At 42.5% G+C, this 137861-nt stretch overlaps 8 protein-coding genes, 1 long non-coding RNA gene and 1 pseudogene across 11 annotated transcripts; 3 read left to right on the top strand and 7 right to left on the bottom strand.

Moving 5' to 3' along the window:
* Nucleotides 1-455: 455 nt before the first annotated feature.
* LOC110523627 (vasotocin-neurophysin VT 1) lies at nt 456-2169 on the bottom strand. Its single transcript, XM_021602496.3, has 3 exons — nt 1844-2169; nt 1181-1385; nt 456-901 (listed from the first exon to the last, which is right to left on the bottom strand). Exons 1-3 carry the CDS (start codon nt 1961-1963, stop codon nt 759-761), a joined length of 468 nt encoding a protein of 155 aa, XP_021458171.1. The 5' UTR covers nt 1964-2169; the 3' UTR covers nt 456-758.
* Nucleotides 2170-20067: 17898 nt separating this feature from the next.
* On the bottom strand, nt 20068-32465 carry LOC110523622 (leucine zipper putative tumor suppressor 3). Its single transcript, XM_021602490.3, has 7 exons — nt 32278-32465; nt 28399-29236; nt 27228-27833; nt 24830-24958; nt 24289-24480; nt 23801-24031; nt 20068-23386 (listed from the first exon to the last, which is right to left on the bottom strand). Exons 2-7 carry the CDS (start codon nt 29146-29148, stop codon nt 22541-22543), a joined length of 2754 nt encoding a protein of 917 aa, XP_021458165.3. The 5' UTR covers nt 29149-29236; nt 32278-32465; the 3' UTR covers nt 20068-22540.
* A 2920-nt stretch (nt 32466-35385) lies between these two features.
* Nucleotides 35386-42077, bottom strand: LOC110523626 (uncharacterized). The gene is made up of 4 exons (XM_021602495.3): nt 41869-42077; nt 39452-39631; nt 39026-39187; nt 35386-37451 (listed from the first exon to the last, which is right to left on the bottom strand). The coding sequence occupies exons 2-4, from the start codon at nt 39627-39629 to the stop codon at nt 36997-36999; spliced, it is 795 nt and encodes a 264-aa protein (XP_021458170.2). The 5' UTR covers nt 39630-39631; nt 41869-42077; the 3' UTR covers nt 35386-36996.
* Nucleotides 42078-42578: 501 nt separating this feature from the next.
* Nucleotides 42579-53190, bottom strand: ddrgk1 (DDRGK domain containing 1). Its single transcript, XM_021602494.3, has 9 exons — nt 52965-53190; nt 52325-52480; nt 52104-52240; nt 51189-51290; nt 50950-51072; nt 49620-49658; nt 43391-43447; nt 43155-43203; nt 42579-43038 (listed from the first exon to the last, which is right to left on the bottom strand). Exons 1-9 carry the CDS (start codon nt 53050-53052, stop codon nt 42878-42880), a joined length of 912 nt encoding a protein of 303 aa, XP_021458169.1. The 5' UTR covers nt 53053-53190; the 3' UTR covers nt 42579-42877.
* An 8962-nt stretch (nt 53191-62152) lies between these two features.
* On the top strand, nt 62153-83351 carry LOC110523624 (histone-lysine N-methyltransferase Smyd1). Its single transcript, XM_021602493.3, has 10 exons — nt 62153-62593; nt 75625-75801; nt 76038-76245; nt 76484-76614; nt 76698-76736; nt 79595-79790; nt 80704-80796; nt 80942-81105; nt 82542-82710; nt 82969-83351. Exons 1-10 carry the CDS (start codon nt 62460-62462, stop codon nt 83128-83130), a joined length of 1473 nt encoding a protein of 490 aa, XP_021458168.2. The 5' UTR covers nt 62153-62459; the 3' UTR covers nt 83131-83351.
* On the bottom strand, nt 82967-83966 carry LOC118964584 (uncharacterized). The gene is made up of 2 exons (XR_005051721.2): nt 83649-83966; nt 82967-83529 (listed from the first exon to the last, which is right to left on the bottom strand). It is a non-coding gene; the product is annotated as an uncharacterized LOC118964584 (long non-coding RNA).
* Nucleotides 83967-85443: 1477 nt separating this feature from the next.
* On the top strand, nt 85444-91377 carry thnsl2 (threonine synthase-like 2). Its single transcript, XM_021602492.3, has 9 exons — nt 85444-85561; nt 86037-86268; nt 86553-86747; nt 86897-87049; nt 87261-87500; nt 87724-87872; nt 87958-88083; nt 90464-90618; nt 90770-91377. Exons 2-9 carry the CDS (start codon nt 86046-86048, stop codon nt 91008-91010), a joined length of 1482 nt encoding a protein of 493 aa, XP_021458167.2. The 5' UTR covers nt 85444-85561; nt 86037-86045; the 3' UTR covers nt 91011-91377.
* A 736-nt stretch (nt 91378-92113) lies between these two features.
* Nucleotides 92114-93410, bottom strand: LOC149983250 (isotocin-neurophysin IT 1-like; annotated as a pseudogene).
* On the top strand, nt 92124-112958 carry LOC110523620 (ATP-dependent RNA helicase homolog DQX1). Of its 3 annotated transcripts, none has more exons than XM_036977294.2 (12): nt 92124-92204; nt 102273-102672; nt 102819-103012; nt 104205-104625; nt 108669-108968; nt 109154-109253; nt 109398-109556; nt 109771-109962; nt 110145-110270; nt 110442-110632; nt 110920-111110; nt 111472-112958. In XM_036977294.2, the coding sequence occupies exons 2-12, from the start codon at nt 102346-102348 to the stop codon at nt 111686-111688; spliced, it is 2418 nt and encodes an 805-aa protein (XP_036833189.1). In that variant the 5' UTR covers nt 92124-92204; nt 102273-102345; the 3' UTR covers nt 111689-112958. The 3 variants fall into 3 exon arrangements, with proteins under 3 accessions (XP_036833189.1, XP_021458162.2, XP_090090660.1); XM_021602487.3 differs by lacking the exon at nt 92124-92204 and adding an exon at nt 96190-96513; XM_090234534.1 differs by lacking the exons at nt 92124-92204; nt 102273-102672; nt 102819-103012; nt 104205-104625 and adding an exon at nt 105783-106483.
* A 1462-nt stretch (nt 112959-114420) lies between these two features.
* Nucleotides 114421-130982, bottom strand: LOC110523621 (endothelial differentiation-related factor 1 homolog). The gene is made up of 5 exons (XM_021602488.3): nt 130365-130982; nt 116264-116315; nt 115962-116122; nt 115175-115268; nt 114421-115022 (listed from the first exon to the last, which is right to left on the bottom strand). The coding sequence occupies exons 1-5, from the start codon at nt 130440-130442 to the stop codon at nt 114961-114963; spliced, it is 447 nt and encodes a 148-aa protein (XP_021458163.1). The 5' UTR covers nt 130443-130982; the 3' UTR covers nt 114421-114960.
* Nucleotides 130983-137861: the final 6879 nt, after the last annotated feature.

The raw sequence follows: 137861 nt of genomic DNA, 5'->3' as shown, positions 1-137861 counted from the left end.
AGGCAAGTCAGTTAAGAACAAATTCTATTTTCAATGACTGCCTAGGAGCAGTGGGTTAACTGCCTGTTCAGGGGCAGAAAAACAGATACCTTGTCAGCTCGGGGTTTGAACTAACCACTAGGCTACCCTGCCGCCCAAAGTAAGGTATAGATATAAAGACTTTATCAATAACCTGTCAGCTTTTATACATCCCCATTATAGTATTACCTGAAAAGGATAGTTCACCCTAAAATCAGATTATATGGTGCCAAATTTCCTACCTAATGTGTATTCCAGACTGTTGAATTTAAAAAGTTGTCCATAGGAGTGCAAATCTATTCATGAATTCACTGGAATTTAGACTGAATTATTGGCACCAACCCTGACGAGAACCCTTTGATTTTGTGGTGAACAATCCCAATAAAGGTGCTGTTTGCTTATTACTGTACCTCTCAGTAAGTCATAGGAAAAACACATTTCAATAGTGCAAGTAAATATTTATTTGCTACATATTTACATTCCTTCCACCCCTAGTGGATTGTACAATGCATATTTGAGTTGAAGCCTTAGAAATTAACTTACTGAAGGCTACTGTAAGCACAGTAAATATTAATGTACTAGAGCTGATTGCTTTTCTTATGTAGCAAACCCACTCTTCCTTTCCTGTGTCCTGTTGTATGTGTATGATGTGTGTAAGTTTTTTGCAGTAGTAGTGCATGTGAAACTGATCTAGGCGCTATTCTGGGTGTGTGTTTTGGTGAGGGCTGGCCAGTGGTTTGTTACTGAGGTCTCTCCCTTCTGGTGGCATGCAGCATCCACTGCAGCAGATCTCCTGCCAAACCTTCCATCAAGGAACTGTTCTGCTCGCTGGGTGGCTGACGTTTACTGTCGTCTAGGCAGTCTGGGTCCAGTAGACAACTCTCTGTAGAAATAAGAGAACAATCATATAGTAGACCAAACATCACTATGTTGTTTTTTTTGCATTACTATGAACTGAAGTGTCACCTCGCTAACCAGTGAAGGATGCAAAAGTTAAATATAGGCAAAAAGATATTCTGGGTTCAAGTATTTACACAATAAGTCACCTCTTACTAGTAAAAACACTATCACATCGGTTTCAAGCTCACCTCTCCATTTACTGTCTTTATCAAGTCCAGCAGACAGACAGGCTAGGGCTAACAAAGAAAGAGGATGGTCTTACCAGCATCACAGCACACCCCAGGTGCAGCACAGTGTCCCTCCTCAGACCCACACACTCTTCCTCCGGCCTCACAGGGAGAGGGTAGGTAGTTCTCCTCCACACAACTAGCTGCCTCTGGGGAGCCCACATAGCAGCCCATCCCTTCCCCACAGCAGATACTGGGGCCAAAGCAGAGGCCCCGGTTTCCAGGGCCACATGACATGCACTGGAAATAAAAGGATCCTTTGTAAATATCTGTGTAGAAGGTTAAAGCCAGGTAAGTTACAACACTGCTGATTGGCCTACTGTGTTTCAGTGGCTTAAATGAATTTTACTTTTATTTAAGATTCAATACTGCAGGCATCAAGGAGTCACATAAAGGACGATGTCTCCGTAGGCTACATTTTATCTCTGGCAGAGCTCATTTGTAGGCTATTCACATTAAACTGATTTGATGCTTATCTGTAAGAACTGTTTCATTAACCACGGAACAGAATGAATAGGCTACTTAATTTCAAACCAATTGATTCTTAGCACCAATAGGCCTAAAGTGTATTAAAACACCAAAGCACTCACTTCCTTCCCGAACAACCTAATTAAAACCAATCAACTGTTAAAATTATTGCGAACAAAACTGAGTGACTTTCCTTAGAAAAAAATATTTTCCATCGAAAAATAACTTACCGGTCTTTGCAGATCAGGAAAAGAGCGCTTCCCGCCTCGCGGACAGTTCTGGATGTAGCATGCAGAGGAGAGCGCGAGGAGCCCCAGGACGCACAGAAGTGGAATAGTAGAATCTGGCATCTCGTTCCGTCTGAAGTGCTTCGTCCAATTTGTACTGTAGGCTACGGCTACAACTGAACTCCTTCAAATGGCTCGTTTTTTTTGAACGACTAAGAACTTTCCGTTATTTATTGGGATCGTCCAAGTTGGTACAACGCTGATAAAGCTTAAGCTTCGCGCCTACGTCATCACATAATTTGCCTCTCCCTACCGTGACCATCGCCAATGTCCGATCTGATCTCTGATGATTCAACTGTCAAAATTAAGCCAATCCCTCTCCCATTTGATTAAAGACTAATTAGAATTGACCAATAACACTGGTAAATTAGATGAATGAGACTGACACTGTCTGTTTATATACAGTGGCAAGAAAAAAGTATGTGAACCATTTGGAAATATCTGGATTTCTGCATAAATTGATCAAAAAATTTGATCTGATCTTCATCTAGGTCACAACAATAGACACATCTGCTTAAACTAATAACACAAACAATTATATGTTTTCATGTCTTTTTATTTCACCTTTATTTAACCAGGTAGGCAAGTTGAGAACAAGTTCTCATTTACAATTGCGACCTGGCCAAGATAAAGCAAAGCAGTTCGACACATACAACGACACAGTTACACATGGAGTAAAACAAACACAGTCAATAATACAGTATAAACAAGTCTATATACGATGTGAGCAAATGAGGTGAGATAAGGGAGGTAAAGGCAAAAAGGCCATGGTGGCAAAGTAAATACAATATAGCAAGTAAAACACTGGAATGGTAGATTTGCAATGGGAGAATGTGCAAAGTAGAAATAAAAATAATGGGGTGCAAAGGAGCAAAATAAATAAATTAATTAAATAAATACAGTAGGGAAAGAGGTAGTTGTTTGGGCTAAATTATAGGTGGGCTATGTACAGGTGCAGTAATCTGTGAGCTGCTCTGACAGTTGGTGCTTAAAGCTAGTGAGGGAGATAAGTGTTTCCAGTTTCAGAGATTTTTGTAGTTCGTTCCAGTCATTGAGAGCAGAAAACTGGAAGGAGAGGCGGCCAAAGAAAGAATTGGTTTTGGGGGTGACTAGAGAGATATACCTGCTGGAGCGTGTGCTACAGGTGGGAGATGCAATGGTGACCAGCGAGCTGAGATAAGGGGGGACTTTACCTAGCAGGGTCTTGTAGATGACATGGAGCCAGTGGGTTTGGCGACGAGTATGAAGCGAGGGCCAGCCAACGAGAGCGTACAGGTCGCAATGGTGGGTAGTATATGGGGCTTTGGTGACAAAACGGATTGCACTGTGATAGACTGCATCCAATTTGTTGAGTAGGGTATTGGAGGCTATTTTGTAAATGACATCGCCAAAGTCGAGGATTGGTAGGATGGTCAGTTTTACAAGGGTATGTTTGGCAGCATGAGTGAAGGATGCTTTGTTGCGAAATAGGAAGCCAATTCTAGATTTAACTTTGGATTGGAGATGTTTGATATGGGTCTGGAAGGAGAGTTTACAGTCTAACCAGACACATAAGTATTTGTAGTTGTCCACGTATTCTAAGTCAGAGCCATCCAGAGTAGTGATGTTGGACAGGCGGGTAGGTGCAGGTAGCGATCGGTTGAAGAGCATGCATTTAGTTTTACTTGTATTTAAGAGCAATTGGAGGCCACGGAAGGAGAGTTGTATGGCATTGACGCTTGCCTGGAGGGTTGTTAACACAGTGTCCAAAAAAGGGCCAGAAGTATACAGAATGGTGTCGTCTGCGTAGAGGTGGATCAGAGACTCACCAGCAGCAAGAGCGACCTCATTGATGTATACAGAGAAGAGAGTCGGTCCAAGAATTGAACCCTGTGGCACCCCCATAGAGACTGCCAGAGGTCCGGACAGCAGACCCTCAGATTTGACACACTGAACTCTATCAGAGAAGTAGTTGGTGAACCAGGCGAGGCAATCATTTGAGAAACCAAGGCTGTCAAGTCTGCCGATGAGGATGTGGTGAATGACAGAGTCGAAAGCCTTGGCCAGATCAATGAATACGGCTGCACAGTAATGTTTCTTATCAATGGCGGTTAAGATATCATTTAGGACCTTGAGCGTGGCTAAGGTGCACCCATGACCAGCTCTGAAACCAGATTGCATAGCAGAGAAGGTATGGTGAGATTCGAAATGGTCGGTAATCTGTTTGTTGACTTGGCTTTCGAAGACCTTAGAAAGGCATGGTAGGATAGATATAGGTCTGCAGCAGTTTGGGTCAAGAGTGTCCCCCCCTTTGAAGAGGGGGATGACCGCAGCTGCTTTCCAATCTTTGGGAATCTCAGACGACACGAAAGAGAGGTTGAACAGGCTAGTAATAGGGGTGGCAACAATTTTGGCAGATCATTTTAGAAAGAAAGGGTCCAGATTGTCTAGCCCGGCTGATTTGTAGGGGTCCAGATTTTGCAGCTCATTCAGAACATCAGCTGAGCAGATTTGGGAGAAGGAGAAATGGGGAAGGCTTGGGCGAGTTGTTGTGGGGGGTGCAGTGCTGTCTTTATTGAACACACCGTGTAAACATTCACAGTGCAGGGTGGGGAAAGTATGTGAACCCTTGGATTTAATAACTGGTTGACCCTCCTTAGGAAGCAATAACCTCAACCAAACTTTTTCTGTAGTTGCGGATCAGACCTGCACAACGATCAGGAGGAATTTTGGATCATTATTCTTTACAAAACTGTTTCAGTTCAGCAATATTCTTGGGATGTCTGGTGTGAACTACTCTCTTGAGGTCATGCCACAGCATCTCAAATCGGGTTGAGGTCAGGACTCTGACTGGGCCACTCCAGAAGGCGTATTTTCTTCTGTTGAAGCCGTATTTTCTTCTGTTGTCGATTTACTTCGGTGTTTTGGGTCTTTGTCCTGTTGCATCACCCAACCTCTGTTGAGCTTCAATTGGCGGATAGATAGCCTCACATTCTCCTGATTTTTTTTTGTTGATAAACTTGGGAATTCATTTTTCCGTCGATGATAGCAAGCTGTCCAGGAAGCTGCTCCTTCCACCATACTTTACAGTTGGGATGAGGTTGATGTTGGTGTGCTGTGCCTTTTTTCTCCACACAGAGTATTGTGTGTTCCTTCCAAACAACTCAACTGTAGTTTAATCTGTCCACAGAATACTTTGCCAGTAGCACTATGGGACATCCATGTTTCACTTTTGCAAACTTCAGACGTGCAGCAATGTTTTTTTTGGAAAGCAGTGGCTTTTTCCATGGTGTCCTCCCATGAACACCATTCTTGTTAAGTGTTTTACGTCTTTGCAGTACGGCCACTCCTAGGGAGAGTAGCAACAGTGCTGAACTTTCTCAATTTATAGACAATTTGTCTTACTGTGGATTGATGAACATCAAGGCTTTTAGAGATACTTTTGTAACCTTTTCCAGCGTTATGCAAGCCAACAAATCTTAATCTTAGGTCTTCTGAGACCTCTTTGTTCGAGGCATGGTTCACATCAGGCAATGCTTGTTGTGAATAGCAAACTCAAATTTTGTGAGTGTTTTTTTATAGGGCAAGGCAGCTCTAACCAACATCTCCAATCTCATCTCATTGATTGGACTCCAGATTAGCTGACTCCTGACTCCAATTAGCTTTTGGAGAAGTCATTAGCCTAGGGGTTCACATACTTTTTCCAACCTATACTGTGAATGCTTAAATTCTGTATTCAATATAGACAAGAAAAATACAATACAGTTTAAGAATGCTATGTTTGTCTATTGTTGTGACTTAGATGAAGATCAGATCAAATTTGATGACCAATTTATGCAGAAATCCAGGTAATTCCAAAGGGTTCACATACTTTTTCTTGCCACCGTACTTCAAGGAGTTGTCTGGAGAACGCTCTTGACAAGCCTATCCACTGTCAGGTTTTTGCCTAGGCCTATATGAAATGATGTGACACCATAAACATTCCAAGCATATGCATTACAAAGAAATATAACCATTTCATTACATATAATGCCAATGACTTCAATAATTGTCTCTAAAACACATCCTAAACCTGTATTTCCATAACATCGGCCAAAATATAATTTGTAAGTGAGCTCAACTCATTTTAGGTCATGCAAGTGGTCTCCCCTTAATTAACCGTTTGCATCCCAATCAGACAAGAGACTGAGAAGAGGGATGGCAATGTTAAAAGAGAAAGAAGGAACAGAAAGTGAGTAATAGAGAAATGTTTGACTAAATGTGAAACAAAATGTGTGACATTGATCCAGAGTGATGTGCTTGTGACAGGTTATTAGACAGACAGGCAGACACAGAGAGAGAGCAAGCATTGTAAGACCCAGAGTGATGAGCTGCATCATAAATCTTCCATTTTGTTTATGGCACATCAAGCAGGACCTCTGAACATGAGCTAAAGAAGCTGTCAGTCCTTTACAGCGATGCCACGGCTAATTGCTCTGAATATTTATGACTGTTACACTAAACCAGCTGTTCGTATGCAAGGCAGAAAACAAAATGGAGCAACAGTGAGAAGTCATGGGGAGCCTTCAAATGAATGGAGCAAAAAGAACAATATCTACCCTCCACCCCCATGGCTGTATGGAAATGATGTGATGTCACAACCACAGCCAGTGCAACTAGTTGGGAGAGGAAACATGATTCCCAATGATATTGTTTCATTAGCATACAATGGTGCAGCTTGGCACACACACATTTCTTAGACTGACCAATTATTCCATACATAGTCTACTGTAGAGCAATGGCAGTTGTGGGGGAACTGTGAAAGAGACCAACATTCTGAATGGAACAATCGTTCACAGAGCTATGGCAGTGGGAACTGGGAAAGAGACAAAAATTCTGAATGGAACAATCGTTCAGGGTTCCATCCAATAGGCCTTACGCACATTCCATGATCAAACGTTCTAAACACACTTTCTATCGGTTTGGCAATTTCCGGTCAGTCTAGTTGTTATCAACGATATAACGTTACTACCACTATGTCGCAGTTGTTTTACTAGGTGTCTTCAGGACTTGCCTCAAATTAATATTGTACATCAAATTGTTACATCAGCCTCCGAGACTCCAGCTAGCAAGAATGACAAGATGTCTATGTAGCTTCCTATATACACAACTATGTCTATATCAACTAGACTGACCGGAAATTGCCAAACCAATAGGAAGTGTGTTTAGAACGTTCGATCATGGAATGTGCATAAGGCCTATTGGCAACAGATTTCCATGCAAATATTCTAAAATATGCATAAAGAAAATATGCAAATTTTCTCACCAGTGGTGTTTCCACCAAACAGACTTGCTGTGTGATGCCATTGTGCACACAAAATGTCATTTTTTGCTTAAAAGATTATGTACCGAATACAAATCTAAAGCTCAATGTGTTTCGCATAGTTCATTTTACCTCTCACAAAAAGATCCCACCATGTCGAACAAACAAATTATCTGTAGGCATTTATAAAATTGTACCAAAACTTCTTGTTTCCATCGCAGCTGTAGTGACTTTTTTTTATACTGTATGACTTTACTCGCATAAAAACTGTGCATAGAAACATGGTTTATGATAAATACCTTGAAATAAACCTTGAAACCAATATCAGTTGGACATGACATGGACAGATGGAGCAGGGAGAAAATAAGCTACAGCTTGTGTGTGGTTTTGAACACGACCATATTTATGCAGTGACATTTGACACGTTTTTATTTAGGAATAAATCAAGCCATTGGAAATTCAAATGGGCCTTTCTAAATGAGTGTTAATTCTCAGTGTCCTAACAGGTGGCTTGTTGCATATCATACTGGCGTTAGAATAGTAAATTCTCAATAAGGGTCTCGTCAGAATTAGTCAGGGGAAAAGTGACAAACAAATCCAATGCAGAGATGCGCCTGTGGACATCATGTGCATGTCTATAGCTCCGTTTATACCTGTGGTTAACATGCGTCCTACATCCTGATATGGTCTGTTTACACTTATAAGATCACAATGCATATTTTAAACATCTACCCCTGTCTAAAAATGTGGGCACAATCATAATGTGGATGAGATCAAATCAAAATCTAATGTTATGGCATCGTACTCATATGTGGTAGATGCAGCAGAATGCTTATATTTCTTGCTACAATAGTGCAGTAATACCGAACAATACACACAAATCCCCCAAAATAAAAATCCAGAAATTTCAGAAAGAGCAATGTCTGAGTCCGGAATATAAATATAATTAGAACATATAATTACAACCTTTGGGTTACTAGACTTTTGAGTTATAATACCCTCCTTTTGGTTTTGCCTTAAGTAACAAACCTAAACTCAGCAAAAAAAGAAAAGTCCGTTTTTCAGGACCCTGTCTTTCAAAGATAATTAGTAAAAATACAAATAACTTCACAGATCTTCATTGTAGAGGGTTTAAACACTGTTTCCCATGCTTGTTCAATGAACCATAAACAATTAATGAACATGCACATGTGGAACGGTCGTTAAGACAATAACAGCTTACAGATGGTAGGCAATTAACGTCACACCAAAGAGGCCTTTCTACTGACTCTGAAAAACACCAAAAGAAAGATGCCCAGGGTCCCTGCTCATCTGCGTGAACGTGCCTTAGGCATGCTGCAAGGAGGCATGAGGACTGCAGATGTGGCCAGGGCAATAAATTGCAATGTCCGTACTGTGAGACGCCTAAGACAGTGCTACAGGGAGACAAGATGGACCGTTGATCGTCCTTGCAGTGACAGACCACGTGTAACACCTGCACATGATCGGTACATCAGAACATCACACCTGCGGGACAGGTACAGGATGGCAACAACTGCCCGAATTACACCAGGAACGCACAATCCCTCCATCAGTATTCAGACTGCCTGCAATAGGCTGAGAGGGGCTGGACTGAGGGCCTGTAGGCCTGTTGTAAGGCAGGTCCTCACCAGACATCACCGGCAACAACGTCGCCTATGGGCACAAACCCACTGTTGCTGGACCAGACAATACTGGCAAAAAGTGCTCTTGAGTCGCGGTTTTGTCTCACCAGGGGTGATGGTCGGATTCGCGTTTATTGTCGAAGGAATTAATGTTACACCGAGGCCTGTAGTCGCGAGAGGGATCGATTTGGAGGTGGAGGGTCTGTCATAGTCTGGGGCGGTGTGTCATAGCATCATCGGACTGAGCTTGTTTTCATTGCAGGCAATCTCAACACTGTGCGTTACAGGGAAGACATCCTCCCCCCTCATGTGGTACCCTTCCTGCAGGCTCATGCTGACATGACCCTCCAGAATGACAATGCCACCAGACCCTCCAGAATGACAATGCCACCAGACATACTGCTCATTCTGTACATGATTTCCTGCAAGACATGAATGTCAGTGTTCTGTCATGGCCAGCGAAGAGCCATTCCATTGAGCACGTCTGGGACCAGTTGAATCGGAGGGTGAGGGCTAGGGCCATTCCCCCCAGAAATGCCTGGGAACTTGCAAGTGCCTTGGTGGGGTAACATCTCACAGCAAGAACTATTATCTAACCATATCAAACGTAACATACCTGTATCATACTAATTTGAGTGTCCTGGATTTACCTTTACTATTTTACGTCTAGTCTATGCAACCAGTCTCGATCAGGACAAAGGACGCATATTAGAACTGGGTATAAACAGGCGTGCTTTTGTTAATGTGCCTGTGTGTGTGTATGAGAAAGAGAGTGGGAAACACTTATTGCACAGCACTTATGCGCATCTGACAGAAACCTTGGTGACATTACAAGCTTGATGCTAATTCATGCTCCAGCCTATCATGCTGACACCGTTACATTTTCCCCTTGTTTTAACTGAAATATAATTTTTTAATACCCTCATCCTTTCAAAAGTTCTTCAAGAAAGAATTTATGTATGAGTAAAATGTATTGATATACCTTAGAAAATAAATTACATAAAGTTGTATTTTCTTCAAAACATTAAATCAACCAATTTTACCTGCCCTTTATTATGGTTTTCACAATCTGTTGTCTATCATGAGGCCCTGTGATTGAAATTATTCACTCTATATGAAAATTAGATTTAGTTACACAATATTTGTTTATGAACTTTGCAAACAAACACTTCTATAACTCCCTCCACGTCCTTTAGTGACTGACTGTCATAATGGCACACTTAATTTTTATTTGACAGTCCACTTAGCAGGACCAGTGACATCTGGTGCACATCCTCTACTTCGAGAAGTATTTAGTATTTTATTAGGATCCCCATTAGCGGTTGCCAAGGCAGCACCTACTCTTCCTGTGGCCCAAACAGAAATAAAACATGACATCATACAAAACATTTCTCCATTATTACATTACAATTTAACAATACATGAATAAGAATGTGTGGGTGGGTGTAGAGTGTGTGTGTTAGAGTGAGTGTATGTGTGTTTGTTCACAGTCCGCATTGTGCCTTTATCTGTTTATTAAATCAGATTTCATTGCTAGCTTGAGTTACCTGACGTGGGAGAGAGTTCCATGAATGGCTCTATATAGTACTGTGCATTTCTTAGCCACTGTTCTGGACAGAGACGTCTGCAGTATGTCTTGTGGGGTATGCACACTGACATAGCACCCCCCCACAAGGCCATGCCACTGGGTATGTATGGGTGTCTGAGGTAGAGGTCGACCGATTAATTAGGGCAGATTTCAAGTTCTCATAACAAATCGGAAATCTTTTTTTTTTTTCTCCACACCTTTATTTAACTAGGCAAGTCAGTTAAGAACACATTCTTATTTTCAATGACGGCCTAGGAACGGTGGGATAACTGCCTTGTCAGGGGCAGAACGACAGATTTTCACCTTGTCAGCTCGGGGGATTCAATCTTGCAACCTTAACTAATCCAACGCAATAACGACCTGCCTCTTTCTCGTTGCACTCCACAAGGAGACTGCCTGTTACGCGATTGCAGTAAGCCAAGGTAAGTTGCTAGCTAGCATTAAACTTCTTATAAATTCAATCAATCATAATCACTAGTTAACTACACATGGTTGATGATATTACAAGCTATTATCTGGCGTGTCCTGTGTTGTATATAATCTGACTGACCATACAAGTATCTGACTGAGCGGTGGTAGGCAGAAGCAGGCGTGTAAACATTCATTCAAACAGCACTTTCGTGCGTTTTGCCAGCAGCTCTTCATTGTGCTTCAAGCATTGTGCTGTTTATGACTTCAAGCCTATCAACTACCGAGATGAGGCTCATGTAACCGAAGTGAAATGGCTAGCTAGTTAGCGCGCACTAATTGTCATTGTGTTGCTGGTTCGAGCCCAGGGAGGAACGAGGAGAGGGACGGAAGCTATACTGTTACACTGGCAATACTAATGTGCCTATAAGAACATCCAATAGTCAAAGGTTAATGAAATACAAGTGGTATAGAGGGAAATAGTCCTATAATTCCTACAACCTAAAACTTGGGAATATTGAAGACTCATGTTAAAAGGAATCACCAACTTTCATATGTTCTCATGTTCTGAGCAAGGAACTGAAACGTTAGCTTTCTTACATGGCACATATTTAACATGGTGATCTAGAAGAAAAAGAAACGCACACCTATTAAGACGAGGTGCTGGCTAGCGGTGTAGAAAAACTTGAAAATAAAAGAGAGCCGCACACTCTAGGAGCTCAGATGCAAAAATGTAATTACCAACGTTTCGACAGCCAAGCTGTCTTCATCAGGGTAAAATCACAAACACTGCGGGATGACTCGTTTATATAGTGTCAAAAGACACAGGTGTCTGTAATCATGGCCAAGAGTGGCCTAATATCATTGGTTAACAATCAAATATTAAAATGTCATACAAAGAACAGCATACACCACCCCAAGATATTCCTGAACAACGTCTATTTGCGCCCCTACTGGATGGAAATTACAAATGTAATGGCTGTGCTCAATGCAATGGCACTTATAAATGTAGATCCTTCAAACACCCACAAACAGGGAAATCGATCCCAATAAAAGGTGTTATTACGTGCTCCACTAAGGCAGTTATTTATCTTATAACTTGTCCGTGTGGTAAAAATTATGTAGGTAAAACAAAGCGCGAACTAAAAGAACGTATCTCAGAGCATCGTAGCACCATTAGGTGTAAAAACTTTACTTATCCATTTGCGGCCCACTTCTTGGAGGCAGGCCACTCGATTTCGTCTCTGCGTTATATTGGCAGCTGCTCAGTGACACGAGCCTAACCGACAAGCTAAATAACTTCTATGCTCGCTTCGAGGCAAGTAACATGCAAAAGAGAGCATCAGCTGTACCGGACGACTGTGTGATCACGCTCTCCACAGCTGATGTGAGTAAGACCTTTAAAAACTTGTAATGTCTGTAGTTTTCAGTTTGGCTATTTGTTTCAAGTGTAATAGTCTATATATAAATATCTTTGCCAAAATTCGTCATCTCTCCCATGTCTTATTCGACTAGTAGTTGATCTGAAATGCTTATTGCTTGCCTACATTTTACTCCCTCCTCTATATTTAATATAACACAAATACGGTTGAAGTCGGAAGTTTACATACACCTTAGCCAAATACATATACACTCAGTTTTTCACAATTCCTGACATTTAATCCTAGTAAAGATTCCCTGTCTTAGGTCAGTTAGTATGAACACTTTATTTTAAGAATGTGAAATGTCAAAAAAATAGTAGAGAGAATTATATTTTTTAGCTTTTATTTTATTTCATCACATTCCCAGTGGGTCAGAAGTTTACATACACTCAATTAGTATTTGGTAACATTGCCTTTAAATTGTTTAACTTAGATCTAACTTTTCAGGTAGCCTTCCACAAGCTTCCCACAATAAGTTTTGTGAATTTTAGCCCATTCCTCCTGACAGAGCTGGTGTAACGGAGTCAGGTTTGTAGGCCTCCTTCCTCGCACATGCTTTTTCAGTTCTGCCCACAAATTTTCTATAGGATTGAGGTCAGGGCTTTGTGATGGCCACTCCAATACCTTGACTTTGTTGTCCTTAAGCCATTTTGCCACAACTTTGGAAGTATGCTTGGGGTTATTGTCCATTTGGAAGACCCATTTGCGACCAAGCTTTAACTTCCTGACTTATATCTTGAGATGTTAATTCAATATATTCACGTAATTTTCCCCCCTCATGATGCCATCTATTATGTGAAGTGCACCAGTCCCTCCTGTAGCAAAGCACTACCCACAACATAATGCTGCCACTCCCGTGCTTCACGGTTGGGATGGTGTTCTTCGGCTTGCAAACCTCCCCCTTTCTCCTCCAAACATAAATGTTCATTATGGCCAAACAGTTCTATTTTTGTTTCACCAGACCAGGGGACATTTCTCCAAAAAGTATGATCTTTGTCCCCATGTGCAGTTGCAAACCGTAGTCTGGCTTTTTATGGCGGTTTTGGAACAGTGGCTTCTTCCCTGCTGAGCGGCCTTTCAGGTTATGTCGATATAGGACTCATTTTACTGTGGATACAGATACTTTTGTACCTGTTTCCTCCAGCATCTTCACAAGGTCCTTTGCTGTTGTTCTGGGATTGATTTGCACTTCTCGCACCAAAGTACGTTCATCTCTAGGAGACAAAACCCGTCTCCTTCCTGAGCGGTATGACGGCTGCGTGGTCCCATTGTGTTTATATTTGTGTACTATTGTTAGTATAGATGAACGTAGTACCTTCATGCGTTTGGAAATTGCTCACAAGGATACACCAGACTTGTGGCGGTCTACAATTGTTTTTCTGATATGTTTTGATTTTCCCATGATGTCAAGCAAAGAGGCACTGAGTTTGAAGGTAGGCCTTGAAATACATCCAAAGGTACACCTCCAATTGACTCAAATGATGTCAATTAGCCTATCAGAAGCTTCTAAAGCCATGACATAATTTTCTGGAATTTTCCAAGCTGTGTAAAGGCACAGTCAACTTAGTGTATGTAAACTTCTGACCCACTGGAATTGTGATACAGTGAAATAATCGGTCTGTAAATAATTGTTGGAAAAGTTACTTGTGTCATGCACAAAGTTGATGTCCAAACCAACTTGCCAAAACTATAGTTTGTTCACAAGAAATTTGTGGAGTGGTTGAAAAATGAGTTTCAATGACTCCAACCTAAGTGTATGTAATTCTGACTTCAACTTTACATTAATTATTAATTTTGGTTGCCTATCCGTGAAGTTTGTTTTATAGAAAGTATTTGACTCTGATGTGTGCCACAGAAAGTATTTGACTCTAGCCACAAAATTAGAAGGCGGGGGGAGGATTTCAGCAAGGCCATTTTCTTGCCTGACGAAATTCCCCCCCCCCCCCCCCCCTTCTATCTTGCAAGGCCTGGCACACTTCAGAATAATTTTTGGTGACCTATCATGCCCTCTGATGTGTGCCACATTAAGTATTAGACTCTAGTCACAAAAGGAAGTCGTTATTTCAGCAATAATAGTTTTCAGAGCCCTCTACTGTTCTCTCTACCCATCCCTCAATCCCCCATCTCATCTTGCTTTTCCCTCTTATGGCTTTTCCTACTTTTTGTTTTACACTTTTTCTGTTTTAGTTTTTAAGAATGTAGGTACAGTAGTAATAATAAAATAATAATAAATAAAAAATGTGTACTCTGGGCAAACAAGAAAGTTAAAATATATAAGTCAACTTCAGTGCATATCCATAATCACAGTAAACTTATAATAATATTTAACAAATAAGAAAAAAATAAATACATGTATAATAATATGTAATATGTAATAATATGTAATATGTAATAATATGTATAATATAATATAATAAACAAAACTATGACAATGTGCCTCAATGAAGAATCCCTTCCCACTCAATTTTTTTTATATATTTTTTTTATTTTACCTTTATTTAACCAGGTAGGCTAGTTGACAACAAGTTCTCATTTGCAACTGCGACCTGGTCAAGATAAAGCATAGCAATGTGAACAGACAACAAAGTTACACATGGAGTAAGTAAACAATAAACAAGTCAATAACACAGTAGAAAAATAAAAAAAGGGGGAGTCTATATACATTGTGTGCAAAAGGCATGAGGAGGTAGGCGAATAATTACAATTTTGCAGGTTAATAACACTGGAATGATAAATGATCAGATGGTCATGTACAGGTAGAGATATTGGTGTGCAAAAGAGCAGAAAAGTAAATAAATAAAAACAGTATGGGGATGAGGTAGGTAAAAATGGGTGGGCTATTTACCGATAGACTATGTACAGCTGCAGCGATCGGTTAACTGCTCAGATAGCAGATGTTTGAAGTTGGTGAGGGAGATAAAAGTCTCCAACTTCAGCGATTTTTGCAATTCGTTCCAGTCACAGGCAGCAGAGAACTGGAACGAAAGGCGGCCGAATGAGGTGTTGGCTTTAGGGATGATCAGTGAGATACACATGCTGGAGCACGTGCTACGGATGGATAGGACACCCCCAGCACCTCCACCCTCCCCATCAACCTCCCCCCACCCATCAACCACAAAACACAATAATGATAATAATAATAGAAATTAAAATAAATAATATATATATTAAGATATATATATATATATATATATATATATATATACACATATGTACAGTAGATATACATAAACATATTCACAGGACACTCAACTTATCTCTTATCTCTGTCACCTACATCAGATATGCAGGTGACATTTCCACCTGGATGACAGCACATAATCAGCAAGACAGAGATGCTCTTCATCCGAGGGAATGCCTGCCCATTCTCAGATGTTAGATAATCGGAGATGATCACGTCATTTACATTCCAGCCATTGTCAGCTCCAGATTTGACTACTTCAATTCACACCCTGCTGGAATCCCTGCATTCTCAGATTCCCCTGTTATTAATCTCTATATTGTAATCAAAAAGTGTTTCAAAATGCTGTACTTTTATTAACATACAGTGCCTTGCGAAAGTATTCGGCCCCCTTGAACTTTGCGACCTTTTGCCACATTTCAGGCTTCAAACAAAGATATAAAACTGTATTTTTTTGTGAAGAATCGACAACAATTGGGACACAATCATGAAGTGGAATGACATTTATTGGATATTTCAAACTTTTTTAACAAATCAAAAACTGAAAAATTGGGCGTGCAAAATTATTCAGCCCCCTTAAGTTAATACTTTGTAGCGCCACCTTTTGCTGCGACAGCTGTAAGTCGCTTGGGGTATGTCTCTATCAGTTTTGCACATCGAGAGACTGAAATTTTTTCCCATTCCTCCTTGCAAAACAGCTCGAGCTCAGTGAGGTTGGATGGAGAGCATTTGTGAACAGCAGTTTTCAGTTCTTTCCACAGATTCTCGATTGGATTCAGGTCTGGACTTTGACTTGGCCATTCTAACACCTGGATATGTTTATTTTTGAACCATTCCATTGTAGATTTTGCTTTATGTTTTGGATCATTGTCTTGTTGGAAGACAAATCTCCGTCCCAGTCTCAGGTCTTTTGCAGACTCCATCAGGTTTTCTTCCAGAATAGTCCTGTATTTGGCTCCATCCATCTTCCCATCAATTTTAACCATCTTCCCTGTCCCTGCTGAAGAAAAGCATGCCCAAACCATGATGCTGCCACCACCATGTTTGACAGTGGGGATGGTGTGTTCAGTGTGATGAGCTGTGTTGCTTTTACGCCAAACATAACGTTTTGCATTGTTGCCAAAAAGTTCAATTTTGGTTTCATCTGACCAGAGCACCTTCTTTCACATGTTTGGTGTGTCTCCCAGGTGGCTTATGGCAAACTTTAAACAACAATTTTTAAGGATATCTTTAAGAAATGGCTTTCTTCTTGCCACTCTTCCATAAAGGCCAGATTTGTGCAATATACAACTGATTGTTGTCCTATGGACAGAGTCTCCCACCTCAGCTGTAGATCTCTGCAGTTCATCCAGAGTGATCATGGGCCTCTTGGCTGCATCTCTGATCAGTCTTCTCCTTGTATGAGCTGAAAGTTTAGAGGGACGGCCAGGTCTTGGTAGATTTGCAGTGGTCTGATACTCCATCCATTTCAATATTATCGCTTGCACAGTGCTCCTTGGGATGTTTAAAGCTTGGGAAATCTTTTTGTATCCAAATCCGGCTTTAAACTTCTTCACAACAGTATCTCGGACCTGCCTGGTGTGTTCCTTGTTCTTCAAGATGCTCTCTGCGCCTTTAACGGACCTCTGAGACTATCACAGTGCAGGTGCATTTATACGGAGACTTGATTACACACAGGTGGATTGTATTTATCATCATTAGTCATTTAGGTCAACATTGGATTATTCAGAGATCCTCACTGAACTTCTGGAGAGAGTTTGCTGCACTGAAAGTAAAGGGGCTGAATAATTTTGCACGCCCAATTTTTCAGTTTCTGATTTGTTAAAAAAGTTTGAAATATCCAATAAATGTCGTTCCACTTCATGATTGTGTCCCAATTGTTGTTGATTCTTCACAAAAAAATACAGTTTTATATCTTTATGTTTGAAGCCTGAAATGTGGCAAAAGGTCGCAAAGTTCAAGGGGGCCGAATACTTTCGCAAGGCACTGTATATGTTCAGATCATTCCTGAGAGAGAAGGGGTGTAATATCTCCAGATGGGCGTGTGGTACCCTTCCTCACCCATGCCAACAAGATATTACTTCTTGTGGGGTCTTTGCCTTGAAAGTAAGTATGAGAGTATAAGTAATGAACAATTAACCTACTGAAAGTATATTGACTAAAAGGCAAAACAGAACTGTCAAATTATATTACAGCTGTGTCATTGTATACTTGCGAATTAGAACCTTAAGTGTAACAATTTTGTTGGGGAAAACTGAAATTGCCATCAAATTGTTTTCCCTAGTTTGCTGAATGTGTTCTGAAGGAGGTGTTGATTGTCTTTTCAAATATGGACAAAGATGTTAACATCATGAGAGAAGAAATAGCAGTCACTCTCCTCTAAAACACTGGTATGTTCAATTTCTAATTTAATATAATTGTAGATAAAAAATAAAAATAAACATTTATATGGATCTTTCAAGGTAATCTTTGATCCAACTTCTGACTAGATGGCCACTAAAACACATGTAGTTAAATAATTATGTTACAAGAATCCTATACTATTCCCTTGTTCCCTGTTTGCTCAGAAAAATACATGTAAAGATGTATAGACTACTTGACATTATGTTTTGCTAGATGACCTGAGCCAACTGTACCACTTCTGTGGGGAGGTGGACAATAATGAGGCAGACACTAACTGGGTAATTGCTTGTTCACTTCTAAAGGCACATTTTTAGGAGTACAAATTGGTGTAAGCAGTAACATTTCTAAAGAGTGTATCATCAGTTTTGTCTGATAATGAAGTGATTGTAATTCCAGAAAATGTATTTCATGTTTTAAACATATTAAACATTTTCAGCATAAATTTCAGATTGGTTGTGACCGCTGCCCACGATGGTTCCATCAGTCCTGTATAAAAACCATCCCATCATTGGAGGATTATGTCTGCGCTGCCTGTCAGGACGAGGTTAGCCTTGAGTTCCAGGCAACGGTATCACCTGGAAAACTTTCCATAAAAAGTGGACTAAATGTTCAGTCGAGCTGTTGCAGCTTTCCAATATTTGTTTATGTTATTTATTGTCTTTTTATATTTGATTTGTAATTTCATACCTTATTATGCAAAGATCTACATTTGTATTTCTTATTTAATGTTTGTTAATTAACAAACGTAACTTTCTTTGATGTTGTTCTGTAATTGTGTGATAATATTTGTGTATTATCATCAATTTCTTAAACATTACAAAATGTTTCTGAAATAAATGTTTATGTTTCTTAATACTCTAATTTTGCTTTCTGTGGCACACACTAGCAGTCAACATGGCCTACCAAAATGATTCTGAAGTATGCCAGGCCTTGCAGTCCCAAGATAGAAGGGGGGAATGAAATTGGCCATAATTTACCAACTGTATCCAAATAATCCTAATTATTGAACATGATTGGCCAATTGTATTTCTAATAAGAAATTAGCTACTGCAACATGTTTACATCTGAAAGTCATATTAGTCGTAGTGGATGTGTGTACACTAGGCCAAAAAGGAGTTCTTCAAGATTATTTAATCACGACTTTATTAATTAAATTCATATTAGCTAAGATTTGCTTTCTTCAAGCCATTTTTCAGTAACACAACGCAGAAGCTCGTTGGCGCTTGCAGCAGTGGGTGCAATAATTGATTAACATAGATTTCTACATTTATTTTGCAACGCTCGCATGTAGTCAGCCTGTAACGTGATCAGAAATCTCAACAAGCAAGCAAGTCGTAACAATGAAGAGTTGAGTGCGTGCGCGTTCACGCGAAGGGTGAGGGGAGAATTCTAGCAGGGGGAGCTTTTCGGCTCAACACAGTGTTGACATGCTAACTAGTGATAAAGCTATCTGTTCTTGTTAGCTAGCAACATATCTATTTGATGTAACTAGCTAGCAAGCTAGCTACTTTAGTAAAATTGCGGAGTTCTACCACTTTTCGAGAACAAAATAGTTACATAACAAATAAATACAAAATACTTTACTTGATAGCAGTTTGTCGGACGGAGATCGCTCTCGCGTTGTCACCAGCTGTCTAATACCTTAGATACGGATAACGTGATTGGCAGACGTGACCAGCAGATACAGTACCATGGATAGTATACACGTTTTGGTTTGGTTGGTTTACAGTTTAGGACACTGCGGCGTGTGCCTGTCCAGCTAGTGAACACAAAAGTTAGTATTTTAATAACATGTGCAAGAATTGACGCTGCCAAGAAACGGAAATGTGTTCAGAATAAATAAATATGTACATGTAAAAAATAAAAAAAAGAAGCTCCTCACCTCGACAGAGATCGATCTGGAAAACTCATACAGCTTGCCCATCATAGAGGTCTCTCCTACTCTAAATGAAATGCTGCAGATGTGCAAGGCAGGGTTTTCCTAGTTATGCAGTTGGTCAAATTGCATTCAATCAATTGATGATCAATATATGACAATACAATTCTAATATTTACATGATCATATCATAATACTGAAATTGGCCATAATTTACCAACTGTATCCAAATAATCCTAATTATTGAACATGATTGGCCAATTGTATTTCTAATAAGAAATTAGCTACTGCAACATGTTTACATCTGAAAGTCATATTAGTCGTAGTGGATGTGTGTACACTAGGCCAAAAAGGAGTTCTTCAAGATTATTTAATCACGACTTTATTAATTAAATTCATATTAGCTAAGATTTGCTTTCTTCAAGCCATTTTTCAGTAACACAAAATAAGAAATAATAAAAAAAAAAACTTGGCAGCATTTAGTCTTTTAAGACATTGCAAGAGATGAAACAACAATAAAAAGAAACAGACAATGGTTTTTGAACGTTCGCTTTAGTTGTACTGTAACATGTAGTAGATCAAAATTAAAAATATTTAATATATGTATATATTTATATATTTATATTGATATAGTAAAAAAAATTAAAGCAGAAATGTCTGTCTCATTAATTCACAATAATCCTCTTAAAGTATTCACACGCAATAGCTTGATATATTTGAATATATATGTACACATAATAAATAAATTATATTTACATCCAAGTACACTGACTTTGTCTCTACCAAGAACACAGCAGGACACAACAGAAGTACATAGCAGCAAATGTTGCCCCAAGACAGAGGGTATGTGGGCCTCCATCCCTCTATACTTACACCATCCTCATATAAACCAGTCCTCTAACATTCATTCTCTCTTTAAGTCCTCACTCCTTTCACCCCTCACTTCACAAAGGCATTCTCTAAATTTCCCAGACCCATTATAAAATATATGTCAACATATACTGTACACACTATAATGTTTAGAATAGTTTTGTATAATGTAAAATGTCCCATACAGCCAAATATAATCTTGATATCTATAAAGGTAGTATATATTGACATATACATAGTTTTTTCAAATAATGGTGGGTCCTGTTCAAACAAGTACACCACACAAAACTCCATTGTCTCAAAGAATCATTCCTAAAATACATTACTCTTCCTATAAAGTCTGAATCTCACCATGAGTATCTAACACCAAGTCTGCTGGCTCAGCTACAACCTGCTGCTAGTGATCTTAAATAGACACTTTGCTCAGTCAGATAAGCAGCTTCATTGACCAACCTTGCCATGCAAAACAAACTCGCCCATTACCTAATCCCTAACATGTCCTTTTCTGTCACTTTAAGAAATATCAATAGAGACCAAAAGCATCTAGAACGTCAACAAATTACAAACTGCTTTTGGCTGTCGCCTACATATTTTCGAAACGAAGAAAAATGCCACAAAAAAAAAAGAGGTCATCCTGGGATTGATCAAGCCATTTTGTGTCAGTTGTCGCCACATGGTGGCCATCCTCAGTCACTGCAGCTACTGACAGCACAGAGAAACCTACATGTACAGCATTACTGGAGAGGTAGGAAACAAAGGCTTTTTAAACCCAGCAATGTGCTGTTAATCATTCACAGCTGCAGTTCCATCAAATATTTGGAGATCTCCGATTGGTTTATACAACTGATCCTGTCATGCAATCCTGCCCCTTAGGGTTCTGAAGCCTCATTTCCATATCTCAACCAAGCACGCCTCTCACCAGTCCCCCCCTTACCATGATACAATGCAATACACTCCTGAAAAACACATCTCACATCCCTTAAAAACGGCTTCTGTATCCTAACCTTTTGGTTGTTTCCTTAGTGATTTGGTGTGGTGGTGTGTTCTTGTAGCACACATAAAGCCACAGGGGGAGGCTGTGTGGATGGATCTCCCCATTTACCTGAATCATAGCTGTCTTTACCTCGTTCCTATTGTTAACAGATTATTCTAATCTGTGTACATGACCAATAAACTTTGATTGGATTTTGATATAACCATGTGAATTAAGCAGAAGAACTGGCCCTGGACCAGTTGCACATGGCATACCATAACCACACATGCCCAACAGTCATGCCTTAAATCTGACACTTACAACAGTAGTGTTCAATGTTGTCCTTCAAGCCCCTTTTTGTATATAGGTTGGTAAAACTGTGTTTTATTCAAACTCTATCATACATCAGTTATTATGATGTCCTAGGCAAAATCTGCAGGAGAATTCCCTTGTCTATACTTTTACATTATTTGTTAACTGTAGTAGTAGTATTGGGCTTGATTTAAATAGATTCTACAGGTTTTGTATTTCAAATCATTTCACCCACACACTGTCTTGCTCTTTATGATATATGAATATCATGCTAACAACAATGTAACAATAGCTTTTCCAGTAGTGTGTTACTCTTGACTCCAATCTTCACCCCAACCTAAATGTTCATATGATTGCCTCATATTGTGGACAGCAGATCAATCGATCTAAAAACCTGCATACAAGGGGGCTTGAAGAGCGGCTTTAAATACCACAGTCTAAACTGTTATTTTTCTCCCCCTTTCCCATTGGTCCTCCATGCCTCTGTCCACCATTCATAGTGCAGTGCGTCCTAGGACCGCCCCGGGGTAGCAGTGAGTAGTATAACCATTTAGGACTGTACCAAATTAATGCTATTGATACAGGTGCTATGTGGTATGGTTTAATTATTGTAAACGTTTGTATAAGCTGAATTTAACTGATCGGCAGTGTTCTGGAGGGCCATATATCTACAGCAAATAGAATCTAGATCTCTGTGGACTCTATCCTCTCCAGACGGGTGGGCACCGGCCAGGGGGGGGCCAGCTGGTGGAGGGAGGGAGGGGAATTCTTGTCCTCGGTGAGGGGAGGTGGGGAGAGAGAGAGGGAGGGTAGGGGGGTGACGGGGGCAGGCAGGGGGATGGGGGCCAGGGACTGTAGGGGTGGTGAGGTGGGCGAGGGGGTGGTGTTGGTGGAGGTGAGCTTGGAGCCCAGCTGGCCGACGCGGAGCTCCAGGGCCTGGTTCTTCTGCAGGGTCTCCACATAGCTGAGCTGCAGCTGGGCCTGGTACTTGAGTACACGCTCCTTCTCGTCCATCCACACGTGGCGCTCCTTCTTGAATGTGTGGGCCTGCCGCTCGCGCTGCTGCCGCTCGAGACGCAGCTCGCCTTGGAGGCGCTCCAGCTGCCGGCGCAGATCCCCCGCTTCCTCCCACTGCTGGTGGGCCTCCTGGCGCTGCTGGTGGATTTCCTGCCGCAATTGAGCCTCTTGAAGCTGGTGGGCCTCCTGGCGCTGGTGGGCCTCCTGGCGCTGGTGGGCCTCCTGGCGCTGGTGGGCCTCCTGGCGCTGAACTTTAGCTTCATCGCTCTGCAAACTCAGTATGGCATCTGGGGGAGGTACAGGGGGTGGAGGCAGGGCTGGGTAGGAGAAGGCAGAGCCCTCAGGTGGGCTGTGTGGGGAGGAAAGCCCCCCTCTGGTCCTGGATGCTTCCCTGCTTCCTCCGCCACCCCTAGCCTCGATGGCCCTATCCCTCGCACTGAGCTCACCTAGAGCCCGCTTCAGCCCCACCACCTCAGCCTCAAACATGCCCAGCTTGTCCCTCAGCAGAGAGACCTGGAGAGACACAGGGAGGGGAGCAGGAGGGTCAATAAGTAGTTAAAGAAAGAGGAAGTGAGGGTAAATTCACTTGAAGTCCTCACAAGGATAGTATAACAAGGAAAATTCTGAGAATTGGGGACATTTTGCCGGTCCCCACAATGGAAAAGGTTATGTTAGGCTTAGGTTTATGGTTACAGTTAGGAGTTCGATTTTGAGGTTAAGGGAAAATGGGAATCAAGTGTGTGTGTGTGTGTGAGTGAGTGAGTGAGTGAGTGAGTGAGTGAGTGAGTGAGTGAATTATTTGTGTCTTTCAAAGTGTATGTGAATGCCTGTATCGGAATGCATGTGACTGACCCAAGAGCGCAAAGCGTGTGGTGCACAGAGCAGAACAACTCTACAAATTGTAGCTAGTGTTTCAGGTCTGTCTACCTCGGTCAGCGTCCTCTGCAGCTCCCCTTCGCAACGCTCCAGCTCCAGGCTCTTGGTGCTGTAAGAGTCCTTGAGGCCCAGCATGGCCTCCTCCCGGTCCCTCAGCTGGGCATTGACCTCCTTCAGCTGGCCCCGCAGGGCCACCATCTCCCCCGCCCGCTGGGTCACCTCCGCCTGGCTCTCCCTCAGCTGCTGCTTCAGCAGGGAGATCTCCCCTGCCTTCTGACACACCTTGAGGGGAGGAAGGAGAGGGGGGATGAAAGTTATGAAGATGGTGGAAATAGAGATCAACAAGCATGTCTCTGTCTAATGGTTATGCATTTACAGTATAGGACAGATATTGCATATATGATCATTGGTTTTAGTAGATGTTATGCTGGGACATCTAGTAGATGTTATGCTGGGCCCTCACTCATCTCCCTAGTATTCCACACCCAGCCACACACACCACCCCCTTAACCCCAGGTAGTCCCACCCCCCTATCTCACCTCCCACTTGGTCTCCTCCAGGCGGGGCAGGATATCGGCCTGCTCCTTCCTGTAGTCCAGGCACTTCCTCTCCAGCTCCTCCTTCTGGGCCAGCAATGCAGCCATCTCCTCCTGTAGGCGCCGCTTATCCTGCGACAGACGGCTGATCTGGGCCTGCAAGGCACTCTGGGAGCGCTGAGCGCGACGCGTCACCTGGGTAGAAATACTTTTAGTAGAATGGACATTCCCCATTCAAATCAACATTCGGCAGTGGGTATACCGGTGGCAACCATATTGAGTGTACCATTTGGAATAAAATTAGAGAGCAGTGATTAAATAATCTCTTTGCACAGAACTTTACTCTGCATCTCTAAACTGCTCTTTTAAGCTCATTATTTGCCTTTTCTCACTGTTTTTCCATGCAGCCATGGCTAATGCTATTGTGCTATATGATATTGGGTATAGCCTACCACCAATCTGTGAACTGAGGAGCCATTCTATACGTTTAATATACAGTATATTCTGCAATTCTAATATCTATCTATTGTAGTTGTGTGGTCACCTGCTGCAGGCGTGAGGCATAATTCTGCCGCAGCTCGTCCATCTGGCGCTCCCACACGCGCTGCTTCTCCTCAAACACCTGGACGATGGCCGCCTCACTCTGGTCCAGGTTACGGCGCATGTGGAGTACCTTGCGGAGGGGAGGAGGAAGGGAACTCGGGTGTAATTAACGTGTATTGTGAGCTGCTCATATTTCCATACACTGCAGGAGGTGTTGATGGTTATTTCACAAAATGGCTGACATCTATTATCAAGGTAAGTGCATGAGGACCAGTTACTGCCCCACTAGTCTTTCATATTTCTTTGTACTTCTCATATGCAATGTCAATGAATGTTGAATATCACTTGATAGCATTTTAGGTGATCCACTATGTCTCCTTGTATTGCATTGTATGAGGGTAACACACTTCACCCACAAACTGCCACCAATGTGTACCACTCCAATATCACATATCGCTACTTCCAAAACCCTCAGTACTTGAAAACCTTGCACTTCTATTTCAGACCCAAGGCCTAACGTATCTTACCCACTTGACCATCAGCTAATAAGAATACAGTTGTCTACTCAGCGAGTTTCAAGGCACACCCAATGGTTTTAACGGTTTATTCTTAAGCCATAGACAGTATTATGTACACCGTAAAATCACTGGTACAGTTACCCATGCCCTCTACAGGTCATGCAAACTCCTCAAATAACAGATTTTTGTGATTACACTCCTCTCCATATGTACTTGGACAGTGACTCTAAAATTGTGCATTTGGCTCTATACTACTCCAGCATTTTAGATTTGAGATCAAATGTTTTATACGAGGCAGCAGTACAGAATGTCACCTTTTTATTCAAGGGCATTTACATACATTTTACAGTTTAGAAATGAAAGCACTTGTATCTAGTCCCCCCCATTTGAGGAAGTCATTTGGAAAAGTATTTGGACAAATTAACTTGAAGTGTATTAAGGTAGTCAAAAGTTTAGTATTTGGTCCCATATTCGTAGCACGCAATGACTACATCAAGCTCGTGACTCGTTGCATACATTTGCAGTTTGTTTTAGTTGTGTTATATTTTGCCCAATAGGAACAGAATGGTGACTTGAGTCATTTTCTTTCTAAGTGAAAGATGTTTTCTGAACACTTCTAATTAATCCTGATAATGCCATCATTGCAGAGGCTACAACAAAACATGCTACCTCTCAACATTGGGTATTGCCAGCATAGATTGTTCTGGCAATTCTCACATACTTAGAGACTTACCCAGAAAGACTGCCAAATATGATTCAAACATGTATTGACTCAGGGGGTTGAACTTATCTAATCAAGATATATTATAGTGTTTTATATATTATATCATTTTTTGCAAACGGTAGAATTTTTCTTCCACTTAGAGTATTTTGTGTAGATCGTTGACAAAACAATTGACAATTAAATTCTAATCCAACTTTGTAACTCAACAAAATGTGGAAAAAGTCAATCAATGGGTGTGAATACTTTCTGAAGGCACTGTTTAGGTATAAAAAGACCCAAAAATGTGTACTTTCATAAAGATTCTCAATAATGGTTTGTGATACAAATGTAAAAAGCATGTTAAACATCCTTTCTCCCAAGAAAGTTTTTATGTGAGAATTGCCAGAACTATCCGAGATACCAAAAATGTTTTCGGGCCATGCTGGCGTGGAATAGTCCCATTACCATTAACAGGGGAGGTTAGCATTTTTTGGCGGATATGATCTTTGAGCCTCTAGCCTCATTTTTCACGATTCATTCATGATTATCAATAATCATGTTAGCATCCACATTAATGTAGAAGTGTTCAGAAACATCTATTCTTACACACAATCATAGTGACTCCAAAATGACACAATCCCGAAATACAATCCTGAAACACAACCGAAACAAACTGCAAATACATGTAACGAGTTTGTGAGTCACAAGCTTGATGTAGTCATTGAGTGCAAGGAAAAAGGGACCAAATACTAAACTTTTGAATTCTTTAATACACTTGAGGTGAATTTATCCAAATACTTATGACTTACTTAAATGGGAAGGCTAGATAAATAAAGTGCATTAATTTCTAAACAGTAAAACAGATATGAAAGAAAATACCCTCAAAAAGCTGAATTCTGTACTGTCACCTCAGATTAAACATTTTATCTCAAATACAAAATGGTGGCGTATAGAGCCAAATGTGAGAGTTTTGCTTCACTCTCAAAAATACATATGGATGGGAGTGTAAATAAAATAACTGTATTCACTGTGCTATAGTTGTGATAATTTGTTCCCATTTGTTTGTTTCTTCCAATATAATCTCTTAAGACTCCTCCCTTCTTAACCCCCCAATAGTATCTATCCTCTCCCTTTTCATCCCTCCCTCTTTCTTTCCTCATCTCCCTCGCTGTCCTCACCTCTTGCTCTCTCTCCCATAGCCGGTCCTCCAGGTCCTGGATGACATCATCGGAGGAGGGAGAGGGACGAAGCGGCGCGGGGGCGTCACTCAGGTGGCTGAGCCTCTGATAGGACAAGGAGCTCTTCCCGGAGGAAGAGCGACCACTATCCGAGGCGCTCAGTCCGTTCTGGTATCCACTATTACCCCCGCTACCGCTAATGCCACCAGGCTTGTCCAACTTCTCTGGGGCCCCCGTGGCCCCCAGGTGGTTGATGTGGCTGGTAGAGGCACTCAGGGGCCCCAGGACAGGCGGAGGCCCGTAGCCCGAGCCAGCATAAGTGGGCAGGCTGGTTAGAGAATTCCTCCCTGAGTCGGACAGGCTCCCCTGGCCTCCGCCCCTGCTGCCGCCCCCTCCTCCGCCTCTGGTACCTCCACCCCGGCTGCCAGGGCTGTCTGTGTCTCTGAGGGGTCCTGTTACACTGGGACCCCCACCACCTCCAGACCCTCCTCCGGCGCTGCGGCACACTCCTCCGGTTTGCGGGGGGCACACCAGATTCTGCATGGAGTGGAAGCTCTTGGGTACCACAGGCTTAAAGGCAGACGGGCGGACCAATCCTTCGTTGCTCTGGATGGGGGAGGAAGGCAAATGGTATTGGTGGTGAAATATAACGCGAGGATTGTACAATATACGTCATTAGGTTTACAGGGATTATGAATATGCTGCTATATGTATAATTACTTAAACAACCAGCACACTGAAGCTAAATGTGAATTTGTGATCTTTAATTCCCTGATTACAAGGGGTATTCATCTTATTTACTATAGTTTATTAATATACCGGTACACAAACTATATATGTAGATATACATGTACCACACCTTTTCATAAATCTAATATAGCGTACAGTAATAGCTAAGGCTAATGTTATTACAGTGCATGGATGAGTTGACAGGAGAGGAGATCATATTTCATGTAAACAACTCCCTGTCATAAATGAACAACACTGATTTACAGCCGGTAGGTAACAAAGTACAGTACATGAATTTCCGACAGTTTTTTATTGCTTGCACCATAACATACACATGCCTGTATGTACAAAATACACAACACACACTTTCAACATGAACCCTCATACTCAACCTACAGCCTGTACTTAGACACACACACACCACACACACACCTGAACCCACCTGAACCTGCTCCATCTTCCCAGAGATGGGGAGGATGTTGGGGGGGTTGTTATGGTTATCCAGCTTGGCTGCGCTGGCGCCCGCCTCCTTGTACTGAGCCAGCTGTTGGCTACTGTTCTTATCATTGTTCAGCACGTTGTTCCCACAAATATCCAAACTCACCGCCCCTCTTGGCACCTCTCTACTCCCATCACGCCCATCCCTCTGGTCCCGCCCATCCCTCTGGTCCCGCCCATCCCTCTGGTCCCGGCCATCACGCCGCCCGCCTCCATTCAAAAACACTACATTGGCCACCTGCCTCTCACTGTTACCCGCCGCTGCCACTCGGCTCCCATTGGGAATGCCCCTATTGCCATTGGAGACATGTCTGTTGCCGTTGTTATGGATGGGGGCCCTCTCTCTCTCTGTCCCCTCACAGAGCGGCGGAGGACGCTCGCTGCCGTAGTAAGTAGAAGAGTTCTCAACGGTGGCAAAGCTGCGTTCGTCCGCTGTAGTCCCCTTAGCATGGGTCAGGGGAGGAGGGTGCTGGGAGGACCTCTCGATGCTGTAACTCCTATCTTCCAAGCTCCTGCCCCTGTGGGTAGAGTTGGAGGTGGAGGAGGAAGAGGGGGGTGGTGGGGGGGCGCGAGGCAAGCTGTTCTGCTGGGTGGTGCGGGTGCCCACGCTCCGCATGGCGATCTCCTGCTGCTGTTGCTGCTGACCAGAGGTGGTGGTGGTCGAGGAGGATTCCCCGCTGGCCACACTGCCCATGCCCTGGGGGCGCCCCCCCCTCACTCAGCACCCCGTGCTCCACACGCACTATGATGGAGGGCAGGGAGGCAGCACCTGCCAACACACACTGCAGGACACACAGAGACAGGGACAGGGGAGAGAGGGGGAGAAAGGGTTCATTAGGAGTAAGGTACACACTGTAAGTAACAGAATTACTTAATAACTATAGACCACATACAGACACAAGGAAGAGAGTAAAGGGGTTGACATAATGTGAAGTAGACACACACACATTTTTTTAGTGACCATACACACATGATCTATAGTGTGAGACATTCTATATTGTAGGATATGACTGTTGATTCATATCTTTGCACTAAGCTAAAAGTGCCATAGGCCTATACGTCAGCCATGCCATTTCCTCATGCAATGTAATACTGACTGAACCCCCCCCCCCCCCTTCTCCCCCGGGATACTGATACAGTGGGTGAGGTCATCCTTTCGCCCCCTCCTTACTTCTCTCCACCCGTGCTCTCCCCCCTCACCATAGCAATGAGTTCCCAATTCCCTGTTCCCTCCTCTCCTTCTCTTTCTGTCTCTCTGAGATAGGAGTCATACTATACATTCTGCAAAAGCTATTTAGGCGATTCAAACTCTTTAAGAACAAGGTTACTTTGACACTAATTGAGATTTCTTGAGCATTCAAATATGATGTATAATTTTTTGGGACAAAAATAAGTACATTGAATGTATTATTAAAGTATGAATTAGAGTACTTATTTCAGTATGCTTCCCCTTATACGGTTACTCCTCATTCCACATCATATCACAATTCACATATGCAACAATAATGAAAGCCCAGCTGATATAAAATGTAAAAACTGTTGATATTAAAGGGCCAACAAATAGCCTAGCCAATGCAAATGATTATCAAGTTCAATCAAATCATAAAAAATATTAACTACATTCTACATTAACAGACTGTACCTCAATTACAGATCCTGAATATACAACCATAGAAGGAAAGGTTATTCTGCTCTCTGCTCACACAACCTTCTTGTCTTGTTCCTTTCTCTCACCATCTCACACTCTACTTTGTGATTGGTTAGCAGAGCAGGTCTTTTGTACACCTGGTATAGTTGCATGTTAACCCCTTGCCTTCTGACACATACACACAGTTGTTCCCCCTGTGCCAATGATAATGACAAAAACCCATCTTCTTTATCAAACCTCTAATGGAAGGAAAAACATGGGAGAATTGTCATTACTTCATTGCAAATAAGGCCATGCACAGTTTTGTGCATATAAAGACAGTACATCATGTATGTATGTATCACTGAGTGCAAAAAGGAACACTATCCATATTTGTATTATATCCCTGTCACTGAACCACACCCACAGGGAGCACTAACTGATTACTCACTAGAATATCTATCTCTGATTGAACATTGACCTAAAGGTAATATGTGAATTTATAGTCCATTGTACCAAGTGTAGCCTACTACTATCTGAGCAAAGATGCAGTCAAACCTTTGTGTGAATTCTCTCTCTCTCTCCATCGTCTCTCCCCATTGTCTCTTCATGCCTGAAGCCAAGCCTGTGCACATGAAGCTACTATGCTTCTATGTTACTTTGCTATAATAAGGTGAGTATTGACATTCCATCTCAGGTAGGACATGGGGACAGATTGGGATGTGAACAGTACTCAATTCTTAGGATGAGGTGCTGTGTCCAAAACGGCATACGGTACGATACTGCCTCGGGCCAGCAGAGGGCCCTGTTCCAGTGTTGGCTGAGCTGTGGCACGTGCCTACACTCGCCTCACTGCCACAGTTACACACTCCTAGGCATTACATCATCGGCTCCATGCTTCAAATAGAGAGCGCGCACACACAGGCAGGAACTCTCTCTGGTGCGCGCTCCCCCATCATTCTCACACTTCCTCTCATTAAGGGAGTCTTCTCAATCTAATCTCCTGTGTTGACATGCAGTATGAGATAATTCCTAGATTAATAGGTGTAGTCTACACACCAGTAATACATTTTGCTCCACATATTTTCACTACATTGTCCATACATAGACCCCTATATACACCTCAAATGCAAACAAACCGCCCCCCAAACGGTGACCGCTGCTATCCCACTACACACACTTCATTCAAGGCCTCAAATAGGCCAAGAGTAGAAGTCCCGCAGAGCAGTCACATTGGGTATAGAGGTAACCACTGCACTGTAGAGAATATTAAATAATAGGCCAATTTTATCAGAGCTCCTTTGCCATTACCAGCATATTAAAACGGACATGCTAGCTCACACTTCTAGTCCATACATATCCTCATAATAAGCTTTATATCATGTCAATAATACAGTATTTGTTTCATATATGTTTGGTAGTGATGTAGGCCTACAAATCAGCCTATTGCACGTCCAAGCAATCTATTGCTTTTAAGTACCAAGGTTGGTCTAAATTCTACTGTAGGCCATTTGCTCTTGGTCTGTCCATTTAAACTCCATGTATTCAAAATCCTCTCATTTTTGCAGCCGCTACAACAACCTCCCCATCACTACAGTGATGTGCATAGGCTGTCAGCTGACACGGCAATGCTAGAGCAAAATGGTGAAATGTTACTCGCTTCTCCATACCAGTGAAAAAGACCTAACCCAGCCACTAAAGGAAAGTCGAACGAGATAATTGGCATGATCTGTTCTATCCGTTTTTCTTTTCATTCACGCAATAGATAATGCATGTGTGGGTCACGCAAAGCGCTCTACTCCACTCGCAGCTCTCTCTCGGTGGGGGGAATCGGAAAGGAGCGAGCTCGAGAAAACATCACCATCCGCTACAACCCTCGCGCACAACCTCTCGCTTGCGCCTCACCGATTCCCATCTTTACTTTCAATCCAATGAGCAATATTAAAAAACACGGTATCTCTCCATCTCGCTCTCCACTTATCTCTCTGCCACAACAACATTTGAATCACCCCAAATCCAACATGGAAAGCGGCAGGATAATGGATTGGCAATGCGGTGAATGACGATAAATATAGAAAAACGCAGGTGTAGATTGTGCGCCGCGCTGCGTCGCTTACTAGGTGCGCGTATTTCTCTATGGAAATGAAAGAGCGCTCGGCTCCATCTCTTCATAGCCGAGAACAGCTCCGCACTTACTATTAGCGGCAGAAGCAGCACAGACAACGCCGAATTACGTCGCCCCACTGCTCCTCGGCGAGCTGTCCGATTCGGGGTTCGCAGATAGGGACGTTGGAGTGGCAGTAGGCCTATAGCCTACTCGTGTGGCTCTGGTCGGGGGAGACTGCAACCGCTATTGCCCGTAGCGGATATCGGGTGATGGAGACAGCGAGAGGATGCGTGTATCAGCTGTGTCACACACCCACCTCCGCCCCGCCCCTTCTGATAGAGCACAGCACCGCCCCCTTCGCAGACCCGCGCCTGCGCCCACACAAAGGTGTGAATTCTTCCTCCACCTTAGAATAGCACACAATGTATTGATTCTGTTCCACACAGAATACGTATGCAACTGCCGGAAAATGGGGACCCCTGCCAATCCTACAACATGTCTCTCCGTTTCTATCACTATGTATGCATCTGCACATTACATTCTGTATTTATTCCTTTGAGTACTGCACAACTGAATTACCCATGACCGGTCAGGTTGAGTGTGTGTGTAGCTCGGACTTCAGTTCTTAGTACCAAGGGCAAGCGAGGCCTTGGGCAAACATGATGCCCAGTTCCCAGGGGCAGAGAAAGCAGAGCTGGCTGTGTAGGTGAGGAACTGGAGCCTGAAATCAGCCTCACTCAGGACTAATCGAGAGAGAGAGAGAAACAGAGACAGATTGCAGAAAGAGACGAGAAAGAGCATAAAGCAGGGAAAGAGGGCAGAGTGAAAGAGAAACAGACAATGTTGAAGCTGTGGCAGGAGCTGAACCGAACTGTTAACTTGTCTGGAATTGAATATTTGGTGCTGGTCATAAAGCCAACAGACACCATCTCCCATAAGAGATAAAGTTGACAAGAAGACATCTGCCTAAAAATGGCCACTCCAACGACAAAAATAAGGATAGAGAGAGATGAGTAGATGGATAAGTATGACATAGACCTCTGTCCTATTTTCTAAAACTGACTGGGTTTACCAAAATCAAATACGTGTATGGCGTTAAAAATCACGGAGCTCACACACATAGGCCTTTATAGGGATACAAAAACATTACAACATACTTTCCATGCAAAACACATATATCCTTTCATTGCATATGAGAGTTGCAGGTTTTATTTGTAGTAAATCAGGATCAAATGTCAAGAAATGTGTGACTCGATTCCCACTCATAATGCCTTCTTCATAAACACTCCACTGTGTGCACAATCATACCTACTACAACCACTCTTCTACACATAACCCCGTCAACACGATTAGAAAACAGCCATGGTCCTTCACACTAACACACAACTGCACACAAGCCACTCCAACACAATTCACACGCACGCACGCAACTCGCTTTGCCAGTCGTAGAGGGATACACACGACCGTCAAGAGACTAAAAACACACATACACACTCTCTGATCCAGGTTGTCAGAGAAAACAATTAATACTTACATGGTACATACACACGCACTAAAGAAAATATGACCGTTGTCGCCACGTACATGGTGATCCACACCCACTCTGGTCATTTAAAACACAAATGTATTCACATTTCATGCTGTACTGACCTACTACACATAAACATAACACAGGACCAAATAGGCTACACAGGGACCGCATTCAAGTACGCAAGTGAAACAGGATCTGACATCCATCTTTAATAACGCCACTGTTCTTTCTCTCCTCTCCTCCTCTTTTTTAATTTCTGAGCCGCCATAGTTGAATGTCACTTAGGGGGAGAATAAGAGAGTCAGAGGAAAACTGAGGGAGTGGAAGAAGGTATACAAAGAGCAATCTCACAGCTCCACTAGTAGGCTCGTCCCTGTCGATTCTCTCTTCATCCCTCGCTCCACTCCTCCATGTGGAGAGGAACTGTAGTAATTCTCACCGCGTCCCAGCCCCTCTGAGCTACCAATAGCATCCTCTCGTCCCTCCATCCGCCTCCATAAAGTACACGCGTGCGCAAACACACACGCGCTTTGTTGAAAATATGTCCAACTTACCTCGCAAAAAGTGTGAATATTAGGGTTATAAAATAAATACATGTTTTGTAAATGCACCATATTTCAAACTATCTACATGAAAATCTGTAACTTCCCGTATATTTTTGTACAGTAAACCAGTGCTAGCACGTCCACACATGTACTTACATGCGTGTGTGGTGTACACACAGGATCCCACTCACTCACCCATGACCGCAACACCACCACTAAAATATGCTCAAATACCCTGCATTTGTCCTCTCCATTCACAAATTCACTGGCGACATCAACAATTTGTCAAGGTTACTATGGCAATGGTTTCTGTCCAATGAGAGAAGGGGCTGGACTCATGTGACAGAGTAAAGGGAAAGATGGCGGGAGGGGAAAGAAACTGATTATTTCTATTTACCAATTAGTGGTTTGTCTGCTGAAGTCATTGCTTGTAGGGGGGACATCATGTTCACAGAGAGTCCTTCTGTTTGGCTAACCCTAAAATCTGCCTATGCATTCAGAAAGACATGTGGGACCGTGTTGAGGTATATTTAGAGCCATCTGACTGTCCATGAAGAGGAGAGGTCATCAGTCCCTATATAGTCACATATACCCCAGGATACTTACTCTATACAACAGACAGGGTTCAGATTTCAATTTGGTTCAAGACAAAATCCCTAGACCCCTACTCAATGTCTCATTTGATGACAAGATGTTCCCACAAGGTGAATTTGGGTAGCAATTGATTTTATGGTACTGTTACCACCAGTGTTAGAATGGCTTTAGGTACTTTGATATAATTCACACAATTTCATAGCCTATTACCAAATGCCTATTGCAGGGGCTTGTTTAAATGAACCCCCCCCCCCAAAAAAAGTAATTCATTCTGTAGATTATTACTGGGTAATTATCATTTAACCATGTTGTTTCTAAATTAATACCTGATCATTTGCATACCAGCAAGCAAAATAATGTGTTAGATGATCTCATGGTTTTGCATTAAGATCATGTCCTGATGATGTTGGTTGGAAATAAACCTGTAGTGTCAGAGATGAGATATCAACACAAACAGATGAGTGGGAATAAGAGGAACTGGACACTTCTGTTCTGGAACAGGAAGAACATGCATTCACACATTTCACTTAAACACAAAAACAGTTTAATGAATAAATAACATCACAAACAACCACAATGAACAGTCTGATTCATAGAGATGGGACTGTGACCCTGGAATAAGAGAAGGAATGTCTTCCTATGTACCTGAGGAAGAGATTGAGGGATAGTTTCCCGGACACAGATTAAGCCTGGTCTTGAAATAAAAAGAGAATCTCGATTGAACATGTTTCCCAATCCAGGATTAGGCTTAATCTGTGTCCAGGAAACAAGTGGGTAAGGAAAACCTGATTCTAGGCAGGCTCTTAGCTATCTTAATTAATTAAGCCAATATCCATGGTCCTACCATCATCTGCAACCAAACACCATCAAGGAGCTTGTTTTATTGGTTGCCTTTAAGCAGGATAACCCTGCTTTAGAGGCGGTTTGTGCTGTAATGTAACCATCTAAAGATGCCAAACTGGAATATATTTTCACAGTGATATGTATTATCTAGTAACCAATAGCAGTGTCAACATTTTATGAAACCAGAAACATTCGAATACATAAAATATTCAATACATCATATTTTAATATCATTAGTATATCGAGTCATATAAAGGCAAGAGCCATGTATTTACACTACCTGTTGTGGAAAGGCAAGCTGTCATATCCCCCTCAATTCTTCCTATAGTAGTAAACATCCATGCATTAATAAATAGTGCATCAATTAAAAGTGATAAAAGCTACAGTGGCAATAATAGCCAAACAGGCTTTTTAAATTTAATTTCTCAAAGGAAACTCTAGTTTCAGTACACTTCAGGTAAATCTATGAATAATCTATTGGATTTCTGTCCTCCATTTGGGAAACTTCAAGTGTCACTGTGAAAGACTGTGCAAAGGGTTTAAGAAGTTAAGATAATGCATAGGTTAGAAAACAACCTGCAAAAATCATTTTAAAAAACCTTCCTGTAGGGATTTTTATAACTAGAAGAGGAGAATAGGTGATTGTACAAACATGGGCTATATTTCAACTTATGCTCAATTGAACATATTTTCTGGTTTTGAACTGTTTGAAACCATTTGCTGATTCTGAACACACCCCAGTGGTTATTTTGCAGTAATGGGAACAGGGTCAACGCTTCTTCCCATTGATGAGTTTACTATCCCCTCATGCAAGTGACTATATTGAAAAGAGCATATACATTTGTATTATATGCACTTGCCGTGGTCACACAGACAGAAATAGCTTAAACATGTGGCACACTTTTTCAACCATCACAGCAAGCAAAATAACTATTGACCTTGGTCAAGTGAAGTTGGAGACTCTGGGCCTAAACTCCCACAAGGGAAAGATGTTATTCTTTTTAAAAATGTATGTTGTGCAACTGTATACACACTGACCCGAGAGGGGAGTTTTTAGGCAGACAAACATTAAGAGAACATTAGGAAACGTATCGGATCTCTTTTTTTGGCTCCTGACAGGATTCTACTATCTTGGTCAAGTAAAGCATTAAAAGGAACCAAAACATGACCAGGGAAGGGGCCAGCACTGCTGTCTAATAAAGTCTGTTACAGGCCATGTGTGATCCTGGTTCGCATTCTAGTAGAAACCAAACCACAGTTCACCTTTTGGGCTACACATATAAACAGAACCCCCTTTAGCAGTCTCCACCTCCATCCACCTCCACCTGATTCAGTTCAGGGACTACCTCTCCTGCCCACCCCCCCCCCCTGTTGTCTCCGTCAGACTGGCCCACTCCCTGCTCCCTGGGGGTGAGGGGCTCTGTGTCACTGTCGTCCCCTTCCACCACGGCTGTGTAGTCACTTTGGGTAGAGGTGGGGTCCCCCGGGCAACTCAGGCTGATCACGGAAGCCAGGCAGGAAAAAAGTAGGCCCAGAATGGCAATGTAGAAGCTCTCCCCTGGGTAAGCCTGCATCCCCACTGCCCCTACTTGGCTTCTGGTGCCAGGCCTAGGAGACCAAGACCCAGACCCGGGCCAGGTCCAGCCCCCTACCCAGTCCCACAGTAGCCCAAATTTGCCCTCCTGAAGGTTGCCGCTGATGACGTACAGGCAAGCCCCACACACTCCCAGCACGGACATTAGGAAAACAACTGGGGAGAGTGGAAGGGAGAAAAAGAGACAGAGGGAAAGGGAGAAAGAGAGCAAGAGGATGATAAACTAATTAATCCCAGAGAGAACTGCAGAGAGTGATGTAAACCAGCATGGCTCTGCAAACATGACTCATGTCATTTTATGACACTTCATATTTTATGAGACCTGTGAGAGTATACTTTATGTTTTGGATCATTGTCTTGTTGGAAGACAAATCTCCGTCCCAGTCTCAGGTCTTTTGCAGACTCCATCATCTTCCAGAATGGTCCTGTATTTGGCTCCATCCATCTTCCCATCAATTTTAACCATCTTCCCTCTCCCTGCTGAAGAAAAGCAGGCCCAAACCATGATGCTGCCACCACCATGTTTGACAGTGGGGATGGTGTGTTCAGCTGTGTTGCTTTTACACCAAACATAACGTTTTGCATTGTTGCCAAAAAGTTCAATTTTGGTTTCATCTGACCAGAGCACCTTCTTCCACATGTTTGGTGTGTCTCCCAGGTGGCTTGTGGCAAACTTTAAACAACACTTTTTATGGATATCTTTAAGAAATGGCTTTCTTCTTGCCACTCTTCCATAAAGGCCAGATTTGTGCAATATACGACTGATTGGGACGGCCAGGTGTTGGTAGATTTGCAGTGGTCTGATACTCCTTCCATTTCAATATTATCGCTTGCACAGTGCTCCTTGGGATGTTTAAAGCTTGGGAAATCTTTTTGTATCCAAATCCGGCTTTAAACTTCTCCACAATAGTATCTCGGACCTGCCTGGTGTGTTCCTTGTTCTTCATGATGCTCTCTGTTCTTTTAACGGACCTCTGAGACTATCACAGTGCAGGTGCATTTATACGTAGACTTGATTACACACAGGTGGATTGTATTTATCGTCATTAGTCATTTAGGTCAACATTGGATCATTCAGAGATCCTCACTGAACTTCTGGAGAGAGTTTGCTGCACTGAAAGTAAAGGGGCTGAATAATTTTGCACGCCCAATTTTTCAGTTTTTGATTTGTTAAAAAAGTTTGAAATATCCAAAAAATGTCGTTCCACTTCATGATTGTGTCCCACTTGTTGTTGATTCTTCACAAAAAAATACAGTTTTATATCTTTATGTTTGAAGCCTGAAATGTGGCAAAAGGTCGCAAAGTTCAAGGGGGCCGAATACTTTCGCAAGGCACTGTACTAACAATTAGATACAGCGAAATTGGGGAGAAAAAGGGGTAAAATAAAAATAAAAAAAGAGCGTTGGACCAGTAACCGAAAGGTTGCTGGTTCAAATCCCTGAGCAGACTAAATAAAAAATAAAATAGGCTACTGTCTGGTAGCAGAAATAGAAGACAAATGTCAAACAATCTCTTCTTTGAGCAAAGCACGTAACCCTAATTGCTCCTGTAAGTCACTGTGGAGAGGAGTGTCTGCTAAATAACTAAACATTTCAAAATAGTTCAGTATAGTGATAAAACCCTCAGAAAGAGAGACAAACAGAGAAAAAGAGCGGCAGCAATTGAGACCGAACGAGAAAGAAAAAGAGAGAATAAGAAAAGTGAGACAAAGGGAGAAAAGTTAGGTTACCAGTGGAGATGTGGAGTGACACCACCAGTCGAGGGTGGGACATCCCAGTCCCCAAGAAGTCCAATAAGAAGGAGGAGCTGGAGAGCAGGACAGCAGTGTAGCACAGAGCCGCCAGGGCATAGAGCAGCCACATCCCCCAGCCGTTAACACCACCCAGAGGACCTACAGGGAGGGAACACACACGTCTCAGTCAACTACACACACACAACACACTCCCAGGCTTCTGCATAAGCAGAAAGTAAATACGTTTAAGATCACAAACATGAGTACAGTACATAGGCCTTACCAGACATATGTGGGTGCAGTTAAACTGTAGAAAATGTGAACTATACAGTGTCAAAACAGATGACGACTGTCTGGTAGCAGAAATAGAAGACAAATGTCAAACAATCTCTTCTTTGACGGTCCAGTCTTGCCCTTCCCTACCTGTGTCAGTGATGTTCTGGGCAGCGTGCAGTGTGAAGGCCACTCCATAGATGATTTGTTTTCCTCCGGGGTCAGTACTGTTCCTGACCTGGATCCAGTTGGGGTCAGCGATGGACGTGCACAGGGACACCAAAGTAAAGCACTGGCAAACCGCAGCCGGAGACATGCTCAGAGTCATGGCTGGAAGGGAGACACAATGTATCCCCATCCATAACAATTTGTACAGTCAACTGTTGCTCAGAGAATTTGCAAAAGTTGCCAAATACATAGATGTAATGTCACCATTTAGGCAAGGTGTTTTACTAGATTGTCTAACTGTTTCAGACAAATCATGTGTATGGTTAGCTGTAATAATATGACTTCAATGGATGTACAACTAAGAAATAAGAAGAGTTTATGCAATAAATAACCACGCAGCACAGAATGCTGTTGCAGGTTGTAAGAACATTTGACACTGTAAACCTGAAGTTGGGAAACTTGAAATTAAGAAGTGAGAGATCTGTGGAATGGGTCGGTATTATTAAGGCATCTGTCACTTAACCCGTCACTTACCAGCAGCTAGACTAGCACTAACCCACTATAAGATGAAAATGTAGACTAGCTAGCTACTTGCTGCTAAGGGATAACCTAGCCAAGTAAAACACAACTCTACAATGTACTTCACATCAACATAGTGGAGTTGAGTTTTACTTGGCTAGGGATAACCAAGTGCCACAAAAAAAAAGAAAGTAATGTGACAACTGAATTGTCTATTGTTCAGCATATTGTCTGAAAAGCAAGCTAAAGTGCCATCAGAAAGTATTCAGACCCCTTGACTTTTTACAAATTTGATTGTGTTACAGTCTGAATTTGAATTGGATTAAATGTAGATTTTTGTCACTGGCCTACACACACACACAATACCCCATAATGTCAAAGTCAAATGATGTTAGACATTTTTACAAATGTAATAAAAATGAAAAGCTGAAATGTCTTGAGTCAATAAGTATTCAACCACTTTATTATGGAAAGCCTAAATATGTTCAGGAGTAAAAGCATGAGATGACTACCTCATCTCTGTACCACACACATACAGATAATTGTAAGGTCCCCCAGTTGACCTGTGAATTTCAAATACAGATTCAACCACAAAAACAAAGGAGGTTTACCAATGCCTCACATCTATTGGTAGATGGGTAGGGGGGAAAAGCAGACATTCAATATCCCATTCAATACACTTTACACTACAAAGACACAGGCAGTTGCCAGAGAGGAGAGAAAACATCAGGGGTTTCACCATGAGGCCAAACAGTTACAGAGTTTAATAGCTGTGATAGGAGAAAACTGAGGATGGCTCAACAACATTGAAGTTACTAAACAATACTGACCTAATTAACAGAGGGAAAAGGAGGAAGCTTGTACAGAATAACAAATATTCCAAAACATGCATCCTGTTTGCAGCAAGGCACTAAAGTAATACTACAAAAAATGTGGCAAAGCAATACTCTTTTTTGTTGTTGTCCTGAATACAAAGTGTTGTGATATAGGGCAAATGCAATACAACAAATTACTGAGTACCACTCCCCAAAGTACTGTTTTCTGGCATCTTGAAGGCTGCGTTGTTATGGGTATGCTTGTAATCGTTAAGGACTGATGAGTTTTTCAGGTTAAAAAATAAACAGAATGGAGTGAAGCTCAGGCAACAGACATCCTAGAGGAAAACCTGGAAAGCTGACTTGACCACCAGACAATGGGAGATTAATTCACCTTTCAGCAGGACAATAATCAAGGCCAAATCTACACTGAAGTTGCTTACCAAGAGAGTGAATGTATCTGAGTGGCCAAATTAGTTTTGACTTAAATCTACTTGAAAATCTATGTCAAGACCTGAAAATGGTTGTCTAGCAATGATCAACAACCCATTTGACAGAGTTTGAAGAATTTTGAAAACAATTATGGACAAATTATGCACAATCCAGGTGTGGAAAATGTAAGATTTACCCATGAAACCTCACAGATGTAATCGTTGCCTAAGTCGCCTCTAAAAAGCATTGAATCACGGGTGTGAATACTTATGTACATTAGATATTTCATGTTCAATAGATTTTTTTTAAAATTCTAAAAACATGTTTTCACTTTATCACTATTGGGTATTGTGTCCAGATGGGTGAGGGAAAATCTATTGAATAAAATGTTTTATTCAGGCTGTAACATAAAATATGGAATAAATCAAGGGGTATGACTACTTTCTGAAGGGTGTGTAGTCAGGTTGTACATGTGCAATTTCGCAATGCCTATCTCGTGTCCTGAGAATCAGTTGTCAATCAAGTACCTATAGCAGGCTAGCTAGCATGCGCTTGCTATTTCAGATGCACGCGCACAATAATAACTCTACACAAGCTTGTTCTTTCGGAAATAGCTAGGCTAGCGTTACTTACCAGAGATACGAATACAAGGAAATCCACGAACATACAATCTATTTCTTTAAATGTATATAAGTGCCTCACGGGTGTGGCTAAATATATGTTTTTTTCTGCGCTGACATAATCTAAAGCCAATTCAAAGCACGGAATTATCTAACTTTCATTTGGCTAAAGCTGGCTCGTAGACGGTCTTCCGGGATGACCGGAAATTACAATCACGAGTGTTGTCGATGTTGTCACTAGTTACCACAGCCACAAAGGCTATATCGTAAAACTTCCTGAAAACAATCATGTGTCTTTTGGTCTTTATTTAAGATTACGGTTAGGCATGAAGCTAACGACACCGCTAAGGTTAGGTGTAAAATCATATTTTTAAAGGATAAATTGGTTTATGACTTTGTGACTGTGGTAACTACTGACGACCCGAGTGCAACGGTGTGCAAACAATTAGTCAGGGATATTATGTAATTAACTAGCAAATCCAACAAAGCGTAAATTAGTATTTTTGCATACTGTACTATTATATACCCGTCTCTGACAGGTTCATATTTATCCCACCAAGGAATCAACAATATGCTAAGAAATCTGGAACATAAATCTGCTCTAAGATTGCAATAATGTGCAACGTACTCAAGGTATAACTGTGGGTAGTGATTGTATGGCCGAGTTTAAGATACAAATAAATATGGGCTGGAAATAGACATAAAAAGAGGAAACATCCAAAATCCAATTCACATGTCGACTTTATTCATATACAGTCCGTATACGGAGTATAATGAGAACTCTTAAAATAATCCAATAATTCAGTGTATGAAATTATAATTCTGTCTGTACCAGTCTGTACCAGCATGAGTGTTGTCTAATCTGTTTGTTTATGCTTCATTACTTATCCGAGTTTGGCATCACAAATCTGTCAGCATTGAATATTTCAGGTTTTACTGTAGATTGATGAGGGAGTTTCTAGCTTTGGCAAACTCTGTCCTCAATGTGTTGTGTGTGTGTGTGTGTGTCTGTATATTCCCCATTAGGCGGTGTTTCGTATCTCGGGCGTGAGGTTGATGAGTGAGTTACTAGCTTGGGCCAGCTCGCTGATAGAGACCCTCCCTCTCTGTTTGATGAACTGAGCCACAGCGTTTAACTCTTCTGGCGTGATGGAGATAAACTTCCCTCTATCGTCGATCACTCCTGAAGAAAATAATGAGAATAAAGACGGTCAGACAGCAGAGAAGCAAGAGTGCCTGACTGTACTCATTTACTCAGAGAAATAATGTTAATTTTGGCACACACTTTTATTCACTTACCTGTGAGTTCACCATCAGCTAAGAGGTCCTGCAGTCTCGCAATTGCATCCTGTGAGCAAAGATTAGTTATGATGACCAATCTCCCTTCTCTCAACCACCACAAAAAACACTAATATAACCTTGAACCTTGTGGAGACACAATCTGACACACATATTTCAAAATGAGAACAGACCATTGAGTGCAGGAATCATAGTCCTGCACTCATGTCACCCTTTGATAATTTTCCTGCCATCACCTGTGTGCGCATTCCAAAGTGTGACGCCAGGTCTTCCAGCAGTACTACCTTGGAGTCCTGAGAGATAACCAGAGGAAAAGAGGGTAAAAAACCTATACGTTGTTAACAATAAAATGTCACAATAAGGTGCAGGGCAATCGACTTGCTTGTAGGGGGGCAAGGAGACTCCCTGCTCTGCTAAAACCATTGACAACTGTGTGCCTTTTTCAAGGGAATGTTGAATAAATGTTAAGTATTTGGTTGTACATCACCTCTTGAACAGCAGTCAGAACTACACATTTCTGATTATTCCATACAAAACAATTGCTGACATTTACTGTAGCTCTATCATCATAATTATTCCGCAAATAGCCTACCTGCATGCTTTTCCTCACCAGTAAACATCAATTGATCATGTGATTTCAGATACAGTTGAAGTCGGAAGTTAACATACATTAATTTCTTGTTAACAAACTATAGTTTTGGCAAGTTGGTTAGGACATATACTTTGTGCATGACAAGTAATTTTTCCAACAATTGTTTACAGACAGATTATTTCACGGTATCACAATTCCAGTGGGTCAGAAGTTTACATACACTAAGTTGACTGTGCCTTTAAACAGCATGGAAAATTCCAGAAAATGATGTCATGGCTTTAGAAGCTTCTGATAGGCTAATTGACATCATTTGAGTCAATTGGAGGTGTACCTGTGGATGTATTTCAAGTTCTACCTCTTTGCTTGACATCATGGGAAAATCAAAAGAAAGCCAAGACCTAAGAAAAAATTGTAGACCACAAGTCTGGTTCATCCTTGGGAGAAATTTCCAAACGCCTGACGGTACCACGTCCAGCTGTACAAACAATAGTACACAAATAAACACCATGGGACGACACAGCCATCATACCGCTCAGGAAGGAGACGCGGTCTGTCTCCTAGAGATGAATGTACTTTGCTGCAAAAAGTGCAAATCAATCCCAGAACAACAGCAAATAACCTTGTAAAGATGCTGGAGGAAACAGGTACAAAAGCCTCTATATCCACAGTAAAATGAGTCCTATATCGACACAACCTGAAAGGCTGCTCAGCAAGGAAGAAGCCACTGCTCCAAAACCGCCATAAAAATGCCAGACTACGGTTTGCAACTGCACATAGGAACAAAGATCATACTTTTTGGATAATGTCCTCTGGTCTGATGAAACAAAAAAAAGAACTGTTTGGCTATAATGACCATCGTTATGTTTGGAGGGAAAAGGGGGATGCTTGCAAGCCGAAGAACATTATCCTAACCGTGAACCACAGGGCTGGCAGCATCATGTTGTGGGGGTGCTTTGCTGCAGGAGGGACTGGTGCACTTCACAAAATAGATGGCATCATGAGGGAGGAAAATTATGTGGATATATTGAAGCAACAGCTCAAGACATCAGTCAGGAAGTTAAAGCTTGGTCGCAAATGGGTCTTCAAAATGGACAATGCCCCAAGCATACTTCCAAAGTTGTGGCAAAATGGCTTAAGGACAACAAAGTCAAGGTATTGGAGTGGCCATAAAAAAAGCACTCACCTTAATCTTATAGAAATGTTGTGGGCAGAACTGAAAAAGCGTGTGCAAGCAAGGAGGCCTACAAACCTGGGGTCAAAAGGAATGGGTCAAAATTCACCCAACTTACTGTGGGAAGCTTGTAGAAGGCTACAATTTCAAGGCAATGCTACCAAATACTAATTGAGTGTATGTAAACTTCTGACCCACTGGGAATGTGATGAAAGAAATACAAGCTGAAATAAATCACTCTATTATTCTGACATTTCACATTCTTAAAATAAAGTGGTGATCCTAACTGACCTAAAACAGGGAATTTGTACTAGGATTAAATGTCAGGAATTGTGAAAAATTAAGTTTAAATATATTTGGCCAAGATGTACAGTTGAACTTCTGACTTCAACTGTACATGACGATAGCCTCACGATCTCTCTTAATATTAGCTACAATTAAGTTGACATTTGGGTGATCTAAAATACAAGTGAAGTTAACTATACCTCAGTGTGAGTGGTTTAGGATAATTTCCCATCCTTTGTGGGCTCTGCATGTCAAGAAGGGCTTGACTGCTGATGTACTGTTAGCTGATCATGTTTACGCATATTGTGTTGCAGCCATGCTGTGTTGTTTTCGGTCTCTCTTTATGTAGATTTGTGGTGTCTCTTGTGACGCATGTTTGGTCCTACATTTTTAATCCTGCCCAGGTCCCCGTAGGAGGCCTTTTGACTCTTGTTAAATAATAATTTGTGCTTAATTTACTTGACTAGTTAAATAAAAAATGCTATAAAATTCAAATATTACATTGCAATCTACCGGTAGACATGTTGCACAGTTGGCAAAACAAACTATTCATACCTCAACTTATTCCACATTTTGTTGTGTTAGAGCCTGAATTCAAAATTGATTACAGATTTTTTCCTCACCCATCTACACACAATATCCCATAATGACAAAGTAAAAACATGTTTTTAGAAATCTATAGAAAATAAAATACAGAAATATCTCATTTACATAACTATTCACACCCCCGAGTCAATACTTTGTAGAAGCACCGATTACAGCTTTGAGTCATCTTTGGTAGGCATGTATCAGCTTTGCACATCTGGATTTGGGAATTTTCTCCCATTCTTCCTCAATGATTTTTTCAAGCTGTCAATTTGGATGGAGAGTGGCGGTGAATAGTAATCTTCAAGACTTTCCACAGATTTTAAATGAGATTCAAGACTGGGCCACTCAAGAACATTTCACATTCTTGTTCTGAAGCCATTCCAGTGTTGCTTTGGCTGTATGCTTGGGGTCATTGTCTTATTGGAATGGAAATCTTCGCCCCAGTCTAAGGTCATTTGTATGCTGGGGGAGGTTCTCATTACGGATTTGGCTCCATTCATTGTTCTCTCTATCCTTACCAGTCTCCCAGTCCCTGTCGCTGAAAACCATCCCATAGCATGATGCTGCATGGTAGGGATGGTGTTAACCAGGCACAGCTCACACCCGTCTTTCTCCACACACAGCGTTTTGCATTCAGGACAAATAGTCCAATTTGAATTATCAGTCCACATCCAGGCGTGATGTCATGTGCTTTTTATCTCAGGAGTGGCTTCTGTTGGGCCACTCACCCATAATGCACAGATTGGTGAAGTACTGTAAAGACTTGTCCTTCTGGCAGGTTCTACCATCTTAGCCAAGGAACTCTGTAGTTCTGTCAGAGTGATCATTGGGTTATTGGTCACCTCCCTGACCAAGGTCCTTCTTACCCGGTTGCTCAGTTTGGTCGGACGGCCAGCTCTAGGCAGAGTCTGGGTAGTTCCATATTTTGTCAATTTTCCAACGACTTAGATCAATGTGCTCTTGGAAACGTTCAACACTCTAGTAATAGTGGTATACCCTTCCCCAGATACATGCCGCATTACAATTCTCTGAGTTCTATGAACAGTTCCTTGGATTTCATGGTATAGTTTCTGCTCTGGCATGCCTGTCAATTGTGGAACCTTACAGTACCAGTCAAAAGTTTGGACACACCTACTCATTCTAGGGTTTTTCATTATTTTCTACATTGTAGAATACTTCTGAAGACATCAAAAGTATGAAATAACACATATGGAATTATGTAGTAACCAAAAAAATCTAAATATATTTTATATTTGAGATTCTTGAAAGTAGTCCCCCTTTGCTTTGATGACAGCTTTGCACTCTTGGCATTCTCTCAACCAGCTTCATGAGGTAGTCACCTGGAATGCATTTCAATTAACAGGTGTGCCTTGTTAAAAGTTAATTTGTGGAATATCTTTCCTTCTTAATGCGTTTGAGACAATCAGATGTGTTGTGACAAGGTAGGGGTGGTATACAGAAGATAGCCCTATTTGGTAAAATACCAAGTCCATATTACGGCAAGAACAGCTCATAAGCAGAGAAACAACAGTCATTACTTTAAGAAATGAATGCCAGTCAATCGGGAATATTTCAAGAACTTTGAACGTTTCAAGTGCAGTCACAAAAACCAAGCGCTATGATGAAACTGGCCCTCATGAGGACCTCCACAGGAAATGAAGACCCAGAGTTACCTCTGCTGCAGAGGATAAGTTCATTAGAGTTACCAGCCTCAGAAATAGACAATTAACTGCACCTCAGACTGCAGCCCAAATAAATGCTTTAGAGTTCAAGTAACAGACACATCAACTATTCAGAGGAGACTGCGTGAATCATGCCTTCACAATTTCTACAAAGAAACTACTAAATGACACCAATAAGAAGAGACTTGCTTGGGCCAAGAAACATGAGCAATTGACATTAGACTGGTGGAAATCTGTCCTTTGGTCTGAGTCGTCCAAATGTAAGATTTTTGGTTCCAACCGCCGTGTCTTTGAGACACAGATTTGTTGAACGGATAATCTCTGTATGTGTGGTTCCCACCGTGAAGCATGGAGGAGATGTGATGGTGTGGGGTGCTTTGCTGGTGACACTGTCAGGGATTTATTTAAAATTCCAGGCACACTTAACCAGGATGGCTACCACAGCATTCTGGTTTGCGCTTAGTGGGACTATCATTTGTTTTTAAACAGGACAATGACCAAACACACCTCCAGGCTGTGTAAGGGCTGTTTGACCAAGGAGGAGAGTGATGGAGTGCTGCATCAGATGACCTGGCCTCCACAATCATCTGACCTCAACCCAATTGAGACGGTTTGGGTTGAGTTGGACCGCAGCGTGAAGGAAAAGCAGCCAACAAGTGCTCAGCACACGTGGGAACTCCTTCAAGACTGTTGGAAAAGCATTCCAGGTGACAACCTCATGAAGATGATTGAGAGAATACCAAGTGTGTGCAAAGCTGTCATCAAGGCAAAGGGTGCCTACTTTTAAGAATATAAAATATATTGTGATTTGTTTAACCCTTTTTTGATTACTACATGATTCCACATTAGTTATTTCATAGTTTTGATGTCTTCACTATTTTTCTACAATGTAGAAAATAGTCAAAATAATGAAAAACCCTTGAATGAGTAGGTGTGTCCAAACCTTTGACTGGTACTGTATATAGACAGGTGTTTCTTTCTAAATCCTGTCCAAACAATTTAAATTGGCCACAGGTGGACTCCAATCAAGTTGTAGTGACATCAAGGACGATCAAAGGAAATTGGATGCACCTGAACTCCATTTGTAGTGTCAAAGCAAAGGGGTGTAAATAGTTACGTAAATTAGATATCTATTTAATTTTCAATAAATCTGCAAACATTTCTAAAAACTTTTCACCTTTTCATTATGAGATTTTGTGTGTAGATGGGTGAGGATTAAAATATATTTAATCAATTTTGAATTCAGGCTGTAAGAACAAAATGTGGACTAAGGGGTATGAATACTTTGAATTTATCTTTTTTAGTTAACTAGGCAAGTCAGTTAAGAACAAATTCTTATTTACAATGACAGCCTAGGAACAGTGGGGTGCCTTGTTCAGGGGCAGAAAAACAGCTTTTTACCTTGTCAGCCCGGGGATTCAATCTAGCAACCTTCGATCTAGCAACTGGCCCAATGCTCTAACCACTAGGCTACCTGCCGCCCCATGAATGCACTGTAGTGGTAATGTATTTTTTTCTCCAACCAACGTAGGCCTACCTAATTAAGTTAACACTATTCCCTTTTCAACATTGTTTTTAAGAGTGTTTAATCACAATTACTGTGGACAGACATGATAGGCTACATTGATTAATGGACGATGTCAAATTGGCTACCTTGCTAATAACAGATCATGTCAATATGGTTAGTTAACATTCAGGGCATAAACTAGATGGCTTTATCCAAAGTGTTTGATTTGCTTGCCATCTAGTGGTGATGACATAAGTCCAATAAAGTTACAAATAAAAAAAATGGTTAGGCTATCCTCACGCTTCTGAAATGACATGATCAATTGATCATGAAAAGCATGCAGTTAATTGCTATAGCCTATAACTATGATAGAGCTAAATGTGGAATAATCAGAACTGTGGTAGGTCTGACTATTCTCTTCAAGAGGTTATGATGTTAAAACTAAATAGTTAACATTTATTTAACATTCCCTTTAAAACAGCACATTGTTGTTAAAGGTTTTAGCGGAGCTGAGGGTCTCCATGCCCTGACGAATTGAGGCTGTTCTGCGGGAAAAAAGGTGGTGCAACTCAATATTAGGAAGGTTTTCCTAAAGTTTTGTACACAGTGTATATGGTACTGGTTAGGTTCCTGCTCATACCTTGATGTACTGGATGAACTCTTGTAGAAGATTGCGTGACTATAAAAAAAGAACAAACATTTACATAAAATAGGGATTTCATGCCAGGAATCCAGGTTACCGAGATTTACCACCCAAAACTACTCCCTTTTCCCGGGATAAATAACTACGAGAAACCGGTAAATTATTTACATGAACAACAGTGTGAAATGGAACTGTTAAATTACATGCGATGTCTAAATGTGGCTTCTCTATGGCCTCTGCATGATGAATCAACCTTCAGGGTGGGGACAGACAGCCCATCTCAGTATGGAGTGCAGTTCACAATGCATGGAGACCTATCATCTCATGGTAACAAAATATTTTTATTTTGACATGTAGGTCTACATTTGCTGCAGCATAACCTACACTACAGTAATATAAAAAGACAGAATGCTTGTCTAATTTACCCAACTCCATCTGGCTTTCGGGGGTGACCTTGTTTTTTAATTATAACGATTTTTTTATTATTGCAGCTGCTGAGTTTTAAAACAGCCTATCAGTCAAATATCATTGCTTTAAAATCAGTGCACCCGGAGGCACTCTCTCCCAACGCCATTGAAATTTTATCCAAACTAGATAATCCTGTTCTAAATTGATATATATATATATATATATATATATATATATATATATATATATATATATATATATATATAAATAATTGATGTCATAACCTACCTATCTTTCAGGTAATACTGGCTTCTCCTTAAAAAAATGCTCCTTAGCTCTTGGGAGTCCCATGCAGGAAAAGCTAGACTAGAATAGTTTGCTAAGGTGGCTTATGGTTGAGAAATTAACAGTAAATTGTCTGCCAACAGCTCTGGTGGACATTCCTGCAGTCAGCATACCAACTGCACGCTCCCTTGAAACATTATAGTGGTCTTTTATTGTCATCAGCTCAAAGTGCACCTGTGTAATGATCATGCTGTTTAATCAGCTTCTTGATATACCACACCTGTCAGGTAAATGGATTATCTTGGCAAAAGAGAAATGCTCACTAACAGGGATGTAAACAAATTTGTGGGCATACGGCACAACACTTTAGAGAAAAACTTTGTGCGTATGGAAAATGTATGGGATCTTTTATTTCAGCTCATGAAAACAACACTTTACATGTTGCGTTTATATTTTTGTTCTCTCTCTCTCCCTCCCCCCTCCCTCCCTCCCTCCCTCCCTCCCTCCCTCCCTCCCTGGGCCAACAAAAGGGGGACAGTGGGCCGCCAGTTGCCCAGCCCCAATCTACTTGATAAAAACGGGTTCATGTCGACAGCCACCTAAACCGAACTATGTGAATACACTAGTAAACTACCTCTTCCTCTGTGACATCATCAGCTTCACCCTGCTCCTCGACGACAAAGGACTGTTTGAGCCTTAGGTACTCCTCTTCCTCCTCCTTCTCCTGCTCCTCTTTGGCCCGCCGCTCCTCTTCCTCCTAAACAGAAAATAATAATTGGAGAAAGAAGGAATGAGTGCAAGAATGGGAATAAGAAGTGATGTGTCTACCTGCATCTGTGTTCAAAAGAGTGAGATTGTGTGTGTGTTTATTACCTCTTTCTGCTCCTGTTGTCTCTCTTTCTCATCCTCCTTGCTTCTCTCCTGCTCTCGGAGCTCCTGCATTTTCTTCCTTTCCTCTCTCTCTGCCAGCTCAGCCTGAGGAACACAGCATCAAACCTAGTCGCCAAGAAGAACACTTGCAAACATAAAATACAATGATTTGAAAACGCAGGGTGGGTCAAAGCAATATGGTGGATGCCCTTCACCTGCCTGGTTCTATCACAGCACTGCAGCTGAGAGAAGAAGCAGTGCTGCTGAAGGGAGAACGCCATTTGAGGGGAGAAAGCCATTGTAGACTTGACTAGGGCAATATTTGTTCATGGCAAACAGGAAAACAAGAAGCAGATCAAACTCTTTGGTCCTTTAAAAAAAACTGCTGTATGTAAAATCAAATCAAGTTCAAATCAAATGTATTTATAAAGCCCTTCAGCTGATGTCAAAGTGCTGTACAGAAACCCAGCCTAAAACTCCAAACAGCAAGCAATGCAGGTGTAGAAGCACGATGGCTAGGAAGAACTCTCTAGAAAGGCCAGAACCTAGAAAGAAACCTAGAGAGGAACCAGGCTATGAGGGGTGGCCAGTCCTCTTCTGGCTGTGCCAGGTGGAGATTATAACAGAACATGGCCAAGATGTTCATAGATGACCAGCAGGGTAAAATATTGTGTGCTATAGCTGGAAAATAAATGTGACACTGGATGACAACATAATTATGTTTGTTTCCAGCATTAGGGCTGTTTTCCTAAAGAAGTTAAATCCGCTTCATGTTTTGTTTCCTTGCCACAATACTAACGAGTATTGTGATACTGGTATCGTCCCGGCCCTACTGTTGATTGACATGCTACTGATAACATATAATGGACAATCTCCAATGGAGAACTGTTGTCCAGCTGTTCCAGAGAGTGGTAATACCTCTCTCTGAGCCCGTTTGGCTTGTTTCTCCTCCAGTTTCCTCTGCTTCTTGGCTCCAAGCTTCCCTGTGGCCTGGAACTGCTGTTCCTCCTCTTCTTCCTGTTCCTCCACAGCCACTTCTTCTACAGGGCTGTCCTCTGAAGGAGCATTCACACATTTGTGAAACTTCATTTTCACAGTAGTAACACATGTGATACTCGTGTGTATGTCAGATGTGTTACCGTTGTCGGATGCGTCCCTCTGGGCTCGCCTCTGGGCCATTACCCTGCTGTTGAGATTTCTACGGCGCCGGGGCATGCCCGCCCCACGCTCCTCGGCCACCTGCGGGCGAGGAGCTGCCACCCGAGCCAACACATCCTGCCTCTGTTCACGATCAGCTGGAGAGAGAGAGAGGGGGGGTTGAATTACAGAGTATCGGGTCAATTTAGGCCCAAAACGAGTGCACATATGCGGAGAGGTAAAGGGCAGGAGACATGGGGAAGAGTTAATGGAGGGAGTCAGGGAAGGCAGATAATGGGAGCACAGATAGACTCGATTACGTTTACTAGTAGAATGTAGAGGAAGAGAATAGGGGAGGGAGACTTAAGTATAGCAAGAGAAATAACGTAAATAAACTTGTCGTCAACATGTTCCTTAGTCAGCTACAACAGTAGCTAGCTAGCTAACGTTAGCTAGCTACATTGAGAACTGACAGGTCATGACGAGCAAGTGACAGGGAAAAAAATAAACACCCAAACAACCTCTACTTTTAACTTGTAAATAGCCAGTGGTAAACACGAATAGCAACGCGATTGCTAACGTTAGCTGTTTTAGTATTGGTGTCGTTATCCAAAAGCTTGGTAGCTACAGTTAACTCCTTACCTTCCTCTGTTTTTCCTCGTACCTTCACAGCAAAAACGATCAACACAATAAGGATTGCTGCAGCAATCAAATACACCACAATGTCCATTGCAAATTTAAAATGGCTATTTCAGATTCTATGAATTTCACATTTCAAACTATCTTCTCCACCATGAGACACGTATGTTGTGTTGTGCTTCAGCCACCCACGTCACGTGATATTCTTCTTCTTTAAGTTTTGATTGGCGAATCACAACCAACTAATAAGTGCATACACCGCCATCTACTGTGCTGGAGTGTGAGGCCGTTCACGACCTACCGAAAACACCATATTATCTTAATTAACTAACCCCGAATTTCGAAGAAAATAAATATTTCCCTAACAAACCTCTCTACTCCCATCACCCCCACCCAAAATATCACCCACTCCACATTCAAGTCCAACCTCTCTGACCCTGTCAAACAACCTCTCATTCTACATCATGCATTTCACAAAGTAATAATACATGTTCAAACGTTTCCTCTGCCATACAGCCATTACACATTCCAGTACCATGTTTCCCTATCAATTTCAAAGACAAATTATGCCCTAATCTCATCCAACACAACATAACGTCCTCCCTTCTATTCCCATTATATGACACTACCTCCCGTACAGATTTCCTTGTACTATAAACATTTCTGCCATCACTACTTTCACCCCATTGTCTCTGCCAGCAATCGAACCCATTTTTCAGAATACATGTTTTAATTTCCCCTCTTCCCAACTACACCTGTATATCCACAATATTTTTTTTCAATGCTTTTTTGCTATTATGAGCAGGAATCCAACAGAACTGAATTTCAATACCATTCTTTTGTAATCCAGCAACAGCATAAATATTTCTAACCATAAAGCCTCACGTTCTGACTTTCCTGATTTTAAACTGCACAAAACTAATACAGAGTCCGAACATATTACTACTCTTCTTGGTTGCACCTCCTATGTCCATTGCAATCCAACAATTATCGCAACCACTTCATTGAATATACTGATACATCATTTGTTAGTCTCTTGCATATATTAACATCGAACTCAAGAATAAATACACCTTCTCCTGTTTTCCCATTCATAGGATCCTTTGAACCATCTGTATACACTGCAAGGCAAGAACTAAAATAGGAAACTCTGTCACCATCGATAAATCCACTATAATTGAGAATTTCAATAAGCATTTTTCTACGGCTGGCCATGCTTTACACCTGGCTACCCCTACTCCGGTCAACAGCACTGTACCCCCAACAGCAACTTGCGCAATCCTTCCCCATTTCTCCTTCTCCCAAATCCAGTCAGCTGATGTTCTGAAAGAGCTGCAAAATCTGGACCCCTACAAAACAGCCGGGCTAGACAATCTGGACCCTTTCTTTCTAAAATCATCTGCTGAAATTGTTGCAACCCCTATTACTAGCCTGTTCAACCTCTCTTTTGTGTCGTCTGAGATTCCCAAAGATTGGAAAGCAGCTGCGGTCATCCCCCTCTTCAAAGGGGGGACACTCTTGACCCAAACTGCTGCAGACCTATATCTATCCTACCCTGCCTTTCTAAGGTCTGCGAAAGTCAAGTCAACAAACAGATTACCGACCATTTCGATTCCCACTGCACCTTCTCTGCTATGCAATCTGGTTTCAGAGCTGGTCACGCTCAAGCCACGCTCAAGGTCCTAAACGATATCTTAAGAAACAATATTGTGCAGCCGTATTCATTGACCTGGCCAAGCCTTTCGACTCTGTCAATCACCACATCCTCATCGGCAGACTCAATAGCCTTGGTTTCTTGCCTCGCCTGGTTCACCAACTACTTCTCAGACTGAGTTCAGTGTGTCAAATCAGAGGGCTTGTTGTCCGGGTCTCTATGTGGGTGCCACAGGGTTCAATTCTTGGGCCGACTCTCTTCTCTGTATACATCAATGACGTCGCTCTTGCTGCTGGTGAGTCTCTGATCCACCTCTACGCAGACGACACCATTCTGTATACTTCTGGCCCTTCTTTGGACACTGTGTTAACTAACCTCCAGACGAGCTTCAATGCCGTACAACTCTGCTTCCGTGACCTCCAACTGCTCTTAAATATAAGTAAAACTACATTTATGCTCTTCAACCAATCGCTGCCTGCACCTGCCGCAACAAAGCATCCTTCCCTCATGCTGCCAAACGTACCCTCTTAAAACTGACCATCCTACCGATCCTCGACTTCGGCGATGTCATTTACAAAATAGCCTCCAATACCCTAGTCAATAAATTGGATGCAGTCTATCACAGTGCCATCCGTTTTGTCACCGAAGCCCCATATACTACCCACCACTGCGACCTGTACCCTCTCGTTGGCTGGCCCTCGCTTCATACTCGTCGCCAAACCCACTGACTCCAGGTCATCTACAAGACCCTGCTAGGTAAAGTCCCCCCTTATCTCAGCTCGCTGGTCACCATAGCAGCACCCACCTGTAGCACGCGCTCCAGCAGGGATATCTCTATGGTCACCCCCAAAACCAATTCTTCCTTTGGCCGCCTCTCCTTCCAGTTCTCTGCTGCCAATGACTGGAACGAACTACAAGAATCTCTGATACTGGAAACACTTATCTCCCTCACTAGCTTTAAGCACCAGCTGTCAGAGCAGCTACCAGATTACTGCACCTGTTCATAGCCCATCTATAATTTAGTCCAAACAACTACCTCTTTCCCTACTGTATCTATTATTATTATTATTATTTTTATTTCTACTTTGCACATTCTCCCACTGCAAATCTACCATTCCAGTGGTTTACTTGCTATATTGTATTTACTTCGCCACCATGGCCTTTTTTTTTGCCTTTACCTCCCTTATCTCACCTCATTTGCTCACATCGTATATAGACTTATTTTTCTACTGTATTATTGACTGTATGTTTGTTTTACTCCATGTGTAACTCTGTGTTGTTGTATGTGTCGAACTGCTTTGCTTTATCTTGGCCAGGTCGCAATTGTAAATGACAACTTGTTCTCAACTTGCCTACCTGGTTAAATAAAGGTGAAATAAATAAATACAATTTTAAAAAGGAAGTTAGGCTAGCAAGCAAGCATTTTAGCCAGGTAGCATAGGACAACAACAAATAAAAGCATTTATTGTATGACAGAGTGATAGACCGTTTTGTCAACATGAAAGAGGAGGAGGGTGGTGTTGGCGTTTCTCTACAAGTAGAGTGAGTCAACATGTTTTTTCTACTTGCACGAACATAAATCAGAACCATGGGCATCCACATCATATTTAGTTTATGTTGATTGGACTAAATTGTTTTTGGTATCTTTTAGTTGTCACTGTAGTAGACTAAGTATAGGTGATTTGATGATGTTGAAATAGTAGATGGAGCTCCTGTTTTGTAATATATTCCATTTTGGAGATGTTTTTTTGCTAAGCGACTTACAGTTATGCATGCATACATTTTACATATATGTGGCCCCAGGAATTGAACCCACAACCCTGGCAGTGCAAGTGCCATGCTCTACCAACTGAGCAATACAGGTTTTCTTTGCAGTTTGTGGTAACTCTCTGTGGTTCTAAATCAATAGTTGTTTACTGGTCCGAAAATGTCTGAAATATTAACTTGCTTGACGATGCTGTAGGTCATGTAATTGTTTTTTGCATGCAATATGCTTTGTGGACTTCACTGGATCAAGGTTGCTCTCCGGTTTTGTGATGAAACAAAGGTGTGGTTGAATTTATTCTGCCACTGTGTCTTCTTATTGTCTTGGCCTTTAGGCATATATCACAATCACAAAGCATATGAACTTAGAGGTTATAGAGCAAACAGCTCAATTATCACAACACATAGGCTGTAATATGGTTTATTTTTCTGGCTTATCCTGTGATTTTACTCACGCACCGCTACTACAAAAGGCCCACATTGAAAAAAATAAAAGCCACCCAAGCCATAGACTTTTCTCTCTGCTACCACATGGCAAGTGGTACCAGTGCATAAAGTCTGGAACCAACAAGACCCTGAACAGTTTATAAGTCTGCTAAACAAGACAGCTAAATAGCTAATCAAATGGCTACCCGCACTGACTCTCTTGCACTGACTCTGTGCACACATACATACTGTACTTACACAGACACTCCAACACACACATACACCCACACAAACATGCTCACATGTGCATATTGATACCACACACACACACTTTCACACTCATCCATAGGCTGCTGATATTGTCTATTCTCTATCCTGTTGTTTAGTCCCTTTACCCCTACAATATGTACGGCTACCTCAATTACCTCGTAGCCCTGCACATTGGCTCGGTACTGGTACTCCCTGTATATTGTCATGTTGTCTTTTTACTGATTATTGTTATTTGTTACTCACTGTGTATTTTATTTATTCCTATTTCATGTTAACTCTGCATTGTTGGAAAATAACCCATAAGCTTTATTTAACCAGGTAGGCTAATTGAGAACAAGTTCTCATTTGCAACTGCGACCTGGCCAAGATAAAGCATAGCAGTGTGAACAGACAACACAGAGTTACACATGGAGTAAACAATTAACAAGTCAATAACACAGTAGAAAAAAAAGTAAGCATTTCATTGTTTAAAAATAATAATAATGAGGGGGTAGATCAGCTTTAATGTTGCAGATAGATTGTGGCTTCCATCAATGTAATTGTCTGCATCATTTCTTATCCCCCATATCTTTTTTGTAAATATACACTACCAGTCAAATTTTTTAGAACACCTACTCATTCAAAGGTTTTCCTTTATTTTCTACACTGTAGAATTATAGTGAAGACATCAAAACTACTAAATAACACATATGGAATCATGTAGTAACCAAAAAAGTGTTTCAGATTCTTCAAATAGCTACCTTTTGCCTTGATAACAGCTTTGCACACTCTTTTTTGTCTTTTTTCGATTGACCAGTATTGCTATCTGCAGCGTTAGTTCTTGGTAAATGACTTGTGTCATGCACAAAGTAGATGCCCTAACCGACTTGCCAAAACTGTAGTTTGTTAACAAGACATTTGTGGAGTGGTTAAAAAATGAGTTTTAATGACTCCAACCTAAGTGTTTGTAAACTTCCGACTTCAACTGTATATAACATTCTATTGGTTGCAAGAATTTTGCATAATCATTTAAATAGAAAAATCCGTTGTTGTTTTGTGTATCAGTTCATAAACCATGTGCCATGGAATTGGTACATTGAAAATCTCTTCCCAACTATTTTGCAATCTATATGGCACAGCTGTCAATTTCTTGGTCCTTAAATGGAACTGATATAGTTTTTTATTTATCACAATTGTCTTTGGCCAATTTTGGTCTTTCATGCATATCTTTACTTTCTCACCCTTCCACTTACCTCTTCCATTTTTGCAGTAATGCTGGAATTAGTTGGTTGTAATTTTGAGTAGAGCAGACATTTCCATATATTTTTGTTAGCTGCATGTGTGACATAGCTCCGCCAGTCATATTAATGATATAATTTACAAAGATTAGACCATTTATTTTATTTATCTATGTATTTATATACATTTTTTTTTTAAATAAATTAGTATGTTTGTTCGGTCTTTTCTGGTGTATTGAACTGAAATTGCAACCAACTTTACATGGCTTGTTTTAAAAAAAGTGATATTTTAGAGATTATTTCATTTTCAAATAACCGAAAGTGAGAGGTTGTAATCTGAATAAAGGGAAAAAGGCCATTCTTGAACATGGGGTGAGACAGTCTTACTAATCTGCTAGAGAACCAGTTTGGATTTAAGTGTAACTTTTGTATGACTGAAGCCTTTAGTGAGAGGTAATGTTTTAATATTTAATCATTTCTGCCCTTCAAATTCATATTCATTATATAAATAGGCCCATTTAATTTTGTCTGGTTTGCCGTTCCAAATCAAATGGAATATTTTTTGCTCATATAATTTATAAAAAACAAGTCGTTAGGTGTAGGCAAGGCCATAAGCTAAGAGGTAAACTGGGATATGACTAAATAGTTAATCAGGGTGATTTCTTCACCAACAGACAGGTATTTTCCTTTCCAAGGTAGCAAGATATTATCTTTTTTTGTTCACTTTCTATTAAAATCAATTGTAGTGAGATAATTTCTTTCTTTTGGGATATGAATACCGAGTATGTCCACTTCCCCGTCAGACAATTCTCCTGGTTAACTACACAGTAATGGAAAAGTTGTATTTTTAGTGATCCAAATCAAATCAAATCAAATTGTATTTGTCACATACACATGGTTAGCAGATGTTGATGTGAGTGTAGCGAAATGCTTGTGCTTCTAGTTCTGACAATGCAGTAATAACCAACTAGTAATCTAACCTAACAATTTCACAACAACTACCTTATACAAACAAGTGTAAAGGGATGAAGAATATGTACATACAAATATATGAATGAGTGATGGTACAGAACAGCATAGGCAAGATGCAGTAGATGGTATCGAGTACAGTATATACATATGAGATGAGTAATGTAGGGTATGTAAACATATAAAAGTGGCATTGTTTAAAGTGGCTAGTGATACATGTATTACATAAAGATGACAAGATGCAGTAGATGGTATAGAGTACAGTATATACATATGAGATGAGTAATGTAGGGTATGTAAACGTTATATTAAGTGGCATTGTTTAAAGTGGCTAGTGATACATTTTTTGCATCAATTTTTCCATTATTAAAGTGGCTGGAGTTGAGTCAGTATGTTGGCAGCAGCCACTCAATGTTAGTGGTGGGATAGAAGCTGTTTTTCAGTCTCTCGGTCCCTGCTTTGATGCACCTGTACTGACCTCGCCTTCTTGATGATAGCGGGGTGAACAGGCAGTGGCTCGGGTGGTTGTTGTCCTTGATGATCTTTATGGCCTTCCTGTGATATCGGGTGGTGTAGGTGTCCTGGAGGGCAGGTAGTTTGCCCCCGGTGATGCGTTGTGCAGACCTCACTACTCTCTGGAGAGCCTTACGGTTGTGGGCGGAGCAGTTGCCGTACCAGGCGGTCATACAGCCTGACAGGATGCTCTTGATTGTGCATCTGTAGAAGTTTGTGAGTGCTTTTGGTGACAAGCCAAATTTCTTCAGCCTCCTGAGGTTGAAGAGGCGCTGCTGCGCCTTCTTCACCACGCTATCTGTGTGGGTGGACCAATTCAGTTTGTCCGTGATGTGTACACCGAGGAACTTAAAACTTACTACCCTCTCTACCACTGTCCCATCGATATGGATAGGGGGGTGCTCCCTCTGCTGTTTCCTGAAGTCCACGATCATCTCCTTTGTTTTGTTGACGTTGAATGTGAGGTTGTTTTCCTGACACCACACTCCGAGGGCCCTCACCTCCTTCCTGTAGGCCGTCTCGTCGTTGTTGGTAATCAAGCCTACCACTGTAGTGTCGTCGGCAAACTTGATGATTGAGGTGGAGGCTTGCATGGCCACGCAGTCGTGGGTGAACAGGGAGTACAGGAGAGGGCTCAGAACGCACCCTTGTGGGGCCCCAGTGTTGAGGATCAGCGGGGTGGAGATGTTGTTACCTACCCTCACCACCTGGGGGCAGCCCGTCAGGAAGTCCAGTACCCAGTTGCACAGGGCGGGGTCGAGACCCAGGGTCTCGAGCTTGATGGCGAGTTTGGAGGGTACTATGGTGTTAAATGCTGAGCTGTAGTCGATGAACAGCATTCTCACATAGGTATTCCTCTTGTCCAGATGGGTTAGGGCAGTGTGCAGTGTGGTTGCGATTGTGTCGTCTGTAGACCTATTTGGGCGGTAAGCAAATTGGAGTTGGTCTAGGGTATCAGGTAGGGTGGAGGTGATATGGTCCTTGACTAGTCTCTCAAAGCACTTCATGATGATGGAAGTGAGTGCTACGGGGCGGCAGTCGTTTAGCTCAGTTACCTTAGCTTTCTTGGGAACAGGAACAATGGTGGCCCTCTTGAAGCATATGGGATCAGCAGACTGGGATTAGGATTGATTGAATACTGTATATACTGAGATCATGTGACAGATCATGTGACACTTAGATTGCACACAGGTGGACTTTATTTTACTAATTGTGTGACTTTTGAAGGTAAGTGGTTGCACCAGATCTTATTTAGGGGCTTCGTAGCAAAGGGGGTGAATACATATGCACGCACCACTTTTCCATTTGTTAGTGTTTAGAATTTTTTGAAACAAGTAATTTTTCATTTCACTTCACCAATTTGGAATATTTTGTGTATGTCCATTACGTGAAATCCAAATAAAAATCTATTTAAACTACAGGTTGTAATGCAACAAAATAGGAACAACACGAAGGGGGATGAATACTTTTGTAAGGCACTATACATTACAAAGTCATTCTGCTGTTATGAAGTCAAATATTTTGTGTTAGGTTCTTCAATCTCTCCCATCTTCATCTTCCAAAGAACATCTGCCAGGTACTACATGACAGACACACACACACACACACACACACACACACACAAATCTTATCCTCCTCCCTTCATCCTCTCCTCCCACCCCTGCTTTTTCCCTTATCCCCCTCCTCTTCCACCTCACCACTTACTTCTCTCCCACACTCCCTACTGTAAACAGTTTGTCTCCACAAGGCTGTGTAATCCCAGACGCATCCTCACGTGTTTTGGTGTTTTTTTTCAAGTATTAATTACCCTGTGAAGTGAAAGGGAAAATGTGACCCATCCAGCCCTGTTTCCTATAATAAAAATGGAGTTATGTATCTGTCAACTGCAGGATATTACAGCATTCTATAACTCATGACATTCAATGAGGTTTTATTGCTTGGTATTAAATGGGGCTATCCTATATAACTTCAAATAACAACACAACAATGTATTCTAATTGAACTTGACCATTCTTCATCGACAGTATGTGACCGTCTTGCTGCCCTTCAGATTTATATATTTTGACAAAAGATAGGAAGGGGCACTGGATGAGAGGAACGTGTGAACAGCCAATGTGAATGAGCCAGATACAGGAAGCAGAAAGGAGAAAAAGAGAACTGGTGACTTGTGCAGAATGTGGTAATGATATAATGACTGGTAATGACAGATACAGTAGCTAGAGTGATAGCAAAATCAACAGAGATAACTGTTTGATCAGGCCTCTTCCCAGTCAGCTGCTTCCTACTCCCTTCCCCAGACAGACTGACAGACAGACACAGCTGCCAGACCAAAATACCCCTGCCTGGCCTGAACCAACCCCAAGGATGGGAGGACACCCAGGCAGACCTGGGCAAGTCCCCCCTATGGAGCATGCCTCCCCAGTACTTCCACTCCCAATCCCCTTGACTCCCACAGCTCCCCCTCCCACCCGATCCACACACCCCTGCCCCGTCATGGTACAGTCCCACAGTCCCAGGAAGGCCAGTCTATTTATGGAGGGCGGGGTCTGGCTGAGGAGAGGGGCAGGTGCTAAAAGTTTTTGGAGACTGTGAGAGTCGGTGAATGCACTTCAGCCAGCACTTTCTTCCTCTCCCACTCTTTTTACCTCTGTCTGTGAGGTGTTCCAGTCTTCTATCCACTTGGTAATGACCCTGGATATGGACAATGTGGAGGTGTTTGATACTGGGGTAAAGGGCAGAGGCCTCAGGACCACCAAGGACCTCTGTGCTGGGGAGGTGGTACTCGCTGAGCCCAGCTTCGCTGCAGTGGTCTTCGACAGGTAGGGAGGGACCAATGCATGGAGATTTTGGTCATAATGACAAAATTTCTCAGTGGCATGCACACACACATCAATTATTTCTAAGTAAGAAAGACAAATTGAATGCAAAAAGGATACCTTCATGGTTCCTGTATCAATGCATATCCTTAACAATTTGATATTGTGGTTCTATTTATTAAAAAAATACTTACATTCTGCTATGTCTTTGATGGGTAGGGCCAGGTTCATGGTTTGTATCGTGGTGGCCAAAAGGCCATGTATAGTATTAGTATTTCACAGTGGAGTGAGCATATCCATTACTCCTCAGGTGCCAGCCTGGTCTCATAGACTAGGCGTAACATAGTATACGTAAATCTGGGATGTTTCGTATGGTTATACACTGAGTATATTAATTATTAAGAACATGTGCTCGTTCCATGACCTAGACTAACCAGGTGAATCCAGGTGAAATATATGATCCCGTATTGTTGTCACTTGTTACAATTGAGACATGGATTGTGTATGTGTGCCATTCAGAAGGTGAATGGGCAAGACCAACAATGTAAGTTCCTTTGAACGGGGTATGGTAGTAGATGCCAGGCGCATTGGTTTGTGTCAAGAACTGCAACCGGGTTGCTGGGTTTTCCACATTCAACAGTTTCCCGTGTATATCAAGAATGGCCCACCATTCAAAGGATATCCAGCCAACTTGACATGACTGTGGGTCAACATGGGCCAGCATCCCTGTGGAACCCTTTCGACACCTTGTAGAGTCCATTCCCAACGAATTTCGGCTGTTCTAATGGCAAAAGGGGAGGACAACTCAATATTAGGAAGGTGTTCCTAATGTTTGGTATACTCAATGTATAAGACAAAAGGTTATTTAAGGCAAAAACAAAAGGAGGGTGTTTGGTCAGGTGGATGGGCAGGAATATAACGCAAACATGTCCTAACCCAAAAGTTCAGTGTTCGAATCTCATCATGGACAACTTTAGCATTTTAGCTAATTAGCAACTTTGTAACTAATTACTACTTTTTAGCTACTGCACAACTACTTAGCATGTTAGCTAACCCTTCCCCCAACCTTAACCTTTAACCTAACTTCTAATCTTAACCCTAACCTTAACACTTAACCATAACCCCCAGCCGAGCTAACGTTAGAGTTAGCCACCTAGCTAACGTTAGCCACATCAAATTGGAATTCGTAACGTGTCATACGAATTGTACTTCGTAACATACAGTATCATACAAAATGGATGATGGACATCCACAAATAAACGCATATCATTTCGAAACAACATATTATACTAAATGGAAGGAGACAGATTTACATTTACTATGACGTTATGTCTACCCCTGAGTCCAGATTGCAGGTGCTGGGTAGAAAATGATACCTGCTGTTTATGTATCAATGTAAACATAATCAATGTAATATCTCTTTAATATTACAATCTTACAGATTCTTGAAAGAAATGTCAGTGAAGTTTGTCTAAAATTCAACATCTTGTTGTTTGAGTGCTTTATAAATGGGTTGGGTTTGTCTTTCAGATACTCATGTTGTCACACTTTCAGTGATGTGCCACTCATATACAGTAGAATGATGTCATACTATGTCCTTTGCCACCATTATTATTTTCACAAGGGGGGGTCACACTGTCCCTCTCAAATAGGAAAACAAAGGTGAGGCTATTATTACAAATGACAATGTATAGTGCAGATATTTCTTAACTGTAGAAAGTCCCCACATAAAAATACTTCAGTTTACTCTAGAATACTATAGTACTTACTATAGAATTCTATAGAATTATGTAGTAAACTGTAGTATACTGTAGAATCCCATACTCAAAACTGTTGTATCCCTCGATCGTGTAGTGCATACTATTGACTTTTGTTGTGTACTGTAGAATACTATACCACACACTGTAGTGTATCCATTAGATCATGTCGTGCTTACTATAATATTTTGTCTTATACTGTAGAATACTATACTACACGCTGTAGTATCCCCCTTGATCGTGTAGTGCTTACTATGTAATGTTGTAGTATACTGTGTAGAATACTATACTACACACTGTAGTATCCCTTGATCACGTAGTGCTTGCTTTAGAATTTTTTTATCGATTGCACCGCTAGCTAGCTTTGTCGATGCTGTTTTTCTGAGGACAGACGCTGGGAGACGAAAAGCAAGTACAAGGAGGGAATATTTAATAAATAACAGACATGAAACAAAACAAGGACCGCATATGGAAAAGCGGAACAAAACAACATTAATGCAGACACGGGGATCAAACCGAGGAACAGACAGATATGGGAGGGGCACTATTCAAAATAATGGAGTCCATGTGAGTCCAAAGATGCGCTGGTGCACGTAACGATGGTGACAGGTGTTGGTAAGGATGGGTAGCCTGGTGCCCTTGAGAGCCAGGGAGGGGAAGCTGTAACCCCCGCTCTTGGGGGTGCCACCCAGTGTCCCACCTGGGTGAGCCTGACAGGCCGGCAGTGACATGGGAGTCAGGCAAGCCGGCTGAGGCATGAAAGCCTGACGAGCCGGCTGAGGCGTGGGAGCCCGACGAGTCTGCTGAGACGTGGCAGCCCGACGAGCTGGCTCAGGCGTGAAAGCCCGACAATCCCGCTGAGGCGTGGGTGCCTGACGAGCCAGCTGAGGCATGACGTGGGATAGGAGCCTGATGAGCCAGCTAAGGCGTGGATTCCCGACGAGCCAGCTGAGGCATCCCCAGTTCCATCGGCAGCGGCACCCGGACCCAACATCACCAACAAAAACATAAAACTCCCTGATGCTTCAAAAATTGGTTTCTGCATTCCGTAAGGACAGACACTGGGAGACGAAAAGCAAGTACATGGGGTAAACATTTAAGAAATACCGGACATGAAACAGAACACGGACAGCGTCTGGACAGGGGAAACAAAACGTCATTAATGCAGACACGTGGATCAAGACGAGGAACAGACAGATATAGGAGGGGCAATAAACAAAATAATGGAGTCCAGGTGAGTCCAAAGACGTACTGGTGCGCGCAACGATGGTGACAGGTGTGCGTAATGATGGGCAGCCTGGCACCCTCGAGGGAGCAAGCGTGACAGTTTTGATTTGAACGTGCTGTCCTTGGGGAGCTCATTGCCTCTGAGGTTCCCCCCTCTAACATTTTTGTGGACATAACATTCCATAGTAATCACTGTAGTGTTTTTGTAGACTTTACCTTAGTATTGAATATAGTGTTTTGCAGATTTGACTGTAGTAAACTGCAGTATTTACTGTGGTGCTTTTGCGGACTTTACTGTAGTATACTATAGTAATCACTGTAGTGTTTTTGCAGACTTTACCTTAGTATTGAATATAGTGTTTTGCAGATTTGACTTTAGTATACTGCAGTATTTACTGTAGTGTTTTTGCTGACATGACAGTAGTATATCATAGTATTCACTGTAGTGTTTTTGCAGACTTTACTGTAGTATTCAATATAGTGTTTTGCAGACTTGACTGTAGTATACTGCAGTATTTACTGTAGTACTTTTGCGCATATGACTGTAGTATACTATAGTAATCACTATAGTGTTTTGTAGACTTGACTGTAGTATACTGCAGTATTTACTGTAGGGTTTTTGCGGACATGACTGTAGTATGCTATAGTATTCACTGTCGTGTTTTTGCTGACTTTACTGTAGTATTTACTGTAGTGTTTTTGCAGACAAGACTGTAGTATATTGTAGTAACACCTGCCGACTAGAATTAGCTAAAATGGCACAACAACCGACAACGCCAGTTACTTTTTAATGAGAGGAACACCTCAACCAGAACATAAGACGCAACGGTTTGTGACAGGCCACCTATTGAGTTGGGTCAACAGTTCTGAGCAATGCAACAGACCAGACAACACCTTAGCAAAAATATAAACATTTTATTACAATTGTAACATCTAAACGTTAGACACTTTCTAGGCCCATTAAATAATGTAATTAATTATTGTCATTGATAATTGCCATTAACAGCCAATTAATTATGTAGGTTCATTGCTGTTGCGGAGCCTTCGGAACTGTGTCACGCTGAGGATTATTTCTGTCTGTAATAAAGCCATTTTGTGGGGAAAAGCTCCTTCTGATTGGCTAGGCCTGGCTGCCAAGTGGGTGGGGCTATGCCCTCCCAGGCCCACACCATGGCTGCACCCCTGCCCAGTCATGTGAAGTCCATAGATTAGGGCCTAATTAATTAATTGAATTTGACTGATTTCCTTATATGAACTGTAACCCAGAAAAATCTTTACAATTGTTAAGTGTTGTGTTTATATTTTTGTTCAGTATAGATTGGAATGTACTTTATCTAGTGTAGATAAGCGACACACACACAAACAAATATTACAATACAGTGTATCAATCCTTCCATCTACTGTACAGGTGGATGGCCCATGAATAAGACCACACTTTCAGTTCTGTGCACTGTACTCTGTTTCTAAATGTGTATGAGTATGTGTTTGAGAGTGTGTGTGCATTGAGGGGTCTCAGTCTCATTATCTGCTGGAATGCTGGTCACAGATATGCCTGCTTACTGCTGGCCAGTCTGGAGCCATATAAGAGCTAGCGTCGGGATGACAGCAGACATAGCAGGTATGCAATGAAAGGATCACGCTCTTTGGAAAGAGGGGTGTGTGAGCTTTCCAAAACTAGAGAAGAAGAATAGTGCACGGGCTGTGTGTGTGTGTCTTGTCCCCTGGCAGCTATCTGCTTACAGAAGATTTGTTGAAGCTTTACAGCATGCCAACAATCATTGCAGGCATTAATAGTTCCATTTCCTTTTAGACACACTCTCAGACACTCATAGGATAAACGGTTTACACACACAAGCCTGTCTTCAAGGTGTGGCAGTTATTTTATGGCTGTTTAGTATTGTGTTTTTGGCATAGCCATGTCACTTACATATGTTTTTAGTCCTACGCTGAAGCTTTATGCACAATCTTTGCACACCTAGGAAAATATTGTGTTGTAGTCCACTTAGTCGTTCTATTTTTATATACAAAACCATACTGTACTCACCCGCCTTCACCTTAAGGCAAAGTTCAGAGATCGAGGAAGTTGTGTACAACATGCATGTCGAGAAAGCAAGTTTGAATGCTGCTAGATAAAAAACGTTTAGAAAGTCTGGCCTCATGTGTATTGCGTGATTGTTTATTATAGAAATGGGATCTCAGGTACCTATTTATTGGCACATCAGGGGAATGATAGCTGGGACCAGTCGGGTGCCTGTCCACCGGGGTGTATTTAGTGATTTGGGGGCCTCCCCTACATTTCCACAGACATTACTTGCTATGATTATGTTTATCCCACAACTGAATATATTTATTTCAAAAGCTTTTTTTCATTTCAGGAATTTATTCAATATATAGGCTGCATAAAGTTGTTAACAATCAGTCAGTGGGGACCACCTGGTCAGCTGGGGCTCGTTTAAATTGAAAACTATGAAACATACTGTAGCAAGGTTTGCCTCTGCCTGTCATAAACACATATATACAAGCATACAAGCGCAATCACACAAACATGATTAAACATTGTTTTAGGGTAACGTTTTGTTGTTTTCCTCATTGTTGAAATGGTTGAGATGTTTGCTTCATGTTCAAGTGTCAAGGGTAAAGTAAACAATGTCCTTATTTGTTCAGTTTGGATATTACTTTATAATAAGCTCACATAAAAAAAATACTACAGTTGACTATAGAATACAATAATACTTACTATAGAATTCTATTGTATTCTGCAGAGGTGGGACCAAGTTATTGTTTTATAAGTCACAAGTAAGTCTCAAGTCTTAGCACTCAAGTCCCAAGTCAAGTCCCAAGTTAAGTCCCAAGTCAAGACAGGCAAGTCCGAGTTAGGTCTCAAGTCAAGACCGTCAAGTATCAAGTGAAGTCTCAAGTCCTAAACTTTGAGTTTTGAGTCCTAAACAAGTCATAATGTGCTCTTCACCAAATGTAATACCATTTCATATTTTTAACAAGATTAAGTTAGTATATTACATTTACGCAAATCAGGAATGCTTTTAAAAATATCTATATATATATTATATCCATGGAAATACATGGGTAGCCATGAGAAAGACACATCCCCCCAATAGTGATCGACTATCGAGGATTGCTATGGGGCGCAATCGGGCGATGTCGGCTTGTACACAATTGCCCAACCTTAACACACACACACACAAAATATCTCTCTCTCTCTCTCTCTCTCTCTCTCTCTCTCTGGTTACGGTAGGCTAACGTATGTCAAGGGTTTTAGGAACAGCAGTAACATCAGGCAGGATTTAGGCTACCAACTGCCTAGCCAGTTGTAGCTCAATATTGGGTGCAATGATCAAGTTCCCGCACTGACTGACTATGTGGAGGCTCATTGATTTAACGTTATGTTAGCCTACACTAGTAAAGTAATTAAAATATATAGCTGTCGTCTATATTAGCCACAACTTACCCTTCTTTGTGCAGCTTCAAATGTCGAACAAAGTTGGAAATTGTTGCGCCTCTGCCTGTAATTTTTCCCCCCCATGTTTTGCAAGTTGCAATCTGTTTTTTATTGATATGTCGTCTTTATAGCCGAAAAAAAAAATGTTGGGAATCATCTTTCCAAGGGCTCCATCTGAATTCACCCGCCGACGTTCCTCTGCACTGTCAATCACAACTTTTTTTCAGCTTGCACAATTTGATTGGCTGCTGTCCTATTCAAACTGTAATCCGTTAAATGAAGAGTTGATGCTCTGCACACTTTTTATAATAGCATAATTTTTCATATTTGGGCTTGGGGAGGGTATCAAGTCAGGTCGAGTCATAAGGCTCAAGTCCAAGTCAAGTCACAAGTCATTGGTGTTAAAGTCAAAGTCGAGTTGCAAGTCATCATATTTGTGACTCGAGTCTAAGTCATGTGACTTGAGTCCACACCTCTGGTATTCTGTAGTAAACTGTAGTACACTGTAGAATACTATCTTACACTCTGTAGTATCCCTCAATCCTGTGTAGTGCTTACTATAGAATGTTGTAGAATATTGTAGAATATTATACTACAACACCGTAATATCCCTCGATCGTGTAGCGCTTACTACATAATTTTGTAGTATACTGTAGAATATTATACTATACACTGTAGTATCCCTCGATAGTGCTAATATCCCTCGATAGTGCTTAATATATACAGTAATTTTGTAGTATGCTGCCAAATATTATACTACACACTGTAGTATCCCTTGATCATGTAATGCATACTATAGAATGCTGTAGTATACTGTAGAATAATACACTGCTCAAAAAAATAAAGGGAACACTAAAATAACACATCCTAGATCTGAATGAATGAAATATTCTTATTAAATACTTTTTGTAAATACTTTTTGTATACTGTATTCTCATACATGTCACGTCTGTCATATGTGCTCAGTATGAACCTGCTTTCATCTGTGAAGAGCACAGGGTGCCAGTGGCGAATTTGCCAATCTTGGTATTCTCTGGCAAATGCCAAACGTCCTGCACGGTCTTGGGCTGTAAGCACAACCCCCACCTGTGGACGTCGGACCCTCATACCACCCTCATGGAGTCTGTTTCTGACTGTTTGAGCAGACACATGCACATTTGTGGCCTGCTGGAGGTCATTGTGCAGGGCTCCGGCAGTGCTCCTCCTGCTCCTCCTTGCACAAAGGCGGAGGTAGCGGTCCTGCTGCTGGGTTGTTGCCCTCCTACGGCCTCCTCCACGTCTCCTGATGTACTGGCCTGTCTCCTGGTAGCGCCTCCATGCTCTGGACACTACGCTGACAGACACAGCAAACATTCTTGCGACAGCTCGCATTGATGTGCCATCCTGGATGAGCTGCACTACCTGAGCCACTTGTGTAGGTTGTAGACTCCGTCTCATGCTACCACTAGAGTGAAAGCACCGGCAGCATTCAAAAGTGACCAAAACATCAGCCAGGAAGCATAGGAACTGAGAAGTGGTCTGTAGTCACCACCTGCAGAACCACTCCTTTATCGGGGGTGTCTTGCTAATTGCCTATAATTTCCACCTGTTGTCGCTTCCATTTGCACAACAGCATGTGAAATGTATTGTCAATCAGTGTTGCTTCCTAAGTTGACAGTTTGATTTCACAGAAATGTGATTGACTTGGAGTTACATTGTGTCGTTTAAGTGTTCCCTTTATTTTTTTGAGCAGTGTATATACTACATACTGTATTGATATGCTAATATTAAATTAGCATATGTCCCTTTCATTCCCCTCCCCCATATCTCAATGTGTGCCACCCATGACTGAAAAACCTTCATGCCAAGTAGAGACCATATATTGTTAAATAAAATATTCTCCATACCTAATTAATTCAATGGAAACACAAACGACATCGGAAGAGCAGGAGGAGGCGAGTTTGATAACGACTCACCCCGCTCCTGTACAAAGGACCGAATGACAGCTTTTTAAGTGACTTTTTAACATATGTCTTAAATGTGTTTTACTTTTGTTAAATCATTTGTACACATTTTAAATGGCTTTTACAGAATTGGATGTTTTACATAGAAAAGTACTTTTAATTATGGCTTGTTTTTATTGGTTTTAACAACATGTACTTTTTAACAAATTTACATGTAATATCCAAATGCTGTTTTTATGCTTTTATGCCATTTTTACGTGTAAAAAAATGACGTACAAAAATATATATGAGCTGTTTTAAAGGAAATGCGATAGAACTTTTCCAAAAGAAAAAATCAACAATAAGCACAACCATTCATCCCACTACTCAAAAATCACAAACCTCACCTCCCAGTATCTTGAAGAAGAAGTTTCCATCCCCTACGTTACATTTTTAGTTATTTGAAAGTTATTTCCTCTTTCCTCCAACTCAAGTCCCCTAAACCGGGTTTGTATCCTATTCCCAACCTTTACCCTAAATCAGCTTCGTATCCTCTTGTATTTTTTACTTTACTTCTTTACTTATTAAAATCCATAAAAATGTGGTTTCATCAAGTTGAGAAAAAAAGGAGAACTCCCCCATCCCCTCTCCCTTGTACCTTGCCAAACCTGACCTTCACCAGACAGAAGGTCAACCTAACCAGTCAGACCACTGTCTTACCTACAGTACATACAGGTTATTGTAATGTAGTCTGTGTGCAGCTGGTGTAGAAGGGTCAGGCGCAGGACAGCCGATATGAGTAAATAAATGTATTTTACTCAAAAATAGACAAATACACTACAAAATAAGCGAGCCCACATAAACGGACCATATTACATAAAAACAATCACTCCTCACAAACAAACATGGGAGAACAGAGGGTTAAATAATGAATAAGTAATTGGGGAATTGAAACCAGGTGTATAAGACAAAGACAAAACAAATGGAAAATGAAAAGTGGATCGGCGATGGCTAGAAGGCCGGTGACGTCTACCAATGAACGCCGCCCGAACACGGAGAGAGACCGACTTCGGGGGAAGTCGTGACAGTTATGGACAATTTGCTTTTTTGTGTTTGTCCAGTAAGTTTCCTCAAGGAGAAAACCCCCAAAATGTTTTTTTTTTCAAGATGATTAAAAATATAATAAAACAAAAGACAATTCAACAAAAGCACTATAGTAAATACTACATATACTACAGTAATGTCTGCAAAAACAGTACAGTAAACACTACATTCATGTCCACAAAAACACTGCAGTAAATACTACAGTATTCACTCTAGTGTCTAGTGTTTTTGCCCAAAAACCATGCGCAAAAACACAACCGTGAATACTATAGTAAAGTCCGCAAAAAAGGTACTGTGAATACTATAGTATATACTGTACATCAGTTGGGGTCTCTATAAGCTTGAATATGAGTTCCTAAACATAGCATGAAAGTGTATCCTTGTAGCTCTGTGGGCTCATATAGTCAAAATATTTGCCTTGGTGTAAGTTGAGCCAATGACCATGGGGTAAGTTGAGCCAATTGTTGAGCCAATGGCAAGTTGAGCAAATCTAAGTGTTTTCTTCCTAGGCGTGATGCAAAGCATCATTGCTGAGATGTGAGGTAACAACAGTGCTGGCCTATGTTAAAAGTGTAAAAAATAATGTACAAAGTGTTTGTTAGGTTTAAAGCCTGTTAAAAGACGCTTAAAATTATTAACAGTCAAAAAAGTGATTGTGATTGTATTGAATTGTGTTTGGGAAATAAAGATAGACATGGTTTTAAAAAGGTAGTGGTAATATTTCATTCAGTACAGACATTTGTACACGGCTTAACTTAACCCGGGGGAGGGTCGTGCCAAATGACCACTTATTTTGGACAAGTTATGTTTTCAAAACTGTAATGTTTACATGAATTCGGATTATTTCCAGGTATACACAACATTCTGAAATATATGCAGATATCTTTGCTATACAGAAAATTAGATTTCCTTTTACGGAATGATGCTGATTGTAAAAAATGGCTCAATTTACCAACTCTCCCCTACATATAGTAAACCAGAACAGATATAGTGGTGGAGCTCAACAAGTACACGGAATGACAGCGGAAACATTCTCAGATTAAGTGCAAACAGAGTTTTAGAGAGAGAGAGAGAAGTTTGGAAGGTGTGTGGGGAATACCATCATATTTCTGTAAAGTCATCTCAGTATAGCCCACTACATAAATACAGTGCATTCGGAAAGTATTCAGACCCTTTCACGTTTTCCACATTTTGTTACTTTACAGCCGTATTCTAAAATTGATTACATTATTTTCCCCCCTCATCAATCAACACACAATACCCCATAATGACAGAGCAAAAACAGGTTTATCATTCTTTTTGCAAATATATTAAAATAAACCGATCACATTTACATAAGTATTCAGACCATTTACTCAGTACTTTGTTGAAGCACCTTTGGCATCAATTACAGCCTCAAGTCTTCTTGGGTATGACGCTACAAGCTTGGCACACCTGTATTTGGGGAGTTTCTCCCATTCTTCTCTGCAGATCCTCTCAAGCTCTGTCAGGTTGGATGGGGAGCATCGCTGCACAGCTATTTTCAGGTCTCTCCAGAGATGTTCGATTGGGTTCAAGTCCGGGATCTGGCTGGGCCACTCAAGGACATTCAGGGACTTGTCCTGAAGCCATTCCTGCATTACCCTTCTACCCTTCAGTACCCTTCTCCAGATCTGTGCCCTGACACAATCCTGTCTTGGAGCTTTACGGACAATCCCTTCGACCTCAGGGCTTGGTTTTTGTTCAATTGTATACATTTGCAAAACAAATTACAAACATGTTTTCGCTTTGTCGTGGGGTATTGTGTAGGTTGATGAGGATTTTTTATTTATTTAATCCATCTTTGAATAAGGTTTAATGTAACAAAATGTGGAAAAAGTCAAGGAGTCTGAATACGAGGCAATATTTATTGGGTCTGTATGAAAAAGGGCGAGGGAAAAGGGCGATGCACTGAAAAAAGGGCAAGGGAAGAGGATAGCCAGGAAAGACATATAGAAAAAAGGAGAGAGGAAATATGAGGTAAGTAGTTAAGGGACTGAGAGATTTAAATGCTGACACAGAACAGGTCTTTCTCTTCACTGAAATGGCTCCCCACTCAGTTTGCTGTGAGAGCGTATTATCATTCATCCCTAAACCTACACTCTCCAGCACACCAACATATCCCTGTTTTTGTCTTCTCCAACCTGCTGGCTTCTCACACTACCATGGCCATCTAATCACCCCCAGCTTCAAATAGGCGCAATCACTTGTTTTAAGACCCACCAGAGTGAAAATTGCTAGTGAAATAAATCCACTCCATTATCAGTCCATGATGTCATCCACTGGTCATTGCCTTGTGTTGTTATTCTCTACCCCATATACACTAATTATACTAAACATTAGGAACAACTTCCTAATATTGAGTTGCACCCCCCCATTTTGCCCTCATAACAGCCTCAATTCGTCGGGGCATGGACTCTACAAGGTGTCGAAAGCATTCCACAGGGATGCTGGGCCATGTTGACTCCAATTTTCCCACAGTTGTGTTAAGTTGGCTGGATATCCTTTGGATGGTGGACCATTCTTGATACACACGGGAAATTGTTGAGCGTGAAAAACCCTGCAGCGTTGCAGTTCTTGACACAAACCAGTGTGCCTAGCACTTAGTACCATACCCCGTTCAAAGGCACTTCAATCTTTTGTCTTGCCCATTCACTCTCTGAATGGCACATGTACACAATCCATGTCTCAATTGTCTCAAGGCTTAAAGACCTGCCTCCTCCCCTTCATCTACACTGATGGAAGTTGTTTTAAAAAGTGACATCAATAAGGGCTCTTAGCTTTCACCTGGATTCACCTGGTCAGTCTGTCATGGAAAGAGCATGTTCTTAATGTTTTGTATACTCCGTGTCTAAGCTATGTTCCCAGGACAGTTTGGAACTTCCTTTCCCACAGGCCACTAAATCTTTTGTTTTGTTTTTTTGTTTTGTTTTTTTTTGTTGAATTTTACCCCTTTTTTCTCCCCAATTTCGTGGTATCCAATTGTTGTAGTACTATCTTGTCTCATTGCTACAACTCCCGTACGGGCTCGGGAGAGACGAAAGTTGAAAGTCATGCATCCTCCGATACACAACCCAACCAGCCGTACTGCTTCTTAACACAGCGCATCCAACCCGGAAGCCAGCCGCACCAATGTGTCGGAGGCTACACCGTGCACCTGGCAACCTTGGTTAGCGCGCACTGCGCCCGGCCCGCCACAGGAGTCGCTGGTGCGCGATGAGACAAGGAGATCCCTACCGACCAATCCCTCCCTAACCCGGACGACGCTATGCCAATTGTGCCTCGCCCCACGGACCTCCCGGTCGCGGCCGGTTACGACAGAGCCTGGGCGCGAACCCAGGGACTCTGATGGCACAGCTGGCGCTGCAGTACAGCGCCCTTAACCACTGCGCCACCCGGGAGGCCAGGTTTCCACTAAATCTGATAGTTACCAAGGACAGAAGGGAGGATGAGAGTGCAGCAGGATTTGATTTTCAATTGTTTCAGGGGGCTGGTAAACCCCTGAACCCCATAAGAAATCATGACCCTTGACCTCCCCACTTTTCCCAGTCTGTCTCAGCAGGTGTGTCACAGCTGCTTCCGTCGCCAGGCCAACCTCCACCGCTGCGCCCAGTGTAAGTTTGCCCATTACTGTGACCGCACCTGTCAGACTGCATGCTGGGACGAGCACAAGCAGGAGTGTGGTGCCATCAAGAAGAACGGAAAGGCCCCCAATGAGAATGTCCGGTAAGAAGGAGGGAGGAGAGAGAGTGGAGGAGGGAGAAAAATAGAGGAGAAGGAGAGAGAGTTAGCGGAGAGAGGTGGTGGAGGAAGGAGAGAGAGGGGAGTAGGAAGAGAATGGATGGACAGGGGAAGGTGAGTGGTTGTCAATGCCTTACCAAGTTGCATAAAAAAGAAACCAGGCTGTCAGCCACTCATATAAAACTATAATGCTAATGCTAACTCTCCCTGTCCCTCTCCAGTCTTGCTGCCCGTGTGCTGTGGCGCATACAGAAGGACACAGGTATTGTGTCGGACAGCCAGCTGACCTCAGTGGACCAGCTGGAGGACCACGTGGCCGACATGCCTGCCGACAACCTCAAAGAGCTCAAGATCGACGTGCACAACTTCCTGGACTACTGTCCCAACACCAGGCATGGCGTGGAGTACATCTCACACATCTTTGGCATAGTACGTATCAATGAGTTAGTCATCTTACCATCCAGATATCTCAAACTTTGGCACAGTACGTACAAGACCATTTTGACTGTAGCATGTGTTCTTTTACTCTTTATAGACTGTGTCATTAAACATTCATCTCTTTATTCCTCTCTCTCTGTCTTCTTCCACTGTCATTGTCATTCCATCTCTCTCTCCCCTCTCTTTCTTTTTTTTCTCTCCATCCCCCCTTTTCTCCATCCATCTGTAGATCAACTGTAATGGTTTTACTCTGAGTGACCAGAGGGGTCAGCAGGCAGTGGGAGTAGGTCTGTTCCCTAACCTGTGTCTGGTCAACCATGACTGCTGGCCCAACTGTGCTGTCATCCTCAACCATGGCAAGTATGTATCCCCCAAGAGAGGGAGAGGGAGAGATAAAACTTTTCTACATGATTTGTAAACTCTTTGACTGCCATCTCTTTCAGTCATTCAGCTCTGAATGCAACCTTCCACTCTAAGAGGAGGTGGGTCTCTCTGCCTGCTTCAAACTAACATCTAACCTTTGAACCTTGAGCATCCGATCCTCAAAGATCTCATTAACACATGTTATTAACCCTCAATCACTGTACGTTAGTGAGGAAGTCAACAGAACAACAGTACCAAATGACAGTCAGGCATTCTAATCTTGACCCTGACTGTCACGCCCTGGTCTAAGTATTTTGTGTTTTTCTTCATGTATTGGGTCAGGCCAGGGTGTGGCATCGGGTTTTTTGTATTGTGGTGTGTTTTGTCCTGGGGTTCTGGTGTGTATGTATTGGGATTGTAGCTAGTGGGGTTATCTAGCAAAGTCTATGGCTGTCTGGAGTGGTTCTCAATCAGAGGCAGGTGTTTATCGTTGTCTCTGATTGGGAACCATATTTAGGCAGCCATATTCTTTGAGTTTGTCGTGGGTGATTGTCCTGAGTGTCTTGATGTCCTTGTTTGATGTTAGTTGACACAAGTATGGGCTGTTTTCGGGTTTCGTTTATTGTTTTGTAGTGTTTGTGTTTAGTCGTGTTTACGTTTGTTTAAATAAACATGGATCGCAATCGACACGCTGCAGTTTGGTCCGACTCTCCTTCACTATATGAAAGCCGTTACACTGACATTGAATAGTGTGATTTCCCCTATATTTCCCTATGTTTCCTTCTTTACCACAGGACCGTTTCCTCATTAAGCATGATCAAATTACTCATTATCATAAATGTATTATCAAATCTAACCCCTAAAGTTAATAACTGAGGGGAAAACAGAATATTACGAAACAAATTGTGTCTGTCCGACTATAGCATGGTTTGTTTAGCTCTCAGTAGGACTTAGTTGCTATTCTGCTTGAGGCTTTGTTGTGTGAAGTGTGTCTATTGTTAGATTTAGCTCAGTTTTCAGTCAACTACCTGATAAGATTACTTCAAACATCACATCCTAACGTGAATGTATTTTTAGACTTTTAGACTGCCTGCACTGTGTTGGTGATGATGGCTGTTTTTGGTTGTCTGTCAGTGCAAAATCCCCAAACTGCTTTGTTAGAATGTTGTTTCAAGTTGAGTGAAATGAAAACCCCCACACTGAGCTTGCAGCTGGGCTATGGATGTTCCTCCAAAGCATATTTATTATTCATCAGGAGCCAACAGTCCAAGATGTTGAGCTCTGAACGATCAATATAACTTTCTCTGAACCACGAGCTGCAAGGATTATCCAACCAGTGATGTTTATGTTTGACTGGTCAATGAAGGTTTCCTATCTCCATAAAAAACAAAAATGCTGTCAGCTCCCTGGCCAACTATGTCACTGCAATAACTTTCCTCGCCTTTCGCTATTGTAGCAATTGAGAGAGAACATTCGTAGCAGAGCTTGAACTTGCAGACCTGTCCTAGTAGTGCAGCGGTCTAAGGCACTGCATCTTAGTGCATGGTTCAAATCCAGGCTGTATCACATCTGGCTGTGATTGGGAGTCCCATCAAGTGCTTCACAATTGGCCCAGTGTCGTACGGGTTTGGACAGGGTAGGCCTTCATTGTAAATAAGAATTTGTTCTTAACCGACTTGCCTAGTTAAATAAATAAAAAACAGGGAAAGCTGTAAAGGTCCAGAGACCTACTAGGGGCTACACTAGACTACCCCCTTTACCCTCCCTTATGGTTACTACCCTCACACTACACTACCCCCTTTACCCTCCCTTATGGTTACTACCCTCACACTACACTACCCCCTTTACCCTCCCTTATGGTTACTACCATCACACTACACTACCCCCTTTACCCTCCCTTATGGTTACTACCATCACACTACACTACCCCCTTTACCCTCCCTTATGGTTACTACCATCACACTACACTTCCCCCTTTACCCTCCCTTATGGTTACTACCATCACACTACACTACCCCCTTTACCCTCCCTTATGGTTACTACCATCACACTACACTACCCCCTTTACCCTCCCTTATGGTTACTACCATCACATCACACTACCCCCTTTACCTTCCCTTATGGTTACTACCATCACACTACACTACCCCTTTTACCCTCCCTAATGGTTACTACCATCACACTACACTACCCCCTTTACCATCCCTTATGGTTACTACCATCACACTACACTACCCCCTTTACCCTCCCTTATGGTTACTACCCTCACACTAGACTACCCCATTACCCTCCCTTATGGTTACTACCCTCACACTACATTACCCCCTTTACCCTCCCTTATGGTTACTACCATCACACTACACTACCCCCTTTACCCTCCCTTATGGTACTACCCTCACACTAGACTACCCCATTACCCTCCCTTATGGTTACTACCCTCACACTACATTACCCACTTTACCCTCCCTTGTGGTTACTACCATCACACTACACTACCCCCTTTACCCTCCCTTATGGTTACTACCCTCACACTAGACTACCCCATTACCCTCCCTTATGGTTACTACCCTCACACTACATTACCCCCTTTACCCTCCCTTATGGTTACTACCATCACACTACACTACCTACCCCCTTTACCCTCCCTTATGGTTACTACCCTCACACTACACTACCCCCTTTACCTTCCGTTATGGTTACTGCCCTCACACTACATTACCCCCTTTACCCTCCCTTATGGTTACTACCATCACACTACACTACCCCCTTTACCCTCCCTTATGGTTACTACCCTCACACTACACTACCCCCTTTACCTTCCCTTATGGTTACTACCATCACATCACACTACATCACCCCCTTATCCCTTATGCTCCAGGGCCTGTTCTTTCAGCATGTGACATGCAGAGCTCACAAGCTGATCCTAGAGCAGCTGTTACTCTGGCACTAGGCTAACCATGCCGCCCTGCTCCCTCAGGGTTGAGCTGCGTGCGCTTGGTAAGATTGCTGAGAATGAGGAGCTGACGGTGGGCTACGTGGACTTCCTGAACGTGTCAACGGACCGCCAGAGAGCCCTGAAGCACCAGTACCACTTTGACTGCACCTGCAAAAGCTGCAGCAAGAACCTCAAAGATGACCTAATGATGGCTGCCAAGGAGACCGAAGGCAACAAGGTGGGAGAAGTAGTGACACGTTGAGGGCAGAGTTGGGGTCAATTCATTCCATTCCAAACAGTGGGGTCCTGGGTCCTTGACCCCATGCCGTACCCAGACTCACGTTGGGCACATAACCCTATCACGCAGATGGGCATCTCACAGCTGATGCACCAGAAGCATGTAGTCAAATGCACAAATTAACACCTGATCATACCTCTGAGGGCCCAGGGGCCAACAACACATCACCCTAATTACTTTTCAGTTCAATAAAGTTCCATGCTTCCCCTCTCCCTTAATGGATCTCAACTCTCACTGTACTCGTGCCTCACATGAGATCCCAACCCTAAATATCAGCTATCATAGATATAACAAAATACATGTAGCAGTTGATATGAAATTAAGTTTTTCTGATTTCATCTGAGATATGGTAACCTAATGCTGAATTCCAATTGATTGTCTGAGACATCGCAAAATAATATGACTAACTCTCTTATCACATGACCATATCTTTAGACATGGGTCAATGCCATGGACCTGGATATGTGTTATATCAGTATCTATGTATGGGAATTGACTTGGAGCAAATTATGATTAAGTCACAAGGTGTGTAACACAAGTATAAGTCTGTGTCCTACACTAGTCCGTTTTTGTAGTTGCCGGACCATTAGTCTCCTCACACAGCTGCTGTGTCTGTGAGAAGAGACTACTGGGACATGAACACATTATACAACATTTCCTTCAATGGAACACTGTTTTCAGAGTTGTTGGATATGTCACTCTCTTGTGGTTGTCTGCAGTAGTGCATTTTGGTCATCGGGCATTTTCCTTTACTGTCAATGATCAGGAGTGAATGATGGTGGGATGTGCATTGTGCATACTCCCAAATGTTAATACACTGACGCTGTTGTGTTTACTATATTCTCTCTCTCAGCCCTCTGATGAGCTTGTGAAAGAGGTACAGGAGTTAAGTTTGGAGTGCCTGGCCAAGGTTGAGGCGGCTCGTACTGCAGGTGACTTTCATGAGGTAACAACAACAACCCCCTCCTTTACCTTTAGGGATGGCTTAGGAGTTTGGTAAATACCTCTCTTTCACTGTCCCACATAATTCACTATCCCTCTTTTGTTAAACCTGCTAAATTCCCCCTCCATCCCTCCCTTTCCCTGCACAGGTGGTGAAGCTGTGTCGTGAGTGTCTGGACAAACAGGAACCTGTGTTGGCTGATACACACCTGTACCAACTGCGTATACTGAGTGCAGCCAGCGAGGTGCTGTCCTACCTGAAGTTCTTCTCTGAGGCTGCAGAATACTCACGCAGGATGGTGGAGGGATACATGTGAGTGTTTGTAATGGGGACAGAGTGGTGGAGACTAATCTAATGGACCATATGAAGATTTGCATGTCTACAGCTTTAAAATCCCATTTCTACGTTTACATTTGAGTCATTTAGCAGACGCTCTCATCCAGAGCGACTGTACAGTTGGTGTATTCATCTTAAGATAAGTAGATAGGACAACAACAACATGGTCGTCGAACATCTCATTCCAAAATAATGGGCATTAATATGCAGTTAGTCTCCCCTTTGCTGCTATAACAGCCTCTACTCTTCTGGGAAGGCTTTCCACTAGATATTGGAACATTGCTGCGGGGACTTGCTTCCATTCAGCCGCAAGAACATTAGCGAGGTCGGACACTGATGTTGGGCGATTAGGCCTGACTCGCAGTTGGTGTTCCAATTCATCCCAAAGGTGTTCGATGGGGTGAGGTCAGGGCTCTGTGCAGGCCAGTCAAGTTCTTCCACACCGATCTCGACAAACCATTTCTGTATGGACCTCACTTTGTGCACTGGGGCATTGTCATGCTGAAACAGGAAAGGGCCTTCCCCAAACTGTTGCCACAAAGTTGGAAGCACAGAATTGTCTAGAATGTCATTGTATGCTGTAGCTTTAAGATTTCCCTTCACTGGAACTAAGGCGCCTAGCCCAAACCATGGAAAACAGCCCCAGACCATTATTCCTCCACCAAACTTTACCGTTGGCACTATGCATCTGGGCAGATAGCATTCTCCGGGCATACGCAAACCCAGATTTGTCCATCGGACTGCTAAATGGTGAAGCGTGATTCATCACCATAGAGAATGTGTTTCCACTGCTCCAGAGTCCAATGGCGGCAAGCTTTACACCACTCCAGCCGTGCTTGGCATTGCGCATTGGTGATTTTAGGCTTGTGTGCAGCTGCTGGCTCCCAACGAACAGTTATTGTGCTGACATTGCTTCCAGGGGCTGTTTGAAACTTGGTAGTGAGTGTTGCAACTGAGGACAGATTATTTTTTACACACTTCAGCCCTCACCGGTCCCGGTCTGTGAGCTTGTGTGGCCAACCACTTCGCAGCTGAGATGTTGTTGCTCCTAGAAGTTTCCACTTCACAATAACAGCACTTACAGTTGACCGGGGCAACTCTAGCAGGGCAGACATTTGACAAACGAACTTGTTGGGAAGGTGGCATCCTATGACGCTACCATGTTGAAAGTCACTGAGCTCTTCAGTAAGGCCATTCTATTGCCAGTGTTTGTCTATGGAGATTGCATAGCTGTGTGCTCGATTGTACACACCTGTCAGCAACGGTGTGGCTGAAATAGCCGAATCCACTAATTTGAAGGGGTGTCCACATACTTTTGTATATTTAGTGCACTAATTACTTAATCTTAAACATGTTCTCTTTTCCTCCCCTTCCCTTTGCACCAACCCTCTTCTATCTCTTCTCCTGTGCAGGAAGTTGTACCACCCCAATAACGCCCAGTTGGGCATGGCCACCATGCGGGCTGGCGTGACTCACTGGCACGCAGGGCTCATCGAGGTGGGCCATGGCATGATCTGCAAGGCCTACGCCATTCTCATGATCACACATGGACCCAACCACTCCATCACCAAGGACTTGGAGGTACACTAGACTACAGGCTGCCTCAATAGTTTGATTAACCTATGACATTAGAAAAAGATAGCATGGGGCCAGTTCAGTAGGGTATAATGTTACAAAACATTCAATAAAAATGTGCGGAAGGGAGATATGATTGTCAGGTAGAATAGTTAAGTGTAAGCTCTATTGTTTACATATCTATAATTTCACCTCACTGAATATTAATTTCCCAGATTATACCAGACCAGTCTACCTTTTGACCCCTGACCCCTTGTTTCCTAGTCAATGCGTATGCAGACCGAGATGGAGCAGAGGATTTTCAAGCAGAATGAGTGCGTCTACCACAGCATGAGAGAGGCTGCCCTGCAGAACAAGCCCATGGGCATGATGGCTGAGGCAGTCAGTGTTGAGGACAACGTCAAGGCCCTCTTCCACAAGCAATGAGCTTCTGTACACACCACTTTCATACCATTGAAATGCAGTGGTCACTAAATCTGCCCCCCAAAATAATTATTGGCTGGCCCTCAACTACAGCTGTAAGGCTCAAAGTTCCTATGAACGTCTTACCTTTTTTGAGCTAGTAAACATGAAATCAGTATACCCACCATGTGCCATATTACCATGTAAAATATTGAATGATAAATGCAATAAAAGCGAACACTGGATAGAGTCTGGAGTCTGTTTTGCTATACATTGCAGCTCAACCAATCAAAGCTAAGGATCAGCTCTTTATAGACAAACCATAGAAGTCAATACATGTTCTTAATTTATTCAAAAAGGGTTGAGAGATCACTACATGCGCTTACTTATCCTCTTGCAGACGATGGGGCGAAGCGTCATGGTCTGGAAAGATAAAGGGTGCACACAGATGAGGTTTTACAGCCCAGTTACATTTGAAGGAGGGAAATTCCACCCCTTGTTGACAATTCAAACCCATTCTAGTCCCCAACCATAATACTCACAACGATGATGTTCCGTGACTGACTCAATGCCCTTCAGTGAGACGTTTAGCATGTTCCCAACCAGGTTCACCTTAGCCTGGGAAATTGTAGAGGAGTCAGTGCATGACATACCATGCAAGAGTAACAAACTCGATAATTCCAAGTTAGCACACTACGGCTTGTTATAAGTAGGTTTAGCACCACTCATAAAAAGAAAAAAAAAGAACACATTCAAAGTAGGGAGAGCAACTGTTCATTGATCGCTACATGTGTAGACTTTTGCTCCAGTTCTAAGGAAACTGATAAACATTTTATATGGTGCAAAAGCTGAACTGGAACAAATGCCTGCACACTTTGGCCCTCCAGGACTGGAATTCCCCATCTATGTAATTTACAGCTTAAGTACAAGTTAGCCAATGTGCAGGTGCGCCCATGAGGCCGCAAGTAAGTGTGGGTGTGTCTGGTTGAGCAACTCACCTTGTTCTTCTCTCCAGTCATCGTCTCCAGCTTAGCCCCCTGGCCAACTGTGAATGAGTTGACCATGAATTTGGTGTCTCAAATCAAATCAAATCAAATTGTGTTGGTCACATACACATGGTTAGCAGATGTTCATGCGAGTGTAGCGAAATGCGTGTGCTTCTAGTTACGACAATGCAGTAATATCTAAGAAGTAATCCAGGACCCAATTGCATAGGGCGGGGTTGAGAACCAGGGACTCTAGCTTAATGATGAGCTTAAATGGTACTATGGTGTTGAATGCTGAGCTGTAGTCAATGAACAGCATTCTTACATAGGTATTCCTCTTGTCCAGATGGGATAGGGCAGTGTGCAGTGTGATGGCGATTGCATCATCTGTGGACCTGTTGGGGCAGTATGCAAACTGAAGTGGGTCTAGGCCCTAGACTCTAGGGTGTCAGGTAAGGTGGAGGTGATATGATCCTTGACTAGTCTCCCAAAGCACTTCATGATGACCGAAGTGAGTGCTACTGAAGTGAGTGATAGTCATTTAGTTCAGTTATCTTTGCCTTTGTGGGTACAGGAACAATGGTGTCCATCTTGAAGCATGTGGAGACAGCAGACTGGGATAGGGAACGATTGAATATGTCCGTTATCACAGCCAGCTGGTCTGCGCATGCTCTGAGGATGCGGCCAGGGATGCCATCTGGGCCAGCCGCCTTGCGAGGGTTAACACATTTAATTGGTCATCTTGAAGTGGTCTCCATTCTGCTTGATCTCACATGCATCCCACAAATAACAATAACTGTAGCGACCCTGTGTTTATAAACGCATGCTTTTGTGACACAGTCGGTGCCACGCAGGGCTACCGGCCGGGAAGGTTGAGGGTTCGCCAACTACCATTGACGAGTTCACTTTGTTTCACTAGGCCTACACTACGATCAAACCCGGCTGCAGCTAGGGGGAAATCAGATTTTCAACATTTTGATACCATATTTATCAAAATATATGGAACAAATTTTCAATTCAATATCATGGTTTGCGTTTTCAACGTCACAATAAATAGAATATGTAAATCTCAACCAACAGTAAATACATCCCTCCCTACCTTGTAGGCCTAACCAATAACAAAGGCTTGACAATCTCCGAATTTCATTAAACTTTTTGGTGTTTTGTAACAGATGTCTCTTTCCATTCATCTTTCCGCTTCATAGTTTGGATTGATTGATTCATTTATTTAATTTATTTGTCAGATAATATCAAAATGTGGTTGTCTCTTATTAAACTCATTTGAATGCAGTTTGCTATAATGACCTGCAGATGACGCTTTAGAGTAGATATTTTTTAAACGTTTGGCACCAGATTGACCTCTTTACTTCGAAATTCGAACTCTGGTGTTGCACCAATACAGTTCCCCGGGTCATCTCGTAGCTACAGTACGCTACTTCGGAGCTATTTCTTCTTATAGCAAGCAGACGGTAAATAATCATAATCTAAAATTGTATGGACTAGATGCGATAGTCAGCAGCATTGAATTTACCTAACCATAATTTATTTCAAATAAATAAGCTATGATATGTTTTTTCAACAGTAGTTTACTGTAAACTTAAACTGACAGTTATGTTTTCTATTATGCTATGTATTAATAATGCAATGTAATCCCATAATTTAAAAATTAACATGAACACATGTTTTTGAAACTACAGTAGGCTGACTGTTATGCATTATAATAATCATATACAAATGTTTAGGCACAATGCTTTTAACTTAATGTTATTACATTATAGTCCAATACTCACTTATGAACTGTTGATCCGTGTGCCCAGATAGATATGTCTGCCCTTGCATCCTTATTGTAAATGATTCTGTCAAATTGCTACAACAATGAAGCGAACTTAACCCAAAGGTTTATCATCATACTATTTTTCATCATACTGTTTTGACTACTGACAGGTGTCAGATATGCAGTACTGCAGCACGCGTGGCGGTGTCCAGGGTTGGGACTTTCAGGATGTTTTGTTATCGGGATATGCACCAGACGGGGGGATGTTCATGCCTGAGACCCTCCCCACCCTGACCCCTGATACCCTGAGGTCCTGGAGCTCCCTGTCCTACCCCCAGCTAGTGACAGAGGTCTGCTCCCTGTTCATCCCTACAGAGCTGATCCCTCGAGCAGATCTGGACGGTGAGACCTGGAGGGTTTGGGTAGCTGAGTGACACGTTGATGGATTGATTGATGGTTGGAAAATATGGTACAGTTAGGTGTAAAGTGAAGAGGGTTTGGCACGTTTTTTTTCCACATCTGGGTGTATATCAAAATGAAGCAACTCTGTTCATGTCCCTTCCTCACCGCTTTTCCTTCACTCTCTCTCTCTCTCTCTTTTGTGTGATCCTTCTGCCCATCTCACTCTCTCAATCTCACTCTTTCACACCCCTCTCCGCTCTCTCTCTCTCCCTCCCTTGCCCCAGGCCTGGTGAGTGCGGCCCTGTCTGGGTTTGCCGTGCCGGGGGTGGTGAGCTTGGCCAGGCTGAAGGGTGGGCTGTGTGTGCTGGAACTCTTCCACGGTGAGACCCTGGCCTTCAAGGACCTGGCAATGACCTGCACCGTGCGCTTCCTCGACTACTTCCTGCGCAAGGAAAGCCGGCGCGCCATCGTATTAGTGGGTGAGAAGGGGCACTTTGGGCAGCATTTGGAGTGTTTACATGTTTAGTTACATGCTAGGTCTATTATGTTGATGTATATTACATCTTACGTGTCTTAATAGTGTCCTCCTATCCTCTTCCCTCTCCCACGCTGCGGCCTACCTTCCTAGGCACATCTGGGGACACGGGTGGTTCAGCCATCCAAAGTGCGAGAGGCCTTGGTGGGGTAGACGTGGTAGTGGTGTACCCCCGGGGCCGCATAACTCTTGTGCAGGAGAAACAGATGATCACCTGCCTGGAGGACAATATCCATGTGTTTGCAGGTTAGAGACAGGGCCAAATAGTATGCGGGAGCAATATTCTAAAGTGGCTTCCTCTCCTTGCCCCCTTCTTTGATAGTGAGAGATGATGGCCATATCATGGGGAAATATAGGAGTTTTAGTCTTCAGTAATAATGATCTTACCTTAACCTGTGATAAGATGGTATCATTGGTATGATAACACAACCCTAATTTTTCTCCCCTGCACTACTAGCGGATGGCAGTTCTGATGACATCGACGTGCCCATCCGTCGACTGTTTTCAGACCAGGAGCTGGTGAAACAACACAGCCTGATGAGTCTCAACTCAGTCAACTGGTCTCGTGTCATGGTGCAGCTGGCACACTTCATTTATGCCTACCTGCATGTGAGTGGGCTGGAGCAGGTAGAGACGGGGGCACCCCTACCCGCCTTGGAGATGGTAGTGCCCACAGGGGGTGCGGGGAATATCGCCGGTGAGAAGTTTTACAATGACAAAGTGTTTCCACTACTTTTTCCCATTTTTGCCCCTTTTTGTGTATCTTTTTTTGCTTAGAGATATATTTATATTTCTTCCCTACTTTTTTGCTCAAAGAAGAAAGGAAACTAAGCCATTTGAGAGTATTGGAACATAGCTCATGTTTTTTTTCTGGTTTTCCTCTCTTCATTCTTTGTCTGTCTCTCTGTCCCCTCTCTCAGCCGGCTGCATTGTGAAGCAGATGGGGATACCGCTGTGCCTCGTTGCCATGACGAACGCTAATGACATAGTGCACAGGACTGTGCAGAGTGGGGACTTTTCCATGGCAACCAATGTCACGCAGACCATGGCCCCGGCTATAGACATTCAGGTGCTGTGCGTGATGGCTCGTCACTTTGTTTAAGGTTTTAGAAGTGTGTGTGTGTACTGGGGCTAACACTGTGCTCTCACCCCAGGACCCCTATAACATGGAGCGTGTGTTCTGGCTGCTGTCTGGTAGAGATGGAGCCCTGGTAAAGGGCATGATGGAGGAGTTTCAGCACTCTCACAGACACACTCTGCCTGAAGCTCTCCACAAACAGGTCAGATGCATGAATACATAATTTACATGCTCTTGTAGAAATATAAGTGCCCAGTACTGTTGGTTGTTTAATGTTCTCTCTCAAATCACCACACATACTTAACCCTCCCCCCCTGACATCTCAGTCAACCAGACAGGTCCTATAGGCCTTAGTTTTGTCACACCAGGACTACTGCCCAGTTGTGTGGTCAGGTCCAGAACAGAGCAGCACTTATTGTACTTAGATGTACAGTACTTGTCAAAAGTTTGGACACACATACTCATTCAAGGGTTTTTCTTTATTTTGACTATTTTCTACATTGTAGAATAGTGAAGACATCAAAACTATAAAATAACACAAATGTTATCATTTAGTAACCAAAAGAAATCGAATCAAAATGTATTCAATACTGTAGATGATCAAAGTAGCCACCCTTTGCTTGATGACAGTTTGCACACACTTGGCATTCTCTCAACCAGCTTCACCTGGAATGCTTTTCCAACAGTCTTGAAGGAGTTTCCACATATGCTGAGCACTTGTTGGCTGCTTTTCCTTCACTCTGATGTCTAACTCATCCCAAACCATCTCAATTGGGTTGAGGTTGGGTGATTGTGGAGGCCAGGTAATCTGATGCAGCACGCCATCACTCTCCTTCTTGGTCAAATAGCCCTTACACAGCCTAGAGGTGTGTTGGGTCATTGTCCTGTTGAAAAACAAATGATAGTCCCACTAAGCGCAAACCAGATGGGATGGTGTATCGTTGCAGAATGCTGTGGTAGATATACTGTCACGGTTTTCTGTATGGGAAAGAGAGTCGGACCAAAATGCAGCGTGGCTATTGAGATTCATGTTTAATAAAACAACGTAAACACGAATCAATACAAAAACAATAAACGTAACTTGAAAACCGAAAACAGCCTAAACTGGTGCAAACTAACACAAGACAGTTACAAGGACAATCACCCACAAAACCCAACACCAAACAGGCTACCTAAATATGGTTCCCAATCAGAGACAATGACGAACACCTGCCTCTGATTGAGAACCATATCAGGCCAAACATAGAACTAGACAAACTAGACATGTAACATAGAATGCCCACCCAGCTCACACCCTGACCAACCAAAACATAGAAACCTACAAAGCAAACTATGGTCAGGGTATGACATATGCTGGTTAAGTGTGCCTGGAATTCTAAATAAATCCCTGACAGTGTCACCAGCAAAGCAACCATACACCATCACACCTCCTCCTCCATGCTTCAAGGTGGGAACCACACATGCAGAGATCATCCTTTCACCTACTTTGCGTCTCATAAAGACACGGCGGTTAGAACCAAAAATCTCAAATTTGGAACCATCAGACCAAAAGACAGATTTCCACTGGTCTAATGTACATTGCTCGTTTCTTGGCCCAAGCAAGTCTTTTCTTCTTACTGGTGTCCTTTAGTAGTGGTTTCTTTGCAGCAATTTGACCATGAAGGCCTGATTCATGCAGTCTCCTCTGAACAGTTGATGTTGAGATGTGTCTGTTACTTGAATTCTGTGAAGCATTTATTTGGGCTGCAATTTCTGAGGCTGGTAACTCTGATGAACTTATCCTCTGCTGCAGAGGTAACTCTGGGTCTTGCTTTCCTGTGGCAGTCCTCATGAGAGCCAGTTTCATCACAGTGCTTGATGGTTTTTGCGACTGCACTTGAAGAAACTTTCAAAGTTCTTAAAATTTTCCAGATTGACTGACCTTCATGTCTTAAAGTAATGATGGACTTTCATTTCTCTTTGCTTATTTGAGCTGTTATTGCCATAATATGGATTTGGTCTTTTACCAAATAGGGAAATCTTCTGTATACCACCCCTACCTTGTCATAACACAACTGATCAGCTCAAACGCATTAAGGAAAGAAATTCCACAAATAAACTTTTAACAAGGCACACCTGTTAATTGAAATGTATTCCAGGTGACTAGCTCATGAAGCTGGTTGAGAGAATGCCAAGAGTGTGCAAAGCTGTCATCAAGGCAAAGGATGGCTACTTTGAAGAATCTCAAATGTAAAATATATTTTGATTTGTTTAACACTTTTTTGGTTACAACATGATTCCATTATTTAACCTTTATTTAACTTGACACAACTGTGGAAAGCATTGTAGTCAACATGGGCCATCATACCTTGAGTCCATTCCCTGACGAATTGAGGCTGTTCTGAGGGCAAAGGGGGGTGTTGGAGGGTGCAACTCAATATTAGGAAGGTGTTTTTAATGTTTTGTACACTGGGTGTATATTATGTATTTTATTTGTTGTTGTGATTTATGTTTGTACCCCAGGAACAGTAGCCGCTGCCTCGGCAGCAGCTAATTGGGGATCCTAATAAATACTACTCCTCCCCTCCTCTCTCTGTCTCCAGTTGTCTCAGGTCCTCACAGCAGGTGCAGTAAGAGATGAGGGGATAGTGGAGACCATGCAGAGATGCTGGAAGGAGAACCAGTATCTATTATGTCCCCACACTGCAGTGGCTGTGTGGCATCACTACCATTATCCCCCCACTGCAGGGGTCAACAGGTAAGAGACACAGACACACACACACACTTTAAGTGTTTTACTAAATAAACACATTTCTTAGTTGCAGGCTCAACCATTTACATAATGCATCATGGCTGCATACCGAATACCGCTGTCTAGCTCACAATTTTAAACCCATTCCCCTGTCTAGGTGTTGCATAGCAACAGCCTCTCCGGCCAAGTTCCAGGCGGCGGTGCAGAAGGCAGGGCTGACCCTTGACCTCCCTGAGGCAGTGCGGGCTCTGGACAAGATGTCCACTCGCTACCTGGCCCTGGAGCGGGGCCAAGACTGGGGCAAGGACTGGGAGTCCATGCTGAAGCAACACATCCAGGCTATAGGCTCAGCCAGGCAACGTGGAGTGGCCTACTACTCAACTGTGGAGTGTAACTAGTTATTTAAGAAATTAGGCTTAGGCACACTGATAATTCAGATGGAACTGTTAACTGGCATTTGCCATGGATTATCATAAATAACAAACACTTATTAACCGATGAGATTGTTTTATAAAGTGGATAATAGACAACTTACTGCTAATACCAGCAATAATATGCCCACAGTTAGATGTTTTATGTACTGTCTTGAAGAGATCAGTTTTATATGATCAGATATTGTTACAGTATAAGAAGATTGTTTATTGTATACATTTGATCAGAATTCAGATGAAATGGTGTAATTGCCAAATGGTGTGTTTTGCAATCAAACTTCTGCACAATTTATTGCATGACCATAAAGGCTGACAATTAAAGTTGCAGAGGCAATCATGTGTGTAGGAGTAATTACAGTGAATGATTAGAACGGCGCTATGAAGCCAGCAGCATACCACCCTGCATACCACTGCTGGCTTGCTTCTGAAGCTAAGCAGGGTTGGTCCTGGTCAGTCCCTGGATGGTAGACCAGATGCTGCTGAAAGTGGTGTTGGAGGGTCAGTAGGAGGCACTCTTTCCTCTGGTCTAAAAAAAATATCCCAATGCCCCAGGGCAGTGATTGGGGACATTGCCCTGTGTAGGGTGCTGTCTTTGGAATGGGATGTTAAACGGGTGTCCTGACTCTCTGAGGTCATTAAAAGACCCCATGGCACTTATTGTAAGAGTAGGGGTGTTAACCCTGGTGTCCTGGCTAAATTCCCAATCTGACCCTCAAACCATCACGGTTACCTAATAATCCCCAGTTTACAATTGGCTCCTCTCCCCTGTAACTATTCCCCAGGTCGTTGCTGCAAATGAGAATGTGTTCACAGTCAACTTACCTAGTTAAATAACAGATAAATAAATAAAAAGGATTAGGTTTTTATTCCCATCACTACATGTAAGAGAGACAGTGTGGTGGTGGGCATGATGCCTGTCGAAATTGCCTGTGTACCATAGGCTTTAGCGTTCACTTCAGAAGACATAGGACCGTAGGTTTATATGGGTCACATGGGTTTCTTTCACAAGCTGTCGGTTTGTATCTTTGGATAAGACCTTTTACAGCCCGAACTTCTGATCTATTGTACTGTCAGGCAGCTGAGAGGGACTTTGGTCTCATAAAGATGATGTCAGAGGTTGTTTGACTCAGCTCTGTTCCTGCTCTGTTCATGCATCGTAAGGTAAGACATATACATATACAGTACACACATAAACACAAAAACTCATCCATACCGTTTATATATTTCAGCAACATCTCGTGGTGAGTTTTAGCGTGTGTGTTTTGGTATTGGAAATACTTGAGACCCGAGTTGACTTGAAACATGCAACAATGACTAACCAGAAAGTTATGTTTTTGTACAGTAAGCTGCATTTGTCTCAGAGCACAAGCCATTACACAAGCAGTTACAAGCAAAAACTCATATTTTACATCTATATCTATCTGCTGTAGAAAATGTATGTACATACTGCAGGTATGCCCGACATTGAAACATGCAACAGATTTTTTTACACTGTCCTTCAACTCAGGACTGTCCCTGTAAACGCCTAGAGGCTGTTTTATTGGTGGACTCTGGGGAGGGGTGTGGCTAATCATGTGCAGTAGCTTCATCAGCAGATCGTGGTCATGGCTACTGCTCTCCGGCCTCACAGGGATAGGTCAGGTAGTTCTCCTCGACACAACTAGCTGCCTCTGGGGAGCCCATGTAGCAACCCATCCCCTCCCCACAGCAGATACTGGGACCAAAGCAGCAGCCCATATCGCCCGGGCCACACGACATGCACTGGAAAGATAATAGGAAACAGAAAATTATAGTTACATTGTTATTATAGATAAAAGTGATATATTTATAGAAAAGGGAAGTGGTTTTAAGCTTTGTGGTTTAACAAAAAAAAGGTTACAATACAACATACAATATTGACATACAATAACCTTTGATTTAACTGTGCAATCTCAACCCTTCGAAGGTAAGAGGCAAGCCTCTATGGCAGGCAACCACCAATCTAGCTCTATAACAGACACACAGTTACAATAAACAGTAACAAAGTGGAACTGCTGAGAATGACGGTACCTTTCTGGATGGGAAGTCTAGTGCTGCTCTCTTGCCTCCTATGGGGCAGTTGGAGATGTAGCAGGCAGTGCACACAGATAGCAGGAATAGCAGACAGAGGGCAGACACTGGGGCGACAGACATTGCCACTGAGAATGAAGGAAAAAATATGTAAGTTTTATAAAGTGGATGCATCTTGTCTCAGGATAAATATAATATAGTAAGATTAATCATAGTCTATTGTTGCAATATTTTTTGCAATGTCTGTTACAAAAACATTTCCTGCAGTTGTTTTTTAAGATAAAATGGATTTAAAAGATTGTCAGAGAAAATACATACTGTTTGAGACACAAAATGTCTCTTAAACATTATTGTATGAACAACAACAGTAGGAGGGAGGATGTTAAGGGTAAGACGGGAGCTATGACTTCAGAGTTGTTTGTGTGTGTGTGTGTATGTGTGTGTATGTGCGTGCGTGCGTGTATGAGAGAGAGAGGGACATATTTGAGTGTGCGTGCGTGCGTGACAGAGAGAGGGAGTGTGAGAGAGGGACGTATTTGAGTGTGTGTGTGTGTATGACTTAACTCAGCCTATATAGGCTATGTAACAACTAACAGGAGAAAAAGAGAACTTTAGATAAATATAGAAATGACTCAAAGGATGATTAAAAGGTTTATTGTCCTCAGAGGGTCCTGCATTAATAATAAGAGCACAGTTGACCTTGACCTCACCATGTCAATCATGTATTTCTCATAATGTTTTATCCTGGACAGATCCTATACATTTAACTCAAGCCATTATTTGAACACTGTTATTTCCACAACAACTTAATTTTTCGAATTACACTCATTATTACTCAGTCCACCTAATGGAAAAACGTCAATTGACGTCATAGGCCTACATGATAATGCTGAAAAATGAACATTGAGAAAGTGTCACGTTCTGACCTTAGTTCCTTTGTTTTGTATTTTGTTATTGTTGTTTTTGTTATTCAGTGTTCAGTTTTGATTATTATTTAAAATTATGAACAGTTACCACGCTGCACCTTGGTCCTCACCTTCTTCCCACGACAGCCGTTAGAGAAAGGCACATTTGGAAAGTCCTGGTGGACATATTTTAATACATCTAATAATAATAAAAATAGCTCATCTTATATTTGTGCGAAAATATGCGACGGACTAAGAAGAACAATTCATTTATGAATTTGTAAAATGTTATAATGTATCCGTGTATAAAATTGCTTTGATGAAAGGGTACATCACAGTTGAGACTTGGCGTGTCAAAAATACATTTGATTTCTGACAGACGACAGAGACATGCTCCTCCCCCGTTGACTGTCGACTCCACCTGCCCTCTAGTGATTGGCATTCCGTCTTTTCGGCTCATTTGGCTCCGTTCACTTAAAAGAGCCGGCTCATTTCGCTCCCAAACGGATCTTAGTGTAAAATGCGACCTAGAACCTACAAATATCAAATGTAAAGCCCAAAAGGTAGGCTACCAGTATATCAGATCGTGAAATGCGCGTTCAAATACATTTTTACCTGGCCAAATTATTAGATGGTCTCAGTGGTTTAGTGGAGGGTACTCCCAAGTATTTCTTAATCCCCATTGATACATAACAATTTAGTGTAGTGGAGGTATACGCCACTTCGATTAATAAGGCTGATGGAACAGATCAGAATGTTTAGCTTAAAATGTTGATAAACTACTCATTTACATTTTAGTCGCAACCATGTACAGACGACGGTAGGGCTTTGGGTGAATGTTCCAAAATGCAATTTGCGGGAAGACGCCGTTCTAAAATGTGCACCACACATGCGAGCGGTTTCATGAACAGAGATGGACATATCCGTTAGAAATGTTGAAAGAATGGGGGTTTAAATATGCAACAACTATCATGGGTTGCTAATATGACTAGGATAATGCATTTGGCTGCTAGACAATGAAAGAAAGTTTAAAGAAAACGCATACGAGTAGGCCTAAGTCTTTATAAAAAATAATTGTCTCCACGTTTCTATGGTGGGGTTTTGGCTATAGGCTACTTTCAAGTAAGGTAAGACATGCCTCATAATATGAACTAAAAAGTCCAGGTGTCAAACAGTTAAATAATAAAAATATATATAGCGATGCTAATGATAAGGATTTGGAGAAAGGCCTCTCTATATTAATTACAGTACCTACAAAGTAGCCTATGCCTACCTGTCAGAATGATATCATGATTATTTGTGTCTATCCAGTAGGCATTTATTTAGCAAGCTACAGAAACAACAGTGCTAATCAAACAACAGTGCTAGGTGCCTGCACACTTGAATTAAACTACACTCAAAAAACAACATTTCTTATATTTTTCCCAGACCTCAAAAGTGGACTTAGAACAGCGTTTCCCAACCCTGGTTCTGGAGTACCCCCCACAGTGTAATTTTGTATTGTAACCCTGGACAAGCACACCTGCTTCAACTTGTCAACTAATCATCAAGCCCTCAATGAGCTGAATGAGGTGTGGTTGTTCAGGGCTCCAACAAAAAGTGTACTGTTGGGGGTACTCTGACTTAGAACATAAAATGGTGTTGTTTTTCTGTAAAAAAAAAAAATGTAAAACAAGTGTGGCTTTGAGAGTGAAAACCTGAAAATTTAGGGAAAATAGGAAACCTGTGATTAAAGACAACAACATGTATATATTTCAATGGTAGGCCTACTATTAGCCTAGTTATACAGTACAGCTTGGGTTGGCCAAACTTTGAAAAAACAATATGGGATTTATCGTTTTAGGTCATTCTGAGTGTAGGCTATGTCACTATTTTTCATATAATTTTTGCGTCTGGAAATAATTGAGTATACCTACTTCTCCAGGCATCACTACACCATTGGATGGCCTGTTGTCTTAGGGGCACTCAAAATATCAGCTTGGATTGGCTCTCCCCACTATTTGTGGTTTCTGCAGTGAGGATTCATCCTCATTAGTTAATCATTTTGTAACTTATCTGCCGAAAAACGTTGTTTTAAACTCATAAAGCAGTAGTAGCAATATGCAAATCAGGGAGCCAAATTAACGTCTCTTTCACCAATGCGATTCGGTTCCCGACGTTCACCAAAAAGATCCGTTCAAAAAGAGCCGTTCGTTCGCGAACGACCCATCACTACTGCCACGGTGAGTCGGACAAACATGGCGGCGGTTCGGTAGATCAAGACCGGACGACGAGTTTTATTTTATTAATGTCAACAATCACGGATAAACCAGAGGCCGAGAAGAACTGAATAGAGACTCCGTCTATAGTGGCAAACGGAAACATATTATTATTTTACATCCAAGAAACGTCATACAGGTTTGTGTGACAACAGTGAACAGTAGAACGCTTCACTTACAGCGCAGTGGATAATTATTTTGCTGGACATCCTGAACCTTGTTTGGGATTTTAGGTGACTCCAGAGAAATGTGTGGGAGGTAAGATGTCAATGGCATTTGACTACGTGGTTCTATGGTTGTTTTCGTCCCAGTTGGCTTAATTATATTTCTTTACTATCGTGCGTGTGTGTCACTGTCAGCTGACACGTAGTTCCTGACAGGTCGATACCCGACTCAGGAGATGGGCAGTAAACTAAGGGAGATAAGGAGAAAAGAGAATGAATACACACAGCAGGAGTAATTGTTGGACGACTGATACAGGTGTTGTCAGCCCTAGTTTCTAATTACCAAAAGCAGTGTCCATATCAGTCTATTGTCATGGCCATACAGTTCTCAAATATGGTCTCACATTCACATAATTGTTTTGTGTGATGCATTTGCACATAATGCCAAATAGTTATATACCAATATAACAATGCCTTTGTTTGCATGATAGTAAACAATAGATGTACAAATAATACTAGTCATTGTTGACTATAACATAGTTATAACATGTGATGTCCTGCATCCAGTACTATTAGTTATTTGCCACTGTAAGCCCCAGGCTGACACTAGACCCCTCCCACATGTGATTCATATATGATGTTGAACATTACTATTCAACTCCCCATTCAACCTCCCCTCCTCAACCCATATTTCCCCATGGATGGACTCCCTTCATGCGATGAGCTCTAATGTTTTGCCCATAGCTCATACTAGCCCTCTGTGTATTCTTTGTTTTTGTATGCAGTTATATGTCAGTGTACTCAATAAACATAGGTAAGTGTCAAGCAGGTCAGGCTACTGGTAACCATGGACCATCAGAAGACACTATATATACAAAAGTACAGTTGAAGTCGGAAGTTTACATACACCTTAGCCAAATACATTTAAACTCAGTTTTTCACAATTCCTGACATTTAATCCTAGTAAAATTCCCTGTCTTAGGTCAGTTGGGATCACCACTTTATTTTAAGAATGTGAAATGTTTGAATAATAGTAGAGAGAATGATTTATTTCAGCTTTTATTTCTTTCATCACATTCCCAGTGGGTCAGACGTTAACATACACTCAATTTGTATTTGGTAGCATTGCCTTGAAATTGTTTAACTTGGGTCAAACGTTTCAGGTAGCCTTCCACAAGCTTCCCACGATTAATTGGGGAATTTTGGCCCATTCCTCCTGACAGAGATTGTGTAACTGAGTCAGGTTTTTAGGCCTCCTTGCTCGCACACACTCTTTTCAGTTCTGCCCACAAAATTTCTATAGGATTGAGGTTTGGGCTTTGTGATGGCTACTCCAGTACCTCGACTTTGTTGTCCTTAAGCCATTTTGCCAGAACTTTGGAAGTATGCTTGGGGTCATTGTCCATTTGGAAGACCCATTTGCGACCAAGCTTAAACTTCCTGACTGATGTCTTGAGCTGTTGCTTTAATATATCCACATCATTTTATTCCTCATGATGCCATCTATTTTGTGAAGTGCACCAGTCCCTCCTGCAGCAAAGCATCCCCACAACATGATGCTGCCACACCCGTGCTTCACGGTTGGGATGGTGTTCTTTGGCTTGCAAGCCTCCCCCTTTTTCCTCCAACCATAATGATGGTCATTATGGCCAAACAGTTCTATTTTTGTTTCATCAGACCAGAGGATATTTCTCCAAAAAGTGCCATCTTTGTCCCTATGTGCAGTTGCAAACCGTAGTCTGGCTTTTTTATGGCGGTTTTGGAGCAGTGGCTTCTTCCTTGCTGAGCAGCCTTTCAGGGTATGTCGATATAGGACTCGTTTTACTGTGGATATACAGTGGGGCAAAAAACGTATTTAGTCAGCCACCAATTGTGCAAGTTCTCCCACTTAAAAAGATGAGAGAGGCCTGTAATTTTCATCATAGGTACACTTCAACTATGACAGACAAAATGACAAAAATGTTTTTCCAGAAAATCACATTGTAGGATTTTTAATGAATTTATTTGCAAATTATGGTGGAAAATAAGTATTTGGTCAATAACAAAAGTTTCTCTCAATACTTTGTTATATACCCTTTGTTGGCAATGACAGAGGTCAAATGTTTTCTGTAAGTCATGCTAAAAGACCCAGCCACGTTTCATCTTCAATGCCCTTGCTGATGGAAGGAGGTTCACTCAAAATCTCACGATACATGGCCCCATTCAGTCTTTCCTTTACACGGATCAGTCGTCCTAATCCCTTTGCAGAAAAACAGCCCCAAAGCATGATTTTTCCACCCCCATGCTTCACAGTAGGTATGGTGTTCTTTGGATGCAACTCAGCATTCTTTGTCCTCCAAACACGACGAGTTGAGTTTTTACCCAAAAGTTCTGACCATATGACATTCTCCCAATCTTCTTCTGGATCATCCAAATGCTCTCTAGCAAACTTCAGACGGGCCTGGACATGTACTGGCTTAAGCAGGGGGACACGTCTGGCACTGCAGGATTTGAGTCCCTGGCGGCGTAGTGTGTTACTGATGGTAGGCTTTGTTACTTTGGTCCCAGCTCTCTGCAGGTCATTCACTAGGTCCCCCCGTGTGGTTCTGGGATTTTTGCTCACCGTTCTTGTGATCATTTTGACCCCACAGGGTGAGATCTTGCGTGGAGCCCCAGATCGAGGGAGATTATCAGTGGTCTTGTACGTCTTCCATTTCCTAATAATTGCTCGCACAGTTGATTTCTTCAAACCAAGCTGCTTACCTATTGCAGATTCAGTCTTCCCAGCCTGGTGCAGGTCTACAATTTTGTTTCTGGTGTCCTTTGACAGCTCTTTGGTCTTGGCCATGGTGGAGTTTGGAGTGTAACTGTTTGAGGTTGTGGACAGGTGTCTTTTATACTGATAACAAGTTCAAACAGGTGCCATTAATACAGGTAATGAGTGGACGACAGAGGAGCCTCTTAAAGAATAAGTTACAAGTCTGTGAGAGCCAGAAATCTTGCTTGTTTGTTGGTGACTAAATACTTATTTTCCACCATAATTTGCAAATAAATTCATTAAAAATCCTACAATGTGATTTTCTGGATTTGTTTTCTTCTCATGTTGTCTGTCATAGTTGAAGTGTACCTATGATGAAAATTACAGGCCTCTCTCATCTTTTTAAGTGGGAGAACTTGCACAATTGGTGGCTGACTAAATTATTTTTTGCCCCACTGTAGATACTTTTGTACCTGTTTCCTCCAGCATCTTCACAAGGTCCTTTGCTGTTGTTCCGGGATTGATTTGCACTTTTCGCACCAAAGTACGTTCATCTCTAGGAGACAGAACGCGTCTCCTTCCTGAGCAGTATGACGGCTGCATGGTCCCATGGTGTTTATACTTGCGTACTATTGATTGTACAGATGAACGTGGTACCTTCAGGAGTTTGGAAATTTCTCCCAAGGATACACCAGACTTGTGGAGGTCTACAATTGTTTTTCTGAGGTCTTGACTGATTTGTTTTGATTTTCCAATGATGTCAAGCAAAGAGGCACTGAGTTTGAAGGTGGGCCTTGAAATACATCCAAAGGTACACCTTCAATTGACTCAAATGATGTCAATTAGCCTATCAGAAACTTCTAAGCCATGGCATCATTTTCTGGAATTTCCAAGCTGTTTAAAGGCACAGTCAACTTAGTGTATGTAAACTTCTGACCCACTGGAATTGTGATACAGTGAATTATAAGTGAAATAATCTGTCTGTAAACAATTGTTGGAAAAATTACTTGTGTCATATGCAAAGTAGATGTCCAAACCGACTTGCCAAAACTATAGTTCGTTAACAAGAAATTTGTGGAGTGGTTAAAAAAACGGTTTTAATGACTCCAACCTAAGTGTATGTAATTCTGACTTCAACTATGAATACAGTCGTGGTCAAAAGTTTTGAGAATGCTGCTTCAGTGTCTTTAGATATTTTTGTCAGATGTTCACATTCTTAAAATAAGTGGTGATCCTAACTGACCTAAGACAGGGAATTTTTACTAGGATTAAATGTCAGGAATTGTGAAAAAACTGAGTTTAAATGTATTTGGCTAAGGTGTATGTAAACTTCCGACTTCAACTGTATTTAACCAACCACAACTTACCCATTTTAAAGTCATACATTATTTTATCTAGCCTAGTAGTGAAGTTAATCTAGGTCTTATACCATTTCTTTATCTGAGGTTTCTAGGGAATGTACAAAGGCAGCTTCCATCTAGAGTGTAGACTTTGCATTATGGACAAATTTTATGCATTGACTCCGCATTGTTTGCATATCAGTGTTGCTGATGGTTTTAACACAGAGAAGTGGGTGTTAACCATGACTGATTACATGTGTAAGTCTGTGTGTATGTGTGTGTGTGTGTGTGTGTGTGTGTGTGTGTGTGTGTGTGTGTGTGTGTGTGTGAGAGAGAGAGAGTGCTCTCGTGTGGATTGCTCCATGCACACGGGGCAAATGCAGACATTCCAGGAGTGAGTGGAATATCACAGGCCCACAGCTGCTGTACAAAGCTAGAGCTGCTCTGTGCTGTCTGTCACTGAAGCTGTCTGACTTCCTAGGCCTTTCAATGACTAGACTAGCAACTATGCACTCTGCATAGCACAACTGTTACTGTATACTTAGCTAGTCAAGGTTGAAAATGGCCTTACCCCTGTGAAAAGTTTGAGGCTTCTTACACCACATAAAACTTTCTATCTCAGGATATAAATCATAACATGTGATATACAGTACCAGTCAAAAGTTTGGACACACCTACTCACTCAAGGTTTTTTCTTTATTTGTACTTTTCTACATTGTAGAATAATAGTGAATACATAAAAACTATGAAATAACTAATGTGGAATCATGTAGTAACCAAAAAAGGGTTAAACAAATAAAAATATATTTTAGATTAATCAAAGTTGCCACCCTTTGCCTTCATGACAGCTTTGCACACTCTTGGCATTCTCTCAACCAGCTTCTCCTGAAATGCTTTTCCAACAGTCTTGAAGGAGTTCCCACATATTCGGAGCACTTGTTGGGTGCTTTTCCTTCACGCTACGGTCCAACTCATCCCAATCCATCTCAATTGGGTTGATGTCGGGTGATTGTGGAGGCCAGGTCATCTGATGCAGCACTCCATCTCTCTCCTTCTTGGTCAAATAGCCCTTACACAGCCTGGAGGTGTGTTGGGTCATTGTCCTGTTGAAAAACAAATTATAGTCCCACTAAGCGCAAACCAGATGGGATGGCGTATTGCTGCAGAATGCTGTGGTAACCATGCTGGTTAAGTGTGCCTGGAATATGGACTTGGTCTTTTACCAAATGTATACATTGTCACAAAACAACTGATTGGCTCAAATGCATTAAGAAGGAAAGAAATTCCACAAATGAACTTTTAACAAGGCACACCTGTTAATTGAAATGCATTCCAGGTGACTACCTCATGAAGCTGGTTGAGAGAATGCCAAGAGTGTGCAAAGCTGTCATCAAGGCAAAGGGTGGCTACTTTGAAGAATCTCAAATATAAAATAGATTTTGATTTGTTTACCACTTTTTTGGTTACTATATGATTCCATTTGTGTTTTTTCATAGTTGTGACGTCTTCACTATTATTCTACAATGTAGAAAATAGTAAAAATAAAGAAAACCCTGGAATGAGAAGGTGTGTCCAAACTTTTGACTGGTACTGTATATATATTACATTTCCTTCAGTGACTCAAGTTTAACACCAGGTCCCTAGCCTCAAGCAAATTAATCCCGATGTCTCAAGACAGGGGTCAACTAGGTTGACTTTAAAACTTGCTCTACAAGCTCTAACACAACAGCATCCAGATAACCAAAGCCTCTTTTTATTCTTTGTTCCTCTCCCCAGGTAATCTCCAGTCACTCCGTTACCACCCCTTTCCCTTTCTCCCCTTCCGTCTCCCCCCACCCACCCTGCAATTATGGCATCATCCCCTCCTGCAGCCCCCTCGACAACGTCCCCCTCTACCCTCCACCCGCCCTCAGCTCTGGACTCTCTATCCATGTCCTCTCTCCTGTCTGGGGACCTGGAGGACGAGGCGGGAGACAGAGGGGGGGATGAGGGTGGCCTGGGTGACCTGGAGGTGAACCCGTATGACGGCTTGCCCTTCTCGTCACGCTACTACTCCCTGCTGGAGGAGAGGAAGAGGCTTCCTGTTTGGAGCCTTAAGTACCGCCTGCTGGAACACCTGGAGACAAACAGCATGGTCGTGGTCAGCGCCCCCTGTGGCACAGGAAAGAGCACACAGGTAAGAGGCATGCATAATACGTACAAACATGCACACATACACAGAGGCATGGGCACACACATGAGCGCTGGTGGTGAAGAACACTCTCACTCTGTCTCCCTCCATCTCTTTGTCTCTACCTCTGTCCCTCACCTTCTCCCTCCAAGGTGCCCCAGTGGTGTGTGGAGTATGCCCAGTCCCATGAGTTCTCCCATGGCTTGGTGTGCTGTTCCCAACCCTACGCTGTAGCTGCAGCGAGTCTGGCCCTCAGAGTGGCTGATGAGATGGACCTGAGTCTGGGCCTGGAGGTGGGCTACTGTGTCCCCCATGATGATGGCTGTACCCCCGATACGCTACTCAGGTGAGGAGGGAGGTAGACACACAGGTGTACATGAAGATTGGGCCATGTGTATGTACACACACATACACATAGGTACAAGCTTGGGTACACACCCATCACACTATATGACGGCATGGTCCTTACTTCCTCTTTATCTTCTTCTAACTCAAATCAAATCAAATGTATTTCTAAAGTGCTTTTTACTTCAGAAACCCAGCCTAAAACCCCACACGGTGGTTTGTCTAACTGGTTTGTCCACCCTCCTTTCTGCTCTTCCCGGCCTGGATTAGAATATTGTTGTCCTTGTATTCTTATCTCTTATCTCTCTTTCTCTCTCTGTCTCCCCCTGAGGTGCAATACAATCGGATTAAAAGTGCAATATGCAGAAATCGCTCCCCCATTTCCTGGTTGCTAAAATTCTAATAGTTTGCCTAATTTCAGTTTATGTGACAAAACAAATGTAGAGACATCGTACCATCTAAACCGCTGTGAAATATATATTTTCCATAACCAAAAATATTGTATTTTCAGCTGTTAGAAGCTGGTATACAAAACTGAAGCTAAAAGATGCAAAAACCTAAACTTAAATCTGAAATATGTAACTTTTGGGCGAACTGACCAAATGCACATAGAAATATTTGTTATAGATATGTCACTCATTGAAAGCAGCTCTAAGAAGCGGTTATCTGTTCTTTGTGCTCTATTTCTATGCTTCCCATTATAAAGTTACATTTTTGCGTCTTTTACTTTCAGTTTTGTTCACCAGCTTCAGCAGCTGAAAATACAATATTTTTGGTTCTGGAAAATATATTTCACAGCGGTTTAGATGGTACAATGATTCTCTACACGTGAGTTTCCCAAACTCGGTCCTGGGTTCCCCCCTCCTAGGTGCATGTTTCGGTTTTTGCCCTAGCACAGCTTCATGCTTTGCTTATTTGAATCTGATGTGTAGTGCTAGGGCAAAAAACTATATGTGAAACCCTGCTCTACACTATACTTGCTTGTTTGTCACATAAACCGAAATTAAGTGAACTATTGGAATTTTAGCAACCAGGAAATGATGGGGATTTCTACATAGTGCATCTTTAAGACGGGGAAGCATAGAAATAGCACACACAGAACATATTTACCGCCTCTGTGTAAGAATGAGAATGTAATGAGAATGACAAATCTATCATTTCTAAAAAAAAGTTACATATTGCATCTCTCTCAGGTTTGTCAGTGACTCTCTGCTCCTGGGAGAGATGATGTCGGACCCCCTGCTGCGTCAGTACGGGGTGCTGGTGGTGGACGAGGTGCAGGAGCGCACGGTGCCCACCGACGTCCTCCTGGGCCTGCTGCGGGATGTATGTGACCAGCGCTCTGACAACCTCCGTGTGGTCCTGCTCACCGACCCCTCCCTCGCCCCCAGCCTTGCCACCTTCCTGGGTGAAAGAGTTCCGCTTCTAACACTGGGTGAGCCTGTCGGAGGTACACCCGACACAGAGACGAGGAGGAGACCACTGGTTGTCATGGAAACGGTGTACAGGGATCCTGGAGGGAGGGAGTCGGCGGCAGCAGCGTGTCATATAGTGTTGGATCTTCACCGCAGGGGGGAGGAGGGGGATGTAATGGTATTTCTCCCCAGCGCCCAGGTAGATGCACGCACACACACAACACAGTATACTAAATATATCCAAGCTAATCTCATTAACTACTGGGGCTGTTTTTATCAGATCAGTAGACGGTAGATGCCAAGTAGGCCTACTGCTGGTACAGAGAGATGGCTCAGTGGGTTACGTTTGGTCGGGTTAGTTAGGGTAGTTAGGGCTAGTTGGTGTTAGTGTAGTTGGGGTTAGTGGGGTAAATGCAACAGTAGAGTTGTGATATTACTTCCCACACGATGTAAGTAGTTTTGGATCAAAGTGACTGCTAAATCAACTTATTTTCTATCCCATATTTTCTTGTCCGTTTCTGATCGACTTTCTTCCATCTGAAAATCCCTATTGAACTGAGTCTTATTTCTTAATGCTTTGTTGTGCTGTGTTTTGTAATATGCCATCCTCTTCCTTGTCTGTTGATGCCTCTCACGCTGGGGACAGAGAAATGGGGGCACTGTAACCTTAGACTGCTGATTGGCATCAGTGTGTATCCGATGTCCTGGTTAATGCATCCAGAACACGCACATACAGATTGATAGATAAATAGATACATACACTTCACCCAGACATGCACATATTTTAGGATATTATTCATTTCCAGCACAGATCCCTGTCATATTCACATCCACCTCTCACATACACACTCCCACTATGTCAACATCACCACACCCTAGCTCCTCGCCGCATTCCCGGCCATGGTTTCAAATCCAGAGGCATACCTGGACTTAAGTACAGTAGTTGACGCCATGGCTGCAAAACACAGGGCTAGCTAGCCAGGAGAACTGATCTGGTTAAGGCTTATTAGAAGAGTCACAGTGAACAGAGTACTGTTTGCCAAGTCTCAACTCAGATCAACCTAAACTATGCGTTTAGGGAGAGGGAGGGAGCGAGAGAGGGGGTGAAACATGAGAAAGGAGCAGGAGAATGGGCACAGGTGATATACCCCAATATGCTCAAATAGATTATTTATTCATTTAGATAACGTTTTACTTTTTAAAACAATAAAATCTCATTGGTTTAGATAGCTTAATGTGAGGACGCCATTAAAAAGTATGAAGATTTTGCCAGGGCAAGGGGTGGGGCAGTGGCAAAGATGAGGAGTTGCTTCCACTCTTCCCCTTTAATTGCCCTAAGTCTGTACCCTATGGTCAATCCCTTTAACTGGTTAGCATAACAAATCCCACACAGCTGCAGGAAGGAGGGAGAAAATGATAGCCTTCAAATCCAATCCAATTTTTTTGGTCACATACACATCTTTAGCAGATGTTATTGCGGGTGTAGTGAAATGCTTGTGTTCTAGCTCCAGCAGTGTAGTAATATCTAACAATTCACAACAATACACAAATCTAAAAGTAAAAGAATGGAATTAAGAAATAAATAAAAATAAATATTAGGACTAGCCATGTCGGAGTGGCATTGACTAAATACAGTAGATTTATATGAAATGAGTAAAGCAGTATGTAAACATGATTAAAGTGATTAGTGTTCTATTATTTAAAGTGGCCAGTGATTCCATGTCTTTGTATATAGGGCAGCAGCCTCTAAGGTACAGGGTTGAGTAGCCGGGTGGTACCCGACTAGTGATGGCTATTTAACAGTCTGATGGCCTTGAGATAGAAGCTATTTTTCAGTCTCTCAGTTCCAGCTTTGATGCACCTGTACTGACCTTGCCTTCTGCGGGGTGAACAGGCCATGTCTTAGGTGGTTGATGATCTTTTTGGCCTTCCTGTGACATCAGGTGCTGTAGGTGACCTGGAGGGCAGGCAGTGTGCCCCCGGTGATGCGTTGGGCAGACCGCACCACCCTCTGGAGAGCCCTGCGGTTGCGGGCGGTGCAGTTGCAGTACCAGGAGGTGATACAGCCCAACAGAATGCTCTCAATTGTGCATCTGTAAAAGTTTGTGTGGGTCTTAGGGACCAAGCCAAATTTCTTCAGCCTCCTGAGGTTGAAGAGGCGCTGTTGTGCCTTCCTCACCACAGTGTCTGTGTGGGTGGACTATTTCAGTGATGTGTACACCGAGGGACTTGAAGCTTTCCACATTATCCACTGCGGTCCCATCGATGTGGATAAGGGCGTGCTCCCTCTGCTGTTACCTGAAGTAAACAATCAGCTCCTTTGTTTTGTTGATGTTGGAGGGGTAGAGTGGAGTTTGGAGGGGTAGAGTGGAGAGTGGAGGGGTAGAGTGGAGAGCGGAGGGGTAGAGTGGAGAGCGGAAAGAGTGGATGCATTTGGGACACTAAACTCTACATTGCATTCATGCACTGCATTTAGGGAGCTTAAATAGCATGTTCTCCTTTCATTGAAATGACAGTGTCTCTACTTGTCCACTCATTCACTTGTCTAACAAAGGACAAGTTTTAGAATGTCAGGAAATAAAGTTTCTCAAGAGCGTGTCAAGGTGCCCAGGATAGAACAGTATACAGTGCATTCGGAAAGTATTCAGAACCCTAACAAATTTTGTTACGGTACAGCCTTATTCTAAAATTTATTTAAAATGTTTTATCTACACACAATACCTCATAATGACAAAGCAAAAACAGGTTTTTAGAAATTATTGCAAATGTGTAATATATATATATACCTGTATATATGGAAATATTACATTTACAGACCCTTTACTCAGTAATTTGTTGAAACACCTTTTGCAGCAATTACAGCCTCGAGACACTACAAGCTTGGCACATCTGTATTTGGGGAGTTTCTCCCATTCTTCTCTGCAGATCCTCTCAAGCTCTGTCAGGTTGGATGGGGAGCATCGCTGCACAGCTATTTTCAGGTCTCTCCAGAGAAGTTTGATCGGGTTCAAGTCTAGGGTCTGGCTGGGCCACTCAAGGACATTCAGAGACTTGTCCCGAAGCCACTCCTGCATTGTCTTAGCTGTGTGCTTAGGGTCGTTGTCCTGTTGGAAGGTGAACCTTCACCCCAGTCTGAGTTCTTGAGCACTCTGGAGCAGGTTGTCATCAAGGCTCTCTCTGTACTTTGCTCCGTTCATCTTTCCCTCGTCTCCCAGTCCCTGCTGCTGAAAAACATTCCCACAGCATGATGCTGCCACCACCATGCTTCACTCTAGGGATGGTGTCAGGTTTCCTCCAGACGTGGCACTTGGCATTCAGGCCAAAGAGTTCAATCTTGGTTTCATCAGACCAGAGAATCTTGTTTCTCATGGGCTGAGAGTCCTTTAGGTGCCTTTTGGCAAACTCCAAGCGGGCTGTCATATGCCTTTTACTGAGGAGTGGCTTCCGTCTGGCCACTCTACCATGAAGACCTGATTGGAAAGGAAAGGGGGATACCTAGTCAGTTGTACAACTGAATGACTTCAACTGAAATGTGTCTTCCGGATTTAACCCAACCCTTCTGAATCAGAGAGGTGCGGGGGGTGGCCTTAATTGACATCCACGTCTTCGGCGCCCGGGGAACAGTGGGTTAACTGCCTTGCTGAGGGGCAGAACGACATATTTTTACCTTGTCAGCTTGTGGGGGAATGCTGCAGAGATGGTTGTCTTTTTGGAAGCTCTGTTAGTGACCATTGGGTTCTTGGTCACCACCCTGATAAAAGCACTTCTCCCCCGATTGCTCAGTTTGGCCGGACGGCCACCTCTAGGAAGAGTCTTGGTGGTTCCAAACTTCTTCCATTTAAGAAGGATTGACGACACTGTGTTCTTGGGGACCTTCAATGCTGCAGACATTTTTTGGAACCCTTCCCCAGATCTGTGCCTCGACACAATCCTGTCTCGGGGCTCTACAGACAATTGGCTTGGTTTTTGCTCATGCGATGTCAACTGTGGGACCTTATATAGACAGGTGTGTGCCTTTCCAAATCATGTCCAATCAATAGAATTTATCACAGGTAGACTCCAATCAAGTTGTATAAAAATCTCAAGGATGATCAATGGAAACAGGATGCACCTGAGCTCATAGCATTTTTTAAAAATAAGGCTGTAATATAACAAAATGTGGGGAAAGGGAAGGGGTCTGAATACTTTCCGAATGCACTCTATATTATCAACCATCTCTCTCTCTCTCTCTCTGTTTCTCAGGAGATAGATGAGTGTGGCTTTCTGCTGCAGAAGGAGTCTGTGGCCCTGAGTCCTCAGCTGGGGCCCCTCAGAGTTCTACACCTCCATACAGGCCTCGGGGGGGCCACCCAGCGCGTCTACGAACCTGAGCCAGAAAGGCCTTCTGGTGACACGGAGGGGTCTGAAGGACTGGAAGGGCCAGGGATAGGGGTGGGGATGGGAGTGAGGCGCAGGGTTATCCTCACAGACACCCTGGGGGAGGCCTCCTTCTCTCTATCTGCAGTGCGCTACGTCATAGACACAGGCATGCAACTCAAGACAGTGAGTATTCATTTATCAGAGGTGGGAGGGAGAAGGAGTGTGTGTGGTACTATCCTACACAGTGGCCTCATCCCTGTTGTCAAATGTGGCAATGCTACAATGCCGCATAACCTCAACAAACTATTGAGGTGTACCGAGTTGCAGTGCCATGCATAACCTCCCACTCTTCTGCCTCCGTGTCATAGGTTTACAACCCTCAAATCAGAGCGGACTCACAGGTCCTGCGTCCAATCAGCCGACACCAGGCAGACATGCGGACGCAGAGGGTAAACGGTGACCTACCAGGTAGGTTAGGGTCAATCAAGCCATTTAAAAAAATCATCATGGAATGTGGTGTTTTTCTCATTTAAGAGAAGGGACATAGATAGCTGTTACAGGCCAAATATCCTCTCTATGTGTTCTTCTGACTCCTCTCTCCTGTCCCTACAGGTCTGTGTTTCCGTCTGTACCCCCAGGCTCTTTATGAGGAGGGCATGGCAGAGGCCCGCAGCCCTGGGGTGATGGAAGAGAACCTCAGCCACCTGGTGCTGCTGCTCAAGAGGCTGGACATCGCTGACATGGGCCAGTGCAAGTTCCTGGACAGGCCTGGTAAGGAGGGTCACGCATCATCTAGCTAGTTGAGCCTTGATCTTCTCCTTTGAATGAATAAATTGCACCTTTTTTTCATGGGAGTTTGTGTTTACTAGGTACCTTCTATTTTGTTATATCAGACAAAATATAAATATAATATCTTCCAATATCCCTCAATTTCTTCAATCCATCCCTCTCTATTTTATTCTCTCTTTTATTCCCCTCCCCCCAGCTCCCGAGGCTCTGATGCAGGCTCTAGAGGACCTGGACTACCTTGCAGCACTGGATGATGATGGGAACCTGTCTGAAGTGGGCATCATTATGTCAGAGCTGCCTCTGGAGCCTTCGCTGGCTAAGGCCCTCATCGCTGCCTGCGAGTTTGACTGTGTCAATGAGCTGCTCACCATTGCCGCCATGCTCACAGGTACACACGACAGACACACACACTACACTCACTACACTGACCAAGGTGCTTATTACTGCCTATAAAATGTGCCTTTACTCATAGCTTCTCTTTTTTACGTGCAATTCCGAATATTGCTTTGTTTCTATAACTTTTACTTTTTGTTCTTTAACATTCAATTCTCCACCTGTGTGTGTTCCCAGCTCCCCCCTGCTTTGTGACCCCCCCACCCCAGAGGGAGGAGGCAGCAGCCACTCACAGACGTCCACTGTTGCACAATGAGGGAGACCACCTCACCCTCATCAACATCTACAACGCCTATATACAGCGTGAGTCTATATAATACTACACACACACACACAGCTGCAATGTACAGGAGGTTTGGTTTATGCGCACAAACACACACGCACACAAACATCAACTTATAGATATACACATATGGGCACAACATGCATTTTACACAGTTCTCCTCCTGAATATTAATCTGATTGCTCTTTTAGACAATGAGGATGATGCCTGGTGTACTACCAACTTCCTGAACCCCGCTGCATTAAGATTGGCTGGGATGATTAGGGCGGAGCTGCTGGAGGTGATGCAACGAATAGAGTTGCCCGTCTCGCCTCCTGCGTTTGGTTGCCAAGACAACTGCACTAATATCAAGCGTGCGCTCATCTCAGGGTTCTTCCTCAAGGTAGAAAGACTCATCAGTTCACTTCTCCATTGAAGATTAGTTTGTTAGTTAATGTTGTGTATATGAATTTTGACAGGGAAATATATAGACCCTAACCTCTCTCTCTCTATCCTCCCCCCTATTTGTCTTTACCTTACTGTCTTTCTCAATTTTCCTATTTTCTTCTTTCTTTCCATTCTGGTGTCTCTCTGCCTTTTGCCCCCTCCCCCTCGGTCTCTCCTGCTATTTCTGTACTTGTTTCTCTATTTTGTTGCGTTTTCTCTTCTCCCTTCCCGTCTCTCTCTCAGGTGGCTCATGATGTGGACGGCTCAGGTAACTACCTCCTGTTGACTCACCGTCACGTGGCTCACCTCCACCCCTTCTCCTCCTATCTGTGTCGCCGGCCGCGCCCCAACCCCCCCTCCTGGGTGCTCTACCACGAATTTACCATCTCCCACGACAACTGTGTCCGCACCGCCTCCGAGGTGCATCCCCACATGTGAGTAACCCCAACATTTTTTGAACTTTTTAACTTTTGTTGTAGTTAGTATGCATGTAATGCACACTGTAACCCTGAACTTCTTTAGGCCATCCACATAGTGGCGACTTTGCTTCCTTTTGGAATACTAGTCATTTGGTAGACAGTACAGTTTACTGTACTATCTGTCAGAAGATAGTGGGTGCATTCCAGATTGTCATGCTGCGCAGATGATCAGATCGAACAACCACAAGCATTAAACTTCTACAGAACCATGTTAATATGATATAGAAGTCTTCTGACATGTGCAAATGTCATTACATTGAGGTAAACTAGGCATTTAAGTGCATTACTTTTATGTAACCTTGTTTTCTGTGGGAAGGTTGGTGGAGCTGGCCCCTCAGTACTACCTGGGCAACCTGCCGTCCAGTGAGGGACGGGACCAGCTGATGGAGCTGAGACAGAGTCTGCTGCCCCCAGAGGAGGAACAGGAGAGGGGGCCAGAGGGGACCTATGACACACCCCACATTGAGGAACACTTAGACAGGACCGCAGATCTACGTAATCAGGACAGCACTGAGCTGTGTGTCATACAGTGACGGGAAAGGAGTGGCCGACCAAAAGCAGAACCAAGGGAGGAGAATCTGAGATGGAGGACATGGATGCACTATGCACACTCACAGTGCTACTGGGAACACACTACAGAACTGTACTGTTGCACGGACAGCTGATGAGGGAGAGAATGTACAGTACACTCTCCAGCCATACACAGCTGTATGGAAGCAGTTGTTTACATCTGAGTGAATAGGGCTCACCTACAGGTGTTAGTGAAATATTTTTCAAATGAGATTACATGCATTTTTGGCACATGAAAATGTTTGAGACTGAACCTGCATAGTTCCTATAAAAGAAACTGTATACTGGTACCCAACGTAATATACAGTGCATTTGGAAAGTATTTAGACCCCTTGACTTGATTTTTGCTGTGACATGCACTGTCAACTGTGGGACCTTACATAGACAGGTGTGTGCCTTTCCAAATAATGGCCAATCAATTGAATTTACCACAGGTGGACTCCAATCAAGTTGTAGAAACATCTCAAGAAGTTCAATATCGAGTCCCATAGCAGAGGGTCTGAATACTTAGTAAGGCATTTCTGTTTTTTATTTTTTATAAATGTGCAAATGTTTCTAAAAAACTGTTTTTCACTTTGTCATTATATGCATTGTGTGTAGATTGATGGCCAAAGAGTTCAATCTTGGTAGAATAAGGCTGTATTGTAACGAAAGGTAGAAAAAAGGAAGGGGTTTGAATACTTCCCGAATGCACTGTTGAGAATTATATATTGTCCGAAAAGTTTACTATTCTACGAGGGTACCTGATACTTCACTGAAGATATGTCAGCTGTCAGGTGGACATGCATCCTTTCAATGATGACAGTTGAGGTATGGCATTGATGCTGTCACTTCCAGGGAATGTGTTTTTGTTGTTTGTTGTGGCGCCAGCACCTATCACTTCAGTGGAAACTTTGATCCCTTTGTAGAAGTGCCCAATCACAGAAGTTTGATGTGGACTGGACATGTGATTCTCAGGGCTCAGTTGGGTTTATAGAGGGCGATCTACCATTGTACAGAGCTTCCATGTTGAGGGATTTAGAATCCAGTTTTGCTACCGTTGTTCTTTGTATTCTATTGGGTTTAGTGTTTATCTGGACCCTCTTCCCCCACCCCAATGTGTTTAAATAATCAAATATTTGTGTGTGCAAATCAAGGGTGTCAGGTCAGCCCCCCCTATCTAAAACAACTTTTAAGTATATGATATTGATCATCAAAATAAAAGGTTAATTTGTTGAATATCGACTTGAAATAGTTAACTACTTAATTTGAAAGGATTCCTCCGGCCTTTGATGTTAGCCGACACCAACCTGTCAAAGATAGTTTGTGCTTCTCCTCGGGTTGAGTGGTAGAGGGAATCCAAAACCAATTGTATGCCTTACGAAAAAAATGTTCTAAACATTCAGAAAGAGTATTTGGTATTTCATTTTGGATCCACATTAGCTGTTGCGAAAGCCGCTGCTACTCTTCCTGGGGTCCACACAGAACATGAAACATAATATAGAACATTAACAGACAACAGTTCAAGGACAGAGCTACATACATTTAAAAACGGCACACATAGCCTACATATCAATACATAGATAAAAAATATCTAGGTCAAATAGGGGAGAGGCGTTATGCTGTGAGGTTTGCTTTATCCGTTTTAAACCAGGTTTGGTGTTCATTTGAGCAATAGGAGATGGGAGTTCCATGCAATAATGGCTCTATATAATACTGTACGCTTTCTTGAATTTGGGGACTATGAAAAGACCCCTGGTGGCATGTCTGGTTGGGAAATTGTGTGTGAGCTATTAATTGACTTTGCAAACTATTTAGAATTGAACACATTTCTTATAAAAATAAGTGATGCAGTCAGTCACACAGTCAAAACATTATTACGGAAAGACTTCTTCCCCACCATTGAATCTATGTTTTGACAATGACAGTTTACAATCTAAGGTAACACTGAGTAAACTCATATCTTGGAACAGCACTTTCAATGGGAAGTATTGAACAAGTATTGAGAACCTTTGATGTTGGATGTGTTGAACACTGATTGACCCCAGAAGAAAAGCATTGAAAATATTGGTTGTTTTAAATACATTGTACATCAGGGGTAGGCAACTAGATAAGACCTTTCAAACAAGTCCTTTGGAAAAAATTTGCCCTGCTAGATCTGCCCCGGTCAACTGTAAGTGCTATTATTGTGAAGTGGAAATGTCTAGGATCAACAACGGCTCAGCTGCAAAGTGGTAGACCACACAAGCTCAAACTGCCTCTGGAAGCAACGTCAGCACAAGAAAAGTAGAGGCTGTTATAGCAAAGGGAGGACCAAGTCCATATTAATGGCCATCATTTCCGAATGAGATGTTCGACGAGCAGGTGTCCACATACACTACATGACTAAAAGCATATTTTTCTTCCCCATTTGTGGGAATATTTTAAACAAATGTCCTAAATTAAACTAATCTTCCTGGTTCCTGGTGATTTTAGTCTTAAAACCAGAAAATCACCACCTCAATATTTTGGGGGCCTGCTGGGGTCTGTTGCCGACCCATTGTACATCAATTGTACAACCGGAGTGTGCACAGGGCCAATGTGTCAGACTGGTTAAATTACCGCTAGTAACATTATAGGACACCAAAACATCTTATTTCAAGGCCTTCTCTAATAAAAAACTGCAGATAACACATTCTATCTTCAAAATTACCAACAGATGACACACACAGAAGTAAAACTGTCAAACTTTATTTGAAGATCAAAACCAAGCTACAGCAGTAGGACATGTCCATATCGTAGTGACACAATATGCAAAGTGTGTGAAAAGGCTGCAATCAAGCACGTTCAAAATGGTTAAAAAGAACATGTTCAGAGAAAAATGTATGTTAGAGTCGATGCACATGGTAAAATTCACCTGGTCTGTTTCAACCATCCCCCAAAAAAGTTAAAGAAAAAAATTCATGTCAGAGCACTTTTGGTTAGCAAGTTTTGCAATGCATTCAGTCGTTCATTCATTGATTATAAGAATAAGAAGTAATAAGAAGTAAATTATAAGAAGTCATTTGTGATGATTTGTCAGTATATGCAGCTTGCAACGTGGTGGATCACCAGGTCCTGTAGCAGGACACAGGTGGAGGTCAGCCCAGGTAGAGGAGGGTGATAGGGGAGAGGGGAGTTTGGAAAGTTAAGGAAGGCAGGGTCATAGCTGGAGTAGGAAGGTGGGGATAGAGATGGGGGACAGGGGGAAGGGGGGGCTGATTTCGAGGCTTTGTCCTCATTTCTTCTTTGGTTTTGCCTCCAGAGGTAGTCCAATATCTTTCCCGCGCAGCTTCAAACCTGAGAACAAAAAGTTGTGACGTCAGACAAACAAGGACCAATGGTAAAATTAAAAGCACTGATAAGGTGGCATTACGCTACTCTGAAACATGATAAAACATAGGGGTTGTTTAACAATGTCAGTGTGACAGTCTGTCCCAGATTCCACTCACCGATTGCTCTCTCAATTTTGCCCATGACCTGATTGTTGGGAATTGCTTTTCCACACTCATAGTCTGCAATGACCTGAGGCTTCTCATTAATTTTCTGAAAGTCAAAGCCAAAAGAGACATCAGAAGAAATCAGTGACCTAAAAACATGATATTTAGACCTACAGTCAAAAACTGTTGAAATGTCAGTCAGAGGCCATCTCATTTAAGCTACATACACACATGATTAGATGCATCTCGGAAGTGTCCTCCTCTCCTCATCTACAGCTGTACAGATGTGAATGTATTGGACATTGTTTTCACCTACCCTGTGTTTTCAGATGAGTACAGACGTAGAGAAGACGAGGAGAGTAAGCCACAGAAATTCTGACTACAGAAATGCACCAATGTCCTTATGCTGTGGTATTCAAAGTCGGGGGGAGGTGCAGTGGGGTCCCCCCCAAAATAAAAAATGAATACATATGAATAGTACAGATTATTGTATGGGGTAATATACAAACGATTTTGAGAAAGATCATAAAAAAAAATTGCAACTATATTTAATGGTTTCTTTTCATTTTGATAAGGGATTAAAATGTAACGAATTAAGGGTTATTTGTTAATTTAAAAAATCTAAAATGTACCAATTTTAAGGTTGTGTCATAATATTTGGGGTGGGGTGGTCACAAAAAGTTACTGCGAAAAACATTGGGTCCTGAGAAATTCTGGCCGAAAAATTGGGGTCCTTACTGAAAAACGTTTAATACCTCTGTCCTAATGAGTCATGTGGGTCTGCAGCAGCTTTACTCACAGTGGCCAGATCTTTCTGGGTGAGGCCACTGTTCTGGCGGCCCTGCTGGATAACCTTTCCCACCTCCAGGGAGACCCTCAGGTGCTGCAGCTCCTCTGTCTCCCGGTCCAGCTTGGCGGTGTTCTTGGTCACCAGGTGCTGCTTGTTCTGCCCTGCAGACCCTGTGGACACAGATGAATTGGCGTGGTTAGTAAACAAGCCATAACATAATTTCATTCAGAAATCAATCCATCATATTCCAGACCTCCAAGTAGGGGAGATGGTGGATTGCACATTAATTGCTATTTATAATAAAGGCTTACATTTCTTGGTAGTATCGAGGTCTTCTCCACGTCTCTGTGCAGCTGTGATAGCCTAGAGATAACGTAGTACATTATTCAACACTTTACTATACCATTCCATAAAAGGGATACATTTAGCTAGTATAGATGAGTAGTCCAGGACAGGGTGCGGATACAACACACAATCCAAACACAAGCCAGCTACAAAAACGTTTATTTACAAATAAATAAATAAATAAATAAATAAATAAATATTCAGTCTCCTGATTTTTTTCTTCTTCTTCTTTTCAGTCTCCTGGGGGGAAAAGGTATTGCGGTGCCCTCTTCACAACTGTCTTGGTGTGCTTGGACCATGATGGTGTCCACATCACCAAGGAACTTGAAACTCTAGACCTGCTCCACTACAGCCCCGTCGATGTTAATGGGGGCCTGTTCGGCCCGCCTTCTCCTATAGTCCACGATCATCTCCAATGTCTTGCTCACATTGAGGGAGAGGTAGTTGTCCAGGCAGTGTGTCTCAGACCTCTTCCCTATAGGCTGCCTCATCATTGTCAGTGATCAGGCCTACCACTGTTGTGTCGTCCGCAAACTTAATGATGGTGCAGGGGTCGTGCTTGGCCACGCAGTCGTGGGTGAACAGGGAGTACTGGAGGGGACTAAGCACGCACCCCTGAGGGGCCCCTGTGTTGAGGATCAGTGTGTCGGATGTGTTGTTACCTACCCTTACCACCTGGGGGTGGCCGTCAGGAAGTCCAGGATCCAGTTGCAGAGGGAGGTGTTTGGTCCCAGGGACCTTAGCTTAGTGATGAGCTTTGTGGGCACTATGGTGTTGAACGTTGAGATGTAGTCAATGAACAGCATTCTCACATACATTTGAAGTCGGAAGTTTACATACACTTAGGTTGGAGTCATCTACTTTGTGCATGACATGCGTAATTCTTCCAACAATCGTTTACAGACAGATTATTTCACTGTATCACAAATCCAGTGGATCAGAAGTGTACATTCACTAAGTTCACTGTACCTTTAAACAGCTTGGAAAATTACAGAAAATTTAATGTCTTCAGAAGCTTCTGATAGGCCAATTGACTTCCTTTGAGTCAATTGGAGGTGTACCTGTGGATGTATTTCAAGGCCTACCTTCAAACTCATTGCCTCTTTGCCTGACATCGTGGGAAATTCTAAAGAAATCAGCCAAGTCCCCAGAAAAAAAATGTAGACCTCCACAAGTCTGGTTCATCCCTGGGAGCAATTTCCAAATGCCTGAAAGTACCACGTTCATCTGTACAAACAATAGTATGCAAGTATAAACACCATGGGACCACGCAGCCATCATACCGCTCAGGAAGGAGACAGGTTCTGTCTCCTAGAGATGAAGGTACTTTGGTGTGAAAAGTGAAAATCAATCCCAGAACAACAGCAAAGGACCTTATGAAGATGCAGGTAAAACAAGTCCTATATCGACATAACCTAAAAGGCCGCTCAGCAAGGAAGAAGCCACTACAGAGACGTCATCTGCTTGGCTCACCCTTCTCACCACTGAGTTGGAGGACTACCACTCCATCGTTATGGATCTGGCATTCATTTTGGTCGCGCAACAATCTGAAACTGACATTGTCGGTTCTGCTTTCACTGCCTATTGGCTTCTGCAGTGGAATGTCAGCACATACTGGGGCTCTCAACAGCAGTACTGTAGCCTCTGCGGTTGTCCACCCCACCCTTCCTGCATCCTGTCTGCCCCAATGCCAGTAGCCCCTAATGCATCCCCCACACTGCCTCTGCTTGTTGCGAGGCTCGACTTCTGGCTGCCCCCCCCCCCCCCCCCCTCTCCACCACCAGTCCCACTGGTCCTGTGACTGCCATTCCATCCCTTCCAGCAATGAACACTGACATCTCAGCCAGTTACTTGCCGTTCCGAGCCATTATTAATCAGGTTCCATCGCCTCGGCAATGGTTCCAATCTGAGACTAATCATCCCTGTATGGCTATCCTGCTGACCAATTCATTGGACACTCCTTACGCATCGGAGCTGCATCCATGGCATCAACACCATACAACTCCCCGAACGCTGGTCCTCTCAAGCCTATCATTCCTACATCTACTGACCTCAACAGCCCACAACATGCTTATCTTTCAGAACCTGCATTAACTCAAGTCCTGCCTCATTTCACAGACAGTCTACATCACACACAGAATCCTACCCAATCAGCCAAAAGCAGATTGGCTCACCAACTGAGCCTGAATCACCAAGGTCTTTTTTTCTCCTTGCGACCGTCGCTTCTGCTTGCTCTCCTGATGTTTAAGGTTGGGTCACTGTGGGTATCTCATCCATACGTTTGTACTACCTAAACTATATTCGCCAATGACACGGCACCTGCGGTCCAGAACAGCGCATTTCCTCTCAATGGTCTTGACTACCTTGGAGTTAGTTTTGGCGATAGGCTGCTGTGGTGATGGCAAACTACCATGGCTTGATGACATCTGAGACTCCAAGCAAAACTCGACATAGTAGGGTTGGACTGATGACATTCAATCGAATATCGTGATATTTGACATTGAAGATATATTGTGAAGTGAAAGACAACTGCGATTTTGATTTGTAAATTTAAAAGTAATGAATTAGGCTGCATCTACAATGCATTTATTAATTATTCAGACCCTTTGACCTTTTCCACATTGTAAATTTATTAAATAAATAAATCACAATCTACACATCTTATCAAATGTATTAAACATAACTTATTTACATATCTATTCAGACCCTTTGCCGTGAGACTCAATTGAGCTCAGGTGCATCCTGTTTCCATTGATCATCCTTGATGTTTCTACAACTTGTCAATTGAATGGGACATAATTTGGGAAGGCACACCTGTCTATATAATCTAATTTATTTTTAAAGCCCTCTAGGTTTCTTCCTAGGTTCTGGCCTTTCTAGGGAGTTTTTCCTAGCCACTGTGCTTCTACACCTGCATTGCTTGCTGTTTGGGGGTTTTAGGCTGGGTTTCTGTACAGCACTTTGAGATATCAGCTGATGCTTACAGGCTATGAAGGGTAGGTCCCACAGTTTAAATTGTACTTTTAAATTCTGTAATGGGAGAGTGGAAGAAGTGAAAATATTGTCTAATCAACAATGACAAGCCACAGGGGTCTGACAGCTTGAATGGAATATTACTGAGGATAATAGCAGACAATATTGACATTCCTATTTGCCACATCTTCAATTTAAGCCTACTAGAAATGGTGTGCCCTCAGGCCTGGAGGGAAGCAAGTCATTCCACTTCCTAAGAATAGTAAAGCCCACTTTACTGGCTCAGATAGCCGACCACTGAGCCTGTTACAACCCTTAGTAAACTTCTGGGGGAAGAAAAGTGTTTAACCAGATACAATGCTATTTTACAGTAAACAAATTTACAGACTTTCAGCACACTTATAGGGAAGGACATTCAACAAGCACAGCACTTACACAAATGACTGATTGGCTAAGAGAAAATTATTAAAAAGATTGAAGTCTAAAACAGCCCCTGCAATCATCTGCTGCTGGAAAGCTTTACACCCCCTGCTATGTTGTGGATAGAGTTTCCTGTAATAGAACAGGGTGTTCTTTAATGGAAGCCTCCAACATAATGCAGGTAGAATTAGGAATCCCCCAAGGCACCTGTCCAGGTCCCTTTTTCAATCTAATGACATGCCAAGGGCTTTGAGAAATGCCAGTGTCTGTATGCAGATGACTCAACACTGTAAATGTCAGCTACTACAGAGACTGAAATTACTGCAACACTTAGAGAGCTGCAGTTAGTTTCAGAATGGGTGGCAAGGAATTAGTGTGTCCTAAATATAAATAAAAGCATTGTATTTGGGACAAGTCATTCACTAAACCACATCTTCTAATGAATAATGTGGAAGTTGAGGTGACTAAACTGCTTGGAGTTACCCTGGATTGTAAAATGTCATGGTCAAAACATATTGATACATAAATAGCTAAAATGGGAAGAAGTCAGTCCATAATAAAGCGCTATGCCTTAACAAGGCAGGTCCTACAGGCCCTAGTTTTGTAGCCACAGAGGGACTTTTACAATTACAACTGGCTCAGAACAGGGCAGCACGGCTGGCCCTTGGACGTACAGAGAGGGCTAACATTAATTATATGCAAGTCAATCTCATGGCTCAAAGTGGAGGAAAGATTGACTTCACTACTTGTTTTTTGACAAGCTGAACGCACAGAGCTGTCTGTTTAAACTACTAGCACACAGCTCAGACACACATGCATACCCCACAAGACATGCCACCAGAGGTCTCATCACAACCCCCAAGTCCAGAATAGACTATGGCAGGCACAGTACTAAACACACACACAAAAAAAATCCTTTCTTCAGGACCCCGTCTTTCAAAGACTTCGTCAAAATCCAAATAACTTTGTAGATCATTGTAAAGGGTTTAAACACGGTTTCCCATGCTTGTTCAATAAATAATAAACAAATTAATGAACATGCACCTGTGGAACGGTCATTAAGACACTAACAGCTTACAGACGGTAGGCAATTAAGGTGACAGTTGTGAAAACTTAGGACACTAAAGAGGCCTTTCTACTGACTCTGAAAAACACCAAAAGAAAGATGCCCAGGGTCCCTGCTCATCTTTGTGAACATGCCTTAGTCATGCTGCAAGAAGGCATGAGGACTGCAGATGTGGTCAGGGCAATAAATTACAATGTCCGTACTGTGTGACGCCTAAGACAGCGCTACAGGGAGACAGGACAGACAGCTGATCATCCTCGCAGTGGCAGACTACGTGTAACAAGATCGGTACATCACACCTGCGGGACAGGTAAAGGATGGCAACAACTGCCCGAGTTACACCAGGAACGCACAATCCCTCCATCAGTGCTAAGACTGTCCCCTATAGGCTGAGAGAGGCTGGACTGAGGGCTTGTAGGCCTGTTGTAAGGCAGGTCCTCACAAGACATCACCGGCAACAACGTAGCCTATGGGCACAAACCCACCGTCGCTGGACCAAACAGGACTGGCAAAAAGTGCTCTTCACTGACGAGTCGTGGTTGTGTCTCATGGTCGGATTCGCGTTTATCATCGAAGGAATTAGCGTTACGCCGAGGCCTGTACTCTGGCACGGGAATGATTTGGAGGTGGCGGGTCCGTCATGGTCTGGGGCGGTGTGTCACAGGATCATCGGACTGAGCTTGTCGTCATTGCAGGGAATCTCAACGCTGTGCTTTACAGGGAAGACATCCTTCTCCCTCATGTAGTACCCTTCCTGCAGGCTCATCCTGACATGACCCTCCAGCATGACAATGCCACCAGCCACACTGCTTGTTCTGTGTGTGATTTCCTGCAAGACAGGAATGTCAGTGTTCTGCCATGGTCAGCAAAGAGCCCGGATCGCAATCCCACTGAGCACGCCTGGGACCTGTCAGATCGGAGGCTGAGGGCTAGAGCCAGGGCCTTGGTGAAAGAGTGGGGTAACATCTCACAGCACAAACTGGCAAATCTGGTGCAGTCCATCAAGAGATGCACTGCAGTACTTAATGCAGCTGAAAGAGTGGGGTAACATCTCACAGCACAAACTGGCAAATCTGGTGCAGTCCATCAAGAGATGCACTGCAGTACTTAATGCAGCTGGTGACCACACCAGATACGGACTGATACTCTTGATTTTGACCCCTCTTTGTTCAGGGACACATTCAATTTATTAGTCACATGTCTGTGGAACTTGTTCAGTTTGTCTCAGTTGTTGAATCTTGTGTTCATACACATGTTAAGTTTGCTGAAAATAAACGCAGTTGACAGTGAGGACGTTTACATGGAACTATACCACATCAGGTAACTAATGCAAGCAATCAGATTTTTTTTTTAATTGATAAAAATATACCTTATGGGTGCAGCGGAGATTGTCTCTTCAAAAGGTACAGACACTCATACAAGCGCTAGCACACACATTATAATATTATACATTTTGTATTGTAGATAAGTAGTGGTGTAATAAAAGTATGATGTACCATTATCTTTTGTTTTATATGTAATATAAGTGCCTTAATGTGTTTGGACCCCAGGAAGAGTAGCTGCTGCCAAGGTAGCTGCTGATGGGGAACCCTAATGAATAAAAACACAGTGCACGTCAGAGCAAAAACCAAGCCGTGAGGTCGAAGTAATTGTCCGTAGCGCTCCAAGACAGGATTGTGTCGAGGCACAGATCTGGGGAAGGATGCCAAACAATTTCTGCAGCATTTCAGGTCCCCAGGAACACAGTGGCTTCCATCATTCTTAAATGGAAGAAGTTTGGAACCACCAAGACTCTTCCTAGAGCTCGCCGCACAGCCAAACTGAGCAATCGGGGGAGAAGTGCTTTTGTCAAGGAGGTGACCAAGAACCCAATGGTTAGTCTGACAGAGCTATCGAGTTCCATCTGTGGAGATGGGAGAACCTTCCAGAAGGACAACCATCTCTGCAGCACTCCACCAATCAGGCCTTTATGGTAGAGTGGCCAGACAAAAGCCACTCAGTAGAAGGCACATGACAGACTGCTTGGAGTTTGCCAAAAGGCACCTAAAGGACTCTCAGACCATGAGAAACAAGATTCTCTGGTCTCAAACCAAGATTGAAATCTTTGGCATGAATGGCCAAGCATTACGAGAAAACCTGGCACTATCCCTACAGTGAAGCATGGCGGTGGCAGCATCATGCTGTGGGGTTGTTTTTCAGGGACTGGGAAAATAGTCAGGATCGAGGGAAAGATGAACAGAGAGAGAAAAGTACAGAGAGATCCTTGAAGAAGTTCTGAGAGCTCTGGAGCAGGTTCTCAGACTGGGGCGAAGTCTCATCTTCCAACAGGACAACAACACTAAGCACACAGCCAAGACAACACAGGAGTGGCTGTAGGACAAGTCTCTGAATGTCCTTGAGTGGCCCAGCCAGAGCTCGGACTAGAACCTGATCGAACATCTCTGGAGAGACCTGAAAATAGCTGTGCAGCGACGCTCCCCATCCAACCAGACAGTGCTTGAGAGGATCTGCAGAGAAGAATGGGAGAAACTCTCCAAATACAGGTGTGCCAAGCTTGTAGCGTCTAAATTAAGCCTTTTTCACTATACTAAGATTATTAAATGAGAATGTGACTATCATAAATAGATAAGCATAAAATTGCACTGTCTGGAATGATCTAGTCATTAACAGTGCAAAATGATTATAGGGGGGGGGGAATTAGAAGCTTGGGATGATTAGTTGGCCATGATGGTATGTGGGCCAGATTTGGAATTTGCATATCGTAGAAGAGGTCTCCCCAAATATCGCTCAACTCTACTCTAGGATCCTTCATCTGCAGCCCTCGGCATCATCTGGTCCATTCTCATTCCCCTCCTGAATTCTCATTCTCACATCCATTTCAGTTCCTCATTCTAAACCAATTTCAATGTCTGGGCCTTAAAACTCGTGAAATGTTTTTTAAAGCCATGTTGCCAAAATAGAATAGAATATAGCCTCCTTGTAGATGGCAATATAAAATAAGCTTCTTTTTTTTATGGCCTGCCAAAGAATAGTGTTGCGCATGTGCGCTAGTAAGCTAGTAAACTCTGGAGCTGACTGGGGACAACATCTGGTGAAGATGCTGGTTCTACAAACAAGTAGCAATTACTCCCCGGCCTGAAGTCTCGAATAAAACAAATGATCTGCTTAAAAAGGTAATTGTCTCATATGTGTACATGATTTTTGTTGGTAAAAGGCGTGAACTTGGCATTGCTTGCTGGCTTCTGACTTATTCATCCTACTTTACTAGAAACTAGCAAGCTGTATCAGGCTTTAGATGTGAGGATAAAACAAATACAGTAGGGCAAAAAAGTATTTAGCCAGCCACCAATTGTGCAAGTTCTCCCACTTAAAAAGATGAGGGAGGCCTGTAATTTTCATCATTGGGTACACTTCAACTATGACAGACAAAATGAGGGAAAAAAATCCAGAAAATCACATTGTAGGATTTTTTATGAATTTATTTGCAAATTATGGTGGAAAATACAGACGTGTAACTTCTTCTTTAAGAGGCTCCTCTGTCCTCAACTCGTTACCTGTATTAATGGCACCTGTTTGAACTTGTCATCAGTATAAAAGACACCTGTCCACAACCTCAAACAGTCACACTCCAAACTACACTATGGCCAAGACCAAAGAGCTGTCAAAGGACACCAGAAACAAAATTGTAGACCTGCACCAGGCTGGGAAGACTGAATCTGCAATAGGTAAGCAGCTTGGTTTGAAGAAATCAACTGTGGGAGCAATTATTAGGAAATGGATGTCATACAAGACCACTGATAATCTCCCTCGATCTGGGGCTCCACACAAGATCTCACCCCGTGGGGTCAAAATGATCACAAGAACGGTGAGCAAAAATCCCAGAACCACATGGGGGGACCTAGTGAATGACCTGCAGAGAGCTGGGACCAAAGTAACAAAGCCTACCATCAGTAACACACTATGCCGCCAGGGACTCAAATCCTGTAGTGCCAGACGTGTCCCCCTGCTTAAGCCAGTACCTGTCCAGGCCCATCTGAAGTTTGCTAGAGAGCATTTGGATGATCCAGAAGAAGATTGGGAGAATGTCATATGGTCAGATGAAACCAAAATATAACTTTTTGGTAAAAACTCAACTCGTCGTGTTGAGGACAAAGAATGCTGAGTTGCATCCAAAGAACACCATACCTACTGTGAAGCATGGGGGTGGAAGCATCATGCTTTGGGGCTGTTTTTCTGCAAAGGGACCAGGACGACTGATCCGTGTAAAGGAAGGAATGGGGCCATGTATCGTGAGATTTTGAGTGAAAACCTCCTTCCATCAGCAAGGGCATTGAAGATGAAACGTGACTGGGTCTTTCAGCATGACAATGATCCCAAACACACCGCCCGGGCAAAGAAGGAGCGGCTTCGTAAGAAGCATTTCAAGGTCCTGGAGTGGCCTAGCCAGTCTCCAGATCTCAACCCCATAGAACATCTTTGGAGGGACTTGAAAGTCTGTGTTGCCCAGCAACAGCCCCAAAACATCACTGCTCTAGAGGAGATCTGCATGGAGGAATGGGCCAAAATACCAGCAACAGTGTGTGAAAACCTTGTCAAACGTTTTTTGTAAGTCTTCACCTCTGTCATTGCCAACAAAGGGTATATAACAAAGTATTGAGATAAACTTTTGTTATTGACCAAATACTTATTTTCCACCATCATTTGCAAATAAATTCATTAAAAATCCTACAATGTGATTTTCTGTTTTTTTTCTCTCATTTTGTCTGTCATAGTTGAAGTGTACCTATGATGAAAATTACAGGCCTCATCTTTTTAAGTGGGAGAACTTGCACAATTGGTGGCTGACTAAATACTTTTTGCCCCACTGTAGCTATATTTGCTAAGCTATCCATTTGATTAAAAATGCTGCTAGCTAGATTGAAGCTGCTGGGGGAAAGTCATGTAACGTTTGACTGATGGGAGTTAGCTGAGTTCGCTACCTAAGTGGACTGTTCCTAGGTTTCTAGAAAATAACAATATATTTGCTAGCTATATGACTGACTATTGTGAACACTGATGGTTTTGATGCACTGGTGACAAAGTTGGCAAGAAAAATTAGCCTGGAAACAGACCAGGGCCCTATTCATCAAGCATCTGAGTAGGAGCAATGATTTAGGATCAGTTTTGCCTTTTAGATCACAATGAATGTTTACATTGACATGGGGGAGCTGGTCCTAGATCACTATTCTGAAGACCCTTTGTGAATATGGGTCGGGTCAGGTAAGAAAGCTGTTGCTCAATACCTTGAACAGCAGTCGCTCACCACAGGACGAGGTATTAGTATCAATGCTTATGAACTGAATATTTGTATGAATTTTCAGACACTAACAAAAGGGTTGAATTGTTCAGCAACATGTGCAGTGCATGCTGACATGGCTTTGGTGATGAAAGCTACAATGCATTTTGTCATCTCTCCATCATGCTGTGACATGGGCTTGGATGGTGACATCTTCTTCAAGCTTTCTGACTGAATTACAGGGGCCTTCAGTGGTTCCGGAAGCAAGGGCCTAGTGCTGAGCGATTAGTGCTTTTTGAAGTTGTTTCGATTTATATGGGTTGAATGCTGTAACAGAATAAAACAAAAGTCCCATGATGGTAGTGACTGCCCACTACTGCTTATCACTTTGTAACATTAAAATATTTAAGTTGTATAGAGTTGCTGGCTATGCTGTCTGACAAAATCACTGTTGTAGTTCTTAAAGTAAAGCATACTTAAGACTGCTGAAAACCAACAATCACTTAAATAATGTATTTTCAGGTAGAGATCATTTGCGAAGCAACAGCGGCTCTATATCCCCTCACGATCACGCATTTTCTTTCTTCCGTAGCAGGAGTAAAAGACCGGACAAGTAGATGTGCAATGGATTATAGTCATTGTAGGCAATTACCACGTTTTATGTGCTAAACGATGAAGAATATTGGCCTGTTATTGGGGGGGGGGCCTCATGAGTTCCGTGTTTGTGGCCCCCACCAAAGTTGCCCATCCTTGATGTTTAAGTTATCAGAGTTAGTAAAAATTTGAAGACCAACATGCTATGAAAAAGTTGTTTTGTAACCGTAGAATAAATGGAATGTTTATTAAAATAAATGTAATTACATGGCAAGTCACCAAGTCCTAGAGAGATTTACTTATCAAAATGCTGGGGTAAGCCTACACTACACAGCCCTTATTTTAAGTTTCTAAAATCCCTAATGGGAAAAGCGATTGGAAAAGTTTCCCTGTGTGACCACTAGGTTTTATGGGTATTGAGACTCCTACTGTGGTACTCTATACGAGCAGAAAAAATGTAATGTCATACACGTGGTATGTGATACACCACGGCTGTCAGCCAATCAGAATTCAGGGCTCAAAACAGTTTAAAAAAAATCAATTATATTTACAATGTCGGATAAAAAAAAAAAAGTGACAGATTCATACATATGCTATAGGGCTGTCCCTGCCTAAAAAAAACTAAAGTAGTCTTGTTCTTTTGACCAATTTTTTTTACAAATGAAATCAACTATATGCATTGAGTGTGTCTGATGCTTTAAGCTTACGGTTTGATGAAATAAGACAAATGCCTCGAGGGGCCCCAGAGATCGAGATAACCAACCAACCAACCAACAAAAAAAACTGACCCAACTATTCTCCTCCTTCTCCTTTCGCAGAGTCTGCCATTACTCTCCTGAAATAGGCGGTAATAGGCTACACGAGTCTGCCACCTTTCATGTGGAAAGCCAATTTATCTTACCATTTCTACCGATCTGTGTGCCAGTTAAGGTTAATATGCACATTTTTGTGAAAGTTATTTAATTTATAATAATGTCTTCATATCTCAATCCTTGCCATGTGGTTAATCAAAATTATATCCAAATGAAAAAGAATCCTAAAAAGGTAACTTTAATTGGCAACCATATAAAAACAGCCTACATAGCTGCAAGTAGAAAATATAATAAATATCCTATAAATCACATCGTTGCAGGCCATGTGTAGTCAGACTTCAAACATTGTATCAACTATTATCTTGGGTCCGGCTGAAGCTTGTGCTAGCGAATTTGCAACATTGCATAAAATATTCTGGGCCCTCAGTTTGTGAGACGCAGAGTAGGTGAACGGATGATCTCCGCGTGTGTGGTTCCCACCGTGAAGCATGGAGGTGGTGGTATGGTGTTTTGCTGATTTATTTAGAATTTGACCAAGGAGAGATGGAGTGCTGCATCAGATGACCTGGCCTCCACAAGCACCTGACCTCAGCCCAGTTAAGATGGTTTAGGATGAGTTGGACCGCAGAGTGAAGGAAAAGCAGCCACAAGTGCTCAGCATGTGTGGGAACTCCTTCAAGACTGTTGGAAAAGCATTCCTCAAAGCTGGTTGAGAGAATACTTAAGAGTGTGCAAAGCTGTCATCAAGGCAAAGGGTGGCTACTTTGAAGAATATAAAAATATATTTTGATTTGTTTAACACTTTGGTTACTACATGATTCCATATCAGTTATTTAATTGTTGATGTCTTCACTATTATTCTACAAGGTAGAAAATAGTACAAATAAAGAAATACCCTTGAATGGGTAGGTGTCCAAACTTTGACTGGTACTGTGTGTGTGCGAGCCTTACTGCTCGACTCAAAACAACCTCCGTCAATCAGACTAACAACCAAACAATCAACTAATTGTGGTCAGCACTAATATGCACTACTCGTTTGGGGGATTTTAAAGTGAAACGTGGCCTTTAAGATAAAGAATTAACAAATTCAAAAGAGGACTAGTCTTGAATGCACCCGCTAACTAGTTGCCTTGAAAGCAGCTCCCTAATGTAGCAACTCAACAAGCACCAGCTGCTTCTAATTGCCAATCAGCCTAGCCAAACTCATGCTAACATTCCATCCATTAAACCCTCAGATGTAAAGTCCCCTTTTTAAAGGACCTGCGTGGTTCTGGCCGACATTTTCGCTTATAAAATCGATCTGTGGACACCGCAGATTGTAATGGCTGGCAGTGAGAAATAGATCTGGTTTCCACCAAGACAGTATATTTTCAGAGCCTGTGTGACTTAGGATGTCAAATCTGAAACCACATTACGCTGGAATGTTCCCCCTACCATTTCATTTGCTTCTCCGACTGACTGTCCATAAACTCTTGGCTGAACCCTACATCACAGCCAATGACAAAGCACATGCCTGCAATCATTACATCGTAGCGCAGCAGGAGAGAGTGGTTTCCTCATGGTTATACATTCAGAGATCGATTATAGCCATTCACCTAAAATATTTTTTATTTTAAAACAGAAAACACAAACGGACAAGATTAATATGAGATGAAGGGCAAGTTCCTAACGACTTCAGGAAGCCAAGCTATAGTATTTTGACATTAACAGCAATGGGGGCAGAAGTTTTGATCAAGAGTGACCTTTGGAAAATATGCACCTTTTCTTGAACACTAAACATACAACTGTATTTTACAGTTGTGGAATCTTAGTTTTTATAAATTTGATTATACTACACTGAACAAAAATATAAACGCTACATGCAACAATTTCAAAAATTGTACTGAGTTACAGTTCATTTCAGGAAATGTATTAATTAGGCCCTAATCTACAGATTTGACATGGATGGGCAGGAGCACAGCCATGGGCGGGCCTGGGAGGGTATAGGCCTACCCACTTGGGACCCAGACCCACCCACTGCAGAGCCAGGCCCAGCCAATCAGAATGAGTTTTCCCCCACTAAAGGACTTTATTGCAGACATAAATCCCCCCCCCCCCCCCCTGATTCCGCAGGTGAAGCTGGATGGAGATCCTGGGGTGGTGTGGGTCCGTGCTGTTTAATCAGCTTCTTGATATGCCATACCTGTCAGGTGGATGGATTATTTTAGCTCACTAACAGGGATGTAAAAAAAAAAAAAAAAAGTGCACAAAATTAGAAATGTGGGATCTTTTATTTCAGCTCATTAAACATGAGAACGCTAGATGTTGCACTTATTTTTGTTTAGTATATATTTGAAAGCTTATTTCAAGCCTTATTCATACGGTTTTGTTGTAGGAAATACATAAGATGTTAAATGTACAAATTTGATAAATGTATCAAATTTGGAACGTTACTTGATTGTGTGCTCAAGTGAGTACACCTCGGCAATAACCATTTTTCACCAGAAAGGTGAGATTACCCTTGGAGTATGCAGCATTACTAGATATTATGGCCCTGATAGTATCTAAATCATTATTTTGGGCGATTATGCAGATTCACATTTCGATTGCATTCAGTTACATTGAACTGGTTAACTCAATTACACCGATTTCCATGTTTGGTCCTTAACCAAAGTGAATAAAAATATTAATCGACGTTAGACAAATGACTAGCTAGATGAAAACCCACAGTCGTTTCCTGTCCACGTCGATCGTTTTACCTATCGACCAGGAAATTCCAAAGAGAAGCGAGAAGGTTGTCCCCCGGGATGTATAATATTAGTAAGGTTGCCTGCAGGCAGTGACCGTGTGTAGCCAACATGGGCTCAGTGGTTGGATTCAACCGCATGTTCACATGTTGGCTAATGTTAGCTGCTATAGCTAACGCTAGCTGACTAACCGTACTGTACCTGCTTAGATTTGGCCTGGGCAGCAGTCGGACCCTTCTTCCTCAACACAGTCACAGTGTCCCAGTCGCTTTCTGCCATTTTTCCCAGGAATTATTACCTTAACGTTACGACAATAACTATATATACAAATATAAACCTATCCGCCGGGGGGTATTGAAACGATAGCTGACAATGTAGGGCGACGTAAGGCTGGTTCGTTTATGGTTTTACTCCGGTGGGAGGAGTTTAACTGGGTGAAAGTTGATTGCATTCGTTTTGGAACCAGACTGCCCCGGGCGTGAGCCGGGTGCCGTTCAAAGCCCACGACGAAGTATGTTCAAAACAAAAGTGACTTAATTAATCACGTGGAGGAATGAGTAGTATTCTGCGTTTTCACATGCAAAATTGATTGCTTTGATAACTCTATCTGCCTTTCCAATGAAAACTGGTTTGACAATTCATATATATATTTTATGGAAAAAATGTGTTTCTGAACGATGCACATTGTTGAAACATTACCGAGCGGCGCAGACGATGGTTCGATTTGAGAAGGGCGCTCTTCTCTTACAGCTTTTGACCGTCCTCGTCATGGGCCATAGACCGGTGCGCGCGTCTCGGTATAATCGAATACGCCCACTATAGTAAAGACTCACCCGTCAGTGACTCACCGACGCGTCTTCCAATTCCAAAACTTTATTGAAACAACCTCGTTAACAGGTAAATAACAGAGCTACAGCGCCCTCTGCTGTTGGAAAGAAAGTGCCTGAGAACCAAGGAAATGTCCATGTTCCAGTCAATGATGTGTGTATATATACAGTAACTCATTGCATATACCTTGATACTACACAATATCCCTCATTCATAATGATGTTACAATACAATGGTACTATGCAATGATGTTACTATACAATTCCCACTTCAATGGGTTGAAGTGGGAATTCAGAAGTGGAATGGAGGAGCCCCTATTTGCAACATTGTCTCAGAGCATTTCGTATTATTATGTATGTAAACCCGATACATCTGTTTGTATGGCATCTGTTTGTATATATTTGAATGTCCATCATCAATTTCGTGTGATATGTTACGAATTGTAATTTGTACAATATGTTATGAATTGCAAAATGTACAATGTTACAAATTTCCTAAATGTATATGTTAGTAATTCCAATTTGTTGTGGCTAACATTAGCTAGGTGGTTCAAGCTAACGTTAGCTAGCTCTAGGGATTAGGGTTAGGAGTTAGGTTGACAAAAACCTAAGGTCTTTGTCCACGCAGAAATCAAATTGGCACAGCTGGATTGTACAATATTTACCCATTTATTATTTTTTAAATGATTCTGCTCTGTCAAATTTGTTGTTGATCATTGCTAGACGACCATTTTCAAGTCTTGCCATAGATTTTCAAGCAGATTTAAGTCAAAACGACAACTCATGAACATTCATTGTCTTCTTGGTAAACAACTCCAGTGTAGATTTTGCCTTATGTTTTAGGTTATTCTACTGCTTCCGGTGTGTGGGTCAAATCACTAAGGAAGCCAAGCCAGTAAAAAAGCCATATTACAACCTATGTTGTGATAATTGTGTAGTTTGCTCTTTAACCCATTTGTTCATATGCCACAGTGATATACAATAAAGCTGTGACATCAAAAAGAAAAGTCACACAATGCCGGAATGAACTCAAGTACAAATGCAGTGCATTCGGAAAGCATGCAGGCCCCTAGAATTTTTCTACATTTTATGTTGTTTTTATTCTAAAATTGACTAAATTTGTTTTTTTTCCCATCGTCAATTTACACACAATACCCCAAAATGACAAAGCAAAAACAGGATTTTAGAAAATGTTGCACTAAAAATAAACCCTGAAATATCACATTTACATACAGTTGAAGTTGAAAGTTTACATACACTTAGGTTGGAGTTATTAAAACTTGTTTTTCAACCACACACACAACCAAAACTTTAGTTTTGGCAAGTCTGTTAGGACATCTACTTTGTGCATGACGCAAGTAATTTTTCCAACAATTGTTTACAGACAGATTATTTCACTTATAATTCAATGTATCACAATTTCAGTGGGTCAGAAGTTTACATACACTAAGTTGACTGTGCCTTTAAACAGCTCGGAAAATTCCAGAAAATGATGTCATGGTTTTAGAAGCTTCCGATAGGCTAATTGACATCAATTGAGTCAATTGGAGGTGTACCTGTGGAGGTATTTCAAGACCAACCTTCAAACTCAGTGCCTCTTTGCTTGAAATCATGGGAAAATCAAAAGAAATCAGCACAGACCTCGGGAAAATAAATTGCAGACCTCCACAAGTCTGGTTCATCCTTGGGAGCAATTTCGAAATGCCTGAAGGTACCACGTTCATCTGGACAAACAATAGTATGCAAGTATAAACACCATGGGACAACGCAGCCGTCATACCGCTCAAGAAAACGAGTCCTATATCAACATAACCTGAAAGGCCGCTCAGCAAGGAAGAAGCCACTGCTCCAAAACCGCCATAAAAAGAAGAACACCATCCCAACCTTGAAGCACGGGGGTGGCAGCAACATGTTGTGAGGGTGCTTTGCTGCAGGAGGGACTGGTGCACTTCACAAAATAGATGGCATCACGAGGAGGGAAATTCTGAGGACATATTGAAGCAACATCTCAAGACATCAGTCAGGAAGTTAAAGCTTGGTCGCAAATGGGTCTTCCAAATGGACAATGACCCCAAGCATACTTCCAAAGTTGTTGCAAAATGGCTTAAGGACAACAAAGTCAAGGTATTGGAGTGGCCATCACAAAGCCCTGACCTTAATCCTATAGAACATTTGTGGGCAGAACTGTAAAAGTGTGTGTGAGCAAGGCCTACAAACCTGATTCAATTACAACAGCTCTGTCATAAATAATGGGCCACAATTCATCCAACTTATTGTGGGAAGCTTGTGGAAGGCTAACCGAAACGTTTGACCCAAGTTAAACAATTTCAAGGCAATGCTACCAAATACTAATGGAGTGTATGTAAACTTCTGACCCACTGAGAATGTGATGAAAGAAATAAAAGCTGAAATAAATCATACTCTACTATTATTCTGACATTTCACATTCTTAAAGTGGTGATCCTAACTGACCTAAGACAGGGAATTTTTACTAGGATTAAATGTTAGGAATTGTGAAAAACTGAGTCTAAATGTATTTGGCTAAAGTGTATGTAAACTTACGACTTCAACTGAAAGTATTCAGAACCTTTTTTCAGTTCAAGTCCGGTCTCTGGCTGGGCCACTCAAGGTCATTCAAAGACTTGTCCCAAAGCCACTTCTGCGTTGTGTGTGCTTAGGGTCATTGTCCTATTGGAAGGTGAACCTTCGCCCCAGTCTGAGGTCCTGAGCACCCTGGAGCAGGTTTTCGTCAAGGACCTCCCTGTACTTTATTCCGTTAATCTTTCCCTCGATCCTGACTGGTCTACCAGTCCCTGCTGCTGAAAAACACCCCCACGGCATGGTGCTGCCACCACCATTTTTCACCGTAGGGATGGTCCCATGTTTCCTCCAGATGTGACGCTTGGTATTCAGGTCAAAGAGTTCAATCTTTGTTTCATCAGACCAGATAATATTATTTCTCATGGTCTGAGAGTCTTTCAGTGCCTTTTGGCAAACTCCAAGCGGGCTGTCATGTACCTTTTACTGAGGAGTGGCTTCAGTCTGGCCACTCTACCATAAAGACCTGATTGGTGGAGTGCTGCAGAGATGGTTGAATTCTGGAAGGTTCTCCCATCTCCACAGAGGAAATCTGGAGCTCTGTCAGAGTGACCATCGGGTTTCTTTGTATTCTCCCTGACCAAGGCCCTTCTCCCCCGATTTCTCGGTCTGGCCGGGCGGCCAGCTCTAGGAAGAGTCTTGGTGGTTCCAAACTTCTTCCATTTAAGAATGATGAAGGCCACTAACTTCTTGGGGACCGTCAATGCTGCAGGTATTATTTGTTACCCTTCCACACATCTGTGCCTCAACACAATCCTGTCTCGGAGCTCTACGGACAATTCCTTCAACCTCATGGCATGGTTTTTTCTCTGACATGCACTGTCAACTGTGGGATGTTATATAGACAGTTGTGTGCCTTTCCTAATCATGTCCAATTAATTTAATTTTACCACAGGTGGAATCCGTGATAGTACCACCCCCCTGAAGCACTGCACCAGCAGCGGGACGACACCGGCCTCTGGGACGACCACAGGGACGCAGTGCGGGTCGATCAAGGCAATGACGGTGAAAATCCCTGGTCAGCAAAGCGTCCAGGATGTCCACCGCAGGATCCCAACGCCGCCCTTCTGGGCCATACTCCTCCCACTCGATGAGGTACTGGAGAAGCCCCGTCCAATACCTCAAATCCAGGACTTCACGGACCGAGTACGCCGGACCTCCCTCGATGTCCAGAGGATGAGGCAGGGCATCACTGGGTCCAGCCTCAGCGAGGGGACCAGGCACCACTGGCCTGATGAGAGACACATGAATAGTTGGGTTAATGCGATAATCAGCAGGGAGTTGCAAATGGTACATTCATTTATTAACCCTCCTCATGACTTTAAACGGCCCCACAAACCGCGTGCTCAGCACCCGGCAGGGCAGGCGGAGAGGCAGGTTCTGGGTGGAGAGAAAACAGGTGCCTCACTGCGGTGGCGGTCAGCCTGTTCCTTGTGCAGACGCACGGCCCGCTGGAGACGATTGTGTGCAGCGTTCCAGATCTCCTCAGCGCACGGAAAGCAAAGGAATGCGTAATGCAGAGGCCGGTGAGCTATCTAAAATATTCCCGGCAGCTCTGGAATCAATCAGAGCTAACAGGAGTGAGGGGATAGGATATTCAGGGAATCTAATTGCATCCTCCCTGGGTTGGAGCAGGGCAATTCCCTGGCTTGTCACCTCCTCGCCTATTAGTGGATAGAGGGCAGGTCGGGGAGAAATTACCCCTTTCTCCACAGTAGGAGCAGAGGCCCAGATTCCTCCTCCTCCTAAGCGCTGCCTCGGGTATAAGTGCAGAGCACACCTCCATCGGCTCTGGCCACAGAGTAGGTGTAGCCATGGGCTCCGGATTCCACGCAGGTCGTCGGGACCACAGGTTGTCCAACCGGATCGCCATGCTGATGAGCTGTTCGATTGACAGGTTATCATCACGGCAGGCTCACTCCATCTGTACCTCGTCCCGCAGTCCGCTGCGTAAAACGGTGATCAAAGTCAACTCGTTCCATCCAGTGGAGGCCACGACGGTCCGGAACTCCAGGGCGAACTCCGAGGGGGTCTGAGTAGGCACTCACCCCTCTCTAGGCCCTCCACAGGATGATCAAACACCGAGCGGAAGAGGGTGAAGTGCTCTTAGGACTCGACCTTGGGTCCACCCGTTTCCCGCTGTCTCCATTAGATGGGTTGATTATTCTGTCCCGTTGTATAATGATAGGAGACAGGTGCAGGAATACAAACGTTTTTTGTATTTCACTACCCAAAATGGCGTACGTCATGAACATGATGGGGATGAAGCCCAAAACAAACCCATATATATATAAAAAAAAACACAGGGCTGTAACCCAAACAAAGAGCGAGGTGTAAACCTCTAATAAATAGACAGGACGAGACCCGTAATCATAAGTGCACGCTAACACAGTAACACGCAAGCCAATACAAGAGCACAGGTACAAGACCAACGAACATGGAACAGAGGGCACATACATACATACACATACCAATCAGGAGGAATGGGAACCAGGTGTGCATGATGAGACAAGACAGTCCTGGGTTGGTGGTAATGAATCCAGTTCAGTGACGCCTAAAGGCCAGTGATGTAGACCTCCCGAGCTGGTGAAAGGACTGATGCAGCAGTACCAGGGGAGCCGTGACAATTATGGGATATTGTGTGTAGATTGCTGAGGATTTGTATTTATTTAATCCATTTTAGAATAAGGCTGTAACGTAACAAAATGTGGAAAAAGTTCAAAAGGCACTGTATATATATATATATATATACACTTCACAGAAAATGAGAAATCTTCGGTTCATCACGCAGCTTTTGTACGTCGTCGAGTAGGCGAAAGGATGATTCCTCAGTGTGTGATATCAACTGTCAAACATGTAGGAGGAAGCGTGATGGTCTGGGGCTCTCTTGCTGGATCCAGAGTCGGTGACTTGCAGAGTGGCACCCTGAACCACAACAGCTACCACAGCATTTTGCAGCGCCATGCAATACGCTCTGGTGTACGCCTAGTTGGTCAGGGGTTCATCCTACAGCAAGATAATGACCCAGAACATACATCCAGACTGTCAGAACTACCTAGAAGAAAAGACAGTAGGCTTCAAATCATGGAATGACCAGCAGTCTCCAGACTTAAAACACCATTGAGCTGGTTTAGGATGAACTGGGCAGAAGGGTGAAGGCAAAGCAACCTACAAGTACAACACCTTTGTGGGAACTTCTGCTACAGTGTTGGGAAGAACTTTCCGAACAATATTTGATTTACATTGTAGTAAGAATGCCACGAGTGTGTTTGGTTACGTCTGCAAAAGATGGCTACTTTGGTGAGTCAAAAGTAAAAATGTGTTAAGAAATCATGGAATCATTTTGTTTTTGTCTCCAATTGTTTCTTCTATGCTTTAATTTCAGAGTACAATTAGACATTAAACTGTGAATTTCAATAAAAACTGGAAAAATGGTGTTCTAAAACTTTTGACAAATAAAGTGTGTGTGTGTGTATATATATATATATATACAGTGCCTTGCGAAAGTATTCGGCCCCCTTGAACTGTGCGACCTTTTGCCACATTTCAGGCTTCAAACATAATGATATAAAACTATTTTTTTGTGAAGAATCAACAACAAGTGGGACACAATCATGAAGTGGAACGACATTTATTGGACATTTCTAACTTTTTTAACAAATCAAAAACTGAAAAATTGGGCGTGCAAAATTATTCAGCCCCCTTAAGTTAATACTTTGTAGCGCCACCTTTTGCTGTGATTACAGCTGTAAGTCGCTTGGGGTATGTCTATCAGTTTTGCACATCGAGAGACTGACATTTTTTTCCCATTCCTCCTTGCAAAACAGCTCGAGCTCAGTGAGGTTGGATGGAGAGCATTTGTGAACAGCAGTTTTCAGTTCTTTCCACAGATTCTCGATTGGATTCAGGTCTGGACTTTGACTTGGCCATTCTAACACCTGGATATGTTTATTTTTGAACCATTCCATTGTAGATTTTGCTTTATGTTTTGGATCATTGTCTTGTTGGAAGACAAATCTCCGTCCCAGTCTCAGGTCTTTTGCAGACTCCATCAGGTTTTCTTCCAGAACGGTCCTGTATTTGGCTCCATCCATCTTCCCATCAATTTTAACCATATTCCCTGTCCCTGCTGAAGAAAAGCAGGCCCAAACCATGATGCTGCCACCACCATGTTTGACAGTGGGGATGGTGTGTTCAGCTGTGTTGCTTTTACGCCAAACATAACGTTTTGCATTGTTGCCAAAAAGTTAAATTTTGGTTTCATCTGACCAGA

Source organism: Oncorhynchus mykiss, chromosome 5, assembly GCF_057628025.1.
Source record: "Oncorhynchus mykiss isolate SJ-2025 chromosome 5, ASM5762802v1, whole genome shotgun sequence".
NCBI classification, from domain to species: Eukaryota; Metazoa; Chordata; class Actinopteri; order Salmoniformes; family Salmonidae; genus Oncorhynchus; species Oncorhynchus mykiss.
The sequence above is the reverse complement of the archived record's forward strand: the minus strand, read 5'-3'. Positions and strand labels throughout refer to the sequence as shown.

Excerpts from the sequence above, each read along its gene's own strand:
- LOC110523627 (XM_021602496.3), bottom strand. The coding sequence starts at position 1,963 with ATGCCAGATTCTACTATTCCACTTCTGTGCGTCCTGGGGCTCCTCGCG. Across the intron at positions 1,386-1,843 it reads TTCCTGATCTGCAAAGACCG|TGCATGTCATGTGGCCCTGG; the intron begins GTAAGTTATTTT and ends TTTTATTTCCAG. Across the intron at positions 902-1,180 it reads TGGGGTGTGCTGTGATGCTG|AGAGTTGTCTACTGGACCCA; the intron begins GTAAGACCATCC and ends TTATTTCTACAG.
- LOC110523622 (XM_021602490.3), bottom strand. The coding sequence starts at position 29,148 with ATGGGCAGTGTGGCCAGCGGGGAATCCTCCTCGACCACCACCACCTCT. Across the intron at positions 24,032-24,288 it reads TGGAGGAGACCAAGTGGGAG|GTGTGTCAGAAGGCAGGGGA; the intron begins GTGAGATAGGGG and ends CCTCCCCTCAAG. Across the intron at positions 23,387-23,800 it reads TGCAGAGGACGCTGACCGAG|GTCTCTCTGCTGAGGGACAA; the intron begins GTAGACAGACCT and ends GTGTCTCTCCAG.
- LOC110523626 (XM_021602495.3), bottom strand. The coding sequence starts at position 39,629 with ATGACTCTGAGCATGTCTCCGGCTGCGGTTTGCCAGTGCTTTACTTTG. Across the intron at positions 39,188-39,451 it reads CCAGAACATCACTGACACAG|GTCCTCTGGGTGGTGTTAAC; the intron begins GTAGGGAAGGGC and ends CCCTCCCTGTAG. Across the intron at positions 37,452-39,025 it reads GTCACTCCACATCTCCACTG|TTGTTTTCCTAATGTCCGTG; the intron begins GTAACCTAACTT and ends CACTCTCCCCAG.
- ddrgk1 (XM_021602494.3), bottom strand. The coding sequence starts at position 53,052 with ATGGACATTGTGGTGTATTTGATTGCTGCAGCAATCCTTATTGTGTTG. Across the intron at positions 52,481-52,964 it reads ACGAGGAAAAACAGAGGAAG|CTGATCGTGAACAGAGGCAG; the intron begins GTAAGGAGTTAA and ends CTCTCTCTCCAG. Across the intron at positions 49,659-50,949 it reads ATGATGTCACAGAGGAAGAG|TCACGCAATCTTCTACAAGA; the intron begins GTAGTTTACTAG and ends CTTTTTTTATAG.
- LOC110523624 (XM_021602493.3), top strand. The coding sequence starts at position 62,460 with ATGACCCTGGATATGGACAATGTGGAGGTGTTTGATACTGGGGTAAAG. Across the intron at positions 76,615-76,697 it reads GTCATCCTCAACCATGGCAA|TCATTCAGCTCTGAATGCAA; the intron begins GTATGTATCCCC and ends CATCTCTTTCAG. Across the intron at positions 81,106-82,541 it reads AGGATGGTGGAGGGATACAT|GAAGTTGTACCACCCCAATA; the intron begins GTGAGTGTTTGT and ends TCTCCTGTGCAG.
- thnsl2 (XM_021602492.3), top strand. The coding sequence starts at position 86,046 with ATGCAGTACTGCAGCACGCGTGGCGGTGTCCAGGGTTGGGACTTTCAG. Across the intron at positions 88,084-90,463 it reads CTGAAGCTCTCCACAAACAG|TTGTCTCAGGTCCTCACAGC; the intron begins GTCAGATGCATG and ends CTCTGTCTCCAG. Across the intron at positions 90,619-90,769 it reads CCCACTGCAGGGGTCAACAG|GTGTTGCATAGCAACAGCCT; the intron begins GTAAGAGACACA and ends TCCCCTGTCTAG.
- LOC110523620 (XM_036977294.2), top strand. The coding sequence starts at position 102,346 with ATGGCATCATCCCCTCCTGCAGCCCCCTCGACAACGTCCCCCTCTACC. Across the intron at positions 103,013-104,204 it reads ACCCCCGATACGCTACTCAG|GTTTGTCAGTGACTCTCTGC; the intron begins GTGAGGAGGGAG and ends CATCTCTCTCAG. Across the intron at positions 110,633-110,919 it reads TCTCAGGGTTCTTCCTCAAG|GTGGCTCATGATGTGGACGG; the intron begins GTAGAAAGACTC and ends TCTCTCTCTCAG.
- LOC110523621 (XM_021602488.3), bottom strand. The coding sequence starts at position 130,442 with ATGGCAGAAAGCGACTGGGACACTGTGACTGTGTTGAGGAAGAAGGGT. Across the intron at positions 115,269-115,961 it reads CCCAGAAAGATCTGGCCACT|AAAATTAATGAGAAGCCTCA; the intron begins GTGAGTAAAGCT and ends TTTGACTTTCAG. Across the intron at positions 115,023-115,174 it reads CAAAATTGAGAGAGCAATCG|GTTTGAAGCTGCGCGGGAAA; the intron begins GTGAGTGGAATC and ends TTTTGTTCTCAG.